General features: G+C 36.1%; 1 long non-coding RNA gene across 4 annotated transcripts; it reads right to left on the bottom strand.

Moving 5' to 3' along the window:
- Window positions 1–10,116: 10,116 nt before the first annotated feature.
- LOC143643749 (uncharacterized) lies at window positions 10,117–79,770 on the bottom strand. 4 transcript variants are annotated; one of them, XR_013156367.1, is made up of 8 exons: window positions 79,486–79,770; window positions 78,526–78,656; window positions 75,002–75,214; window positions 31,711–31,841; window positions 28,111–28,316; window positions 25,966–26,023; window positions 23,532–23,576; window positions 10,117–10,322 (listed from the first exon to the last, which is right to left on the bottom strand). It is a non-coding gene; the product is annotated as an uncharacterized LOC143643749 (long non-coding RNA). The 4 variants fall into 4 exon arrangements; XR_013156370.1 differs by having other exon boundaries at window positions 79,482–79,770; XR_013156368.1 differs by having other exon boundaries at window positions 79,467–79,770.
- Window positions 79,771–144,179: the final 64,409 nt, after the last annotated feature.

Below are 144,179 nucleotides of genomic sequence, written 5' to 3' on the forward strand. Positions count from 1 at the left end.
GTATGCTTTCACCAATAGGAGCAGGCTAGAATATGTAAACTCAGAGGTTTAAAACATAGAATATAGGTTACCTAGAGATAGATAGAAGCTAGAGAATGGGGAGCAGTTACCTAATATGTACAGAATTGTTAACAGCGTTGAACTTTAATGTTTGAGAATGGATAGTGGTGATAGTAGCTCGTTATAGGTAATGTAAGTAATAGTGCCATATTGTAGGTGAATTTGGTTGAAAGGGGTTGTTTAGAGTCATGCATATAACCAATTAACTACAAATATGAATACGTTCTTATATGAACTACTGCAAATGCAAGACACTTGTACAAAGAGTTAATGATAGAGTGGTGTATAAAGAAAAACTACCTGTCCCAAAATACAGACTATAGATAACAGCAACACTTGAGTATTCTTTCATCAACCATAATAGGTACACCACACCAATATTAATGGGTTAGTAATGAGGGATGGTAAGGATATGGGTGTTTTGGGTTTTCTGTTTTTGTGTCTGATATTTGTTTTTTGGTTTTGGAAGCAATGGAAATGGTCTAAAATTGAGTGTGATGATGATTATTCAACTATGTGTTGATACTGTGAGACGTATACTTTAGATGGAATATATGGTATATATATATTCAGATATGCATATATTCAAATATTATATGCAGATATAAAATCTGCATATTCAAAAAATGAACTTGGAAATCTCCCATTTTAACATCTTATTTCAAGTACAGTTTTCTGCTCTGCTTATCACTCTTTCTTGTGTAAGGCCTTCATTTAAATATATGCCATTAGACATAAGAAATGGCATAATATGCCATTACCACAAAGTAAATGAGGCAGACTGGAGCTTCCAAAGGTGACCACACGATATCTCCCTTAACATATGCTCTTTTAGAACCTCAGCTCTCCCCCATCCAGACATGGGTCTAATTACCCTCTCCTTGAATCTGGGCTGGCTTGTGATTAATTTGACAGAATGTGACCTCCAAGTCCTGTTCTTAAAGGAACTTTCTACCCTTTTAGCTGAGAAATTCAGTTTTGGAGCCTTGGGTTATGATGGAACAATTCTGCATGTATTGAGAGCTCCTTGATGTGAAAAAATTCAGGCCTCATGGAGAAACCACCTGAAGATGTCCTGGTCAAAACCTCAGCAATGCCCCCAGCCAAGAGCCAGCATCAACCACCAGCTGCTTTTAAATAACCCAGCGCCCAGATCCATGTCACTCCCAGCCTTCCCACCTTTCCAACCGAGGCTTCAGGTGTCATAGAGCAGATGCAAAGTTGCCCTTGCTGTAATGTCTATGAGTTGCAGACTCACAGACCTCCTGATCATAACTTGTAAAATCTGCTATTATTTTGGATGTGTTTTTTCAATGTCGTTAGAGTAACTGGAACAGTTAATGTGATTCCCAAACATTGCAGCTTCTGGGGACATTCAATATACACCAATAATAATTAAATGAGAACTGCTGTCTTATGGCAACTGGGTTTAATAGAGACAGTACCATGGTCAGGAATGCCAAGCGCATTGATTTTCTTATGTATTTTCTTATGGGCTCAATTTATGTAATTGGGTCAAGATTGCATTAGAAATATAGGATAAATATATATTGTTGGCAGTAATTAAATTTATTCAAATTTAGCCATTTCAAAGAATTATTAAAAGCTCCTTAGAAATTTTTAGAGGGCTTTTTTTAAAAAAAAAATTTGTTTTGTTGACTTTGCATCTAAAAGCAAACAAAAAAAATCAACAAATGCTAGCTGGCCAATGAATTCTTTCATTTTATAGCCCTGTGAAAGTTAAAATAAAGAATAAATATGTTCTAGGATCTAAGAAAATCACTAGAGAAAGTCACTGAAAAGGTTACTGTTGATAATAAAGTGCACTTGGTTAATTTCTCATCTCTTGGTTATTACTTCTTTTTAGAGGAACATAATTATGTTAAGACTTAATCAAAAGAAGGTAAAGCAGGCTGTCATATAATGATAATTTTAACAATCTGAATTGTATCATTTTCCCCGTGGAACTCTTTAACTTTAATGCTGAGTGTGCCATTGTGATGACACTATGAGGTCTGCAGCCTAAACAATTACTAAATATTGTTTACAATTATTGGGCTGAAGTCGTGTCCCTCTCTCATTGCATGGAGATGTACAAGCAGAAGATAAGATCAGTCAAAGTTACACGTCAATTCAGAAACGATGGGTGAGGCTGGATACCTTCCATCTTACAAAAGGATGAAGTCCATTTTTGATCAGGGGAAAGAAAGTTGAGCGGTTGCATGTGTTTCTTGTCAGTCATTTCTATTGAGTAAGATTTTGTAATGATTTAAATAGTATGCAGATTTTACAAAGCAGATGCATGTCATATATGCAAATTTAGTTCCTTGGCAGCATTACAAAAAATCCTGTGAGTCTGAAGTAAATATAGTGCTGGTGAAAGATTGCCAACATGAATATTGAAAGAGTATTTTTTCTACAGAACCATTTGTTCAAGTGGCCATTTAATAAGAATTCCTCTTCATAGTTCTATAATATGTCAGTAACAGCCTATGTGCCCTTGCCAAGTCTTCTCAGTATGCCATATCCTTATTTTGGATGGAAAAACTCTCAAGTGAAAATACCACAAAAACTAAGTAAAATTTTCATAAGCTATCGTAAGTAAAAATAAAACATTAATAATTGCCTCATTAAAATACAATGAAAAATGTGTGAATGCAATTGTTTTCATAATTATTATTCTTTCAAGAAATATTTCTGAGACCTTAAAGAGAATATGGTAAGCGTTACAATGGGTACAAAAATGAATCTGATGTGGTCTCTGCCTTCAAGCTTATTTTAATACGGAACAGGAAGGAAGGTACATTTTAATAACCATAAAACAAGGAAACAGAAGACAACCCCGTGGCCTCTAATTTTCCTTCTTCCACTCACAGGTTAGGGCAGTGTGTTCTGCATGCAGCAGCCAGAGCGATCTCTCCAAAGTCCAAAAAGGATAACGCTGCCCCTCTCCATATGAGCCTTCCTTGGGGCTTCCTTCAGAGTAGAATCCAGGGGCTGACAAGGCCCCATGGAATCTGGCCTCTAGTCACCTTTCCAAAATCATTTTAGATGATTCTTGCCCTCATTCTCTCCTCTTCAGCTACTCTGGGTTCCTGCTGCGCCTCATACACTCCAGCCTTAGCCCTGACTCGGACACGAGTTTCCCCACAGTACCATTTTCCCTTTGTTCAGGCCACTGGGCATCACCCTGAAAGGGAACTGAGACGGGCTGAGGGCCTGCGTCTCATACCCAGGATGTGGTCCTTCATTCTGCATGGACATATCAGTTTAAAATGAACATCAAGTGGAAAGAAGACATGAAAGTTGGGGGAGGAAGAGACTGACACAGAGGTTGGTTAGTCCCACCGCATTTGACGTATTGGTAGAATAGGCAGTATAGTCGTCTGGTTTCCTGTTCTATCTTGGTTCTAGTGATTGGAATTTCTCTTCCTGGTGAAGGTTACTTTCTAAAGAAAAGTAAATATAAACCCTGAGGCCCTGCCTAGCAACCTAGTTATAGAAAAAAGACAAAAAGGGAAATATTTATATAACATGTCAGACTTAAGGTGCTTAGTCTGTTCAGTGAATCAGTGTGCTTTGTTATTATTAGATGGAAATGATGATATGTGATATTTGACATACACACACTCATGTATTTCCACAAATCACCATCATGCATTCAATATGTACTTGATTAGTATCTACCTGTGGCATTTACCACAGGTTATTATTAATTGTTAAACCATTGGGTGACAAATCCCTGTAAGTGGATGCAAACTCATTAAGACTCATTGAGTACATTGAGTTCTCTCTTCTGACATTATGGGCATTATTTATTTATCAAAGAATATGGAATTGCTGTTGGTTGAGCATAGCAAAGTGAAAGTAAATTCCTTAAGGACAACAGCAAAGAAACCAACCCACTGAAAACATCACTGACTTACAAGAAGGAGTAAAATAACTTAAGCACTCAAAGAATGCTGTTGATGATTATGAGGATGCTGATGCTGGTGGTGATGATAATGGACATGTATGATCCAAGCACTTTTAAGTACAAATGATTAAATCCTCAAACAACCCTATGAGGAGGCATTGCAATGATTCCAATTGTATGGATGAGAAAAAAATGCATAAATGAATTGACCAAAGTTGTACCGCTAGTAAGTGACAGAGCCAGAATTTGAACAAAACTAGTCTCTCTCCAGAGTCCAGAGTTTCTGATGGTGAAAGTTATTTGGATTATTAAATTGATAACACATCTAACTAGTTAAATGAAATTTTAATGGAAATATTTACCAATTGTTGTTACATTTCAGGTAGGTTAATGGGTGGAAGTCTTAGTATGAGTAGGAGTATGACTGATTTTATAGAGAATCGTGTTTATAAGATGAAGGGTGGAAGATGGAGAAATGATCGGCTGACCTAAGTCACTTCCAGTTTCAATTAAAATGAATTTTTGAACTTTTAGGCAAAGAATTCTTATTTAGACGAGCTGATTTAGAGTGACGCACTGTTTGGGAACTCATCTTAAAAGAGACTCAATCACTCTCAGAGACAGAGGGACTGATGCCTTTGACATATTGCTGGCATGTTCCAAATCCACATGCCTGTCGAGATTTTGAAAGACATAAAAGCATTCGTCAAATATTCAGTCCTGGGCCTGGGGGAGACTCGGAGTCTCACAATTTGAAAAGAAATAAATTGTGTCAAGTGTTTACTACTCAAATCATCCCTCAAAATTGGCATGCCAGGTTTGCAGGAGAAGGTGAATTTCTTCACACCAGTTTCCAGTTTTAGTAAGGAGAGAGCATTTCAGATCTGCAGCATTTCAAAGCACAGCAAGCATGAGAGAGCTTTCTGCAAAGATTGAGCAAGGCAGTACCAAGAAAATATTTTTAAAATAATTTGTCCAGTTTCCACATTTGTTACTACTGTTGCTTCCAATTTTGAAGTCACATCAGGTATCCCACAAAAGAAGAGTAAAAACTGAAGGGCATATGAAGTACTCAGTAATATTTTAAAAAATATTATTGTGTGTTCACATTGTGGGATAGTCTAAATACCGTAGAGACATGTAGACAGAAACTTAAAGTATCCACACTTCTGCTTCCATTCATACACTCTGAAATAACTTGTTAGCAGTTCACAGTTTATCCATGCAGCTTTCTATCTACATCTTATATACCTATATACATACATATGCATTTACATAGAATAATTGCTTTGTTAATATTGTGGTTTTTAAACAATTTTACTTCATTTTAACAGTGTGCCTTAGATATCTACTCACGTCATTCTTTTCAAAGGTAACATGGGGTTCAAAGACATAAATGCAGCATAACTTATTTAACCAAATCCATATCATGGTGCTTTGGACTAAATTCACCCCAGGAAAAAAATGTTCTTAAAATTAATCCATTCCATTGGGTGTGAATCCATAATACTTAGGACTTCTGATGAGATTACTTCAATTAAGGTGTGGTCAAGGAGGGGTCTTAATCCTATTACTCATGTTCTTTTCAGGTAGAATGAATCTCAGCCACTTAGAGAGAAAGCCACAAGAAGCAAGAAGCTGAAATTCAATGGAAACCAGGAAAGAAGGGAGAGGCTAGGAGAGGCTGCCTTGTGCAGTGTTATGTGACACAGGAGCCAAGGACATGGGATCACCTACAGCCAGCCCCATAATGCCAGTCTTTGGGAAAAAAGCCTCCCCTTGATGACACCTTGATTTGAACTTCTGGCCTCAAAACTATGAGCGAATAAATTCTCATTGTTGAAGCCTATACAATGTTTGGCATTTGTTTGAGCGAACAGGAAACTCAAATGCATTTTAGTGAACATTTCATTCGTTTCTATTTGTTATTGTTATTCTGTTCTTAAACACAGTGCTGTAAAAATTTTACTACTGGTCAGGGTTGGGAAACTGGTACCAAACATACCCCTCTGCTATAAACAATTATAAAAGAGGGGAAAATATATACCAACTCTGTTCAGGCATTGGGCAGCAGTAAATGCGTGACGTCAATGCTTGAGAGGAAAACCTACATAAGCCCTAGTATTATGCTGGAGAGTACTTTCTTGGTTACTGTGTAGGGGACTAAATCCCAGCAGAGCAAAGAGTTCCTGATGAGTTGGAGAAGTAGAGAGGAGAGTTGAGGCTGCTGATGCACCTGGAATTTGGAGGGTCGCTGCACAGTGAGGCAGGGCCTAGAAGTGTGCCTGGGCTCTTTGGGGTCTGTGCCTGAGTTTTGGTCTCAGGGACACAAGATATGATTCCACGAGGCCTAAAAGAGGGTAGACTCTGGGGCTCAGAGTATCACGGGTGGGACCGGAGCACCACACCCTCCAGCGTGAAAGACTTCTCTGAGCGTTGCAGAATTCACTTAAGACCTAGCAAAGACAGACTTTAATTCAAACTTGAGTCAGAGCCACATATTAGGACTAAGAAAAAAACCAAAACAGACCAGCACTGACAAAGCATGGGATGAAGCCTGACAGGACCAAAAGGATTTGCTTATTTTAAGCAATTTTGTTCTGGCAGGCAGATCAAAAGTCAGCATTCTTTAAATGAAAGCAACATAATCCAAACCTCCTACAGTTTTTTTTTTTTTTTTACACTATTTTCAACATTAAAAGAAGAAAAGAAGTTTGGACCATTATCAAAAAATTAATTCAATATAAATAGATCCTGAGATGGCCCAGGATTTGGAATGATCAGGTATGGACTTTAAAACAGATATAAATATATTTAAGGACTTAAAGGAACAGGTGGACAAAATAAATAAATAGGAAATCTCAGTAAAGAGTAGAAACCATAAAAATGACATGTAGGATGGGAGCACAGGTGGTTCAGTGGTAGAATGCTTGCCTTCCACATGGCAGACCCGGATTTGATTCTCAGACCATGCACCCCCCGGAAAAATACAAAAAGAGACATATACGAGCGAATTGAAGTTAATAGCTATAAATTACACCATCTCTAAAAAGAGGGAAAAAGTCTTCGAAAAAAATGAACAGTAACTTGTGGGAAAATATCAAGTTATCTAGCAAACATTTAATTGAAGTTCCAAAGTAAAAGGAGAGAGAAAAGGGGTAGGGATCAAGGAAATAATTAATAGGCCCCAAATTCCCTAAGTTAGTTGAAAATATCAACTGTTAGATTAAAAAAGTCAGAAAATCCCAAGCATGATAAATATAAAGAAAATCAAACCTAGGTGAAAATGTATAGTGATCAATAATAAATGCTTTAAAGTATTTAACTCTGTGAAAACTTTTAATACTTTAGTTTTTACTCTAATTTCAGTGGAAATATGAATAAATCCTTGATGCTACTTATTGTGGAGCATGCATATAAAAGTATTTCTGTCATCCATGGATAATAAGCATTTTTTCATGGCATCTGTCTCTGAGTTCCATTTTGCTGTATTTCCTTAGACACCAAATTTGGTTTACCAATTTTTGTTCAGCTTTGTGTAGTCTTGTTTAACATATACACCAAACTTTTATTGCCAATTACTCTATTTTACACATAGAAAAAAATTTATTTGATTCTCCTTTAAAAATGTACTTCTTTAGGTAATACTATTCAGTCTATTTATTTTGGTTTCTACTCCTTATTTTATGGCTTTAATATTTTAAACCAATTTTTAAATAGATTTGTATATGGTACTCTCTTATTTTAAGCACTTTTCCTGAATTTTTGCATTGTGCACTCTCACTCAAATTAGTTCATTCCCTTATGTGGTTTGCAATTATTTTATTTTGACTTCATAGCTGGATGAGAGTACTATCTTTTGTGGGAGTCTCATGAGTGTGTGGCTTTGAACATGTTCCTATAGGAACAGCTTCTTATTTCAATAAGACAATAGAAGCTTTGACAGTTTTTGTGGTGGGTTGAATTATGTTCCCCAATTTAAGTATGGCCTTGGGATTCCTTGTGAACTCATCACAAACAGGGTTTCTTATTTAAATTGTGTTTCAACTGACCTAGGTTGGGCCTTAATCTGGATTACTGGAGTCTTCTATAAAGAGAGTAAAATTCAGACATAGAGAAAAAGCCATGGGCAGGAGCCAGGGGCCAGAACACATCAGAAACTGAAGACTAAGGAAACGACAACATCATATAACACAAGGCAGGGACACAAGCCAAGGACCCCACAGCATGACTAGCAGCCAGGATCATTGAGGAAGAAGCATCATCTCGCTGATACTTCGAGTTTGGATTTCTTCTACCCTCAAAACTGTGAGCCAATAAATCCCATTTTTGAGCCAACCCAATGTCTGATCTTTGTCATAGCAGCCAGGAAACTAAGACAGTTTGATAGTAGGTTTCTCAGCAATATATTCACTCACTTCACAGCATGAATTTGGATCTTACATCAATGTGTTACTTAGATTGGGGTTGTAATATGAGGTCTAGAAAAAGCAACACTTGTGGAAATGGGCCAATAAGTTATTATTTTTAAAGGGTGTACAATTACAGATAGTAAGAGAGTGGAACAAGGAGAGTCAAACAGTAAAAAACAGGGAGTCAATGCAACGCTGTGCTATTTGTCTAGCCACTGCTAGTGTGAGAGATGGCTCGATTCTTGGAATCATGCTGCTGACAGCCTTATAAACCGCATTTCAGTAGCAGCTGGGGAGGGTGTCTATGGGGGTGGAGTGGGAAGGTCACAGGGAAAATTAGAAAGGAGAAGAAACTTGTCTATTGAATCCACTACACCGACAGAGTCTTATCTCCCATTGGTTTAAAGTTAAACATAGAGCATGTGATCAACTGTCCATGACAAGGTCCCATCTGCATGGGTGCCGTCTTCATGTTAACAAGGAAGCCCCAGGACAGAGGCAGGAAGCCTGTAGCATTCAGGCAGGAGGTGAGAAGTGCTGAGTGGTCAGGGGGTGAGGTTCAGTTAGTTCCATCTCGGTGGTCAGGAACTATCAGGTGTGTGGGGATACCTTGGACACCTTGACCCTTAAGAATCTGCTGTTGCCCTGGTTCCTTGGCCTTGGGAAGAGTGCAAGGAATTTTTAGTGTGTGTTGGTCCAATGATAGGCATGCGATTCTGGAGGTTAGGTAATATAATCTAATGTATTGTGGTTTCATTTTCCTGTGGGGGGACATTTTCCCTTCCCTTTTCCCATAATAGCTGACAATCCTCCTTTGTGCATACATGGGTGGTTAGACACATTTATCGTTCTTTTATTTTCATGGAGATGGTAGCACTTTTATGCTCTGGATTTTATGCTCAATGTCTCAATTTCAGATCCCCTGCCTCACCTTATCCAGAAGTATATTTGGCAGGCTATTGCAATGATCCAGGTGAGAGTTAATCATGTGCATAAATATAACTTCCTTACTTCACAGGGAAGGATCAAATGAGGAACAGGAAATGAGATATGCATGATTTTTTTTTTTAGTTATGAGTTATTATATTGATCTTGTTATTATGTTGATTATAATTAATACATGATGCTTTAAAGGTGGGGGAGGAATAAATACGTTTTCACATTCCTCAGCCCCAGTGACAGTGCCTTAGTGTAAAATTTTAGGGATTATCTCATTCAAATTTTACCAGACAAAAAAAATGTCATGTCTCTAAGAGAAATGTCAACTTTAAGGTCATCGGAAAGAGAATACATGAATTATCTAGACAAGGTTATTTATTTAAGAAATATTTTTTACTTGCGTTCTCTTTTATTTAAAAGTTGTGCTATGTTTCTTTAGTGTAGCTTTCATTGCAAGTATATTTGCCTTCTCTTTTGTGTCAAAACTGGAATGCTTCTACAACTATATAAATTGTGCATCTTCAAACACTGATAAATTATGGTTTGTCAGTGAACTGACACATTATGATTTCCCCCTCTCATCAGCATTGATACAAATACATTTTATAAGGTTTTAAAGTGTGAATCAACTAAATTAACATTAAACTTATTTAAAATAATATACTTATACAAAATAAGGCAAAAATTTAGTAATCATTTTTGCTAACTCTCCATGTTGCTGCAGAGAATACAAATAGGAAATAGCTAAAAAGGACAGATAATTGATAAGTTATCATAAAGCTCAGGTTAAACACAAAGTAGGAATGAACTGCTTAACTTTCAAATCGGAACAATAAAGTGATTTGTTATTTAATTACCTTTCCTGTCCCCGATGCCAGGGTTGGTTCTATAAGCACTGCAGTTCATCAAAGCTCTCTTTTTTTCTTTTCCTATTTGTTTACTGACATTGATTCCTTTGCAAAATAGCCGCAGGGAGGAGGTCTTCTATTAGTAGTCTGGAATGAATAAGTAATTATGGTTAATAAATACCAGATTGTTAAGCATTGTGTAGCTAGCCATCTTTCTGAGATATAAAGAAAGGATAACTTTAGACGGTAAAAGAACTTTAAATCTATGTGTACATTTTGCTTATATTACCTGTGTAAGGTATAGGAAGGTCAAGTTCAGATTGAGACAGACACACTAGAAGAGTCTGGAAGATTGATTATATTCATGGTCAGGGGGGTAGTGGACAGCACGCTAGGCAGGGTCACAATGTAAGGAGAAGTGGGACTGAGGAGGTTTCCTTTTTGTGGTGGCGGTGGGAAGCACTAAGGTGCAGGAGATTCACGAGCATGGATTTGGCTGCTTGTGAAAGTGGTGCCCCTCAGCTCAGGTCAGATTTATGTAGAAGTGGCAGATGTATTGGTGGGGCTTGGCCACCTGGGAATCTCTGTAGCTGCTAATGCATCAATACACAGAAGCTAGAAAATGTGGTTTAATATAGAATAGCAATTGAACAATTAGGAAATAATATTTCCTGAATGAATTGGGGGTGGTCACGATAACACCGGTCAATGTAGTCTGAATTAAAAGCCTTGACTAAATAGTTGAAGGAAAACTAAATCTTGTTTGGTTTTTGTAAATGTGGCTATGGATTTTCTAACTTGTGAGAGCATGTCAACTTCCAGGCAGTAGCTTCCCTAATTCACCTCTTCTTCTTACTTCTCTCACCGTAATCTCACAGAATCATTCAGCTTAATCCAAGGTGAAGGACAGAAGAATCAATCGGCTTTTATGATTTAGTTACAGAGTCTTAAAACTGTTCACAGATTTTCATTCCAAAAGAAGACATAGAGATAGAATGAGGAAACTCTCAAGAATATTCAGCTGCAAAGAATGTCAGTTAAATAAGTATAGTATTCTATGAAAGGAAATAGACAATGTTTTGGACACTATATGTAGACAATGATTTTGCCTCCTTAATAAGAATTGAAATTAAGCAGCATTATAAATTTGTCTATGTTTTAACCCAGTGATCTCACTTTTCATATCCTAAGTAGAAATCTGCACAAATGAGTTCTGAAAGTTTGGTCTCTGGAGCTTCAGTTTTGACATCACTTGGAAATTGTCTAAAATTCACACTTTCAGGTTCTATCCCAGACACATTGCATACACTCTTCAGGCAATTCCAGTGCTTTGACAACCATAGCTGTCCATTATTGTTCACCCTTAGGAAATCGGTTACCTATGTCTATTATGAAATTTTAAAAGAATGATATCTGAAAATATGCACCAATATATTAAACTGTTTTTCAATGCATGCATGGTAAATATTAAGATGTTGCTTGTCTAATTTGTTTGCTTATTTAAATTTGTTTGCCATGCTTTGGATTAAAGTGAAACCTACAGAGAAGAAAAAAGGACAGATAATGAATAAGCAGCTTGGTTATTATTTTTTTTTTTTTTTACATTTGAAGTAGTATATTTTTGGGGGGAAATTTCACCTTTTTTTTATTAATTAAAAAAAGAATTAACAAAACAATTAGAAATCATTCCATTCTACATGTACAATCACTAATTCTTAATAACATCACATAGTTGCATATTCATCATTTCTTAGTACATTTGCATCGATTTAGAAAAAGAAATAAAAAGACAACAGAATAAGAATTAAAACATTAATAGAAAGAAAAAAAAAAACAAAAAAACAAACCTATACCTCACATGCAGCTTCATTCAGTGTTTTAACATAATTGCATTACAATTGGGTAGTATTGTGCTGTCCATTTCCGAGTTTTTATATCCAGTCCCATTGTACAGTCTGTATCCCTTCAGCTCCAATTACCCCTTCTCTTTTTTTTTTTTTTTAATTAACGGAAAAAAAGAAATTAACCCAACATTTAGAAATCATACCATTCTACATATGCAATCAGTAATTCTTAACATCATCACATAGATGCATGATCATCATTTCTTAGTACATTTGCATTGGTTTAGAAAAACTAGCAACATATCCGAAAAAGATATAGAATGTTAATATAGAGACAAAAATAAAAGTAATAATAGTAAAGTCAAAACAAAACAAAACAAAACAAAAACCTATAGCTCAGATGCAGCTTCATTCACTGTTTTAACAAGATTACTTTACAATTAGGTATTATTGTGTTGTCCATTTTTGAGTTTTTGTATCTAGTCCTGTTGCACAGTCTGTATCCCTTCAACTCCAATTGCCCATTATCTTACCCTGTTTCTACTTCCTGCTGGACTCTGTTACCAATGACATATTCCAAATTTGTTCTCGAATGTCTGTTCACATCAGTGGGACCATACAGTATTTGTCCTTTAGTTTTTGGCTAGACTCACTCAGCATAATGTTCTCTAGGTCCATCCATGTTATTACATGCCTCATAAGTTTATCCTGTCTTAAAGCTGCATAGTGTTCCATCGTATGTATATACCACAGTTTGTTTAGCCACTCTTCTGTTGATGGAGACTTCGGCTGTTTCCATCTCTTTGCAATTGTAAATAACGCTGCTATAAACATTGGTGTGCAAATGTCCGTTTGTGTCTTTGCCCTTAAGTCCTTTGAGTATATTCCCAGCAATGGTATTGCTGGGTCGTATGGCAATTCTATATTCAGCTTTTTGAGGAACCGCCAAACTGCCTTCCACAGTGGTTGCACCATTTGACATTCCCACCAACAGTGGATAAGTGTGCCTCTTTCTCCGCATCCTCTCCAGCACTTGTCATTTTCTGTTTTGTTGATAATGGCCATTCTGGTGGGTGTGAGATGATATCTCATTGTGGTTTTGATTTGCATTTCTCTAATGGCCAGGGACATTGAGCATCTCTTCATGTGCCTATTGGCCATCCGTATTTCCTGTTCTGATAGGTGTCTGTTCAAGTGTTTTTCCCATTTTGTAATTGGATTGGCTGTCTTTTTGTTGTTGAGATGAACAATCTCTTTATAAATTCTGGATACTAGACCTTTATCTGATATATCATTTCCAAATATTGTCTCCCATTGTGTAGGCTGTCTTTCTACTTTCTTGAGGAAGTTCTTTGATGCACAAAAGTGTTCAATTTTGAGGAGCTCCCATTTATTTATTTCCTTCTTCAGTGTTCTTGCTTTAGGTTTAAGGTCCATAAAACCGCCTTCAGTTGTAAGATCCATAAGATATCTCCCAACATTTTCCTCTAACTGTTTTATGGTCTTAGACCTAATGTTTAGATCTTTGATCCATTTTGAGTTAACTTTTGTATAGGGTGTGAGAGATGGGTCTTCTTTCCTTCTTTTGCATATGGATATCCAGTTCTCTAGGCACCATTTATTGAAGAGACTGCTCTGTCCCAGGTGGGTTGGCTTGACTGCCTTATCAAAGATCAAATGTCCATAGATGAGAGGGTCTATATCTGAGCACTCTATTCGATTCCATTGGTCGATATATCTATCTTTATGCCAATACCATGCTGTTTTGACCACTGTGGCTTCATAATATGCCTTAAAGTCCGGCATCGCGAGACCTCCAGCTTCGTTTTTTTTCCTCAAGATGTTTTTAGCAATTCGGGGCACCCTGCCCTTCCAGATAAATTTGCTTATTGGTTTTTCTATTTCTGAAAAATAAGTTGTAGGGATTTTGATTGGTATTGCATTGACTCTGTAAATCAATTTAGGTAGGATTGACATCTTAACTATATTTAGTCTTCCAATCCATGAACACGGTATGCCCTTTCATCTATTTAGGTCTTCTGTGATTTCTTTTAACAGTTTTTTGTAGTTTTCTTTATATAGGTTTTTTGTCTCTTTAGTTAAATTTATTCCTAGGTATTTTATTCTTTTAGTTGCGATTGTAAATGGGATTCGTTTCTTGATTTCCCCCTCAGCTTGTTCATTACTAGTGTATAGAAATGCTACAGATTTTTGAATGTTGATCTTGTAACCTGCTACTTTGCTGTACTGATTTATTAGCTCTAGTAGTTTTGTTGTGGATTTTTCTGGGTTTTCGACGTATAGTATCATATCGTCTGCAAACAGTGATAGTTTTACTTCTTCCTTTCCAATTTTGATGCCTTGTATTTCTTTTTCTTGTCTAATTGCTCTGGCTAGAACCTCCAACACAATGTTGAATAATAGTGGTGATAGTGGACATCCTTGTCCTGTTCCTGATCTTAGGGGGAAAGTTTTCAATTTTTCCCCATTGAGGATGATATTAGCTGTGGGTTTTTCATATATTCCCTCTATCATTTTAAGGAAGTTCCCTTGTGTTCCTATCTTTTGAAGGATGTTGAATCTTGTCAAATGCCTTCTCTGCATCAATTGAGATGATCATGTGATTTTTCTGCTTTGATTTGTTGATATGGTGTATTACATTAATTGATTTTCTTATGTTGAACCATCCTTGCATACCTGGGATGAATCCTACTTGGTCATGATGTATAATTCTTTTAATGTGTTGTTGGATACGATTTGCTAGAATTTTATTGAGGATTTTTGCATCTATATTCATTAGAGAGATTGGTCTGTAGTTTTCTTTTTTTGTAATATCTTTGCCTGGTTTTGGTATGAGGGTGATGTTGGCTTCATAGAATGAATTAGGTAGTTTTCCCTCCACTTCGATTTTTTTGAAGAGTTTGAGGAGAATTGGTACTAATTCTTTCTGGAACGTTTGGTAGAATTCACATGTGAAGCCATCTGGTCCTGGACTTTTCTTTTTAGGAAGCTTTTGAATGACTAATTCAATTTCTTTACTTGTGATTGGTTTGTTCAGGTCATCTATGTCTTCTTGAGTCAAAGTTGGTTGTTCATGTCTTTCCAGGAACCCATCCATTTCATCTAAATGGTTGTATTTATTAGCGTAAAGTTGTTCATAGTATCCTGTTATTACCTCCTTTATTTCTGTGAGGTCAGTAGTTATGTCCCCTCTTCCATTTCTGATCTTAAACTTGGTTATTTTACACTGTTTAGAAACCTACATAATCACTACTCTGCTTAAGATATAAACATTATCACAGGCCAGAATCCACCCTATTTCTCCCTCCCACAGTTCCTCCCACAGAGTTAACAATTATTCTGACTTGACTCATTTGGCCTATTTTTAAAAATTTTATAAGTCATGTGGTAGTGTTCTTCTGTGCCTGCCTTATCTCACTAAAATGACTGTTTGTGAACTTTATCCCCATTATGGCATATGTCAGTGGTTCAACATTTTCTATTCCTTCATATTATTAGCTTGCATGAATATGGTACTATATATTCATTATAATAATAGTGGGCATTTTGCTTGTTGACAGTTTGGGCTCTTAAGGATGCAAAGGTATGAACATTCTTTCATATGTGTTTTATATATATTATAAATTATATATATATATAATTTATGATATATATTATCTTAGTATTATCTTAGTCTAAGTTCCCTCAGAAGCTTACCCTGAGAAAAGAATGCGAGTCAAGTAAATTATCTGGGAGCTGATCCCAGGAAGCGTTAATCGAGATAGGAAACTGAGACAGTTGAGACTGGGAGGAGAAGACCGTCAATAAATGGTACATTTTCACCTGTTACTGCTTTGGTGGCTGGTGGTTATTCCCACTGAGGAACTTTGTAAGACAAGGTGGACATGGTTATCTAAGCAAAGATGAAGGAACATGGTATTAATCCATCAATTCCTCTCAGTCACTGTGGAGCGTTGTCTCTTCAACTCGCAGGCGTTTCTGGCTTGATCAATACATCAGAGTGTTTTACGCAAACAGATAACACTACAGACAGAAAGCGGCAGGTTGGACATTGCCAGTTCAGAGTAAAAGGAAATGGCAAATTCCTAAGGGAAATTGATGAGGTCTCCACGGCTTCTAACACAGGCATGCACCCAGAAATTCAACTGATGGGTCAAGAGGATCAGATGTATTCAGCTTCGGTAGACACTGGTGAAGAGTTCTCCAAAGTGGGATTGCCCATCATTTATATTCCCATTAACAGTATGAGTTCAAGTTGCTCCATGTTCCTGATGACATTATATTGTCAGGTTTTTATAATTTTATTGATATTATTACTTTTGGGGCATTCTGGTGTGTGATATTATTACTTTTGGGGCATTCATTATAGTATTAATCTACAATCCCCGTGAATGAAATACTTATTTGTCATTTGTAAATTATTTTTTCGCCAATTGTCTGTTCAAGAATTTTTCACAAATTTTAATTGACTTTTAGTTCTTTTCCTTACATGTGTGTGTACATGCATTTTTTGCAGAGAATTTGAATTTGAAATATTTTCACAAATATATTCTCCCATCCTGTGCCCTGTATTTTCATGGTATTAACAGTGTCTTTTGATGAACCTAAGTTCACAAAGTATTGAAGCCCCCCAAAATAGTATTTTTTTAATGGTCAGTACTTTTAGCATCCTAGGAACTCTGATAAATTGAGGCCATGAAGATGTTCTTCTATGTTATTTTCAGAAACTTTTTTATTTTATTTTTCATATATTGGTCTATTATTCACTGGGAATTGATTTCTGCATGGTTTAAAGTGGAAGTTAAGGTTCATTTCTTCCTTACATGGGTACCTGATTGATTTAGCATCATTCATTGAAATCATTTTTTTGTCAATATGACTTTTGTTGTCAATCTGTTGACCAGCTGTTCATTTTTGTTCACTAGTTTTATGTTTTTTTTTTACTTTTAAGTGTGTTTCATTATGTTCAATCTGCTTGGGTTTCATTGAGTTTCTTGAATCCATGGCACGACATCTTTACTTATGTTAGTAAAATTGTTAGATGTTGCCTCTTCAAATATTGCTTTGTAATTACTTTCTTCTTCAGGTTCTCCTGTTCCTCTTGTCCAGTATATCTCATATGCTCTTTTATGTACAATTTTTTAAACTCTCAGCTTTTCTTAGATTTTATAAAATGTATCCTCACACTTTGTGTTTAACATTCTTTTAGCTATATTTCAATAATATTTAAAGTGATTATTGTACAATAGCGTTCAAATAAATAAAACACTAAAAAAGAGAATTCAGTGTTACCTGTATCATCTATTCCTTGTAAAAATTTTCCCAAAACTTAATGACTTGAAACGCCACATTTTTATTATCTTACACAGGTTTTGAGGGTGAGTAATGAAGAGATGACTTGGTTGGTTTTGGCTTTGGGTCTCTCATGAGGTCACAGTCACATTATCAGCTGGAGCTAATATGAAAGCTTGACTGGGGTTGGGGTTCCATTTCTGAGATGACTCACGTAGCTGCTGGCAGAAGGCCTCAGCGTCCTGCCAGCTGTTGGTAGAATGCCTCAGTTTCTCACCACCTGGTTCTTCTAAATGGATGCTTGTCCTATGACATTGCTCTGGCTTCCTCTGGAGCAAGGGATGCAGGAGTGAGGCAGAAGCCACAATGTTCTTTACGACATGGCATTAGAGGTGATATACAACTTTTCATACAGGCCAGCCCTAATGTAGCAACCAAAGAAACTCTGAAGGTTGATGGGAATCACTGGGTTTCATTTTGGAGGCTGGATACCATTCGCTGACTCCAGGTTCTTCTTGTTATGTCATACTCCATTGAATCAGACTAACATGCCCATCAAGAATGTGTGTAAGAACTACATAAAATACAAAAAGCATGTTTGAGGCTATTGGAAAGCAATCAAGGAAGTAAGGACTTAGGGCCAGGATAGCTGAAAGAATGAAAATGCTTTGAGCTGAGACCTGTTTTTATCTTTCTTTTCTCAGTGTATTGCCTGATGTGTGACACAGAGCACAAAGGCCTAGCAATAAACAGTGACAGGTTCTCTGGGTTGGAGAGATGGAAATTGGATTTCAGGGCTCCATGCTTAGCCAAGAGCCAACGCATGTCCAATTATATAGCTCTAGGCTTTGGAGCGAAGAGCAAGACCTGAGGATGCTGTCCTGAGTTACATATACTGATCAGGATACATACCTTCTCTCGTTTCTTCAGACATTTGCTGAATATGGCTTAATACATTTTTATATCACACTTGAAATATCTCAGAATCAATTTTGTAATCAGAGAGAAGTACATCAGTTTTGCAATGAAGAAACCCCAGATAATAATAATAATGCTTTTTCCTGATGTTGAACTTATCTTATGTGTTCCAGAGGAGTTCTCAAAGGGGGAGAGATTGATGCATGCAAGATTAAGGTGGTGAATGTTCATGTACAATCTTTGGGTTATTTTAGTAAGGCAACAATAATACAAAGATTTGCAGTAAGTTTGGAAGGTATATTTTATGCACGGGAAATGCACACATATATACAGGCATATAGTTATATATATATAAATATACATAAAATGGTTATATATGTATATGTGTGCGTATACAAAGGGCAGGTACTTTGTCAATATTTTACAGACATTATCTCACATGTACAGATAATCTCTAAAAAAATCCCTGTGAGGTAAGTATATTACTCAAAGTAAGGCTTAATTGCTATAACAGATATAAACAAAATACATATTTTTTTCTCTGCATATGCTACTAGTACTTGATAGATAAAGCCAGGTGAGCATGTGTTGGAACATGTGTTCTACCTGTTTCCTCCTATTCCTTTGGTTATTGTCCTCATCTGCATAGAAAGATTGATGCCTGAAAATCCAAGTTTTAGCTAACTTGAAAGGAAAAGTGCAAAATGCAATGAAAACATGGAGGGGGGATACCCACGATCTTAAAGATGTCAGCCTAGCACCCATCAGTTTTACTTACAACCCAGTGGAGAGAGCATGGCCAAATTGTAACATCTAAAAGTGACAGGGCCTGGGAATTTAGTCTAGATATTTATGGAGAATTTTTCTAATGGTAAACATGGAAGAGTGGCTTTCTGCCCTTGAATATGTTCTCTCTTTTATCTGTGGTGGTTGCACCCCTAATTTTTGGCCAAGCATAAGCTTGTACACAATGTACACCATGTTGCTGAGCCTTCCTTGCAGCTAAACGTGGCCATGTAACTCATTATGCATATAAGTACCTTGCGCTATGTATCTGCTTCTTCTAGAGTTAGCATTGGTATACCCTTTACCTCTCCACCTTTATCCCTTCCTTTCCCCTTGGACTCTGAGGTAGAAGTCATGAGTGATGGAACAACAAGATGTAAGGATTGCATTTTCCCATACTACTTGCTCAGAGCTTGCTTAATTCTCCATTATTTTTTGGTTTCTGCAACAAATCGCTAAATTTAATCGTAACTGTTATAGTAGGTATTATTTTCCCTATTTTAATGACAAACTTAGGTCCTGAGAGGTAAATAAACTCAAGTCAGTCTTTCTTCAAAATCAGTGCATCTTCCCCTGCCCCCACATTAACAGTCAATATCAAAACAGAAACACAAACCCCTCAGCATTAATGGGACTGGTCATACATGCATCTCCTGAGATGAGAATGTAAGTAAGTTGTTTAGTCAAATCATTGTGTGCTCAGCCAATTTTTAGGTCATCGTGTTAAGTCAATGCTAACTGTCCTGTCCTTTGCAAGCATCATCTCGGCTGCTTTTTGAAAAAACTCTGGAATTCAGAGCATCAAAGGAAGAGGTAACGAAGAAAGTCAGATATGTTGAACTAAATGAAATACCTGTTAAAAGCAGATAGGGAAATCCCATCAGTTTAGAGAATGAACAGTGTCTACTCTAGTGTGTGCCTCAAATGTCTTGGAATGGAAGGATACAAATCAAATCTCTCCCTTTATTTTCTTTTGTTAATAACAGATGTGTGAACATTAAAGCTGTCCAAGGGCTTACGAGGAGATGGGTTAGCTGATCCCTCCCAATGACTGACATCCTTGCATTGCAGGAATTGACTGATGTAGAGATGATTTAGTCTTTTTACCTTGAGGTTGTCAAAGAGATAGGCTCATGGAGTGTGCACTGGTTACAAGTTGCTGACTGAGGCTGATTTTCCCTCTAAGAGGTGGGATTATGCACTAACTGGGGGAAAAAACATGAAAGCTTAGGCCATAATAAAAGCTATTTCTCTTAATAATAACATTAATATTCTTAAGGCATTTTGGAATGCATATTAGGCACGTAGTTACTGAATAAGCCATTGTATTGTCTGACACAACATTTTCTTTTATGAAATAAAAAGATCACATGGCAGGGATTCATTTGGCAGTGTGGAAAGGACATAGAAGGATGAAGATAAATGTTCTAAACCTAACCCTGTTACTAAGTCACAAGGTGACCTTGGGAGGGAAATTACTTGGATTTTCTCAATCTCATGGTCCACATTTATAAAATGAGATTTAAACCACATAAGGGGTCTTTCAGTTATAAAATTAAACAAGGGAAAATCTAGAATTCTATCTCAATTCTAGCATAAACTGTACTAACTGCTGGGAGCAGGAATAACTCTCAGCTACTTTTTTTTTTTTTATGAGAATCTGAATTTTTATTGCAGTCCATGAAATGAGTTGCCAGAGTAACAAGGCACTGCTGATTATATATCTAGTCCAGTGAATAGAACTACTGTGTTTCAGTGGAAGAATCCCAGAAAAATTCCAAAAAAGTTGAATATGGCCTTCTAGATAATCAGGAAGGCCTTACACGATGGCTTGACGTCACCAGGGGTGTCAATGACCTCTCTGGTTGTGGGAGCCATGGTGCACTCTGCCGGGCCTGGAACCTCCATCCCAGAGCTCTGTTCTGTAGGGTGATCCTTCTCCCCGTTCTTACACTTCCAAGGAAAGGCACAATTTCCTGTTGGTGACTTCCATTCGTCTGCATGGTGGAGAGGCCCTGATAGAAACTTCTGAACATATCCTCAGGTCCACCTTTTATTCAAAATGGATCCCACCTTCTACCAGAAACTGCCTCTTTGGGCAATTCCATCTATTAGCAAATACCCATTTTATATTTACCATTGAGAGGTATGGACCCCCAGGTACTGTACTCTGAGCTGCACACAGGAGAATAACAGTCCTGCTCATCTTATTTGCCGGGGCTGCTATCCCAAAGTACTGCAGACTAGTTGGCTTAAACAACAGAAATTTGTTTATCAGTATTTTACAATATGGAGTTATTTTTGTTTGAAGGGACACAATTTGATACCTAGTTTTTTTTTTTTTTTTTATTTCTGTAATATCAAGCTAAGTAATAATAACCAGAATGGATCATCAATATCTGCTAAAAGTTTTCTCTGCTTTTCAAGCAATTTAAGATTATTATTTGCTTGAACTTTGACTATCAGATAATTCTATCAAGAGTGAGGAATACTAGTGGTTGTCCTCATTTCTAAAATGGATTGTTTTACATATGTATTTGTAAATTCCCCCAATATTATATTGTGAATGAAAACTGGTATTAAGAATCTAAGTTAAAATTCTCTAATTAAAAAAAAAAGCCACCAACTTTTACAATGAAAAAAATAAAAAGAACCTAAGCTGCGTGGATATAAGGGGTGAAGTAGCCACATAAACTCAGGAGCATATAGGACACTACAATTTCTAGGAATGCAATTTTATTTTGTGACCAATCCTCTTCCTGATACTGTAAAGAAAACTGGAGAATAGAAATGCCACAATGTCCAGGGTCCTATAATATTAACTCTAGAATTATGAAGCTCAGTTTATCAGTATTTCAACAAGTAAATATATATGTTGTGTGTGCACATGTGCATGCTATGTACCTGTATGCATGTATATATTATATTAATATTTTAGACATATAGAAAATTATTAAGAATTTTTTAGCCTAAATAAATGTGTACATCGCCTAATCTAGGAACATTTTAATTTAGTTTCATTTGCTTTAGATTCCTTTTTTCTCTACTATAATCTTAATAATACAGTTGTAGCTTCCTTTCAACTCCTTAAATATCTCAGGCCCCTACTTACAATATCTATACTAGCTTTTTAATTTTTTTATTAAGATTATCTTTTTGGATATATCCTGTAATTATATTTTTTACTAAATGTTAGGTTTATGATATTTGTCCATTTAATACACATATATATCTTTCATGGACTGCATGTGTTTCAAATATTCCAATACTGAAATAAACATCACTTTGTGCATGTGAGAATTTCTCTAGAAAACAGATCAAGAAATAGAATCTCAGGTTTATTGGATACGTGACTCTAAGAGATACTTTTTATTTTCTTATATCCTTGCCAAAATTAGGTATTATGTACCTTTTCAGATTTTGTCAATCTAATGACCATGAAATTGTACTTTATTTTAAAAATTTATAATCTTTGAGCTTCAGTCTTTTCTCATATATTTATTGACTTATGGGTTCCCATCTCTGTGAACTCTCAGATCATATCTTGTGCTGATTTTTATTGTTTTCATTTTTTATTGATTTTAAGCATCAATGAGTATTTATTGAATGCCAGCTTTATGGGTCAGGCGCTGCTTTAGGCTCTGAGAATATTGCATTGCATAAAACAATATTTTTGCTCTCTTAAGCTTATAGACTAGTAGAGAAAATAGATAAAAATACAGGATGTAAGGGTACAAGGACGGTTCAGTGGTAGAATGCTCACCTTCCATGCTGGAGACCCAGGTTGGATTACTGGACCATGCACCCCTCCCCCCCAAAAAAAAATCCAGGGTTGTACATAAATACATCGCAGGTAAGATGGTGACACATAGCAAGGAGGAAAGTAAATTAAGGGAAATGAGTAGGGTATGTTGCAGCGTAGAGAAATGTGATTAGATGTTTAGATGGTCCTGTCCAGAAATGTCTTATTTGGAATGTGGCATTTGAACAAAGACTTAAAACAAAATAAGAGAGATGGCCTTGCTTATTCCTGTGGAAAGAATATTAAGATGCAATAGCTAATTCCAAGGCATGATGTAGTAATTTATCTTACATGTGCAAGGAGGAGAAAGGAGATCAAGGTGAGAGGAGGGAACAGGAGTAGCAGGAAATAAAGGAACAAAATTATTTAAAATCTCCAACACACAGCAGTGCCCATGTGGGTCAATGAATGCTAGAAATCTTCTGGAACTCTAAAATGTGTCTCTTTCTCCCCGACTGTTGAGTTAATTCATAAAGAAGAAGTCCTACATTAGGTGTTAAAATAGAATGTTTAGTGATTAACAAGTTGAAACATATGTGAAACAAAAATGAATACATTCAAACTTCAAATAATCTTATTTATATTAGCAAAATAATTTTGGTGAAATGATTAAGGAAGTATAGTTATCATTTACGAGTTTGGCATTTATACATCTGCATCTTTACGAGTCAAACATATCCCATGGCCACTTACCCCATGGATATGTGGCTCTTCCAAGTTTCTCCACATGCCCTCATCCTGCAGAAAGAGAGGAAAAAAGGAAGGTAAGAAATACTGTTTCCTTTGTCTTTGCCTTTGCGCCAAACTCCAGACGTACCTGTATTTTGGACTTTGTCTAATCAATATAATGAATAATCAGCCTGCAATTAAAAGCAACCTCTGAGATGAGTGATGGACAGTGCTGAAATGTTATGGCAATAAATTCAATGCTTATATTTAAAATCTTCTCAAACTTTAAAGAATAAAAAACTTTTAAGAAAGCTGTCTGATGTTTAGAACACTGGTTTTCAACTGGGGATGATTTTGTCCCTTAGGCGACATTTGGCAATGTTTAGAGACGTTTTTGGCTATCACACTGGAGGATGCTACTGAGATACAGTGGACTGAGATCAGGCATGCGACTAAACACCCTCCAATCCACAACACTATTAGGACCAAACACTGCTGAGATTGAAAAATCCTGATTAAATAAACCTAATATTTCAATTTTACATGATTTTAATTTAATTAATTAAATTTATTGAAACCCTAATTATGTACAGATGGGGCAGGGGGAGAAAGCAGGCATTCCATACCATCTTGCTTCTTTTAAGTTGAGAAACACAGTACTTCCAATTTATAAGGAACAATATAAAGTGTATGAAAATATTATTTGGGGGAGGGGAGGGAATTTTTGGAAATCTGTCAGAAACATATTTGGAAATTATATCTTTCTATAAACCTAAAAATGCTCTAAAGAAATAAAGATTATTTAAAAAAAATTATTGATGATCTTCTCTATGCTTATTTCTTGGAGAGCATCTTAAACATTAAGACTGGCATACTTGTGTTTTTTTTGTTTCTTTTACTTTTGCTTTTAGCAAGAAAAGTTGATGTTTCATATTTAACTTTCTAAAGGTATCTATTTTAACTTAATTGTCACAATGTGCCAATCATTCAACAGCCTGAAATAATGTGTCCTTCTAGAGCAGGAACTGATTTATTTTTCCATCATGTCAGCATCTGCATATGTGAGGAGCTAAACATTTAAGGAAATGTTGGGTTAGTTTCACTACTCAAACAATTTTTTAACTTTATCGAATTTTAATTCGCATGCAACAAAATTCACCCATTGTAAGTATATATTTCAATAATTTTGTCAATTTACCAATTTGTACAATCATCACCATAATCTAATTTTAGAACACTTTGTGGTCCCACTAATATCCTTCATATCGATTGACAGTCGAACCCTATTACCTCTCACAGCCCTAGGCAATTGCTAACCCATTTTCTATCTTTATAGATTTGCCATTTCTAGATATTCTCCATAAATGTAATTACACAAGATCTGGTCTTGTTTGTCCAACTTCTTTCTCAAGCACATTTATTTCTTTTCCTCAGGAAACTGCAGAAAGCCTCTCATGATTTTGATACGCGGCTTGGAAAAAGGCACTAAGTTTTTGGATGGGGCTTTTAATTACGCTCATTAATGAAGGTGGATTGTGATGACAATTACTGAATAATAATTGGATGTCACATGTTGGAATTAGTTGACAGAGCAGTTGTGTTTTCATTTATGTAGAGTTTTCCAGGAAATCAAGGACAATGTTTTCATTGTTGTCTTAAGAGAGTGTAAAGTATTAAGTACTTTTTAAGTTGCCCAGAGGGCGAAACATGAAAGACACCTTTTATGCAAATAACATCACATATGGGGTCTTGTAAATATGCATGCATATTTTGTTATTATGGAAGGTAAACATTATTTATATTTGTTTTAAGTTTATCCTTAGGGCGCTGTTACTGCCTTCCATTTTTTCTGGACTGAAAGCAACAAATATTAAATAACCCTGTCTTTTAGCCTCCTCATGCCATGAACAGATAAGTCTTAGACAGGATAGCTAAGCTGAAAGTTTTTTTTTCCCCCTGTCTCTCTCTTTCAAGGATGACCAATTCGGTATCACCAAACTGCTATTTGTAGGCCAAATGTGGCTTGCTGTCTCTTTTTATAAATAAAATTTTATTGAAACACAGCCATCTCCATTTGATTAGATAGTCTCGATGACTGCTTTTGCTACAACAGCAGATTTGATTTTTTTGTGACAGAGAATATGACCTGCAAAGCCTGAAATGCATATATTAAGCTCTTAGAAAAAAATGTGTCTACTGGTTGCCTAGTCCAAAGTAAAACATTCCTTCAACCAGTTTCCTATGTAAAAGAAACCAGCTTTAGCACATAACATATTTTTTCACTTATGAGAGCACATTAAGCTATTAATATCTTCTTAACATTCTTTAGGACACTGTTTGGGTGGCTAATAGTCTGTGGTATCAAGCTGACCCAACTGATATTTAAAGCCATAATAATAAAGGGTAAATTTAAAGCAAAGTTAAAACATCAAACCACAAAACACCTACAAAAACTTACATGGTGTATGAAATCCTCCCTTTGAGACTTCTCTGTGATTAGAATATTTTAGAGCACCCTGAAAATAGAACATCAAAGATTGTGATACTTGAAGGAAGTAGACTAAAATTCAGTTACAAAAAAAAAAAAATGTCTATTTCAAATTATTTTTAGGACACGAATAGAGAATTTTTTTTTTCGCTATTAAGGGTACCAATTGACAGAAAATTTCAAGAATGTGAAAAAAATTTGAAACATTATATAATATTCTAATAGATTTTGACTGATACTTTTTATTATTTTGTTGATGCATAATTTACATACAACAAAATATAGATGGTGCAAGTTTTAAGAGTTTTGGCAATTGTTTACACCTCTATAATCATTAAACACAGCACCTTATATAGGAATTCCATCACCCTAGAATTTCTCCCATACATCTTTTCAGTCAAATTCTTCCCTGCACAACCCAGCCCCAAAGTCTGTTACTCTCTGATATCTATGACCTTAGATTAATTTTGCTTGCTCTAAGGCTTCATATAAATGAAATATCATTTACTCTTTTTTGGCTAGTTTATTTCTGTCAATACAATTTACATATTCATCCATGTTTTTGCCTGTATTAGTACTGTGTTACCTTTTATTGCTAAGTAGCATGAATTATATAGAATTTGTGTATTTATTCTCAGTTGATGGGCATTTGGGTTTGTTCTCATTTTTACATATTCTGAACAAAGTTATTATGACCATTTTTGCGTACTTGTTTTTTTGTAGATCAATGTTTTCAGTTTCTTAGACAAATACCTACAAGTGGAATTGTTTGTCACTATTCTCCAAAATGATGGTAATGGTTTACAGAATTCATACAAGGGGTGTGATGAAGGCAACATCTACTATTTGAGTTGGCTCCGGGGGAATCAGGGAAGACCCAGTTGAGGAGATGAAAGGAATTTTCCAAGAACTGCTTAAAGATACAGAACATATATCAAATGACATATTGGAAAGGCATCAGGGGTAAATTTCAACTTAAGTGACCATATATGAATTAGAATAATTTTGACAAGTCATTTAAAAATCTGTGCTTCAATTTCCTAACCTAAAAAAGTGGAAATAATAATTGTTCACATCTTCCTTCATAGGCTCATTTTGATGGAAGGATTCATTTGAGCAAATGGGAAAAAATGTGTTTTGTAAATTTTTAAGTGCTATAAATTTATTATTATTATACTGATTTTTCATTCATTTAACTCATCCAAGCTCTAGATAATTTGTTCTTAGATTTATTTTTAATTTTATGAACCAGAATATATGTGTGTATTAGTTTGCTAATTATTTTGCAGGTGAAAAGGATTTATCATAATCTTTCCTAAATTTTTTGAAAAAGATAAAAAGAGAAATGGTGAGGACTGAAAGGAAAGTCATAAAACTGAACAAATTTAGTTTTCTGAAAAATGACTTGCATTTTCACATTTTTTTTGTCTTTCAACTCAGACAAGGAAAATACCCATCCTGGAGCAGGAGGCCAAAATCTAGTGTTTAGGAATCAGTGGCTTTTAGATGCTGACTTTTAAGGGGTATAAGACTTTTATTGCTTCAGATAATAAAATCACAAAAGATGATTTTGTAAATTCAGAACACACAAAGACACCATTAAAATGTGACTTTAGTCATGACCTCATAAATGCCACATGCATTGAACTTTGAATGCAGTCCTACTGTGAAATTGCTATTTTAGATACTGGCTTGTTTGGTCAATAGAAATGTGAAAAAACTCAGAAAATTAAAGTATAACCTTCTGCTTCTATAGTAGAGAATAAAAGGAGGACATGTGATCAGATCCCACCTGAAAAAATTGAGTTCTTGGAAGACAAGGACCAAATCTCAGTCTTTTCTCTTTTCCACAACAGCAACTAGCACACAGCTTTTCATATAGGCATTGATAAGTGTTTTGAGGGACAAAATATTTAAGATTAATATGGTATAAGTTGCAATCATTTAAAGAAGTATAGTAGGCTGAAAAATGGCTTCTGTTTTAGTGTGCTAGTGCTGTCAGAATGCAATATACCAGAAATGGGTTAACTTTTATAAAGGTGATATTATTAAGTTGCAAGTTTATAGTTCTAAAGCCTTAAAAATGTCCAAGCTAAAGCATCCAGAGAAAGATACCTTGACTCTGAAGAAAGGCCAATTCATGTGTGGGTTTCCTGTCACATGGGAAGGCATATGGTAACGTCTTCTGGCCCTTTGCTCCCAACTTTCGTTGCTTTCAGCTCCTGGTTCTAGTGGCCTGCTTTCTGAGCTTCTGAATGTCTCCAAGCATCTCCAAACATCTGTGTCTAGTTGGCTCTGAGGTCTTTCCCTCTCCCTGAGCTCTATTAAAGATGCCGCAAAACTAATTAAGACCACCTGGAATGGGTCAGCCACATCTCCATCTAATCAAAAGGTCCCACCCATAATTGGGTATGTCACATCTCCATGGAAACAATCTCATCAAGCTATCCCACCCTACAATATTGCATTAGGATTAGAGGAACATGGCTTTTCTGGCATACCTAATAGTTTCAAACCAGCACAGCTCCTAAGCAGGTACATACTCTAATCCCCAGAACCTGTGAATGATACCACATATAGGATATGGGTTTTGCAGATGTGATTACATTAAGGGTCTTCAGACAGGGATGAGATCCCAAATTATTCACATGGGCCCAATGTAATCACAAGCATTCTTATCCTTAGAAGAGGGATATAAGAGGTGTCAGAGGAGAAGATGAGATGACAGATGTAGTGATTTGAATTATGCACTGTGAGTGTAGAGGGAAGGGCTACAAGCAAGGAAGTTCAGAAGATCAACTACTCGAACTGAAAAAGACAAGGAAACAGAGTTTCCTCTCAAAACTTCAAAAGGAACCAGCTGCAACTCCTTGACTTCAACCTGGTGGAACTGATTTCAGACTTCTGACATTAAGAACTATCAGAGAATAAATTTATGTTGTTTTAATCCGCTACATTTGTGGCAATTTATTTCAGCAACAGTAAGACACAAGAACAAGTGGTAAGCAGTGTTCAAACCATCTCAACATTAAAGCCTTGTTATTTTCGAACTATGACATTTTTTGAATCTGTCACGTTCTTTTTTACATACCAACCATTAAAAAAATTTAATAGCCAGCTTTCAACAACAAGGCCATCTCTCAGGGATTTACAGGGACTGCTCACCTACTTACCTGCTAGGTTTACTATACCATTCAATTTCTTGGGGGAAATTGTATCCAATCAGAGTTTTAAGTGTATTAGATGTATTTCAATGTACTAAATGGATTTATTATACAAGGTATGTATAAAAGGGCCTGGCAAATATGTCACACTTACATTCTTGGAATAAACTCCACTGGGTTTTGGTGTTTTTTTTTTAAACAGTACTTAATTTAATTAGTTCATATGTGATTTAGGATTTTTTATTGCTATTCATAAATAATACAAGGTTATAATTTTCCTTTATCAACCTGTGTTTGCCTGGATTTGTTATTCATTTTATACCAGCCTCATAAAATAAATTTGAAGTGGTTTCCACTTTTTATGAGCCCTAGTAAAAATTTTATAAAATGGACATCATATATTCCATGAGGGTTTGGAAAAATTCACTTAAAACTTTTGTTGATCTACTTGCTATTTCACTGTGAGGATTTTTTATTTACTATAGCAGGGATTGTCAAATTAAAGCCCACAAGACTAATTTCCTCACCATCTGTTTTGGTAAATAAAGTTTTATTGCAATACTGCCATGTCCTTTCATTTATATAGTGTCTTTGGCTGTTTTCATATTATAAAGATAACACTGAGTAGTTGCAACAGAGACCACTGGCCCCAAAACACTCCAGAAAATATTTACTTACTGGCCCTTCATAGAAACTTTTGCCCACTCCTAGATTAAAGAATAAACTTATTCTGATATAATTTGTTAATGAAAAATTTCTTTTCTTATTGAGTCAACTTGACCCTTTACATATTTTATAGACAATTATTATTTGCATCTAATTTCCATAAATATTTAGTGAGCATCTGCTAAATGTCAGGCAACTTTCTAGTCACTGTTGGCACAACAATGAACAAAACCTTGCCACTGTGGGTTTTATATTCTAGGATGCAGTACACACAATTGAAATATGCTAATAAATATGGGTCCTATCTTCAGGTAGTACATAGGAAAAAGAAAGAAGAAGAAATACAAGAGTGGAAGGGGTGAAACTATCTCAGAAATGTTATTTTAGATCATATTTCCAGGAAATCTCTTTGAGGAAATTACACTTGAACAAATATATGAAATAAAGGAGTAAGTCTTGTGATTAACCGAGGAAAGAAAATTCCAGAGAGAGGAAATTGCAAATGCAGTTTTTGACATATGTTTGGTGTATTTGAAGAATAGCAAGGAGAGGTCTGTGCCTGTAACAGAGTGACTGAAATATAGAATGTTAGAAGGTAAAGTCAAAGAGGGACCAAGTGGACAAAGTCAAAGTCAAGATTTATATTTTTCAAGGTGTATTAGGATGCTTTTGGGTGATTTTGAACATGGATGTGGCTTAATTTGTCCTTAATTTTTAAATGAGCATTTTCCATCTTCTTTAGAGAGCCAGTTTGTAGGGGCAGCAGTCATAGTAAGGAGGCTATTGTAATTATCCAGATGAGAGAATATAATAGATTGGAAGAGTTACAAAAATTTTAATTTGGCATGTATTCACAAATGGGATTTGCTGAAGGAATAGATGTTGAGTTGAGAAAAAAAGGGAGGATTCAAGATGATGGGAACATTTTTGCCAGTTGTTGCAATGGAAAATACTAAAAGAGAATGGGCATGTTAAGTTTAAATGTTTATTTCATCTTCAAATTAAAACATATAGTAGATAATAAAATATAAAAGTCTGGTGTCTATGGAAGCAATCCAGGCTGGAAATAGAATCTTGAGAGTCATCCGCTAATAAATATTGCAGGCAAGGCCAAGAGGCTGGTTGTGATCATTTGAAAAGTGAGTGTGGATGAATGCAAGAAAAGGCCAAAGCATGCCCATAGACTATGCCAACATCTAAAGGTCAGAAAGAAGAGGAGGAATGGATGCTGAGAATGAGAGAGATAAGAAGAGAATTAGAATTGTGTCTTGCACTGGAAGCAAAGTGAAGAAATAATTTCAACAAGAAGACAGTGATAGACTGGGTCATATACTTTAAGGCATCTTCAAAGTGAGGACTGAGAATGACCATTCGATTTGTTGGAGATCATTTTTGACTGTGATGACAGCACTTTGTGGCATGGAATGGACAAGATACTATTGACATAAGGTCAAGAAGAATGGTAGGTGAGAAAATAGAGGAGTAAATAATTTTGTAATTTTAAAACCTCATTTGAATCTATCGCCCTTTGCTTATAAAATTATTTCATTTTTTTTTGCTTTTTTGATCTTTCTTTTCATAGTTATTGACATAATTTCTAAGAACAAACATGTTTTCATAAGTCTAATATGTAAACAAAACCTATGTTCTTTCATCTTGTATGTTTTTACTCCTCAGGTATTTGGGTTAGAAGACCAAGGGTGAGTGGAATTCCTTAATGCATTAATACTATAGCAATAGTCCTACAGAAGTAGACCCTCCTTTTCTACCCAGGCATAGACACATCTACAATATACATGATACATCAGTGTATTTTCAGGGTTCTCTAGAGAAAAGGAACCAACAGGAGATATCTCTAAATAAAAGATTTATAAAAATGACTCACACAACCATGGGAATGCAAGGGTTCAAAATCTGCAGGGCAGGCTGCAAGGCTGGCAAATCCGATGAAAGGTCTGATGAAACCCATAAGAGAGGCTTGCTGGCTGAAGAAGCAGTGGAAATTCTCTCTTCTCCCTTAAAAGATGTAAACAGTTAGATGCAATCAACTGACTTATGACTTAATAAACCAACCTTCTGCATGCAACCGGAAACACACAAATCTCTCCAGAAAAGGGTGCAAGTCCTTAGGTAATATTCACTCTTAAACTTCATTTCCAATGACTTAAGTGCTATAACGTGAACAATGCAACCAATTCATATAATAAGAAGAAAACAAGATATTTCCTTTATGTATAAATATAAACATACTCATAAGAAAATAAAGAAGAAATATTTATACCATCACAATCCTTGTTTCTGTGACTGGTCAACTGATCATAGTTCATATTTATCACTACCTTCTTCGACTACCCATTCCATGTTCCCTTAACCCTCATCAAGCACCTCAGCTGGCTGTGGTTCTTTGCTTCATGTGATGACCCAACCATTCATTCCTAAAATTTCTGGGTTATTGTTAGCACTTCCTGGATTGGGTTATTGCAGTTTTCCATTGACTCTAATCAAAAGGTATAGTAATAATGAGACGTCTTAGGGGATCTCCTATGTTCCAGGAAAACTCTTCTTCACCTCCACTGTGTAGTTGCCGTCCTCTTTCCCATTCACAGTCAGGATCAATCACTCCTCCCCACCCCCAGTATGGTAACCCCCTTCCCTGCCCGTTGATTCAGAGGCATGAAAAACCCAAAGTGTCCAGGTGACAGTGTTAACTTCCAGTTCATTGAAATTATTATTGCATCTCCTTCTAGGAGAACTTCTCCTTTTGGAACTAAGACCTGTGGACCAGTTGAACTTAAGGTTTCAGGGACAGGAAGGAAAAATTTCTCTAGTGAGTCACTTGATTCCTGAACCCATGAACTCTGGCTATGGGATAAACAGCACCATAAAGTGGATGCTGATTTATATCATACACCAGCCCCTTGGAGAATGTTGTCCCAGCCCTGCAAGGTATTGCCACCTAGTTGGCATCCTAATTGGGTCTTCAAAAGCCATTCCACCATTCTATCAACCCAGGTGCATCTGGATGATGGGGAACATGATAAGACCAAAGAATTTCAATGAGCATGTGCCCATTCCTGTATTCATTCGCTGTGAAGTGGATCCTTTGATCAGAAGCAATGCTGTTTGGTTTACCATGATAGTGGATAAGGCATTCTCTAAGTTCACAGATGATAGTTTTGCAGGGAGCATTGTGGGAAAGGAAGGCAAACCTATATCCAGGTTATGTGTCTCTTCCAGTTAGAACAAATCACTGCCTCTTCCATGATAAGTGGTCAAATGTAATCAACCTGCCACCAGATAGCAGGCTGATCACCTTGGGGAATGGTGCCATTTTGGGGACTGAGTGTGGGTCTCTGCTGCTGACAGATTGGGCACTTAGCTGTGCCCACAGCCAGGTTGGCCTTGGTGAGTGGAAGTCCATGTTGCTGAGCCCATGCATAAGCTCCATCCCTACCACCATGCCCACTTTATTCATGTGCCCATTGGGCAATGACAGGAATGGCCAGAGAAAGAGGATGATTGATATCCACAGAACAGGTCACCTTATCCAATTGATTATTAAAACTTTTGCTACTGAAGTCACCCTCTAGTGAGCATTCACATGGAACACAAATACCTTCGTGATTTTTACCCACTCAGAAAGGTCTATCCACATACCTCTTCCCTAGATGTCTTTTTCATCAATTTTCCCATCATACCCCTTCCAAGTCCCTGACCATCCAGCAAAACCATTAGCAACAGCCCAAAGGTCAGTATCCAAATGCACCTCAGGACAGTTCTTCTTCCAAGCAAAATGAACAACCAGGTGCACTACTAGAAATTCCACCCACTGGGAGGATTTCCCCTCACTACTATCCTTCAAGAACATCCCAGAAAGGTGCTGTAGAGGTATCCACTTTTGTGTGGTACCTGCATATCATGCAGAACCATCTGTAAACCAGGGCTGAATTTTCTCTTCCTCAATCAACTGATTGTAAGGCACTCCCCAAGAGGACATACATTTGAGCTTGGAAAGAGTAGGTAATGTGCCAAGAGTGGGGACCATGGGCATTTGGGCAACTTCCTTGTAATTTACTTGTGCCTTTAGAACCTGCCCAAGCCCTATCTCTTATATACCATTTCTATTTTATGATGTAGTGCTGCTGTGCATGTCCAACTCTATGGCTTGGTGGGTCAGCAACACCCAACTCATGATAAGCAACTAAGTTCTCATGGTGACTTGGTGGCCTATGGTTAAGCTTTCAGTATTTACTAAGGCCAAGTAGCAGGACAAAAGCTGTTTCTCAAAAAACAGAGTACTTATCTGCAGAGGATGATAAGACTTTACTCCAAAATTCTAAAGGCCTGCATTGTGATTTTCCTATCGAGGCCTGCCAAAGTTCCTAGTCAGCAACTCTATTTGCCACTGATACTTCTAGCACCATTGGATCTGCTGGATCATATGGCCCAATTGGCAGTGCAGCTTACAGTGCAGCCTGAACCTATCACAGAGCCTCCTATTATTCTGGTTCCCACTCAAAACTAGCAGCTTTCCTGGTCACTCAGTAAATGGGCCAGAGTAGCACACCCAAATAAGAAATATGTTGTCTACAAAAGCCAGTGAGGTGTTGGTTGTAGAAGAGCCATATGCAACAGCTTATCTTTCATATCAGAAAGGATATCATGACATGCCCCACCCCACTGGACATCTAGAAATTTCACTGAAGTGGAAGACTCCTGTGTTTTTCTTGGATTTACTTCCCATCCCCTGACATGCAAATGCCTTACTAATAAGTCTAAACTAGTTGCTACTTCTTGCTCACTATGTCCAATCAACATGGTATAATCAATATAATGGACTAGTGTAATATCTTATGGGAGAGAGAAATGGTCAAGTCCCCTGCAGACCAGATAATGGCTTAGGGCTGGAGATTTGATATACCCCTGGGTCAGAGTAGTCAATGTATGCAGCTGACCTTGATAGCTGAATGCAAACTACTTCTGGTGATCCTTGCTAACAGCTATTGAGCAAAAAGCATTTGCCAGATTAATAGCTACATTCCAGGGGATGTGTTGATTTGTTCAAGCAATGGTATCATATTATAAGTTTACAATAATCTACTGTCATCCTCCAAGTCCCATCTGTTTTCCAGAGGCCAAATAGAAGAACTGAATGAAGATGTGGTGGGAATGACCACCCCTGCACTCTTCAAGTCCTTAAGAGTGGCTCTAATTTCTAGAGTCCTTCCAGGAATCCAGTATTGCTTCTGGCTTACTATTTTGCCAGGTAAGGGCAGTTCTAGTGGCTTCAACTTGGCCTGTCTTATCATAATAGCTCTCAGGGAACCAATGTGGGGATTCTTCCAGTTGCTGAGTGTATAAATTCTAATTATGCATTCTGGAACAGGGGAAATAACCACAGAATGATTATTATCCCTGGACCAACTGTGAGACAGACCTGAGCTAAACTGCATCAATTACCTAATCTCCACAAGCCACTGCTTTTACTGGTGGGCCAGAATGACATTTTGGTTCTCCTGAAATTAGTGTCACTTCTGAGCCAGGGCCTAGTAATCCATGAAATATCTGATCATTTCCTTTTCCCCCATGCACAGTTACCCTGGCAAAAAGCTGTAGGTCTCCTTATGGAAGGTTGGGAGGAAGGTTAACAGTATAAATTTTGGGCAATGTAAAAAGGTCCTTCCCAAAGGGTACCTGGCCCTCCCTTCATTCAAGGGGGTCTGGGTCCATAAACTGTCTCAAAACAATTCTCATATCAATTCTGGGAATTAATTAAGGGGCCAAGATACTCTATTTTTGTAATTCAAATTAGGATCTTGTTGACTTGACCCAGAACAATTCCGCTCATACAGCTTAAACAAGAATTTAGTATAATTCCCATCTATTTTACTTCTAGGAACCCCATGATCTATTATGCAACACTATATATCTCTGTGAGTCAGATTATTTTGTCTGCTGCTTTGAGTCTGCTGTCCATTTTGTTGTTCACGCCCACCTTGTCTACGGCAATTGACTGCTGCCACATGGCTTCTGCCCACTTGGGATCTGATTATCTCCATTGTATTTAATGAGTCCAGCTCAATGACAGCAGTACCCACAGTAATACGTGACCTACAGAGAAGGGTGACTATAGAGCTCCTCACAAATTTATTCCTCAAAATCCTGGTAAAAGGCATGCCCTCTGGATACTCCTGCAGTTTGTGAGCAGGTTTGCCATGATAAATGCACTCTAAATTCCAATCTCTCTCAGCCTTTGGATCCCCTTATCTATATTATATCAGAGCAGTTCTGGCATTATGATATCAGGTAATGTCGGCCACGTTTTGAATCATGTTTCAGCCAACCAGCCAAACAAGCTGCTAATGCCATTTCTAACCCTTTGAGCTACAGCATTCAATGCAGAATCACTGTTTAGTGGGCCCATATCAATAAATTCAGCTTGATCCAACTTTATATTCCCTCCACCATTATCCCACACCTTTAATATCCATTCCCACACATATTCCCCTGATTTCTCTCTTTATAAATTAGAAAACTCAAGCAGTTCTTTTGGAGTATAGTGTACTTCCTGATGGGTGACACTTTCTACCTCACCTTTTGGGGCCTCTTGGGTCTTTAGTCTACTTTTAGGTCTTTAAGAAAAAGGGGAGTTGGGAGTGACTCATGAAAAGAATTAGAAGCGTCTTTCAAACCAGTTACCTCAGGGAATTCCATTACAGTTTCAGCTGGTGAAACAGAATTATTTCTTCCTGACAAAGGAGTGAGGGCTGTTTCCCTAGAGGAGATGGTTACCTTTTAACACAACAAAACTTCCTTAAGGTGTCAAAAACACACTCACCCAGAGCCTTGACTCATATAAGTGTAGATTGGCAGAATGAAATGGTGCTATTTTACATATCTGTATTGCCAACTCACACCGTGGACTATCAGTGATATCTCGATTATTGGAAATAAAGCCATTAGTGCCTTTAAATCTAATCAGAGTAGAAAACCAACAGTAAAAATCTATTTTAAAGATTCTGTTTCTCAAGAACCACCCTGGTACCAAGCTGTATTAGTCAGAGTTCTCTAGAGAAAGAGAACCAACAGGAGATATCTGTAAATACATGATTTATCAAAATGTCTCACACAACCATGGTAAAACAAGAGTTCAAAATCCATAGAGCAGGCTGAAAAGCTGGCAACTCTGATAAAGGGTCTAGGTGAGCTTCACAGGAGAGTCTCACTGGCTGAAGAAGCAGGGAAAAGTCTCTCTTCTCCCTTAAAAGTTTTCAACTGATTGGATCAAATCCAACTGATGGCATTCTCTTGTTTGTGGAAGACACTCCTTTTGTTGATCCTAGATACAATCAGCTACATATGTAGTCAACTGATGGATGATTTAATAAATCAACCTTTTGGTTTATCAACCAGTCAGAAAATGTCCTTGCAGTAACAGTTAGGCCAGTGCTTGGACATCATCACCTCACCAAGTTGCCACCAGAACCTGACCATCACGATTAGTAAAGCTGTGTCTTCTACTGGCTTGGTTTTGCTCTTTTAACACTTTTAATGAAATAACACCCATAGATTAGTTTTTAGTGATTAAAGATATCTTTTAAGCTCTAGAGAAAAAATAACATGGCACTTTTCTATAATTATGTAATATAAATTCTTGACTTTGTGAAGCATGGATTTCTGTTTGTTGATGTTCTTGTGATTTATGACATAAAGTTAATTTAAATGTGATTATAGGATGTAGTAACATATTTACATTTAATTAAAATGTTTTAGTTGATTGAGGTTATCTAATATAGAAATATTATTGGAGAATATAAAGCAATTTCTAATATCCTTTCTAGATAATTTAATTAAAGGCTTTCTTTTAAATCAGAACCTGTTTTTGTTTAAGTGAAACTCAAGGCAAAGAAAAGGCAACATAAAAACAAAATAGTGACTCCTGCTTCTGTCCATGAAGAATTAATTGCTATAGAGCTGCAATTCCAAAACAAAATAAAAATTATTACAAACATCCAAGATTTTGGAAGTAGCTTTTGAATTGGATAATTCATAGAATTTGGAAGAAATATTAATTACTTAAAAGAGAAATACTAGATTTATTTGAAAAGACTGTTGGTAGAGACATGGATAATAAATATGTTTCTGATGGGGCTCAGAAATAGAAAAGCTTTAGAGAGAGAGTTTCTGTCTTCTTAGAGAATACATGTATCATCATGAACAGAACATTATGGATATTAAATATGGATATTAAAGATGAAATATGGATATTAAAGATGCTTCCAGTGAGGTCTTAGAAGGAAAAAATAGTGTTTTTGGAAACCGGAGGAAAGTCAATCCTTGTTATAAAGGGGCACATAACTTTGTTGTCTGACAAGAATAGAATTAACTGAAAATGAACATAAAAATATATCTGGAGTCTCTGCTTTCAATTCCTTGGGGTATATACCTAGTAGTGGGATTGTCAGGTCAAATGATGGTTCTAGACTGTATTCTGAGGAACTTTCCACAGATAAATCTTGAACAGATATTTGCACTCCAATGTTCATAGTAGCATTATTCACAGTTACCAAAAGAGGGGTACAACCCAAGTGTTCATCAACTAATGAATGGGTACATAAAGTGCGGTGTGTGTATATATTATATATACATATTAGTCACCCATGAAAAGGAATGAAGTTCATATTGATACACACAACAATGTAAATCAACCTGGAAGACATTGTATTGAATGAAATTAAACAGATGCACACAAAAACAAATATTGTTTGAGCTCATTGATATGAAATTAGAATAAGAAAACTCACAGAGTCAGAGTGTAGAATATAGGTTCTCATGGGGTGTGGTTGTATAGGGAATACGAAGTTAAGGCTTAAAATGTACAAGGTTCCTATTTGGAATGACGGGAATGCTTTGGTAGTAAATAGTGTTGATGGTAGAACAACACTGTGAATGCAATGCATATGTATCTGCATGTGATTAAAAGGGGAAATGTCAGATTGTATATATAGTAGCAGAACACTTTTTAAAAACTATAGAACTCTATTACACAAACAGCAAACCCTAAGTTAAACCATGGACTATAATTAATAGTGCAATTATAAAAATGTGCTACCATCAATTGTAACAAATGTTCCACACCAATGCAAAATGTTAATAAAAGGGTGGTTTATGGGAATCCTGGATTTTATACACAATTGTTATGTGAGCACACAACTTTTCTCTAATAAATAAAAAAGAAAAAGGAAAAGCTTTGTTTCCAGTCAACATCATACAGGAATTCCAGGAACAGCAAACACAATATGACCAGATTAGAAAGGAGGAATTAAAATGGTCTTTATTTGGAGAAAACTAGATTAAATTTGGATAAAATCTTAAGGTGTCTACATAAAAGATACTAGAATTAATTGATAATAATTAATACTTGAGTTTAGAAACTAAGCCAAGATTAAAATAATTCTATTTCTAAATAATTAAAACAAACTATTTAAAACTATAAAATAAATTTAATTCATTTACAAAAAAAACAAGAAGGTTGATTGTTAAAATTTAACAAAAATGTGAAAACTACAAAAATATTATGAATGGAATTGAAGAAGATTTAAATGAATGGAGAGATACACCATGCCTATAAATTGATAAAATTCAAAACTGCTAAGTGTTAATTTATTTTGATTCAATATAATCCCAATCTCATGGTCCTAGAGATTTCAATCAAAACGTATTCAGTCTTGTCCCTATTCAGTGATAATGAGATTGCTCTAAATTTTATTTTATTTTTTGCTCTAAATCTTTATTGGCACCTTCAAGGATAATTTGTGAGTATTCCTGTTTGCTAGAATGTAATGTGTAGCTCCATTTATTCTTTATCAGTTATAACTTTTCCATATCCTTGCCATCATCAAAAACTTGTTTGCAATCTCTTGCCTGTTACTTGTTTACCCCCTGCTTCTTTTCTTTGTTCTTATGTATCCATACTATTTTTCATCCTTTTGCATTTCTTTAGTGCACCTTAGTGAAGATTTGGGACAGTGGGGAGACAAAATATGTGATTATACTCATTTAACCAAAAGCTTAATTAAAATATCATTACTGGCTTGAAACCTAAGTTTCAGGCCAGATCCTCATGGAAAACTTATTTAAGAAATCACTTATTTAAAACATGCACTCTGCTAGCTACTCTGCATACCTTGTCCATAATTTCACATAACCCGAAAGTTAGATGCAAACCATGATCAATTTAAAGATGAGGACAGTGAGGCTCAGAGGTGGGGCACTTGCTTAAATCTACACAACTATAAGGAAATTGAAAGAGGATTCGAACTTAGATGAAACTTACCCGAGAATGCCTCTCTTGATAACTTGCAAGACTACATGGGCTGATTTGCACCACATTTTTTATGTTTAATATGCTCAATTACTTAGCATTTTTTTCTAGAATATTTTTAACTTTATCTTTTAAGATCCGTGTTTGTGTGTGTGTTTGAATGTGTGTCCAGTGCCTATTTGTCAAACTATTTTATATTAATCTTCAGGTCAGGTACTTCATTCTGTTTCTTTGACACTTGCATACACTGTTCCATTTTTTACTGGGTACTGAGCTCAGTGAATATAATGAATCACTGCAATAAAGAAGAAAAAGACCACAGGATGAATTTAGCGTGCAAAAATGGAAAACTTAATTTTCATTTTGTAGTAAAAAAAATGCTGCCCATCTTTAAAATGGGTTATTTGTCTTTATAATGTTGATTTGTAAGACTTCTTTATATTTTCTGGGCGTTAAACTTTTATTGGGTATGTGGTTCCAAAATATTTTCTGCCAAAAAGTAAAGTTTTCTTTTCATTTTCTTGGTAAAGTCCCTAGATGGATTTTTTTTTTTTTGATGAAGTACCATTTACCTATTTTTTCTTTTGTTGCTTGTGCTTTGAGTGTAATGTCTAAGAAACCATTGTCTAATGCAAGATCCTGTAGATACTTCCCTATGCTTTCTTTTAGGAGCTTTAAGATCTGGTCCTTATATTTAGCATTATGATCCATTTTGAGTTGACTTTTGTATGTGGTGTAAGATAGTGGTCTAGTCTACCTTGATTCTTTTATGCATAGACATCCAGTTTTCCTAGCACCATTTGTTAAAGAGGCTATTCTTTCCCCATTGAGTGGAGTTGATACTCTTGTCAAACATCATTTGGTCATAAACGTGAGGTTTGAGTTTTGAACTCTCAGTAAAATTCCTTTGGTCTATATGTCTGTTCTTGTGCCAGTACTCTGGTGTTTTGTTTACTAAAGCTTTGTAATAACTTCTAATATTTGGAAGTGTGAGTCCCACAACTTCATTTACATGACGGCTTTGATTATTCGGAGTAACTTACTCTTCCATATAAATGTGATGATTGCATTTCCATTTCTGCCAAGAACACTGTTGGAAAGTTGATTGGGATTGCATTGAATTTGTTAATCACTTTGAGTAGAAATGCAATCTTAAAGACGTTTCATCTTACAATCCATAAATGTGAAATTTATTTTAATTTATTTAGGTTTTCCTTGACTTCTTTTAGCAATCTTGTAGTTTTCTGTGTATGAAACCTTTACATCCTTGGTTAATTTTATTCCTAGATAGTTCATTCTTTTTAGCTGCTATAGTAAATGGAATTTTTGTCTTGCTTTCTTCAGATTGTTCATTTCTAGTCTATAGAAACACGACTGATTTTTGTATGTAGACCTTTTTCCTGCTACTTGGATAAATCCATTTATTAGTTCCAGTAGCTCTGTTGTGAATTTTTCAGGATTTTCTGAATATAGGCTCATATCATGTGCAAGTAGGGGCAATTTTACTACTTTCTTTCCAATTCAGATTTCTTTTATTTTTTCTCTTGTCTAATTAATTGCTCTAGCTAGAACTTCCAGTCAAGTGTTAAATAACAGTGGTGGCTGTGGGAATCTTTCAATTATTCCTGATTATAGAGAGAAAGTTGTCAGTCTTTCACCACTGAGTAGGATGTTAGTAGTGGGCTTTTCATAGATGCTCTTAATCATGTTTGAAGAAGTTTCCTTCTATTTCCAGTTTTCCAAGTGTTTTTAATGAAGAAGGGGTATTGTTTTTGTCAAGTGACTTTTCGGCATCAATTCAAATGATCATGTGAATAGTTTCCTTTTTCCATTAACGTGTTATGTTATATTAGTTGATTTTCTTATGTCAATCACCTTTGAACACTTAGGATGAGTCATATTTGATCACAATTATTTTTATATGTTCTTGGATTTGGTTTGCTAGTGTTTTGCTGAGGGATTTTACATCTGTGTTTAAAAGGCACGTCAGTCTGCATTTTTTTTCTTGTGTTATCTTTATTTAGTGTTAGTGTGAGGGTGAGGTTGACCTCTTAGAATGAGGTAGGGAGTGTTCCATCCTTTTCATATTTTGGAAGATTTTGAAAAAGATAGATTTAATATTTCTTGGAATGTTTGGTTAAAATCACCCATGAAGCCAGCTGGTACTGGGTTTTTCTCTGTTGAGATGTTTTTGATTAATGGTTGAATTTCTTTAGGAGATATTGGCTTACTGTGAACTTCTATTTACTTTTGAGTCACTGTTAGTTATCTATGTGTTTCTAAGAATTTGTCCATATAATCTAGTATATCCAATTTCTTGTCATAGTTTCTCACATTTATTTCACACAGTTTCTCCTATTTATTTCTGTAGTTCTGTAGTAATGACCCCCTTTTCATTTCTGATTTAATTATTTGTGTCTTCTCTCTTTTTTCTTTGTTAGTCTAGCTAAAGGATTGTTGATTTCACTAATCGATCTTTTGAAAAAACCCACCTTGGGTTTTGTTGATCTCTGTTGCTTTTTTAATTTTCTGTCTCATTCATCTGCATATTAATCTTTGTTTTTCCTTCTGCTTAGTTGGGGTTTAGTTTGTTCTTTTTCTAAATCGTCTAGTTTTGAGGGAAGGTCTGTGATTTGAGATCTTTCTTCTTTTTTAATGTAAGCATTTAGAGCTATAAATTTCCCTCTCAGCACTGACTTTCCTGCATCCTATAACTTTTGGTATGTTGTGTTCTCATTTTCATACACCTCAAAGTATTACACAGTTTTCCTTGTGATTTCTTCTTTGACCTGTAGGTTATTCAAGAGTACATTGTTTAATTTCTACATATATGTGAATTTTGCATTTTTCCCATTTTTATTGCTTTTGAGCTTCATTCCATTGTGGACAGAGAAAATACATTCTATTATTTCAACATTTTAGAATTTATTAATGCTTATTTTGTGACCTATAATATGGTCTATTATGCTTAATCATCCATGTGTGATAAAGTAGAATATGTAGTCTCTTATTATTCTATATATGTCTGTTAAACCTAACTGGTTTAAAATATCTTCAAGACTTCTATTTTTTTATTGATCTTCAATCTACATCTTTTATCCATTAATGAAAGTGATGTATTAAAATCTCCTACAATTAGTGTAGAATTGCTTACCTCCCCCCCATATCTGTCAATATTTGCCTCATATGTTTTGGGGCTCTGCTCTTAGGGGAATATATATTTATAAATGTTATACCTTCTTCTTGAATTGCTCACTCCATCAGTATATAGTGACCCTGTTTGCCCCCATAATAAGTCTTTGATTTCAAGTCTATTTCAATGATATTTGTTTAGCTACTCCAGCTCTCTTTTGGTTACAACTTGAATGATACACTTTTTTCCATCCTTTAAAAAGTTCAACCTACTTATGTCTTTGAATTTAAGGTGAGTCTCTTGTAAACAGCTTGAGTCAGGTTATACTTTTTAATTCATTCTACCAATCTCTGTCTTTTGAGTTGGGATTTTAATACATTTACTTTTGTAGTAACTCCTGATAATGTGGGACTTTATTTTGTGGTTGTAAGTCTTACACCTTTTTTGACCCTCAATTCTCCAATTAATTCTTACTTCCATATTTATTTATTTATTTGTATTGTACCATTTTGACATCCTACTCATTTCTTTCTGAATATATTTTTTCATGTATTTTCTTTGTGGTTACCTTGTGGTTAAAGTGTAATAACCTCAACCTATAACAAACATATTTGCTTTGGTATCAACTTATCAACTTATCTTCGATAACATGCAAATACATAATTTCTATACCCTATACCCCTCTGACCCCTTACTTTTTTTACTTTTTATAAATTAAATCTTTGCACATCCCAAATCATCATCAATTTATCATACCTTTTGTGCATTTTCATTTTATCACCTTGTCTATGAACCAAGAAGTAGAATTACATAACAAACCAAACAATTATGTTGCTTTGATCTACTGTCTTGTGCCCTTTCCTTCAATCTAAAGAACTTCCTTTAGCATTGCTTGTAGGGCAGGTCTAGTGGTGACAAATTCCCTTAGCTTTAATTTTTTTTCCTGGAAATGTCTTTATCTCTCACTGATTTTTGAAAGCTAACTTTGCCTGATATAAAATTCTTAGTAAACAATTGTTTTCTTTCAGCTCTTTAAATATTTCATAATACTTCCTTCTTTTTTCCATAGTTTCTAATGAGAAATTATAACTTAATTATTGGGGTTTCCTTGTGCATAACTCATTGCTTTTTCCTTGCACTTTTGAGAACCCTATCCCTGTTTGTGACATGGGAACATTTTGTAACTCTATGTCTTGTCATGGTTTTCTTTGACTTTATCCTGTTTGGGTTTCATTGGGTTTTTTGCATATGTATGTCTATGTCTTTCATTAAATTTTGGAAATTTTCTGCCATTATTTCGTTAGATAGTTCCTCTGCCCCTTTTTCTCTTCTCCTTCTGGGACTCCCACAATATGGATGGTGTTCTGCAGATGTCTTAGCACTTTTAAATTATTTTTTCTTTCTGCTACTCAGCCTGAATCATTTCAGTCATCTTGTCTTCAAGTTCACTGATTATTTTTACTACCACTTCCAATATACTGGTGAAATGATCTGGGAATTTTTACTTCAGTCATATTCTTCAACTCCAGTGCCTTTCTGTAGAGAGTCCCATATTTGCCATTCATTGATTTCTTCATATCCTTTAGTTGTTTCTTTGCATTTTCCTTTGTCTTCTTGAGCATATTAAGAATCATTATTTAAAGTCTCTGTCCAGTTAAGTCCAAAGTCTGGTCCTCTTCTTTGATAGATTCTGAATTGTTATCTTGTTCCTTTGGATGAGCCATAATTTTCGGTTCCTTTGTTTGTCTTGCCCTTTTTGGTTACAAACTTAATATTTAAACATTTTAGTGCGAACTCTTGGATTTAGTTACTATGGCTTACTTTAAGTTTGTTCAGCTACTGATATGACAAGAGATTTTCTTGAATGCCAGGAGCTAATCAAAGCAAATATATCAAAACAAAAAGCACCTTTCACTGTCTTTGCAGATTGGTTCTACTTTGCTGGTGGTATCTTTATTAGCTTAGCCCTCTTATTAAGCAGATAAGCCCCAGGCAAATTGGAAGTGCATTTAGCTTTTAGCCTGGAGAGGGGAGCCAGGGAACTTGCTTCTTCTCCTTCTGTGCTTGCTAGAGTCCCCAGAAATTCCCAATTTATAGACTACAGGAGTTTGAGTGAATGCCCCCCTTTTTCACTTTGGAACAGAACTCCTTGCCCTCCTGGGTGCTCTTTTAAGTGACCTAGTACAGGTAGTCCTTTGTCCCCAGCCATTTCAACTTAATAATTTCTTGCTCTGTCGCAGCTGTCCACAACAGACTTCTTTGCCCTCTCAGAAAACTCTGAGAGGGTGATCTCGGTAAGTTCCTGGGTCAATCTCTCAGACTTCCACCGGATAGATTGACACTGACATACTTGTATCCCTGTATTCACAAAAGGCCAAGGACCCACAATGGAAACATAAACTGTCTCCACCCTGAATTGTTGAGTGGGGGGAGAAGTGTCAACAAGAGTGCCAGGAATTTCTTCTAAGGCCTTTTAAGCTGTGTTTTTTTTTTTTTAATTACACACTTGCATGGTTAATGCAGCCCTTTAACTGTGTTCCATAGTTTTAAGAAAGTTTGTAGTTTATAAGATTCTTCTGCTGCCTTTCCCCACGGGCATTGGAGCAATGGCCATGCTCAGAGCCAGTCCCCAATAATCTGAAGTCACTGATCAAAGATAGAGACCTGGGATTAGACCACACATTCTGAGTTTGGAAGATTAGTTCTTTATGTCACAAACTGGCACCAGCCAACCAAGCCAGGAACCAGAAGCTGGAGTTCTAGTTGCCACTGTTGTTTGCCAGGACTATGGCAGAAGGGAAATGGCAGCCACTGCAGGGAGAGTGAAACTCCCTGGTTTTTATCACAAATTACAAGCCTCTTCCACAACGTTCTCCCTGGACACTGCACAGTATTCCCCCAGGTTGTGGAGTTTCAAAGTGGCTGATTCACGTAGTTCCTGCCAGTTGGATGGACTGATACCCAGAGCTTCCTATTTTTCTATCTTCCCAAAACCCCTCTTCAGATTTCACTTCTTTTTATTTTTAGCTTTTCCCCTTTGGGAGATCATATGTATGCATATGTCTTTATTTCAAATATTTAGAACTCATTCTACTGAGTGGTACGTTCTTTATGATTCAGAATGTAAAATAATCTCTACCTCTCAGAATTGAATCTATTTTCTATATAGCTATTTTTCCCACTTTAGGTACAGCTAATATTGGATGGTTTGACAAAGTGGCTTGAGGGGGTAAAATTAGAGTTTCAGATGCAGAAGTGAATAATCTTGCTAATGGTCATTTAATTAATTTCTCCTCTTTCTATGCTTTTCTTATCTAGGCCAGAGTCAGTTTTCATCATCAATGTGTTTGCAAAATCTTTTGTACCTCTTAAAAATATTAACTATTAACCTCTATAACTTGCATGTCAACCTCTCTAGAATGATTATAAATATCTCAAGAACATGGAATGTTTTCAGTTTCTCTTATGCTTTCCATGGAAAGTTATGCTTTCCATGTTGATCTGCTCACAGAAGAAATTCAGTCTGTGTTATGGTGTAATGTGACTGATGAGAGAAAAACGGAGCTCAGAAAGGTGAATTTAAAAGTTTTGGGGATGGAATCATGTTCCCCAGAAAAGGCATGGCCATATCCCAACCTCTGATCCTGTGGCTATGAGCACATTTGTAAATAAGACCTTTGAAGTTGTAATTGTAAGTGTGTCCAAACTCAGTGAGGGTTGTCCTTAATCCAACATGGCTGAAGTCCTTATGAGCAAAGGAAATTAGACGCAAAAAGAGAAGCCACTGCTTTAAGGTGTAAGTCAACAGAAACTAGAAAAGAGAGAAGACAATGCCATTGCCATGTGACTGAAAAGTCAAGGACTAAGGATCAGCAGCAGCCATTCCTAGAATGCCATAGTCTTCAGGGAGAAAACATCACGTTGCTGACAACTCAATTTTGGACTTCATCTAGCCTCAAAACCATTAGCCAATAAATTTTCATTGTTTAAGCCAATCCATTGTATGTATCTGTTTTAGCATCTACGAAACTAATACAAGAATAAAAGGTGTCAAAGGAAATTTTTGTTCTGTGAAAAGTGTGTAGTACCTTGAAATCAGTAAAAAACAAATTAGTTGAATTAACTTATTTTAGTGCTGAAAATACTGGTAGGGTTGTATCACAGGGAAATTTATTTAGCATCCTGCTTAGGCCTTAAATAGAAAAAGTTAATAGAGCCAAATCTTTGGGATCTACATAGCCACTGAATTATAACCTTATTACACAAGAGCTAACCAGGGAAAGCATTGCAGCATCTGAATAATCACTCCAGAAGAGTGCTTATTATGCTGTCTGATGATATTTTTATTCCATTTAGATAATTTCCTTTTGAATTTTGAAACTGTAAGGTCAAATTCTCCCTTGGCAAATTGATATGCTATTTCTTACCAGATAACAAGAAATATGTGACCCATTTTCATTCTCTTTTCTCCTTTCCTTTTAGGCGGCTTCAGTTAGAGTCTCTCCTGGTACAATTTATGGGGTCCTGAGGTCCTGTAGCTTACATCAGATAGAGGATGAGGCAAGAGGGAATGGTTTAGGTCATATCCTCTGCCTAAATTTAAGTGACTATCATTTTATCAATGGGAATTCATATTTTCATATAACCTGTTTTGGGGAGAAAACTTTCTGTTCCTATTAAAAATATGAGAAGCCACTGAAAAATAAATTCTAAATTGGTTAACCATATTTTCTTTAATATTTGGTTAAAGCAGTGTTAGAAGTGAGTGATATAGTCCAAATCTGATTATGAATTGCATTTTAATCCCTTAATTTCTGTGACCTCTGAAATTTTTTTAACATTTCTATGATCCAGTTTGACATTTAAAAATGAGAATAAAATTATATACCTTCTAGATTTCTGTTAGACATTAATGAGATTACACACTTGGCACTCAGCAAGAGTCTTATAGATGGTAACTATAAATTTGGCCAGTGGCTCTCCACTTTGGTTGCATATTGGAGTTATCAGAGGAACTTGTAAAATTCTAATGCCTGGATCCACCTCTTCAGAGATTATGATAGAAGTGATTTAGGTATAGCCTGGAAATTCTAATGTGCAGCCAAGTTTAAGAACTAGTGAATTAGAATCTTCACTAGTTGCAAGAGAAAGAAACTTGCTCGAAATCAATAAGGTTAAAAAAAAATTTATTGCAAGGATATGATGTGGTTTAGAGAGTTGAATTGAAACAGTGAAATGCTATGCTTATGCAGACCCAGTAATCTGGACATCATCAATGAACTCACTCTTCAGGACATGTGATCCCCGAAGTTTTTTGTTGTTATTTTTAGAAAACATGTCACTAAACTTCACTGTTCAAGTTTCAAAACTTTGAGAGGGAAAGAGAGAGAGAGAGAACATAATTGACATGATACGGGTCATATGCTCTCTTCTTTGCCAGGGAAAAATAGGAATCTTGGATTGATAGACTCAAAAAAGATTAAATGGAAAGCACAATAATGGGACAGTAATTTCTCAAAAAATACTGGGAGGTGCTTTTAGAGGAAAATGAGAACTGATGCTCAGTTGCCAAAATAAGTCAATCAATAAATAAGCAAACAAAGAAACAAATACACACTATACAGTTATTATCTCAGATATAACTTTACTTTTTCTGAGGAGTTTTTAATTATATAACTTTCTGCCTATGTTTTTGTTGGGCGTGAGCTCACAACGTTTTGAAAATAGGCTGGGTAGTAATTAACTGATATCAGTTATATATAAAGTGCTAATAAATAAAGCAGTCTGCAACAGGATAATGGCTGTTCAGGATCTCGTTAACTGTACAAATTCTTTGATTGCTGTCCCTAAATGCATCTACTATAACTATTCAAGATTATAGCCCCCATTTCTTCATCACTTGTTTGAGTATCATTGATTCACACCTGGGTTCAAAGGCATTAATACAATGTGGCATTATTGTGATGCTGTAGTAAACTTGGGGAGGGGGGTTGGCAAGATTTTATAAGGGAAAGACATTGCCAACTACAGCAGTTCAATAAAAACAATGGGTAACCATGATGCAAACCTCTGATAGCAGATATTCAGCAGAAATAATGAAAATTACAGTGGCCTAATTTGCCCACATATATAGGCAGACTTGAAATAAGTTTGAAAATCCCTAAAAGATAAAGACACAGTGGTGACCACTATTTTTAAAGCCTAGATAAAGGTGAAGTTACAATACCCTTAGAGATAAAAGTAAGATAAAAGCAAAAAAGAATTCTAAATGTCTAAAAAAAGTTGCTTGACCTTGGCATTATTCATTCAAAAGAAGTAAAACTGGCAAAGGGACAGAGGAACTGGTTTTGAGAATATCCCTTATTTGGATTAGGCTGTGGTTACAGGAACATGCTAATAACAATACAGTTAGTAATTAAGCCAGGCTAATATTTTCATCTTGCACAAATATGATAATTTAAAATTTTAATTAACACCAGGCAGGATATGCTTTTATAAAACAAGAAAACAGATGCTGTTTCAGCAAGACAGGAAATTAAATAGTTAATTGCAACTTTATAACCCTAGGCATTATTTCACATTTTTTTCAAAAATAAAAAATATCAATTTGGAAGAACTTAAACACATAGTATATATTCAGAACTATAATAGAGAAGTATCTTCATCACTGTGACACTTTTGTGTGCAGAGAGGATTAAAATTAAGAGACCAGAAAGCACAGGGTAAGAGAAGAGGTGGGTGACAGGAGGCTTCTAGTATGGAAAAGGTGGCTCTGAATCAAATTTGAAGACAGCTGCATAAACAATCCTTGGCATTGCATAAGCATGCATAAGCACACACACACACACACACACACACACACAAATCTGGAATGGTCGCATAAGACATAAAGACTACTGGAGGATTGAAAAAAAAAAGACTTGCTGGATTTTTTTCCCCATGATCAATGGTTTTCTCTCTTTTTCTGGGAAGTAAACATACACACTTCCTTCCTGCCCTTCTTTGTAAAAGTTGTATGTTGTGAGTGTATATGTGTGTTTTCCAATAAAAATTTATTTGAATTCTAATTAGAATGCTATTGATTTAGGAGATTTAGCATTCAGTAATTTATTCTTATAGCCAAATAAAAAAGAGAAAAAATGAAGTGAAAAATTAAACACAATCTCTACTGTTCAGAGCTCGTGTTAAAATATTGTTAAACTATTACATGAGGAATATTGAAACAAGTGTGTGATTAGGAAAGACTGCAGAGAGAAGAGGAGATTTTATATAGTCAAATATTAGGTGAACTTCCTCTGCATAGAGACAAATAGCAAATATTTCAAGCTTTGCAGCCACAGAGTTTTGCTTATAAGTATTCAATTCGGCTGTATGTCTTATAAAAATAGTCATGAACAATATATAAATGGATGGGTAGGCTGTGTTCCAATAAAACTTTATTTACAAGAGCAGGTAGGGGCTGCAACTGTACTGACCCCAAATAAAGATCCCGAATAATCACCTGGAATTAAACAACTAGAGAAAAACAGAGATATTCCAGGCAGAGAGGATAGCTTAGTCAAAGCAAAACGCAGTGGAATATATTCTGAAAATGGTGAAAAATCATTGGCTATCTACTCCCGCATTAGCTAAATGGGGATAAATTAATAGACTGCCCTATCAATCATTGCAACAACTCTATTATCATTGATGAAAGAGAGGTCCACATTAATATCTGATAGCACTAGGGTTCAAAAATTCAAACACAGGTTTGACTTCAAAATCTGGATCTTTGCATTGTAGCTTGTTTCTTTAGTCTGAGAAATACATTCTTGTTAAATACTAAGTACTTCATAATAACAAGTTCTTACCTTTTGTATGAGAATTATGCTTAGTGGATTCAAAAGTAATTAGCAAGTATAGTGGCTCCAATTGCTTAGATTTCTGAGGAAAAATTTAAATAAATTTACCTGTAATTGCTTGGTTTCTGCTATGTAATTAATCTATCCTGAAACAGCAGTTAATTATGAATTAGAGGTTGCCAAACAGACTGAATTTGAAGTTGATTAACTTTTCAGAATTTTCTTTTCCTCACCGTGTGGGGCGTATTCTGTCTTCATTCACTCAACATTGGCTAAAGTGGAAATTTCCTTTAACATTTCCCCATCGTAAATTTCACGCGAACATATGTTTTTGTGGCATCTCAATTAAATAGGACAGAAACTATGGGACACCCTCTATGCTGCTTCTAATGATGCAAAATTTCGTAAATCATTTTGTTTTTCTGCTGCTTTGGGAAGATCACGATGTGGCATTTAAGCTAAAAGATGGAATGGTCATTGGGCATCTGGGTTAAAAATAAATAGGCAAAATCACCCACAATGGCTTTCAAGTTGCAGGCAACTTGAAATGGGATCAAGAAGCTACTTCTAAACATTTGTAATCCATACACTTAAATATTTCATAAGATCAATTATCTGCATCAAAAATGAAATCTGGAGCCTGGTTAGACTTCATTTGGTTGATTAACTGTGACACTAACATCTCAATATAAATTATTCTCAGATGAGTATCCAAGAAGGGAATTAAACACTTCTCCAAAAGATGAAAAAGAAAAAATATAATAGACTGCAAAATTTCCAGTCTTGTGATCACTAATGAGGCACATATCTTTTGTGCTGATAAATCTCCTCTAATTAGTCTGGGTGACATACTCCTTAACCACTGGTCTTTCCATCACGTAAAAACCCCTCTTCACAGGGAATGATAGAGCTACAAAAGACCTACTGGATTATTTCATTCTACCCTTTCATTTAGCAGAGAGGGAAACTGAAAGATTAAGAGGTGGTAACAAAGCTAGTTAATAGCAGAACTTAAAGTACTGAGTCCTTACTTGAGTGCTTTTTGCATTATATTACATTTCTTTGCTCATCTATCTTTTATCACACTTGAATGTGCATTGCTCTAGCTTGCAGGTTTGATTCCATAGCTCTGCTAACATCTTTATTAATTTTATAATTTGTATTTACCAAATGAACATACTTTTATTAATTATAAATTTTATTACTATATAATATTCTCTTCCTACTCCCAAAGATATTACCACCTGGCTTTAGAAATGAGTTGCTCTTCTCTTTTTTTTTTTTTTTTTTTTTTTTTTTTTTTTTTTTTTTTTTTTTTTAAAGGAAAGACAGAGAGAAGGAAGGAAGGATAGAAGGAAGGAAGGAAGGAAGAAAGGGAAACATTTTTAAACATTTTCTTGTTTTATTGTATTCTGTTTCTCCGTTTTTGTTACATGGGCTGGGGCCGGGAATCGAACCGAGGTCCTCCGGCATAGCAGGCAAGCACTTTGCCCGCTGAGCCACCGCGGCCCGCCAAGTTGCTCTTCTCTTGACCTCAAAGTCATTATTTAATATGATCAAATTAGACATGGGATGGACATTACTCATTAAATTATTAATAATTGTATATAATCAATAATCTATTTATTATTGATCTACCATCAATCAATATTCTAATTTTGATGAAATAGTCGTGTGTAACTATCTTATTGGAAATTGAGCCTTCTGCCTAAATCAAATACATTGCATTGTTTCTTCAAGTTAGGTACTTCTAGTTACCTGCTGAAATGGATTGATGCTTTCAAATTTCACGAAATACTCTGATCCAGGTTTTTTCCTCTTTCCCCACATACATAACCACTACTCTTTCAAATTCTTTTCTCAGATCTTTTCCCCTTTGGAGCCACACATCATAATTTATCCAAATTCTTCAATATAGCTTACTAGGCTTTTGAGGTAGTGTAGATTTGGGGTTTCAGATTCACAAAGGGCACTAAGAAACCATTTGGTTTCTCACCATGAAGGATAGAAAATAACCCTGCTTGACTCTAATTCACAGAAGGAAACTTACATGAAAAGTGTTTAAAAGTGCCAATATTTTAATATTATCTATATTACGCAATGAGTATTAAGATATATCACATCTAACTTCTTTGTTCCTCCACCCCCACCATATTGATATCAACAAAAATCAAATGACCAGCAAATCAAAATATAGGGGAGCTTTTCTCGTATTTTCCTTCCAAGATTATGTCCTGTAGGTTACTGTCGGTTCTTTGACTAGATCCCTTGTAATACTTAGAGCACAGAGAGCTAGCAATGACTGGAAGTTTTACCCAACTACCACCCCCAGTCTTAAAGCCAGTAACTGATTGAGCTAGCAAACTTCATGGCAACTTATTCTGCAGTACACAGTGATCATTTGGGATCAGGCTAGAGCTGCCCAGGGATGTGTCTTGAAATGGTTCCCTTGCTTAGCATCTCTTTCACTGTCATGGTGTCCCACCTTTCTTCTGAGATAAATTCTTTCATATAACATTTGTCACAAGTTCTGATTTGGGGAACCCACCTGAGATATACCCTTTCTGAAATCTGATGAAAAATTAATTTATTTTCTAGGCATTTCCAGGGACACCAGTGTTCTAAGCAACCATCCCATAGTATATAAGTTCCTTTGTAGCTTTGTAGTGACCAAAATATCAAGTCACACTGACTGTATAGCTTAAAGAAAGAATGACATCTTTACAAAATATTGTGGAATTCAAGGACATATTAAAATAGCTGGAACAGGAAGTTATATGAAAAGATTCCTGTTTTTTAAAGGTTTTAGTTGTGGCCTTAACTTTGACAACAATAGGTAAAAAAAAGTGCCACAAGTTTTTAAGGGAAGTATAGCATATATCTTTCCAGGATTTGCTAAGGCATAGCCTTATTGGTCCAGCAATTATTACTTCAGCAGCCCATATGAAAAGGCAGGAAATTCACCGAATGTGAAATTTCTTTTGAAGGATTGTCATTGGAGGAAAAGACACTATGACATTTCTTTCCCTTCTCCATGAGGCAGTAGGTGAAAATATTCTTCTATCTCCTAGGCCAGGTAGGAGAGCAGCAAAATAATTCCTTGGAAAGAAAGGGAGGCGGCTTTACAGAAGAGGGGATTTACGGAAATGATGGAAGTTTTTGAATGGTAGAAACTTGAAGGTCGCACCTTGCTTTCCCTGGACACAGATTAAAATAGTACTTGGTAGAACTTGGTGTTAATGTATATCTGGAGTGGGGGCAAAGGTGCTGAGTACCTAACTTTATTCTGGGAAAGTCCGATGAGGGACACTCTTCTGATGACAGCAGCAGCAAACCAACTTTTTCAGAGCAAGAGGACATACATTTTACCATTGGCAAAATGGGTCACTGCAAAAAGTCGATGGGTCTGAGTCCTCCGGGAGGGATCTCATGCAAGTGCACCTCTGGGTGTGTTCATTGAGGGTTCAGATGTGGCTCAGTAACTGATAGAAAGTGATAAGAAGTAGGAGAGATTTGTATTGCCTGCATCATCAGGGAATGGGGAGAAAAGGGGGGAAGGTCCCAGAGGATGACCCTAAAGTGACCTATTTGTCGTGACAGAGGGCATTTGACAGTCAGGAAATACTTATCACTAGCACTTCATAATTAAAGAAAACTGTTGTAATTAAATAAAGTTTCCACTGTCCCCAAGTCAGAAGAGCTGGCAGAGGAAAGGAAGAAGGAGAAAGGAGAGAGAAAGAACAAACCATACCCAATGTCCTTGCCACTGGTGAGGAGGGAAAAAGCTTTTAATTGGATGGGAGAATAAAAATCTTATTTTAATAATTGAAAATAAGCCAATTAAAAAACAAGAAAATTGAGGAAGTTTTGTCACTAGAGAACTAAGGGTTCTCAATGCAAGATATTGTCCAGAAAAGGGCAAAGGATATCTGATCAAATACATTTGAAGGCGTATTTGAAGGCGGGGTGGAAAAAAATTAGTTTCATATCGAACCCTTTAATAAGTCAATTATGTTGAACTCATTAATGAGCCATTTATAATCTCTAATATAAATACTTATTACCAGAGTATTTAGTGCAATGCTACTCTGCTTTTATTTTCCAAGATCATATTGTCAAAAACAGAAAAATGATGAGAGGGAAGCAACCAGGGATAAAGACAATTTTGAAGTTGTCTATTACATGCTAGTGGTAAACAGGCTGAAGAGGTTCTTATGTCCTTGTTTTGTTTTGTTTTGTTTTTGTTTTCATATAATCATAGTTGAGTCATCTTTTAGTTCCTTAGAGCTGAAGCAAAGAGGTTTTTTTAAAGAGAGAAAGCTGATTACAGCTACAGTTATGTTTCTTTTCCAGGTAAAGCAAAGAGTCTTTATGAGAAAAAAAAACTGATTAAAGTTATAGGTTTTTTTTTTTTTTTGCATATTGTATTCCCTCTTACTAAATTATAAGATGCCTAAAACATATAATGTATCTTACTGTATTTTATAGAGCAAGTCCTTAACAAATATTTTTTGGGTTGAGTAGCATGAGCTGTGGATACTGGAATATAGTCTTTAGAGTGCTCCATTCATCCACTGGAATCACTGCCCTTATGGAAACACTTAGTTGATTGCTTTTCGGTTAAAGTAAAAGCTGTGCTCATACTTTTGAATATGTTCTGGAATACAATAAGGATATAAGTTCTTGTATTTAGACATGAGTAGACAGACCACTGTCATTGCAATGTCATAGACCTGATGCTTCTGAATTAATTCTGCTTCTGCACAGTCTGTCTTAAGATGCTGTTTTGCTAATGAAATATTGGCACAAGCAGCCACAATTCAGAGAAAATTAAAAGCTAAGGCTAATTATTAAAATGCAACTGTAACTCTTTGAATTAATAAATATAACCTACATCTATTTAGCGGCTGTTTTGTGCCAATAATATCGTGGTAGAGTTCACATGTATTATCTCAGGGAATCTTCAAGGCAGGAATATAGTAATACAATAGTAACACTTGGGGGAATGCATTCTGCCAAGTCAAGGAAGGGTTAGATAGATGTCAATAGTTTCTCCCTTCTTTGTTCTAGGGCTATGCTCTGTAGCTTGCTGTATTTTCATCACTCTACTTATTATTGATATTGGACCCAATTCACAATTTTCTGTTATGTACCTGGCTCCTGTAGGCATTTGCTGTTTCATAATGCTTTACTCAGTAAGGTCTTTGTTGAATGAAACTTTTCACTGCAGGCAGCAGTTACAATCAACTTTCCTTTCTAACAGACAGGGTCCTGCAGCATTAACCCTATTACCAATGACCGCAGGGTACACCACCCCAGAGCATGAGCGGCACTGCTCTTGCATCAGTGAGTAATCTGCCAAAGATCTCAACCTTCTCTCTTATTTTCCAATTAAAGTACAGCTGCAAGAGAAGTCACTTTCTTTCTCATCATCCTTTATCACTTTTGGGAATTCTTTGGGTATATATATAAAAACACATACACATGCACATATTTTTCCTACCTTCCCATGCATACCTTCTCCTTTCTTCTCTCCTCAATTCTAAGTACTGTCCTATTAATTATTCCTGTAATCCAAACCTTCTCTCCCTTTGCTTAAGGTAAAAAATAAGTCAAATCTCCATTTAATATTGTTTCTACCATATTTTATCTTTCCATACCCCATCTACTACTCAGCCAAAGATACCTTCTAACAAAAGAACCTGGATTATTTCTAGTATCATTCTGTGGTTATTTCTTATCAGAGCCCTTGACATAGGCTCTAGTATCTGCCCTGATGAACACGCTTCCCTTTAATCTTTGCCTTCATGTATCTGAGCTCTGTAAATTCTTCCTTCTCTGCATTCCAAGTCCATTTCCATTTACTTTACAGGATGAACAACATGTGTTTCAAGGGGGAATTCTGCACTGAATTGCATAATCATTTCCACTCTTGAACAGTCATTATTTTAATCATAGCTATAGTTAACATGGCAATAGTAAGGGCAAGTCTAAAATAGCAAAATTAAAATCAGGAACCAAAATTGGATGTGAGAAACATTACCATTCTGAGACTTCTAAATTAAGACATTTCTGCATTTGATATCTAAGTCATGCTAATGAAAACAGACCAGGAAGACACATCTGCTCAACTGTACAATTCTGGGTCTCGAAAGGTTTGGTTATTGTTATTATTTTATGTCAGGAATGTTGATTTATTATGAAAAGGGATTGATTTTTTTTTTACCAATTTCTGGAAGATTTCCCAAAACAAGAGGCTTTTAAATAACTCTCTAACACTTGCAATAATATTTTTCCAAACCTTTACAACATTGATTATATTTTCTCTTGAAATAAAAGAAGAAAATTGAGTTGTTTGCTTTGAAAAAGAGAGGTCAGACACATGGACTTTCAATATTATCAATCATAATGCATTTCATTATGCAAACATTTATCGATGCATACCAAGTATTAGATGTTGGGAACCAAACTGAATAGGAGAACTAAAGTATTTGCTAATAGAGTGCTTATTTTCTGGTAGAGAAGAAAGACCTTGAGTAATTAATTGCATCAAATTTGGTTATTATTAAATGAAATAAATACAGGCTCTCCTGAGAGAGCATTTTAAATTAAAATGCTGCTTTAGTTTCCTAGGCTGCTTAAAGCAAATACATGACATGGCTCTGTTTAAGCAACAGGAATTTATTAGCGTATAGTTCTGAAGCCAAGAAAATATTCAAATCAAGGCATCATCAAGGCAATGTTTTCTTTTCTTCGGCTGTCTCTCTCTCTTTCTGTCTCTCTCTCTCTCTCTCTCTCTCTCTTTCCCCATTCTGTTTATAAGGGACTCCAGTAACAGGATTATGTCCCAGTCCCATCCTGGGTCACACCTAACTCAAGCAGCCTCATCAAGAGATTATACTTATAATGGGTTTACACCCACAGGAATTAATTAGATTTAGAACATGTTTTTTTTTCTGTGATACTTACAGCTTAAAACCATTACAGATGCCCAGTCATTAAATGCCATAGAATACTTAAATAAAATAAATATGTTTCCTTATTTTTAAATCTGCCCGTATTGACCTGGATTGGCCCTTTTGACATTCAGTGCTCAGCCTAAGTATCAAGTCTTCAGAAGAGATATTCTCTCTAAAAATGTCATCACCTAATCACTTGAGCCCTCCGTCATATTTTAACTCTCTACATAGCTTTCTTGTTTATTTATTTATTTATTTACTTGCCTATTATCTTTATCTCTGTATTAGACATACACTATATTCCTAGAATTTGGATTAATTTTAGACAGATGGCAATTGTAGAACTAATATTTGTGGATTGATTGAATAACGATGTCTAAATATGTCTTCTTGAAGATAAGTCTAGATAGCATTTTTAAAAATCATTGTATGGTCAGTAGTATGGTTTTTGTAACCTTTGAAAAAAATGGAGTGACAACTCATTCAAGGTATAGGCCACCTTGGCTTTTCCCTGCTTAGGTTCTATTCAACCTTCTTTTGGGAATATCAGTGTGTCTTTTCTTCAGTAATGACATCCTGCCCATTCTCAGTTTACAAATTTTCATTGAGTCTTACAAACCCATACTCTAATGGTATGGGCACATGCCCTAGACATGGCCAATGGAAGTGTAACATTTCTCAGACCATAATTGGTAAATCAAGTCAGGTTAATTGTAGCAAAAGAAATTGAAGTCTGGAGCTTTTGTTGAAGCTTCCAGAAAGTGAGATTCCACTTTCTGCCTAAACTGGATTGATGAAGACATTAAAGGGAAACTATTCTGGGCCACCATGAGGGAAGTACTGAGAATGAAGTCAACAAGGAACAAAGCATCAGCACAATACAACATTCTGATACAAGCAGTTTAGGACACAGATTTAGCTCCATCTAATCTAGAATTCCTCTGAGAATGTTCATGGTATCAAGTCAATTTAAGTAGGGTTTGTGTTATTTGCAAATGAAAGAATTGTAACTGAAAAAACAATTATATCATTTTGTTGTCTGATATATCTTAACACCAAAGGACTTCTTGTTTCCATTGATTTGCAAATTAAATTCTTCACCAGGCAGTCTAGTTCTTTTCTGTTTTCTCATAGCTTTTGGTACTCATGGCTGCTCAATTGAAACTTACATTTACCTCTCTAGCATTGTTCGTCATCATGACTTTTCAGTTTTAACTCTTCTGCTAATTACTCATTCACATACTATTTTTAAGCTCTATTTCACAAGAAACGGAATCCTGTTGGCACAACATTTTTTTTTCTCCCTAGCAGTGTTAAGGATTATGAGCATGGCTCATGTAAGAATATATGGCATATGATTCTTTTTCTCTCTATATATATGTATTCAGAGAGAGAGCACCTGATTGTATTCAAGATAGCCAGGCCTGAGACTCCAGGTGACCTGGTGGCTGGAGTGATGCATAAGCTCATGTAGGATAGCTTTTATGGTCCCAGACAAGGAAAATTATAGTGTAGGATAGTTGTAAATTGTTTAGATAATTGCAACTTATAAAACAGATTATTACAACTACCTCACACTTATTTTTGTAATCTTACGCAAATTGCTTACCCAAATGTAGTTTGTTTCTCCATCGCTTTTTTTTTAAAGACACGTTTATTCAGTGTCATGATCAAACTATTACCTTTAGACATCAACAACATAGATGCAAAAAAAAAAAAAAACTTTGTTGGAATGCTTTACACTTTCCACAGAACAGAAACTAAAATAATCTGTTATACAATTAGTCACAAATGCAGTCCTCATGTTTTTTGCCCATACACATGAGATTGTCTAGAACACGTCTTCTTTGTAGTAGCTAGGTCCTGCCACCACTGTGCTTGCTGAGTTTACAAATATGTTGTAACCTGTAGCTTCCCTGTCACTTCCCTGGCTCTCCTCTCTTGCTAAGCATTGTTTCCTGGAAGTAATTAAAATCTTCTGCCACTGCCATAGCTACTGCTGCTGCGGGAACCACCACAGCCACCTTGGTTTCATGGTTTGGCAAAGTATTGGTCTTCACCACCATAAGGGCCAGAACTTCTGACTCTGAAGTTCCCTCTCTTCATGGGTCCAGAATTTGAAGATTGATTGTTTAATTGCCAAAATCATTGTAGCTTCTGCCACATCCACAATTGCTTCCACCACCATCAAATCCATTATAGCCATCCCCACTGCCACCATATCCATCTGCCACTAAAGCCACATGACCACTGAAGTTTCTTCCATTGACCAAAGCTGTCATCCCCACCAAAACCACCTCCACAACCACCACCAAAGTTTCCAGAACCACTTTGGCCTCTTTGGCTGGATGAAGCACTGACCATCTCCTGCTTAAACAAGGCTTTCTTTCCTTCACAGTTGTGGCCATCTGCAGTATGATTTTTTGAATGACAATCTTATTGACAGAGTCATGGTCGTCAGAGGTTATAAAAGCAAAGCCTCTCTTCTTGCCACTGCCTCAGTCAGTCATGATTTCAGTCACTTCAGTTTTCCCAAGCTGCTCAACATATCTCTGAGGTGATGCTCTTCAGTGTCTTCTTTAATGCCACCAACTAAGATCTTTCTCACAGTTAAGTGTGTGCCTGGTCTTTGAAGGTCTTCTCTTGAGACAGCCCTCTTTGGTCCCACCACTCTTCCATTCACTTGACATGGTCTTGCATTCATGGCAGTGTCCACCTCCTCCACAGTGGTGTAGGTGTGCATTTGGTGTTTGGATCTCTCATTACCACACCATCCGGGAGTGTTCCCCTTTGCTCAGAATGGCTCTTCAGACTCTCATCAGTTGTTTCAAAGCTTAACCCTCTGATGAAGAGCTTCTGCAGCTGCTCAGGCTTTTCAGGAGACTGACTTGGACATGAAGGCAGTGGGAGGAAAGACTTCAACGACGCTTCCTCAGTGGCTTCCATGAGTAGGAAGGCCAGTTTCCCCATCTTTAAAGTAGAAATAGCAATACCATATTTGGGGATGTTGCAAGGAATAAATGAAATATTATTTTAAAATCCTTAGCACTTTTCTAAGCTCAAAGCAAATATCTTATAAATAATAGGAATTATCTTTCTTGTTCAAGGTGAATAACCAGTGGATGACTATTTTTAATCCAGGTTTTGCTTGCTCTCAGCCCAGAAACCTCTCTATTTTCCTTACTGGTGTAGGAATATAGTCAAGACTGCAAGGGGGTGAGAATAAATTATCATTTATTATAATGAGTTTCTAACTTTGCCAGACTTTCCTTCAATGGCAATACTACTTATAAAGAACTTCCTCATGTATTAGATCATCTGATTCAATATTTCAGAATTTTGAGGCAGGTATATTATTTCTCATTTCATAGATTAAGGTACTGGATTTTACCAAATTTCTATTGAAAAATCATCAGATTTTTAAGTCCACATTGTACAGTGTGACTAATGCTACTCTGCCTGTTTCTTTAATTTCTACCTTTTTGGAAACATAAATTATAGTAAGATTTCAATCTCCAGATCAGGAATTATAGACATGAGCCCTCTTTTTTTGGCTTATTACCCATAACATAACTGATGACTGACGTAGGTACAATTTCCTGCATGCCATTATAATAGACAGTACATTTTATTTTAATATTCAGACATTCCAACTTAGTAGGAATTATAAAGTCACTAATTTTCACAGCCAGAAAATGTTTTTTCTTGTTATCAATCAATCACTATAAAATATTGGTTGATCCTCTAGGATATATTTTTGTTCTGAATTATAAGATTTCAGAGATATGTTATGCAGCTGGAGGTAAAGGGGCTAATTTACACTCAAATGCCAAGTAGACAATTCAACCTTCACCTGCTAAAAGAACTTGTGTCCCCTTATATTTAGTAGTGTCAGGCATATTTTACTGACAAATTGGATCACATAATAGGCATCAATCATTTGTTCTTTACAATTGGGAATAGAGGCTTTCCTGTGTCTAATAGCAAAATTGTTTGCACGGCATTTTGTAGAGGATAGTTAGCAGTAATTGTCCTCTTCAAATAATTAACCAACAGCTTTGCTCGGTGATCTTTTGTGTGTGTCTACTGATGCGTGAATTATAAATTTATTTAGATTTGCAAAGAAGATAAATACATGAGAAGTTGCGGCTAAAAGGTGCAAAGTAATAAGGTGTTAGCCTTCTATCCCCAACCATACAATTCAACAAATCTGGTAAGTCATATAGGACAAAACAGAATGACTTTTTTTTTTGTCTAATTTGCTTAGGTTTAAATGGATTCAGATCAAAGAACAATCCATGACATCTGCTAACACAAGAGTGTAAGTAATCAGAGAAGTACAATGTAAGAGGGGTCACATTTACCCCCAAAGCTACTTATTGGTTGCCAGATAACAAGAAGAGAGAGGCTTCGTTTCTTGTAAGAATGAACTTGGCCTTTCATGTAGAGAGGGAACCCAGGAATAGATGAATGATACAGAGACCAACAGAGATAACAAGAAAGAAAAGAGCTACCATGTTCAGGGTGTACTTATGACTTCCCTTCCCATGGGTAGAGGAGAGTAATACACAAATAGAGAGCCTCTTTCACGTGTGAGAACTTTCAAAGGACAGTGAGCCTGTTCTTAAGCAACCACGGCCCAAACAGTGTCTGGAAGTTTGCAAAAGAGGGTCACATTCTCTGTAGTGGGATTTAGAGGGAGGGGAAGACAGGATCACATGGAAGAGGTGATTTCTTTATTTCTGCAGTGCCAGTAATAAAAATAACGAGTATTAAAAGTCTTGAAACTTTTCAAGTAAAAGACACGCTGCCTATGTTTGAGAATGGACTTAGAACTTTGGAATTGAGAAAAGAGATCAAGAGATGCTAAAAGTGATTTGTACAAGCCACCCCACTGCCTTCATATTTTTATGTGATATATATATATATGTATCATATTTCTACATATTCCTAAAGTTAGACTCTCATATAATGACGTTCTTCAGAAAGTTTATTTCTTTAAAAAAGTAGATATTATACTTTTTCCATTTGTTTTCATCTCTATATAAGAAAGTGTAACACTGGCAAAAATATGAAAATATTGATTAGCAACACTAATAGTTGTAGAACTGTTTGTAACACTAAAAGTCTATAAAGAAACCCAAATATCTATCCATAGGGACATTGTTGATTTAAAAATAATACATCCACACAATGAATTACTATGCAGTCCTAACAAAATGAATGAGAAAGAACTTTATATATTGCTATGGAATGATTGTCATGAGATATTGTTATGTAAAGCAAGAAGGAGAGTGTTATATATATATATTTATTATATAAATATTAAATATTTTATATTTACTATGTTTTCGTCCAAGAATAGAGGATGAAATACTTATGTATTTTCTTATATTTTTTCATTAGAAAACACTAAAGCTTACAATATAAAAATGGTTATCCAAAGGAAAAGCAAAAAATAGGTGATGTGTGTAATTCCTTTCTATATTTCACTTTTGAGCCCTATAATTTTTTTGCATTATTATAAAATTACCTTATATCAAAAATCACTGAAATGAAAAGGTAAATTAAATAAAGGAACCTACAAGGAGCCATCCACTAATTGAATAGACTGAGCATCATTTAGCAAAAATGAAATCAATTGAAACACATTGCATGTTTCATTTCATGAGTGGGGGTAAAGAGGACACAAGAGAAGCATGAGCTGATAATTTGAAGCTGCATGATGGGTGCATGGGGTTTCAATATACTACTGTCTTTGCTGGTTTTATATATTTAAATTGCCCATAACAAAGTCAGAAAATGAAAGGAAAAAGAAGAGAAAGGCAATTTACATTTGCAGAGAAAAACTATGCTAATTTATATCATGGTGTTACAATACAGAACACTGTGCGTATTAACCACAAGCTATTTCTCACCTAAACAAAAGTGGAAGACAAGATAAAATGGTCTGTCAAACCGATTCTTTTCTAGTTTGTTTCCACAAATCGTTATAATAGATAAACTGTTAAATTTAGCTGTTTACAATGCTAGGATTTTTCTCTTTCTAAATTCAGAAATGCAAAGCATAGCTTGAGTTGCAGTGCGTATGTTTATGAAAGGAGAATCGAGAAGTAGGAAAGTGCTTTTTTGAAGCTCTAATTAAGGGAATTAGAGCTACCTTAGCCAATACTGTACATACTTGCTACATATTTCAGTTTGCTAAATCTGCTGGAATGCAATTGTGCTGGTTTGAAAGGAAGTATGCCCCCTAAGAAAAGCCACGTTTTAATGTAAATCCCATTTCTTAAAGGTAGAATAATCTGTATTCAACACTGTATGTTTGAAACTGTAATGAGATCATCTCCCTGGATGATGTGATTTAGTCAAGAATGGTTGTTAAACTGGATTAGGGGATGACATGTCTCCACCCATTTGTCTTGATTGGTTTATTGGAGTCCTATAAAAGAGGAAATATTTTGGAGAATGAGAGATTCAGAGAGAGCAACATTACGAAGCAGAGAATCCACCAGCCAGTGACCTTTGGAGATGAAGAAGGAAAATGCCTCCCAGGGAGCTTCACGAAACCGGAAGCCAGGAGAGAAAGCTAGCAGATGATGCTTTGTCCACCATGTGCCCTTCCAGCTGAGAGAAAAGCCCTCATTGTGTTTGCCATGTGCCTTCTCACTTGAGAGAGAAGCCCTGAACTTCATTGGCCTTCTTGAACCAAGGTATCTTTCCTTGGATGCCTTAGATTGGACATTTCTATAGACTTGTTTTAATTGGGACATTTTCTCGGCCTTAGAACTGTAAACTAGCAACTCATTAAATTCCTCCTTTTAAAGGCCATTCCATTTCTGGTATATTGCATTCCAGAAACTAGCAAACTAGAACAGCAATATACCAGAAGTATATTGGCTTTTACAAAGGAGATTTATTAGGTTATAAATGTACAGTTGTGAGGACATGAGGTCCACAATAATGCATCAACAAGAGGATACCTTCACTGTAGAAAAGCCAGTGGCATCAGGGGTTCCTCAGTCACTTGGGAAGGCATATGGCCACATATACTTGTCCTCCTCTCCTGGCCTCTGATTTCAATGGCAATCTCCAAAATATCTCTAGGCATTTCTTTATCTCTTAGCTTCTCCTGGGACATTTTCTTTCTCTGTCTCCAAATGTCTGAGCTCTGTGCTCTCTGTGTCCTCTCATAAATCCACCAAAGGATAAAGACACACCTTGAATTGGGTGAGCCACATCTCCATGGAACAACCTGTCAAAAGGCCCTGCCCACAATAGGTCTGCACCCATCCACAAGAATGGATTTTAAAAACAGTCTTTTTGGGGGTTCATAACAGATTCAAAGCAACAGATTCCACCCTCTGGACCCCCAAAAGACATGTCTTTCTATGTACAAAATATATTCAATCCATCATAATAACAGAAAAGCCTTAAACCATTTCAGCAACAATACAAGTACAATACAAATTCAAAAATGGTACAAAGTTTCATGTAAATGAGCTACAGCCATAGTTTGTCATAACGCAAAATTCTTTTCTGGCTGTGGATCTGTGAAACTCAGAACAAGTTATCTGCTTCCAATATACAAAGGAGGGACAGTCATGAGGTAATATTTTCATAGGGAGAAATTAAAAGGAAAGCAGAGGTCAAAGTTCCCAATCAACTCCAAAAGCCTGTATGGCAAATATTAGGTTTCAGAGTCTGAGAGCCATCTACAGAAAGATGTTTTATCCTTGGGGCTTTAGAAAGCAGTAGTCCACCCTCTCCAAGGGCTCACGCAGTGGCCCTGCTCTCTCCAAACACTGGGATGAGGGTTGCAAAATTTCCAGGCACTGGGGAGAGCACCTTGTTCTTGGGCCCACCCTTCTCAAGCATCAGTGCAGAACCCAGATAATTTGCTATCACTGGGGCATGTTCTCAATCTCCTTAGAACAGTGGGGTGGCATCCAGGCTCTCCCCAATCCCCAGAGACTGTGTTTCAATCTCTCTGAGGCCTGGGGATGCAAAACTCTTCCAAAACAAGGGGGCAGAAGGCCCACTCTTTGCAAACTCTAAGGAAAACTAACCATCTCTACATAAATGGGTGGGTTTGACCTCCTGGCCCTAGTTTTCTTAGCTACTGACCATGGCTTCCATGGTTTTGCCTTTGAGTCATTTTTCCTTTAATATGTACCTTTTCTGTTCCTTTTAATCCAGACTGGTAGTGGTCCCATTTATAAAGATTCTGCAACAAATTTGAAGTTTCCCATGAAGCATACAGGGGCCCCAACCATCAGACAATAAGATGTTCCACAAATCCATCCTGGATGACTCGATTTCTAATCCTGCCTTATACTGAAATGGCTAGCTCTTTCCAGGTTTCATCAATCCTTACATAGGGCACTATTATCTGGGGATTCATTTTCCAAAAGCTAAGAATTTTCCAATAAGTTTCTGGTTTCTTTATACTCAAGAATTCAGTTCTCACTTCATTTCCTTCTGCTTGCATTTTACTATAAGCTGTAAGAAGAAGCCAGTTTGCATTTTCCACATTTAGTTTGTAAATTTACTCAACTAGGTATCTCAGCTCGTTGCTTTCAAATTCTTTCTTCCATCAAATACCAGGACTCAAATGTGCGAAGCTCTTTGCCACTTTAAACTAAGGGTTGCCTTCCTTCCAGTTTGCAACAACATATTCATCATCTTTTCCTAAGGTCTCATTAGACCTTATTTGGAGTCCATTTTTCTACCAATAGTCTTCTCAAAAAAATCTAGGCTTTTCCTATCAAACTCCTCACAATTCTTCCAGAATCTTCCCCTTATCCATTTCAGCACTTTTTTGGTATTTGCAAATCACAACACCCCACTTCTTTGGTACCAAAATCTGTTTCAGTTTGCTAAAGCTGCTGGAATGTAATATGGCAGAAATGAATTGGCTTTTACAAAGAGAATTTATTAGGTTACAAATTTTCAGTTCTAAGTGCATGGAAATGTCAAAACTAATGCATCGAAAAGAGGATATCAGGAGGGGGCCAAGATGGCGGCTTAGTAAGGTGCGTGCATTTTAGTTCGTCCTCCAGAGAAACTACTAAATAACCAGAAACAGAACAGCTCCAGGAGCCATGACAGAGACTGGACACACAGCGTACCCCAGTCTGGACCAGCTGGACCGGCTGCGAGTCTCTGGAACAGTGAGTTCCTGGAGCCGCACGCACTTCCCCAAGCTGTGGCAGCCAGCAGCCGGCACCCCTCCCTCATAGGTGGCTTCCTGGACCTGCTGCGAGTCTCCAGAACAGTGAATTCCCCAAGCTGAGGCAGCCAGCGCCCTTCCCACAGGTGGCTTCCCGGAGGGGCTGCGAGTCTCCAGAACAGTGAGTTCCCGATGCAGTGGTGGCCGGTGCCCCTCCCCCACAGGTGGCTTCCCAGAGGGAAAGGAAAGAGTCTCCAACAGTAGCAGGGACTGAGTCCAAACAAACACCAATAGTGGCATTAATAAACAAATTCTGACTACTAAAAATAGGCCCCCAACTCAGGCGAAACTGCTCAAGGCAGAAGTCACCTATTAGGCTAACTGAAAAAGAGGAAAGGGGAAGAAACAGAGCCTTCTGCAGCTGTTTCTACAGAGGCTTGGTTGCCTCTGGACTCAGAGCCGGGATTACACAGGCTGCAACTGCCCCAAATGCAGAAAAGGGCTGCTTTCAGAGCTGTCTCCCACCTGAACCTTCCCCACGGGAGGGGTGAAATGCAACTCAGGTGGAATCCCTCTCTCAAGGAATTCAGATCCCAGGGCTTCACAATTTGAAGCCATTAAAACCAGCCTACAACCTTTCCTCTGTCTCCACCATGCCCCCAGCAGGGAGAGCCTTCCAAAGTTAAAGGAGCCACAACATCTTTTGCAGGTGGGACCCGCAGACAGACAAGCGCCACATACTGGGGAGGAAAAGAAAAACAGAGCCCAGAGACTTCACAGGAAAGTCTTTCAACCTACTGGGTCTCACACTCAGGGAAAACAGACGCAGGTGATTCCTTCCCCCCAAAGGAGGTCAGTTTACTCTGGGAAAACCTGGCAGGAGTCTGTAATACCTATGTAGACCCTCCTAAGGGTAGGGAGGGAAAAGGCACCTTACAAGCAGGACAAGAAACAAGAAAATAGAACTGAAAATTTACCCTCTGTTAAACAAAACTTAAGCTAGAGGCCCAGAAAAAGCTGAAATGAAGGTCAATGAACAGATAGACAACAAACTCACCTAGCAAGAAAACCTTAGGTAAGATAAGTGAAAGTAATCTCCAGAATAAACTAATTAAGGGAATTGAATGTCCAGACGCCAGCAAAAAATAACAATCACACCAGGAAAATTGAAGATATGACCCAGTCAAAGGAACAAACCAATAGTTCAAATGAGATACAGGAGCTGAGACAACTAATTCTGAATATATGAACAGAAATGGAAAATCTCTTCAAAAACTAAATCAATCAATTGAGGGAGGACATGAAGAAGGCAAGGAATGAACAAAAAGAAGAAGTGGAAAGTCTGAAAAAACAAATCACAGAACTTATGGGAATGAAAGATACAGTAGAAGAGATGAAAAAAACAATGGAAACCTACAATGGTAGAGTTCAAGGGACAGAGGTTAGAATTAGTGAACTGGAGGATGGAACATCTGAAATCCAAAAAGAAACAGAAGCTATAGGGAAAATAATGGAAAAATTTGAGCAGGGGCTCAGGGAATTGAATGATAATGTGAAGCACACAAATATACATGTTGTGGGTATCCCAGAAGGAGAAGAGAAGGGAAAAGGAGGAGAAAAACTAATGGAAGAAATTATCACTGAAAATTTCCCAACTCTTATGAAAGAACTAAAATTACAGATCTAAGAAGTGCAGCACACCCCAAAGAGAATAGATCCAAATAGGTGTTCTCCAAGGCACTTACTAGTTACAATGTCAGAGGTCAAAGAGAAAGAGAGGATCTTGAAAGCAGCAAGAGAAAAACAATCCATCACATACAAGGGAAACCCAATAAGACTATGTGTGGATTTCTCAGCAAAAACCATGGAGGCAAGAAGACACTGGGATGATATATTTAAATTACTAAAAGAGAAAAACTGACAACCAAGAATTCTATATCCAGTGAAATTGTCCTTCAAAAATGAGGGAGAAATTAAAACATTTTCAGACAAAAAGTCACTGAGAGAATTTGTGACCAAGAGACCAGCTCTGCAAGAAATACTAAAGGGAGCACTAGAGTCAGAACCGAAAAGACAGAAGAGAGAGGTATGGAGAAGAGTGTAGAAAGAAGGAAAATTAGATATGATATAAAAATACAAAAGGCAAAATGTTAGAGGAAAGTATTACCCAAACAGTAATAACACTAAATGTTAATGGACTGAATTCCCCAATCAAAAGACATAGACTGGCAGAATGGATTAAAAAACAGGATCCTTCTATATGCTGTCTACAGGAAACACATCTTAGACCCAAAGATAAAATAGGTTGAAAGTGAAATGTTGGGAAAGGATATTTCATGCAAATAACAACAAGAAAAGAGCAGGAGTAGCTATACTAATATCCAACAAAGTAGACTTCAAATGTAAAACAGTTAAAAGAGACAAAGAAGGATACTATCTACTAATAAAAGGAACAATTCAACAAGAACACATAACAATCATAAATACTTATGCACCGAACCAGAATGCCCCAAAATATTGAGGAATAAACTGCAAATACTGAAAAGGGAAATAGACACATCTACCATAATAGTTGGAGACTTCAATTCCCCACTCTCATTAATGGACAGAACATCTAGACAGGGGATCAATAAAGAAACAGAGAATTTGAATATTACAATAAATGAGCTAGACTTAACAGATATTTATAGGACATTACACCCCACAACAGCAGGATATACCTTTCTCTCAAGTGCTCATGGATCATTCTCAAAGATAGACCATATTCTGGGTCACAAAGCAAGTCTTAACAAATTTAGAAAGATTGAAATCATACACAACACTTTCTCAGAACATAAAGGAATGAAGTTGGAAATCAATAATAGGCAGAGTGCCAGAAAATTCACAAATACGTGGAGGCTCAACAGCACACTCTTAAACAACCAGTGGGTCAAGGAAGAAATTACAAGAGAAATTAGTAAATATCTCGAGGTGAATGAAAATGAAAATACAACATATCAAAATCTATGGGATGCAGCAAAGGCAGTGCGAAGAGGAAAATTTATTGCCCTAAATGCCTATATCAAAAAAGAAGAAAGGGCAAAAATTCGGGAATTAACTGTCCACTTGGAAGAACTGGAGAAAGAACAGCAAACCAACCCCAAGCAAGCAAAAGGAAAGAAATAACAAAGATAAGAGCAGAAATAAATGAAATTGAGAACATGAAAACAATAGAGAAAATCACTAAGACCAGAAATTGGTTCTATGAGAAAATCAACAAGATTGATGGGCCCTTAGCAAGATTGACAAAAAGAAGAGAGAGGACGCAAATAAATAAGATCAGAAATGGAAGAAGAGACATAATCACTGACCTCACAGAAATAAAGGAGGTAATAACAGGATACTATGAACAACTTTATGCTAATAAATACAACAATGTAGATGAAATGGACGGGTTCCTGTAAAGACATGAACAACCAACTTTGACTCAAGAAGAAATAGATGACCTCAACAAATCAATCACAAGTAAAGAAATTGAATCAGTCATTCAAAAGCTTCCCCAAAAGAAAAGTCCAGGACCAGATGGCTTCACATGTGAATTCTACCAAACATCCCAGAAAGAATTAGTACCAACTCTCCTCAAACTCTTCAAAAAAATTGAAGTGGAGGAAAAGCTACCTAATTCATTCTATGAAGCCAACATCACCCTCATACCAAAACCAGGCAAAGATATTACAAAAAAAGAAAGCTACAGACCAATCTCTCTAATGAATATAGATGCAAAAATCCTCAACAAAATTCTAGCAAATCGAATCCAGCAACACATTAAAAGAATTATACATCATGACCAAGTAGGATTCATCCCAGGTATGCAAGGATGGTTCAACAGAAGAAAATCAATTAATGTAATACACCATATCAACAAATCAAAGCAGACAAATCACATGATCATCTCAATTGATGCAGAGAAAGCATCTGACAAGATTCAACATCCTTTCCTGTTGAAAACACTTCAAAGGATAGGAATACAATGGAACTTCCTTAAAATCATAAAGGGAATATATGAAAAACCCACAGCTAATATCATCCTCAATGGGAAAAAATTGAAAACTTTCCCCCTAAGATCAGGAACAAGACAAGGATGTCCACTATCACCACTGTTATTCAACATCGTGTTGGAAGTTCTAGCCAGAGCAATTAGACAAGAAAAAGAAATACCAGGCATCAAATTTGGAAAGGAAGAACTAAAACTATCACTGTTTGAAGATGATATGATACTATACGTTGAAAACCCTGAAAAATCCACAGCAAAACTACTAGAGCTAATAAACTAGTACAGCAAATAGCAGGTTACAAGATCAACATTCAAAAATCTGTAGTGTTTTTATACACTAGCAATGAACAAGCTGAGGGGGAAATCAAGAAACGAATTCCATTTACAATTGCAACTAAAAGAATAAAATACTTAGGAATAAATTTAACTAAAGAGACAAAAGACCTATACAAAAAAAAAAACTACAAGAAACTGCTAAAAGAAATCACAGAAGACCTAAATGATGGAAGAGCATACCGTGTTCATGGATTGGAAGACTAAATATAGTTAAGATGTCAATTCTACCTAAATTGTTTTACAGAGTCAATTCAATACCAATCAAAATCCCAACAACTTACTTTTCAGAAATAGAAAAACCAATAAGCAAATTTATTGGAAGGGCAGGGAGCCCCGAATTGCTAAAAGTAACTTGAGGAAAAAAATGAAGCTGGAGGGCTCATGCTGCCTGACTTAAAGCATATTATGAAGCCACAGTGGTCAAAACAGCATGGTACTGGCATAAAGATAGCTATATTGACCAATGGAATCGAATAGAGTGCTCAGATATAGACCCTCTCATCTATGGACATTTGATCTTTGATAAGGCAGTCAAGCCAACTCACCTGGGACAGAACAGTCTCTTCAATAAATTGTGCCTAGAGAACTGGATATCCATATGTAAAAGAATGAAAGAGGACCCATATCTCACACCCTATACAAAAGTTAACTCAAAATGGATCAAAGATGTAAACATTAGGTCTAAGACCATAAAACAGTTAGAGGAAAATATAGGGAGACATCTTATGAATCTTATAATTGGAGGTGGTTTTATGGACCTTACATCTAAAGCAAGAACACTGAAGAAAGAAAGAAATAAATGGGAGCTCCTCAAAATTAAAAACTTTTGTGCATCAAAGAACTTCACCAGGGAAGTAATAGAACAGCCTACACAATGAGAGACAGTATTTGGAAACGACATATCAGATAAAGGTCTAGTATCCAGAATTTATAAAGAGAATGTTCAACTCAACAACAAAAAGACAGCCAATTCAATTACAAAATGGGAAAAAGACTTGAACAGACACCTCTCAGAATAGGAAATACAAATGGCCAAAAGGCACATGAAGAGATGTTCAATGTCCCTGGCCATTAGAGAATTGCAAATCAAAACCACAATGAGATATCATCTCACACCCACCAGAATGGCCATTATCAACAAAACAGAAAATGACAAGTGCTGGAGAGGATGCGGAGAAAGAGGCACACTTATCCACTGCTGGTGGGAATGTCAAATGGTGCAACCACTGTGGAAGGCAGTTTGGCAGTTCCTCAAAAAGCTGAATATAGAATTGCCATACGACCCAGCAATAACATTGCTAGGTACCTACTCAGAGGGCTTAAGGGCAAAGACACAAATGGACTTTTGCACACCAATGTTTATAGCAGCATTATTTACAATTGCAAAGAGATGGAAACAGCCAAAATGTCCATCAACAGACGAGTGGCTAAACAAACTATGGTATATACATACGATGGAATATTATGCAGGTCTAAGACAGAATAAACTTATGAAGTATGTAATAACATGGATGGACCTAGAGAACATTATGCTGAGTGAGACTAGCCAAAAACTAAAGGACAAATACTGTATGGTCTCACTGATATGAACCGACATTAGTGAATAAACTTGGAATATGTCATTGGTAACAGAGACCATCAGGAGATAGAAATAGGTAAGATAGTGGGTAATTGGAGCTGAAGGGATATGGACTGTGCAACAGGACTGTATACAAAAACTCAGAAATGGACAGCACAATACTACCTAATTGTAATGTAATTATGTTAAAACATTGAATGAAGCTGCATGTGAGAATGATAGAGGGAGGAGGGCTGGGGACATAAATTTAATCAGAAAGAAAGATAGATGTTAAAGGTTGAGATGGTATAATCTAGGAATGCCTAGGGTGTATAATAATAGTGAAATGTACAATGTACAAATTTAAAAAATGTTTTTGTATGAGGAAGAACAAAGAATTGTCATTATTGCAGGGTGCTGAAAATAGATGATATCTAGTACTTTAAAATGTCACATTATGTGTGAGACTAAAGCAAAAAATGTTTATTTATTACAAAATTTAGATTTTGACTAGAGCATTTCCTAATACAACTAATGTAGATAGTTTGAATGTCATAAGTACTTGGAATCTCAGGTAGCACATGAGTTTTTGTTGGTTTGTCCAGAGTGATCCCCTGATGAATCCCAGAATGATTTGATCAGTTACTGGAAAAGTATTTGCAAGCCCCCTTCGGGGAATGGTGAGAATGGGGAGAAATTCAACCTCCCCAAGTTGAATTCTTGATTTCTCACAAGCCTTGTGGACAACCAAAGCTATAGGCTGAGCCCCCTGTCTTGGGGTTTGTTCACATGAAACTTAAACCCACAAAAGATAGGTCAAGTCTACTTAAAATTTAGTCCTAAGAGTCACCCCCAAGAGAGCCTCTTTTGTTGCTCAGATGTGGCCTCTCTCTCCAGCCAACACAACGAGCAGTCTCACCACCCTCCCCCTCTCTGCGTGGGACATGACTCCCAGGGGTGTGGACCTTCCTGGCAACATGGGACAGAGATCCTGGAAGGAGCTGAGACTCAACATCAAGGGATTGAGAAAAACCCTAGAATGAGCTGAGAATTAACATCAAGAGACTGAGAGAACCTTCTCGACCAAAAGGGGGGAAGAGTAAAATGAGACAAAGTGTCAATGGCTGAGAGATTCCAAGCAGAGTCGAGAGGTTATCCTGGAGGTTATTCTTACGCATTAAGTAGATACCACCTTGTTGTTCAAGATGTAGTGGAGAGGCTGGAGGGAATTGCCTGAAAATGTAGTGCTGCGTTCCAGTAGCCATGTTTCTTGATGATGATTGAACAATGATATAGCTTTCACAATGAGACCCTGTGAATGTGAAAACCTTATGTCTGATGCTCCTTTTAGCTACTATATCAACAGAAGAGTAGAACATATGGAATAAAAATAAATAACGGGGAACAGATGTTAAAATAAATTCAGTTTGAAATAGTGGTATGTGAAGGCGAGGGGAAAGGGGTATGGTACAGTACGTATAGTTTTTTTTTCTCTCTCTATTATCGTTTTATTTCTTTTTCTGTTGTCTTTTTATTTCTTTTTCTAAATCGATGCAAATGTACTAAGAAATGATGAATATGCAACTATGTGATGATATTAAGAAATACTAATTGTATATGTAGAATGGAATGATTTCTAAATGTTTTGTTAGTTAATTTTTTTTTAATTAAAAAAAAAAAAAGTATCTCTGACCATGCTGGAGACCCAGATTCAATTGCTGGTGCCTACCCATACAAAAAAAAAGTAACTCTTTGAAATGCTGACCCTAAGAGAAATTTGATAAAATTTAATAAATAAAAAAAAAAAAAGAAAAAGCGGATACCATCACTGAAGAAAGGTTGTTGGCATCTGGGTTCCTCTGTCACCTGGGAAGGCACATGACAACATCTGGTATTTCTTCTCTCCCAGCTTCTGGTTTCAGCGGCAGTGTCCAATATATCTCTGGGCATTTCTTACTTTCTTAGCTTCTCCTGGGGCATTTTCTTTTTCTGTCTCCAGCAGTCTCTGGAGCTCCCTGTGTCCTCTCACAGTCACTCTAATAAAAGATGAAGATACACCTTGAATCGGGTGGGTCACATCTCCACGGATACAATCTAATCAAAAGGCCCCACCCACAATAAGTCTGCAATCACAAGAATGGATTTGAAGAACATGGCTTTTCTGGGGTACATAACAGTTTCAAACCAGCATACTACATAAGGATATTTAAGTTAAAATTAATTGAAATGAAATATAATTAATAATTCAGATCCTCATTCACATTAGACACATTTCAAAAGCTCAGTTGCCACCTATGCAAAATGGCTAATATATAGGGAAGTACAGATGCAACATTTCTATCATCCCAGAAAGTTCTGGTGGCCAGCAGTTTTAGAGGACGTTGCATTTTATTCAAATTCTAGCTCTGCTCATAACTGACTCTAAGAATTTTCTCATTTCAGTTTCTGCATCTTTTAAATGATGCTCAAAACAACAGTGTTTATATATAGCATCCCAGTAAGAATTGCAAACCGTGCAACTAAGACAGGACCTTGCACAATATGACTACTCATATATTGATTCATAATATAAAACTTTCCTTGGAACAGCTATTAGATAGATTCGACAGTCTTTGTCTCTGGACATTGGTTAACTGATTTTAGAATATGGCCAAATCCAGAGAGTACTCTGAATACAGATTTAAAAATTTGATATGGAAAGCAGGGATTCAAGCAGACATTTGCACACTAATGTTCATAGCAATACTATTCACAGTTGCCAAAAGATGGAAGTAACCTAAGTGTCCATCAACAGAGAAATGGATAAGGAAAATGTGTTATATATATATACAGTGAGCTATTAGGTAGCCATGAAAAGAAACAAGTTCTGATACATGTGACAACTTGGATGAACCTTGAAGACATCATGTTGAGTGAAATAGGCATAAAAGGACCCATATGGTATGAGCTCACTGATATGAAATAATTAGAATAAGCACATTCATAGAGTTAGAAAGTGGAATACAGGTCCCCAGAGGCTGGAAAAGGGGATAAATGTAGAGTTTAATTGGTACAGTATTTCTGTTGGTGGTGATGGAACAGTTTTGGCAAAGGAGATTGGTGGTGGTAATACAACGTTGTGAATGTAATGAACACTACCGAGCTATAGAATTGAATGTGGTTGCACATACCACTAAAGTAAAAATTAAAAATAAGGCAACTAAAGAGACAAAGCCAGTAAATGACATACATGATCTGGGCGTGGATCTAATCTGGAGGAAAAAAGACCCAGAAGTACTCTTGGGGGACATATGAAAAAAATGGAATATAGACTGAAGAAAAATGAATATTGACTGAACTTTAACATCAACGTTATAGTTCTTGAACTTGATAACTGTACTGAAGATGGTTACGTAAATGACTATCCCTGTACTTAGGAAATCTGTTCAAGGATCATGATTATATAACCTGCCTGTATTGTTGAGAATATTTATAAATAAATATACAAATAGACACAGATAGAGTAGATAGATAGAATGATACAGCAAATGTGGCAAAAAGGTAAAATTAGTGTATGGGTATCTGGCAGGGTGGGGATTGGCTTATGTTGGAGTTCTCTGTATAGGTATGTATTATTTTTGTAACTGCCCTCTAAGTTTGAAATTATTTCAAAATAAAAATTTAAGACAAAAAGAAAAAGACAAAATCTGTTAATCAGTTCTCTTAGATTCCCCCCAGGTGTCACTTGGCTTAGCTTCTAGGGGTGGAGCTGTGTATCTCTAGTATTTAGAAAACAGATTCTTTTTGTCTAGAGAATCTGGGATATATGTAATTACTGCATTAGATTCAATAATGCACCACTCCCCTGCAAAGACACCCATGGGTTTTGTTACACTGTATGGCAAAAGAAAGTTTGCAGAGGGAATTAACGGAGCAAACTTTTAAATAGGGAGATATTCTTGCTTTATCTGGATGGCCCCAAAGCAATCATTTGGGCCCTAAAAAGTGGAAGAGGGAGATAGATGGTCATTCAGTGAAATACAACTGAGAAAGAGGCAGGAGACATTCAAGTCACAGTGACAGGGACTCACACTGCTATTGTTGGCTTTGAAGCCCAAGGCAGGGGGTCATGAGCCAAGGCATGTGGGGGGCCTCTCAAAGCTGTTTACAGTCCTCAGTTGATAGAGAGCCTGAAAACAGAGATCTCAATTATTCAACTTCAAGGAAATGAACTCTGCCAACAACCCAGATGAGCAAAAAATTAGAGTCTCCCTTAAAACCCCAAGAAAGGAGTTCAGCCCTGCTGCCACCTTGCTTTTTGCCTGTAAGACCTGTTTCAGGCTATTGACCTACAGAACTATAAAAGAGCATACTTGCATTGTTTAACCACTAAATTTGTAGTGATATGTTATGGCAGCAATAGACAACTAATACAATCAGAGTAAAAGAAAATGCATTTAAAAACTGGCAAGGCAAAAGCCTAAAACATTTTTTTTAATTTTACAGCCATTTCATCATGGCAGAAGAATGTATGTACTTATTAATTAAAATATTCATAGGGAGTGTGAGGGTAGTTCAGTGGTAGATTTCTCTCCTGCCATGCAGGAGATCTGGGTTCAATTCCCGTCCCATGCACTTCTCAGAAAAACAAAGAAACCAACCAACCAACAAACAAAATTCAACAAATGGTGCTGCAATAATGGATACTCACATGGAAAAAGGATGCAATGTGACCCCACCATACGGCATACAAAAAAACAGAAACGATATTCACAAATGTAACTTGATGAAAACATTGAGGCCGGAGATGAGATCATATCACAATTTAAGGGAAAGGGCATAGTATATTTTTGACGAGGCATAAATTGAGACCAAACATCTTGATTAATGTAAGCTGTGCCCTCCGATGAGAAAATATTAAGTCACTTATGACAAAAAATAGAGAAATGGTTTACTGCAAATCATAGTATGACCCCAACTCTAGATGTGTGACCTAAGAATTAAAATATCAACTGTCCCTTATTTCATGGTAACCAATTTCTGATTTAATAAATAAAGCCTCTTAATCCCATCAGTTTCTTTCTTCCCACCACCCACTTTTTTCACATTTTTAATTTTTTTTCATCAGATAAATTATAGGTTGTATTAGCCAGGGTTCTTCAGTATCTACATCTGTATCTATATTTATCTATATCTATATCTATATCTGTATCTATATCTATACCTATACATATGTGGATAATGTAAACATTATGAAATTTATGGTAGGAATTGGCTCTCACAACTGTGAGGATAGGCACGTCTGAATTCTGAATTCTGTATGGTAGGTCACAAGCCGGGAACTTGGAGAAGGTTTTCAGTGACTTACCCAGAAGAAGCTGGCTGGTTGAAGTACAGTTGGAACTTCTTTACAACTGCTGAACTCATTGTGCTCCCTTTAAGTCCTTCAACTGGTCTGATGAGACTATGCTCATTGTTGAAGGCAATCTTCTTAGTTGACTGCAAATATATATAATAAGCCATAGATGTGATCAATTTATTATAAGTTACAATATAATCTAAGCACATAATAAATAAATAAAGAAAGCATATAATTTTTGCTATAACCATATGAATTGGGTACTTTTGCCCCACCCTAATGTCACAGATGAAGAAACCAAGTCTTTCAAGCATTTACTATGTGGCCCTTTTTCATATAGTAAGGAAATGACAGAACTGGTATTCAGATCTTAGTGTTTCTGGATCTAAAGTCCATGGTTAATTTAATGCTAACTCAGGGTCATCAGAGGCATTTGGAGAAGTTCAGAAATGGGGTTAGAATGGGCTCATTGACATAATATTCACAATAGTATGTGTTACAGGGTGCCAAATCAAAGGTGATGCAAGGTTGCCTCTTAGGTATGCTATTTGATAATACGAATCTGAAAATTTCAGGCTCTCTCAAGCCCAAAAAGTAGACATGAATATAAAAACATCCACAGCCTCAAAGCAGCCAAATAAAAAACAAAAACCATGTTAAAGAGTGATGTTTCAATTTCAAAAAATGACACTAGGCACTATGCATTATGACTAGCAGGGAAGATGGCATGATTAAGTCCTCTGTACTCTGGAGCATAGGAAGAGGTGTTGAAGGCAGTGTCACACTAAAGGCAACGTAATATTTGTGGCCACTTACTTTATAGGTTTGGATTTGCAGACAACACAGACGTCAGTAATATAAGAATAGATTTTATTAGGGAAGTAATTGAAGAAAATCATTAAAAGAGAGTAATTAAAAGAGTCTTTAAAAATAAAGCATAGTTATACCACCAGATAAGATGGTACCAACACCTGAAGAGAACTGCTGGAGAGTTTCAGAAGCAACATTCCAAGTCTCTGTAAAAATCCACAGCAATCTTGGAGAAAGCATCCAGAGTCTCCTTAGTTAAAATTCATAGCAGAGCATAAGATTCTGATGAGATGCTCTCCCTCTCTCCTAAGATTCTTTTCTCCCTTCTTCTTCTTCTCCTAAGTTTCTCTTCCCTCTCTCTAACTGCTTGCAGTTTTTATGATATCTTTACACAATAGTGGCCGAATTCCAATTAGCTTACATGAGCAGACCCAGTTTGGTCCTCTGGGACAGAGGAGCGACCAGAGGCCAGGGACCGAGAGGAGTTTCCTGGGACCTAGATATCTTTATCAAAGTACACCTCCTTCCGGGAGGATAGCCAGTCTTCCCAGCTAGAGTGCACGTTTCAACTGTGTCTTACCAAGGTCAGGCAATAACTGCATCAGGGACATGCAATGGCAACATCAGGTGAGCAGAACAGATTCTACAAATGTATCTTTCCCTTACGGGCAAGTAGGAAGAGACAGAGTTCTGTGGAAAGTGAATGCTGGGAAGTTCTCCATTAGAAACTTCAGTATGACTCTAAAAGTATCCCATTGACGGGCCTTGTTAGAGAGTGTCAGCTCAAAATTTGCTGGTTTTGCATAGTGGTTTTATTCCTTCATGGTCCTATATCTGTGAGAAGGAATCTGTCATAGTCAAGTGATTAATCTTAAAACGGCCCAGGGATATCACACACACACACACACACACACACACACACACCTTTTGGTAAACATTAGGCCTGGATATATCACCCTTCATTCAATTACAGAACAAAATAAGACAAAGAAACAAAAACTATCATTGAGCTTAAGGCAAGAGGTGACATTGCAACCAAAGCGAAAGGGGAAAAGACTCTGGTTTTGAAAATGATGTACTATATGAAATAGAAAAAAATCTTCTGTTTTCAAAATTTAAACTATTACGTAAGCTACAATGAAATAGATTATGAGGTAACCAAAATATAATAGAAATTAAAATCAGCATTCAGGAGAGAACAGAATCTATACTCCAGAAAATAAAATCAGCAATGTTGGAGAGAACTAAAGGATATCTAATAACCGATGAAAAAGACAAATATGATGATGTTCAAAGAGAAATTGATAAGAAGGAACAGTAGAAATCAGTGATCTACCAAATAGATGGTAAGCATTTAAATTAAAAAATAATAACAAGGAAAATAGTGGCAACAATGATTTAGCAATTACTCTTTGTCCAGAATAATCCGTATCCACTGAGATTCATTCACTTTCATCCTTCTCATTGTTTCTATAACGTTTCAGTACTGAGCTGTTTTCTCATTGGGCAAGTTTTATAGCATTTCCAGCAATATCCATTCAATGTTCTTATAATGGTTGCATGTTTAAAACACATTCTCCTGCCCATGAATTAGGACTGCACCCTTTAATAGAAAGCCTCACATTCCATTTAGCTGAAAATTAAAAAATTCAAATATAGGGCACCAAGTAAAGGATTTGTGCATATCTGGACATAGTGTCAAAAGATCAGGGCTCCAATGCAAATGGTATTCTAATGCTTGAAAGGATTCATGGAAACTCATCTTAAATTTCAAATGCTAACTTTACATAATCCTAACACAGTTTTTGGAGTTCAAATTCTACAACATATAATTCTACAAGGCAACAGTTTACAAAATCAAAGTTTGGTAAGCCATGTAATAATATGTAGCTGGATGATGAATTAGGAATGTACTAAATGCTCTTTCCTATTGAGAGCATTCACTTATATATGTTCTCCAATTCCTAGTAACATTATCATTATGTCCTTTATCTATCATTCCAATGTTGAATGATAATTAATGCATGTAACATCAATACACAGTAAAGTAAACTGCGTATTGACAATTGTCAGGGGTATTTTATTGTTATTTGAATCTAATTATCACAATAATGCACAATAATCTTAGTAAAATAGCAATGAGTTCCACAAGTAAAACAGAGTCAGAATACAGAAAAAAATCAGAATTTTCTACTGAGAGAAATATTAAAGATTTTGAGTATTCAGATTAGGGAGGTTTGGTGGATGGGAGGTTGAGTACAGTAATGGAATTGTGTGTCTCTTCTATATCACCAGAGGAGAAAATTTTCTATCATCCTTTAATATGTGATGCCCTAAATTCACTCTCCTATGCAGTGGGGACCACAAAATATAATAGCATATGAAATCAGTTTTATGCATTTTGATTTATGATATTTTATTCTTCCAAAGCATATAAACCTCAGATCCCGTTGAGCTGTCGTCTTCCTGATCCCCTGCATTTATGTGAAGTCTTAATTTCTTAAGTTCATCCATTGCACTCTGGGGTTAAGCTCCCCATGGGATACAATTATTTAATGTCTTTATTTTCAATATGATTATCCGTAGCATTTCACAAAGCTGAGATGAGTTTTTCACTTTGGGCTTTTAGCAGTCATGATGGTTAGAGATTTATTGTCATGAGTATCCTTCTAAAGGATATATGCTTGTAGAAAATTGCCCAACTATTTTTGGAGGTGAACTGTCCAGTGGAAATGTTGATAAAAGCTTCCTGACCATATTTTGGTGCTTGCTTTAGTATTTTTTCACAACTTTGAAAATAATTGATTGCATATTTTTTATATGGTACGGATTTTTGAGAGATAAAATCAGAGTACAAACACTAAAGAGAGATTCAAAAGGGTTTCATATAAGAGAAATAAGAGTAGATGGCCCAGGTCAGTCTAATAGTTTGAGGAGAATATATGGAGAAAAATGAAATGAAATGATGCTTGTATGTTTATATCTATAGTACATTGTTGAAGGGATATTAGATAATAATCAGAGGGTATTATTCAAGTATTTTATTATCAGGCATTTTGGTAATATTTCTTGAATGGGGATGAGGTAGTACAGGGAGTTATAATTGCTTTGAGCCCACATGACTTTTAAATAATAGAGCTAGGATCTAAATCTATGTCTTTTTCATCTCATACTTTTATCCCCTGACAATATCAACAGCGGAAAGCTGGAGTTGAAAGAGTGTCCAACTTAAGTCTCATATGCTCCGTTGCAAAGCAATTCTGTGAAGATATAAAACCACATAACTGAGCTTTCTGGAGGTTGGTTGTAGAAGATTACTCTTCCTATTTATTTCTGTTTAGAACCTTTAACTTGTTCTAATTCTCTGTAATCAGATCAAAACTTTATTGAAAAGTATAATCCTGAGATTCTGCTCTGGGTTTTTGCAATTTTATGTACACAAATAATCCTTCCTCATGAGAAATACCAATCAATTATTGAAGTTTCACTGGAGTGCGATCTATTGGTCCTTATCAGAAATAAGGGAGGTGGTGTTAGCATGGAAGTCACATATGAGTTGAAAAAGCAGAAACTGGAGCACTGAGAAAATGAAGACGTTAAACTTTAATATTTAAACTAGCTTCTGTAGCAGGCAGTCAAGCTGATAAAAAAGGGAAGCAGATCTGGAACAACTAGGGAAGTCCCACATGATCTTTGACATTTAGGGCAAGATTTTAGTCTGATGGGAATCACTATTCAACCACTTATTAACTGTGTAGCCTTGTGTCTCTATGACTTCCCTTGTCCAGGGGTAATGCCACTACCCACTTCACTGAGTCAGTGCACTGCGAAGGATTAAATGAGATAACTATAGAGCATTTCATAGTACCCACCACATAACATATGCTCATTAAATTTTAGGTGATCTTAAATGCTGGCATGCCCTCCTAAGCACTTTCTGTCCCACTAATGAAAATGAGGGAAAAAATAGGAGTATTATGTAAATCTCAATGTTGAATTTTACTCTCGGAGTTCAGGAGCCCCGTGTCTTGGTTCCATCGTGTATTTCTGCAAATACAGTCACTTCAACATAGTAGGACATTAACCACTGCAACCACTGCTTGAAAATACAAGATTTTCTGGTTCACCACCCACTGTTGTCTATAACATAAGTTATGATATCATCTGGAATGGAGACACTTTAAGGAAGAAGGTGAATGCTGTGGGAATGCACCTGCACCCCAGATTTGTTTGAGGAAAATCATGCAGATTTAGGATTACGTCTTATAATAGTCAGACTGATTTTATATAGCATCTACCAAAACCAAGGGCAACTCATGACTTCATTAATCTATAAAGCCTTAGTGCCAACATTTGGAAAATTTCCATTAAGATTTGGAGGTGGTAAATATAACATGTGGTAAATATAACATAACATCACCTCCTTGGTAGACCCCAAGTTCCAACATTAATAGAGAGTGATGAAAAATCAAGTCAGCAGAGATTGGAATGAAAAGGAGGTGCTGTTTTAGCTTTGGCAGCCAGGAGCAAAGAAAGTGGGCCTTCCATATTTGATGATTATTCCAGTGACTTAGTGTGACAATAAGAAATGACTTAAGCTCTCTCCCTCCCTGCCATTAGGGCTGAAAGTAACCAGATTAAATTGGAAAGCAGCTTTGTGCTTTCATTACAATGGGGACTGCTCTGCCAAAAGGGAATTTTCCTTAATTAATGAAAAGTACTCCTACTACCAAATGAGGTCATTGCAATGCCACTTTTGCAGCAAAGAAAAGTCCCCTTCTGAATGCTGGATGCTGTAGGTAAGATGGAAACTTAAAGTATTGGGTTTTGAAGTCAGAGCAACTTGTTATCAAATAGTGGTTGTCACGTCAGTTTTCAAATAATCTTGAGCATGTTATTTCACTTCTATAAGCCCTGGTTTCCTCCTCCCTAAAACTAGATATCAATTCCTATCTCATAAAATTACTGTCAAGATTAAAGAAAATATGCATAGTAAAGCACAGTACTCAAGACATACTGGTATTTATTAAGTTGTTGCTATATTATTACCAACATTTTCATTATGAGTATGCCTTTTTTTTCAGTAATAGAAACTATAATATACTCATGAAATGCATGCCCAACGATAAAAACTGCCTAAAACATCCTTCATAACTCATCATGAATTGATGTCAAACACTTACTTAGACCTATGTAATGCCACTTCCTAAGAACTGTAGCCTAGTTGATGTTAAAAATTGGTTTTATTTCAGACTGCTAAGAAGAGATCTGAGGCAACACCTAGACTCATTAAAACCAAGTGCCACAATTGATAATTATGTCTGCCACCGGGGAAAGCATGGAACACGAGGGGATGCAGGTCACACACTTTCTATCCTCAAGCCAGCTGAACACAGCCTGCACTCTCACCAGAATTAAAAAAATTGAAGATTGGCTTTGAGTAAATATTAACTTTATGTATACTGAGCCAATGTATGTGGCTTGTCTCTCTGAAAATTGACAAGTCAATAGGATTGGATATTTGTTTTTCAATTTTTGAGAACTTATTTCAGATAGTTAGTGTGCATGGTATAAGCCAGCCTTGTGATTTTCATTTTCAGAAACATTTAAAAAATTGTTCAATCGATATTTCTTAATTCCTACTTTTTAACATCTTGAGTAATTATCTTTTTAAAACGCTGAGAAAATGATGATAGCTTTACACTTGTTGCTGCACTATCTCAGTATTGAGCCTACATGAATCAAAGATTTTCAAAGTCTAGAAACTTAGCTTGTTCACACTTGATTTGCATACTAATTCTGCTCATATAGAATGCCTGTTTCATTAATGTTACATAAGCTCAATAGATAAAAGCATATTACTGATAGATACTTACCTGCTTTACCTAGTTACAGATTGGAGTTTTATGAGACAGATCAATTTTACATTTAAAAAGAAACCTCTATTTGTTTTTGTCTAAGATAGAGAGATGGCCCATAATCTCATTCCTCATGAAATCCTCATTGACATAAATATATACGAATCCCAATGATAGCAAAACAAAAGTGAAAGCCTGTCCTTTCCACTTAGCTATTTCATCCAACAATAAACATATATTAACAGTTTCTTGCATTCTTTCCAGAAAAAGAATACAAGGAAACAAGCATGTATTTTTATCTTAGTTAAACAAATATTTAAAAAGCCATGCTCTTTTCCACTTTATTATGTGATCCTTTACTGTAAAATATTTTTACAGAAAATAATCATATGAAATTTGGAATTAACAAGGCACTCTCTTAATCTCTCCTAAGTCATATTTGCTTTTTTTCTGTGCTTCTGTCTGTTCCATTTTCTTTATTTTTTACTAATGACTCACTTTCTCTTCTTCTATAGAAAAAAACAAAAAAATAGCCCTACAAGTCACACTTTCTAAAACCAGTACCAAATACCTTGTTCAAACTCCTGATAGAAGGAAAACTGATTCCTATTGCACTAACTCACTTTTGGTCCTTTTATCATCATTCATCATTTGAAATTCTATCAGGGACAGAGAATTTGTGAGAGAAGGGCCATCAGATAGTTAAGAAACAGGTTTAAAAAAAAAAAAAACAGGTGTAGCCAGACCCTCCAGTAAATCTTCTTTTCTGCCCATAGCAGCTTTTTCTTTTCCCTTCATTCCATGTCTGTGAACAGCAATGGCCATTCCTTCCATGCCCTATTTTTATTTAACTTTTTAAATTGTATAATATAACATATATACAAAGCAAAGAAAGAAAAAAAGCAATAGTTTTCAAAGCACTCTAAGTAGTTACAATACAGATCCCAGAGTTTGTCATGGGCTACCGTACCGACATCTCAAATTTTTCTTTCTAGCTGCTCCAGAATATAGAAGGCTAGAAGGAATATATACTTTTTTTATCATCACAGTAGACTTTTGTCTTTTTTTTTTGTGAAAAGTAACATATATGCAAAAAAACAACAAATTTCAAAGCATAGCCCAACAATTAGTTATAGAACAGATTTCAGAGTTTGGTAGGTGTTACAATTCTGCAATTTTAGGTATTTACTTCTAGCCACTCTAAGGTACTGGAGACTAAAAGAAATATCAATTTAGTGATTCAGCAATCATATTCATTTGTTGAACCCTACCTGCTCTGTATAACTCCACCATCACATTTGATCTTTCTATCCCACTCTTTAGGGGTATTTGGGGTATGGGCATTCTAACTTTTTTGTGTTGGAAGGGCTTTCAGTAATATGGGATAAGGAGATGGAATTATTTGATGTTCTGGAAAGGCTGGCCCCTCTGGGTTTCAGGACTTATCTGGACCAGGAATTCACCTGGAGGTTGTAGGTTTCTGGAAAGTTACACCAGTGCATGGAACCTTTCTAGAATCTTATATATTGCCCTAGGTGCTTTTCAGGATTGGCTCCTGTGGATTTGGTTGGGGTTTGGCAAGTTACAATAGGTAGCAATGTCTAACTGAAGCTTGCATAAGAGTAAATTCCAGAGTAGCCTCTTGACTCTATTTGAACTCTCTCAGTCACTCATACTTTATTAGTCATACTTAATTTCCCCCTTTTGGTCAGTATGGAATGGTTGATCCCATGGTGCCAAGGCCAGACTCATTCCTGGGAGTCATCTCCCATGCTACCAGGGAGACTGTCACCCCTGGATGTCATGTCCCCACATAGGGGGATTTCACTTACAGAGTTGAGCTTAGAGAAAGTGAGACCACATCTGAGCAACAAAAGAGGTCCTCCAGAACTAATTCTTAGGCATACCTATAGGTAGGCTAAGCTTCTCCACTACCTACATAAGCTTCACAAGAGTAAACCTTAAGATCAAGGGCTTGGCCTATTGATTTGGGTGTTCCTAATGTTTGACACAATATCAGAGGATCTCCTGATGGTAAAATGTAATAGGTCCATATTTTTTCTCAATCCCTCAAGGAACTTTGTCAATATTTTTGTTTTTCTGCTTAATATATTAGGATGTATCCAGGCGTTTCATTAAGCCATACAGGATTAAGGCCCTCATTCTTATTCTGGGCTCCCTGTGTTTCAGTTGTTCAATTGAGCTATGCAGACAGAATGAGTTGATTATTTGCTACAGAAAATTTAGGTTCCAGACAAAATAAACCTTTCTTCCTTTGGTCTCAAAGAGTAGGTATGGTTGCAAAATATAGATAATGTCTTCCTTATTCCTGTGTTTTAAATTACCTTAATGCCAACCTGATTAGCCTCATTCTTATCTCTAAATACCATGTTTTATATATATATATATATATATATATATATATATATATATATATATATCCTCTCAAAATCCAGAAATAATTTAATAATTACCATCTAGGTCACTGTTTTCTTAAAAGCATTTTCTAAAAGAGATCAGACAATGAGTGTTCTTTAGTTTCTGGCTTATTTTGCCTCACCAAATGTCCCACAGTTTCATTCACATCATTGCATGCCTCACAACTTCATTCCTTTTTGTAGCAGCACAATATTTGATCATATGTATGCACCATCGTTTGCCGATCTACTTCTCAATCAGTGCATCCTTCAGCCACCTGCATTCATTTGACATCATGTATAATGCCCAAAGTCCACAGTCTGTCAACATAGGTTGTATAGACCTATGTGCTTCACTGATTAACACTAGAAATATAAATAAGTTCTTGCAAGATCTACTTCCAAGGTATGATCCGTGTACAAAGGGTGCTTAACCCCAGGGTATAGGGGTTTATTGGAGTCCTATAAAAGAGGAAATATTTTGGAGATATTTCCTCCACTCTCAATTTTAGATCATTTCACTGTTCCCAAGAGAAAGATAGGAAATCTCACCAAATAGGAAATCTAAACCTCTCTTTTACTCTTGTTCCTGCCCCCATTATTTACCCCTGGTATTGCTGAGGTAGTGCTGATGTTTTCCTATCAAACACAGCCCACAGCATGCAATAGCAGTTCTCCCCCTATACCCTGGGCTTAAACACTCTTTGTACACAGATCATACCTTGGAAGTAGATCTTGCAAGAACTTATTTATATTTCTAGTGTTAATCAGTGGGACACATAGGTCTATACAACCCCTTTCAAGCTTGCTCATCTTCAATATGGTAATATTACTTATAGACCCACTAGATCACCACCTTCACTTCTATCTATGTCCTTACTTTGGAGTTCAACCTCATTAGTTAACCATTCACCCATCTCTAGCTTCTATGTATCTTAAAGTCTGTTATATTCTGTTGTATAAGCCCCCGAGTTTACCTTTACCATGGTCATGAAAGTGGAATCATACAGTATCTATCCTTTTGTGTCTGGCTTATTTCACTCAGCATTATGTCCTCAAGGCTCATCCATCTTGTCATGTGCTTCAGGAAGTCATTTCATCTTACTGCTGCATAATATTCCATCTCCTTCCATATCCTATTAATTCAAAAACTATTTTCTGTATTAGGCTGTCTTTCTGTATCTTTGACCTCATTCTTTTAAATTAAAAATGTTTCTGACTATTCATCCTCAGGTTCATTCTGTCCTTAAATCTTAGTTTCCTAAGGACTCCTTAGCTTCTCCTACCATCCCTAACGCATCTGCACCACACACACGTACATACAGAAGAATGGTGTACTGGTTTGAAAGGAAGTATACCCCCTAAGAAAAGCCATGTTTTAATAAAAATCCCATTTCAAAGAATGGTTGTTAAACTGGATTAGGGGACGACATGTCTCCACTCATTTGGGTGGGTCTTGATTGGTTTATTGGAGTCGTATAAAAGAGGAAATATTTTGGATAATGAGAGATTCAGAGAAACACTATGAAGCAGAGAGTCCACCAGCCAGTGACCTTTGGAGTCGAAGAAGGAAAACGCCTTCTGGGGAGCTTCATGAAACCGGAAGCCAGGAGAGAAAGCTAGCAGATGATGCCATACTCTCCATGTGCTCTTCCAGCCAAGAGAGAAGCCCTGACTGTGTTCTCCATGTGCCTTCTCACTTGAGAGAGGAACCCTGAACTTCATCGGCCTTCTTGAACTAAGGTATCTTTCCCTGGATGCCTTTGATTGGACATTTCTTTAGACTTGTTTTAATTAGAACATTTTCTTGGTCTTAGAACTGTAAACCAGCAACTCATTAAATTCCCCCTTTTAAGGCCATTCCATTTCTACTATATTGCATTCTAGCAGCTAGCAAACTAGAACAAATGGGCATTACCACCCTTCTTCCCAGAGCAAAATAAAGATAAACAAACCAAAAATTCAGGCACAGTGTAAGAAATTAGTATCTGCCACTGATAAAGAAGTGAGGGTGTGTGTGAAATCTACTAAAAATATAGAGAAAAGTAAAAACTCTTACTTTGTGGTTTTTCAATAGCTAAGTTATGGAGTTCCCTCCCTCTGACTCTTAGTTTCTCCCAAGTGAGGTTAAGATGAAATAGCAAACTTATGATAAAGGAAAATTATGTAAATTATGTTGGAAAACTATAATAGAAAAAAAATCTATTATAAAAAAGAAAGTTGACACGTGAAGGCACAGACCTTTGTTGTAGCAGATGTCCTTGAAGAACAAACCTGACCTCTGGCTTATGAGACCCTTGACTGGTGACACCAGTGACATACAGCTTGTGATTTGATCGGTTGTATCTGCAGGAAACACAGTATTAAAGAAAGGATATGAGCCATGATATAGCAATAAGTCACTGCAGCCTGAGGCTGAAGCTTCAATATGTAAATCTGTAAACTCTTTAATACGTCTTGATAATAAAACTGGAATTATACACAAAGCAATCATTTGAAGTGGCCATTTTTGGACAGCTGAAGGATATTAAAGTTTATTTGAATTTGAAGCATATGCCTTGCACTGATTTTGGTAGATTGCAATAGTCAGTCATTCATGTGTAATAAATTGTTGAAATGGTTTTCCTAAAGGTTACAGACACCAAACTTTTCTGTCTATTTCTCTTTATTAGACAATTTCTGGGTACTTTTCTCAGGCAAGTGGTCCTGACTTAAACTCAAAGCTTGGTGAGACAGAAAAACGGGCAGCCATCTGTGATCTCTCTGCCATCTCCATTAATGCTGCTCTCTGACACTTGCATAAAGCTTCAGAAGAAACCAAGGATATAGGAAAAAACAATTTATCTTTTAACTAAAATGGACTTCTAACCAGCAGAGCAATAGGAGTGAAAATTAGTAAAATGATTTGTATTGGGTAATTTCTTAAATTTGCATATACCTTTTTAAGCATGGCTACTAGCTGATTTGAAAAAAATATCAGAAAATCGTTAGATAGATGATTCTAAACCTTGTTTGGGGCACCATTAACTTATTCTGCTATAAGTTGAGGACAACTTTGGCTTCTTTTATATTTTAAATAAACTTAAAAGTTATCTTTTACAAAATACTTGGAATAAAAAGACTAGGAAGCACTGTCCTTAACTTTAAAGAACAAAGATTTTTATAGGAAAGGTCAATGTTTACATAAATATATATTCCATTTGGGAAGCGCTACATTGGAAGTCTTCACCAGGTCAGCTGTCGTGCGATGTAAAAAATATGAACAGTTTAGCTTAGACACCAGCCAACAAGAGAAGATATATAGAGCAAAATCTGGGGACCCCAATTCCATCACTCGCTGACCCTTTATTTGCTAGATTGTTGGGGAGGAACATTAAGTCCTGTAAGAGGCATCAAAATGGCAAGTGTTTCTCAGAGAATTTAAGGTAGAAGATATTTCCAAGTAACTCAGTATATTAATGAAGAATGAGACCATGTCAGTTAATCCTGATTCTGTGTGACCACAGAGCAGATGCTGCTAGAGAAGTTGGCAACACTTGAATTGGGGTTCTCCAGAGGTGAATGCATATGTGTGTGTCTATGTGTGGGTGTGCCTTATATTTGAATGTGTAGGTAGGAGATGTTTTGCCATGGGGAATGAACAGCAAAGACAAAAGCATAGCAATTCATTTTGGGACTGTTTGCATAGACCGGATGCCAGAGAATTTCCAGACAGGGGGTTGGAGTGATGCATGCAGTCAGATCAGTGGGTGCCATTTATCACAGAGATTTGGGGGTAACTTCCAAGAAAGTGAGATTCATTCAGGTAGACCTATACCATGTTAGATTTATGTTGTCAGATGTTAACTTTGATGGGAATGTGAGAGATGAAGTGATGCTAAGTAACATTTTTAATTCCAGAAATGACATCTTGTATTTTTTATGTAACAGGAACTTGAATGAAAATTGGCACCAAGGAACTAGTACTGTTTTCTATAATAAAGGGCAAAGATATGTGTTTCCATATCTCTAACCATCTCTCTTTCTAAATATATTGGAGTTAATCCCTGTCTTCCAAGCTGCTAATAGGACTAGTTTTCTCTCAGAGGCACATAGTAGAGGGTGGCCTAAGATTTTCTATCTACCACTACTGCCAGCTCACATAAACACCCAATCCCTTTTGCCTGTCTGTCAGTCAGCTTTGGTCATTTTCTCCACTGATCATCAACCACCCCCTATGTTCTCACTTTTCTACTTTTTCTCTTCCTCTCTTCCAACTTCTCCCTGTAGCCCTACCACTGCTCAAGCCTTTTCACTGAAGCTCCTTCTAAATCTGCATTATGGTCAGCAAATTTATCAACTTTACCTTGGTCACAAAACTTCTCTCCATTGCTTGCCTTCAGAGAAACCAATTCATCATGAAAATATGCCTCCCCACAGACTTAACTTGAATGAAATTAGCTAATAATAACTAATATTTATTTAACATTTAGGCACAATTATACACATATTATTTATAATACATCATTTTTAATTTTCTGGAACCCTTTGGGAGTGGAGTTAAGCATTATCCCTATTTTACTTACGAGGAAACTAAGGAACAGAATATGAAATAATTTGCCTCACAGTTAATAGGTACAGAAGGAGTATATAGTTTCCAGAACATGATTTCAAAGTTGCATTAGTCTTGTTATTCACTGTGCTTTGCTGATCTTAAAATCACTTACTATCTGGATTCTACCCCAAAACTCTACTATCTTCATTCTGTTCTGTACTGCCTGAACCACACATTTGTTCTTTTGGTTCTTAGATCTTTTCACCTCCAATCACTTTCACCTCTACACCAAACCAGCTCTCCTCCACCCTGCTCCTATCCAGACATTACCATCAACCTAGATAATCCTAATACCTACGTTTGATATTTCTAAATCCTATATTATCTATAGAAAATCTATATCTTCTGCCCTAAAAAGCATGAGGCATCTCGTACATTACTTTTGTATTGAACCAAGCTCTGGTCTAGGATTTTTCTACAGTTTCATTTATTTCAGTTTCTCAATGAATTTATGAACAGTATACCATCATTACACCATTTTACTAAAGTGTCACTGAGGAATAGAGAGATTAAGTAACTTGCTGAATGTTATACAAGTAGTAAATAACAGACAAGAATTGAACCCTCGCAATTTGGCATCAGAAATTGTGAAATTAACCACTGTGCTAAGCTATCTCTATTAGTTCTAGCACTCTGTTCCTTCTCCCCTTTGGTGGTTCCCAAACTTTGTCCTTTCTTCTTTCTTTTTTTCTATTAGCTTCTATTTTTAATTGTATTGTTAACTCTTCCCAGACCCAAACTAGACACCCTAGGCTATAACTTGAATCATTTCTCTACAAATTGCTCTCATGTCCTTCATTTCTTTATACTTTCATCATACTCATTCACAAAAACCACAACCTTGAATCAATCCATTTTCCCTTTTCATTTATTTTCTGTTCCGTCACCATGCCTCATAAACACTGTTGTATAAAATAACCACATTTTAGTTTGCACACATATTTATGGTCTCTGTATTAGTAAGCTATTGCTGCAACAACTCTCCCTAATGAACCACCTTAAAACACAATTACTTAGTAATTAATTATTATTGATACCCACAGATTTGCAAGTTGACTGTGATTTGGCTGACCAAGTTGGGGATTCTGCTGTAGGCTGCCTGGCTTTGCTTCTGGCAGCTCCACTTCAGCCTCTGAGTTGAATCCAGAGCTGCTCCACAATACTCACCCTCTTCGTGCCCACAGCTGCACAGGTCTTGCTCTTCCTGTAGTGCAGGGGAGAAGCTCAACAGCCAAACAGAGCTGCATAAGCACATTTAAATCCTCTGTTTGCCTCATATTTCCTAATATTAAATTTGCCAAAGTAAAGGCACATCACCAATAGTCTTGATAGTAATAGGGAAAATAGCATTCTTTACCCATTGTGGGAGAGTGATCCAATGTTACCTGCCCACGAATTAGAGAATAAAACCCTATAGAAGAAGAGTGAAGAATTGGGAAATATTATGCAATATACCACTGTGTCCAACCTTAATTTGGACTCCAATGCTGTTCAGAAATTGTTATACTTTCCAATAACGTTTTCCCATTCTCCAAAGCTATTATTTCCACACTGCTCTACTTTTCTAACATCTCACCTCACACTAGGTCTTGTATATAGTTCATTAATCAGCCTTCCCTCTTACTATCCTTATTAAAAAAGAATAGCTATCCTCATTTAAAAACAGTAGATTAATTCAATTCTCTATTTCCAATCTAAAAATGTTTTCGAATCTCCACCTTCTAATCTAAATGATCTCTTCTTTCTAATTTGAAACAACAATGTGAAACATCAGTTCTCCACCAGGACTTTTGCAGCCCTGCCTTTTTCTGTCTCCCATGAACTCTTACTCTTTCGATTACCCCTCTTTGTTATTCGTCCAACATCTCTCTTTTTAGTAATGCATTCCAGCCTAGATAATTTCTTCCAGCATTTGTCAAGGTTCTTTACATGTTGTTTTTCTTTCTAATTTAATACTTAAAACAATCTTAGGAGGCGGGTACTATCATTATGAAAGAAGTAACTATATCATATATCACATTTAACCTTATCACATTTAATCTATATGGTTATTGAAGCACACAGATACTAAGTAGTTTCTCAATGCTAAAATTTAGTAATACTTACATTAACCTTTCAATACATAATGAATTCCCACCAAACTTTCAGTGGTGAAGGTTATCTCTCACATTTCCCTTTAACTTCTCAAAACACTCTTTTTAAAAAAAGAAAGAATGAAGGGAGTGCAAGGGTAGTTCAGTGGTAGAATTCTCACCCACCATGCGGGAGACGCATGTTCAATTCCTGACCCATGAACTACCAGCCAAAAAAAAAAAACACAAAATTTCAACAAATGATATTGTAATAATGGGATATTCCCATGGAAAAAGAATGAAATGTGACCCCACCATACTGCATATAAAAAGAAAGAATGAGTGTGAGAGAGAATTGTAAGTTTTTCTGGAAAGAAACTGGAATAAAACTCCTAAAAGATTCAGTATAAGATGCGAAAAATCAATATGTTAATAAATTAATGTCAATAAATCTTTAGTGAAAAGAGACTCATCCTAGTAAATATTTTCAAATTTTGTAACTTTAACAATAAAAAATGGGGAAGAAAGGTGGGCCACAGTGGCTCAGCAGGTAGAATTCTCGCCAGCCATGCTGGAGACCAATGTTCTACTCCTGGTGCCTGGACATGCAAAAAAAAAAAAAAAATAGGGAAGAAGAAATAAATGAATTATCTGATCAATTCTACATAATATATATTAGAAAATGAACAATCAATGTATGGGATGTATTATATGATGCAGCTGAATTAAAACTATTGGAGGATGAATCCATGTTTAATAAGTAGCATTGAAATCTTTACCTACTTTTTGCAATAATGTATGTATATATAATATATCTACGTGTATACACACAAGTACATATAGAGAGGGTTTAATATAGAACTCAAACATATTCTAAAAATAAATTGAAGTATAATTAAAACTTAAATGGAATTTCAAATTTCAAAATTGAATGACATTTTAAACTTCAAATTTCAATAAAATTTGTGACCATTTTCATAAACTTGGTATATGGAGGGGCGTTTAAAAATTGACATCAAAAAAGAAACAAAAAAATAATAAATTTAACTACAAGGACAATATTACGGTTTATGTACTAGAGAATGTCTTCCCATTTAATACCCATATAAATCATGCATAAAATTATAAATATAGTATTTAATACATAGCTGAACTTGGGAGAAAATAATTTAATTCCAGGGGTCACAAATAAGGGAGGTACTGAAAAACATAAATTTCAGTGAAGCTGATAAAATGCTGCTCCTAGGGGCTTTGTTGATCTTATAATATAAATGCTTATATTTTAATGAATGTTAATGGACAAAACTTTGGACCATATAAGGAGAAAAATCTGAAATGAAAGACTTCTATAATACTGTGACTCTTGAAAGCTAAAAATCTCAATAAAAGTGTAGTTTGGGGAAAAACATATACTTATTACTAAAGACAGACCCCATGAAAATTTCTGTCTCCCCATAGGTGAAGGAATAGGATTCTGTTGTGATCATTTGAGCTGCCCACTTCCCTTTATGTTGCATGAGTATATGTGTGTGTGTGTGTGTGTGTGTGTGTGTGTGTGTGTGTGTGTAAAATCTATAGCATTGCCTAGGAAATCTCAAATTGAGAAAATATAAAAAAATGAAATTCTGGGTTGGGGAGTGCATGACAAAATAAAATGAAATTCTTTCCCATACTTTTCTCGTACTTTCTTTGTTGATGACCTTGACAATTTTGAGGCATTTTATTGACCAGGTATTTTATTGAATGTCTCTCTACTGGTATTTGTCTGATATTTTACTGATGTTGGGACACATTTTCATAATACCATACCAAGGGTACATACTATCAATATGACTTAACGCTTTTGACATTGACCTCGATCAAAGGATTAAGTAGCCTTTGTCAGTTCTTCACACATAAGCATACCCTTTTTCATACTGTGCCTGTTATAAGGAAGTCCTATGCACAGCCACTGAGTTAAACTCTACCTTCTGAAGGAGGATTTTTGCATAAATCATTTGGAATTCCTCTGCATAAGAAATGTGTCTCTTCTCCATTACCTATTAATTTATTCAATTCTTTAATAATACCAGTAGGGCTCATGGATATTTATTTTGTATTTGAGTAATAATCCCATATTATTTTATTTATATTGATGCCCAAATATTTCCAATTTTGGCCACTGGGAATTCTTAGATATAATTCCTGTGTCCCTTTAACATACCACCATCAATGTAGGTTCCTTTCGCGTGTGTATGTGTGTGTGTTTGTGTGCACTTCCTTATCTTCTGGTGGTAGAAGTTACTCCAGGAGCAGTAAGTGTATTTCCTGCTCTGTTCCAAGGATCAGCCTTATTTACAGGGAGCTATGGTTCTTTTTATTGCAGAATAGTATTAGAAACTGTAACGTGTGCTAGGTGTGCTCATAGCTACTTGAGTGCCGTTGTATGTAGACCTCTCAGCTGACAGAGTGAAGAAATACATGTGTGAATATTAACACGTGCATGAAACAAATCCATAAATATTTCTATGTGTAACCACATGCATTTATATTTAGCTAAAAATGCCCTCATTCTGATGTTTTTAACTCTAACCCATTACCACATTCTAGCCTCCTCTCCTTGCTTATCTGTAAACTTCCACTCCAACAATGAGAAACCTGGCTCTTGCCATCCACTATCCATTTATTTAATAATTCAATTCCAGATACATACATAGCATTCCACACTCCCATAGGACCAACTTTATCAACTAAAGTACAGTTTTTATGTATAGTTTATTTGACTTTTACTCTTTCAGATTCTATTCGTACCTGGAATTTATTAGATTAGCACTTCCCCCCGTATCTCTTTTAGAGAGGTTGTTTCATACATTTGTAATATAGTGGCATTGCTGTCATTTTCTGAACTCTTAAGTGATTTTTTAAAACATTTTACATATTAAAGATCACATTTTTTTCCTGAAAGTTTCTATGGGTTTTGACGATTACATGTGTCATCTATGGAAAATTATAGTAGCTTATGGAATAGTTTTACCACACTAAAAATTCCCCTGTGCTTCCATATTCAATGCTGTCCCTCCAAACACACCCACTCAGCTGGCAAACAATGGTATCTTGCACTTCCACACTTTTGCTTTTCCAGAATATCATACTGGAATCATACAATAAAAAAGTATTTCAGCTGGCTTTTTTTTTCACTTAATAATATGCATTTGATTCTTCCATGTCTTTTTGTGGCTTGATAGCAGATTTCTTTTTATCATGGAAAAGTATTACAATCTATAGACATGCCACTTTTTCCTTATCCGTTTGCCTATTGAAGGACTTCTTGATTACTTCCAATTTTGTGATTTAGAATAAAGACAAAATACATGTTTATTTTCAGGTCTGGTAAATACCTGTGAGTGTAATTGGTGGATTAAATAGTAAGATTATGCTTATCTTTATAAAAAATTGCCTTCCCAAATGACTGTACCGTATTGCATTCCCATGAGTAATGCTACCCCACTTCCCTGCCAACAATTATCATCCATTCTTTGTATTTCAACCATTCTAAAAGGGTATAGTGATGCCTCATTTTGTTCATTTGCAACTGTCTGGAGACAAATGATATTGAACACCTTGTTATTCCCTTATTTGTCACCTGTATTTCTTTGATGGAGTGTCTATTCAGATCCTTTGCCCATTTTAAATTGTATTTTGATTTTCTTGTTGTTGAATTTTAAGGTTTCTTTGTATATTTTGGCTTTATAAGCCCTTTACTGGATATGTGTTTTGCAAATATTTTCTCCCAACCTGTGGTTTGTCTTCATTTTCTTAACAGTGTCTTCAACAGAGAAGTTTTTTTTTATTATTTTAATAAAGTCTGACATCTCTTTTTTTAGATAGTGCTTTTGTTGTTGTCTATAAAAACTTGTTTCCAAATCTGCATATTTTGTAGGATGTCCCTCTTTTGGAATATGCCTGATGCTATTACCATGGTTAGACACTTTGTGTTTTTTTTAAGAAGACCAAAAAGTTAAGTTCAAATATTTTTAAATTTATTTTAAGATTTGTCCTTTGACACTTTATTATTTAGAAGCTTTTGTATAATCTCCGAATATTTAGGGAATTTTCAGCTGTGCTTTTTGTACTGTTTTATAGAATTTGATTTTTTTATCTGAAAACATAATCTGCGATGATTTCCATTCTTTTAAATTGGTTGAAGTGCATTATGTGGACCTGAACGTGGTCTCTGCTGGTGAACGCGAGCTTGGGCAGAATGTGAGCTCTGCTGTTTTTATTTTCTGTAATTGTCAATTAGATCAGCTTAATTGATAGTGTTGGTCAGGTCAACTGTATTTTTACTGCTGCTGGACCTATCAATTACCTGCTAGTGTTACGTGCACACAATGTAAGGATTTTTTATGTATTCTTGAAGAATTGACTTCCTTATCATTACGTAATGCCCTGCTTTATCCTTGATATTGTCCTTTGTTTTGAGATGTTTTTTTTTTTAACTGAAATTAATGGAGCCACACCCACTTGCTTTTGATTAGCGTCAGTGTTGTATAATGAAGAATTTGGTTGTTCTTTGTCCCTGGTTCCTGGGAGATAACCTCAAACTCCTTGGAATTTTCTAAGTGATAGAAGTGTCTTTGTCATTCCTGGTGCTTTCCCACACCACACCTGGTAATGTATGCTAATGAGATGGCTCAAGGTGGAGCAAGCCATGCTATAGTGTGTGTGTGGGGGGTGGGTGGCGGTATCCACACCAGATAGCCCAATCGTGTGGCTGAAGGGTTGGACTTTGAGCCAGGCCACATCAGCCTGGCCTCTAAGGAGAAGAGGAGGACTGGAGCTTGAATTCAACCATGTGGGCCTTGATTCAATCCATTATGTGGATATAATAACAACCCCATAAAAGCTCTGGGTCTTGAAGCCCAGGTGAGTTTTCCTGGTTTATAATACACATCTCTGGGTGGCAGGGAGACTTTTCCTGACTCCAAGAGAATAGGACATCAGAAGAAGAGAAGTATCTTTTTTTAGCTCCTTCTTATTCTATCTCTTTGGCTATAATGAAACTGTAATTTGAGATGCAGTATTGTCTTGAGGTCTGAGTGTCATTCTAGTGAATTTTTGAACCTAGAAGGTGGGGTCCTATGAACTCTTGTAGTGAACTAGCAATTAACCTGTGAAATCTGCACACATCTGCATAGTCAGTGCCCAAATTAAATTGCAGCCAGCATGGTATCTCTTTTTCCATCCCCTTATTTTTAATTTATTTGAGTTTTATATTTTTATATTTAAAGTAGCTTTCTTGGAGACAACACAGAGTTGTCTCACTTTTTTAAATACACTTTGAAAATATGTTTATCTTTTACTTACTGTACTTACACTCAACATTTAAAGTGATTATGGACATAGTTGGATTAATACTCACCTATTTTTTAACTGTTTTCTCTTTATTATAATTGTACTGCCATTTTCTTTTTCTGCCTTCTCTGGCTTACTTATTATGATTCCATTTACTTTCCTCTGTTATAGCAATGCAATTCTTTAAAAAATATTCTTGTGGTTGCTCAAGACTTTGCAATATATAATTTTAACTAATCTAAGTCAACCTTCCAATAACAGCATTCTGCTTCAAGTGCAGTGTAGGTGCCTTATAGCAGTATTCCAAATTCCTCCCTCCTTTCCCTTATGATATTATTGTCATTCCTTTACTTATCCATATGTTATAATACATTGTTACTATTACCTAAAATAAATACTTTTCTTTATCTCAAGAATGAATAAGAAAAATAAAACACTTTATTTTACCTTCCTTTATTCTTTCAACAATGCTCTTCTTTTCATTGTGTCAGTATGAGTTATTGATCTATATCACTTTCCTTCTCCATGAAAAAACATCTTTTATCATTTCTTGAAGAGCAGATCTGTAGGCAATGAGTTCCCTCAGTATTTGTCCATCTGAGAAAATCGTTATTTCTCCTTCACTTCTTTCTTTCTATTGAGATAAAATTCAAACAGCATAGAATTCATCATATTAACCAGTTTAAAGTGTACAATTCAGTGGTTTGCGGAACATTTGCAATATTGTACAAACATTACCACTATCTAGTTTCGGATTTTAATCACCCAAACGGAAAACCCATACTCTTTAAGCAGTGATTTTCAATACTCCTGTAACCTCTGCCAGTGACTAATCTTCTTTCTGTTTGAATGGACTTATATTTGTTTGTCCTGGATATTTCACGTAAATGGAATCACACAATATGTGACCTTTTGTTTCTAAGGTCATTCACTTAGCATAATCCCTTCAAGGTCTATTCATATTGTAGCATGTATCCATATTTTATTCCTTTTTATATCTGAATAATAACCTATTGTGTGGACATACCATATCTGCTTATCATTTCATCCCCTGATGGATACTTAGATTGTTTCCGTTATTCACTATTGTAAGTAATGCTGCTGTGAATGCTCATGTGCAAGATTTTGTTTCAAAACCTGTTTTTAAATCTTTTGGGTGTGTGCTTACGAGTGGAGAAGAGAGGTCATGTGATCATTTTATGTTAAATTCTATGTTAAATTATTTGAGGAACCACCAAACTTGTGCTCTATTGCAGTTGCACCATTTTGCAATCTCCACCAGCAATGTATTACTTTCCTAGTTACTTCACATCCTCTCCAACACTAATTTTCTCCATTTTCTTATTATAAGCATTTTAGTGATGTGAAATGAAAAAAATAAAATTCAAATAATTTTATTTGCATTTCCCTAATGACTAATTATATTGTGCATCTTTTCATGTACTTAGTGCAATTTATATACTTTCTTTGGAGAAATGTTTAAGTCCTTTGCTTTTAAAAAATGTGTGCTTTATTTATTATTGTTGTTGATTTGTATGATTTCTTTATATATTCTGGATGGTAGACCCTTAGTAATATATGATTTTAAAATGTTTTCTCTCATTCTGTGGACTATCTTTTCACTTTTTTGATTATGTCCTTTGATGAACACACTTTTTATATATATTTTTCTTTGACTGCTTATGTTTTGGTGGCATATATATGAAAATCTTAACAGAACCAACATGTATTCATATGGTTTCTTCTTACAATTTTTAACATTGTTTCTTACATTCAGGTCTTTGATTCATATCAAATTCATACTCATCTCTCAGGGTCCAACTTTATTCTTTTGCTTGTAGATATCTATTGTCCCAGCACTACTTGTTGAAAACAATATTCTTTCCCCTTTGAGTGGTCTAGGTACCCTTGTTGAAAATCAGTTACCAAAATGTAGGGGTTTAATTCTGGAATTACACAATACTCTTCCATTAATTTGTATGCATAGTCATATGCTAGTGCCATACTGTTTTCATTACTGTATCTTTGTATTATATTTTAGAATTTTGAAGTGTAAGTCCCTCTACTCTATTCATCTTTTCCAAGACCATTTTAGCTATTTAAGGGCACTTTGAATTCCATATGAATTTTAGGTTAAACTCTAAAATTTATGCAAAAATGGCATGTGGGATATTGTTTTAGTTTCCTAATTACTAAAACAAATAACATGTATGTCAGTTTGAAGCTATTATGTACTCCAGTAAAGCCATGTTTTAACCCTGATCCAATCTTGTGAGGGAAGTCATTTCTTTTAACCCGATTCAATACCGTAGGGTGAAATTTTTTTTTTTTTTTTTTTTTTTACGTGGGCAGGTACCGGGAATCGAACCTGGGTCCTCTGGAATCGCAGGCAAGCATTCCTGCCTGCTGAGCCACTGTGGCCTGCCCAGGGTGAAAACTCTTGATTAGATTATCCCCACAGAGATGTGACTTGCCCAATAGTGGATGCGATCTTTTGATTAGATGGAGAAGTGACTCTGCCCATTCAGGGTGGGTCTTGATTAGTTTACTGGAGTTCTTTAAAAAGGGAAACACTTTGGAAGAAATCTTGTAACTTGTTACTTAATAAATTCCACTTTTAAATGCTGTTCCATTTCTGGTATATTGCATTATGGCAGCTTTGGCAAACTAAAACAGATTTTGGTATTAGAGAAACGGGGTTCTGTGTGGTATGCAAAAACTGAACATGGTGGTGCAGCTTTTTAAATGGATAAGGGAAAGATTCTGGAAGAGTTGCAAGAAGCTTTACAGAGAAGGCCTAGAATGCACTGAAGAGACTGTTGGTAGAAAAGTGAACTCTAAGGATATATGTATATTTTTTACTAATTAAAGAAAAAAAGAAATTAACACAACATTTAGAAATCATTCCATTCTACATATGCAATCAGTAATTCTTAAAATCATCACATAGATGCATGATCATTTCTTAGTACATTTGCATCGATTTAGGAAAAGAACTAGCAAAACACAGAAAAAGATATAGAATGTTAATATAGAGAAAAAATAAAAATAATAATGATAGTAAAAAAAAGAAAAAGCAAAAAAAAGACAAACAAACAAACAGAAAGACAAAAAAAAAACTTATAGCTCAGATGCAGCTTCATTCAGTGTTTTAACATGATTACTTGACAATTAGGTATTATTGGGCTGTCCATTTTTGAGTTTTTGTATCTAGTCCTGTTGCACAGTCTGTATCCCTTCAGCTCCAATTACCCATTATCTTACCCTGTTTCTAACTCCTGCTGGTCTCTGTTACCAATGACATATTCCAAGTTTATTCTCGACTGTCGGTTCACATCAGTGGGACCATACAGTATTTGTCCTTTAGTTTTTGGCTAGACTCACTCAGCATAATGTTCTCTAGGTACATCCATGTTATTACATGCCTCATAAGTTTATTCTATCTTAAAGCTGCATAATATTTCATCATATGTACATACCACAGTTTGTTTAGCCACTCTTCTGTTGATGGACATTTTGGCTGTTTCCATCTTTTTGCAATTGTAAATAACGCTGCTATAAACATTGGTGTGCAAATGTCCATTTGTGTCTTTGCCCTTAAGTCCTTTGAGTAGATACCTAGCAATGGTATTGCTGGGTCGAATGGCAATTCTATATTCAGTTTTTTGAGGAACCGCCAAACTGCCTTCCACAGTGGTTGCACCATTTGACATTCCCACCAACAGTGGATAAGTGTGCCTCTTTCTCCGCATCCTCTCCAGCACTTATCATTTTCTGTTTTGTTGATAATGGCCATTCTGGTGGGTGTGAGATGATATCTCATTGTGGTTTTGATTTGCATTTCTCTAATGGCCAGGGACATTGAGCATCTCTTCATGTGCCTTTTGGCCATTTGTATTTCCTATTCTGAGAGGTGTCTGTTCAAGTCTTTTTCCCATTTTGTAATTGGGTTGGCTGTCTTTTTGTTGTTGAGTTGAACAATCTCTTTATAAATTCTGGATACTAGACCTTTATCTGATATGTCGTTTCCAAATATTGTTTCCCAATGTGTAGGCTGTCTTTCTACTTTCTGGATGAAGTTCTTTGATGCACAAAAGTGTTTAATTTTGAGGAGCTCCCATTTATTTCTTTCTTTCTTCAGTGCTCTTGCTTTAGGTTTAAGGTCCATAAAACCGCCTCCAATTGTAAGTTTCATAAGATATCTCCCTACATTTTCCTCTAACTGTTTTATGGTCTTAGACCTAATGTTTAGATCTTTGATCCATTTTGAGTTAACTTTTGTATAGGGTGTGAGATACGGGTCTTCTTTCATTCTTTTGCATATGGATATCCAGTTCTCTAGGCACCATTTATTGAAGGGACTGTTCTGTTCCAGGTGACTTGGCTTGACTGCCTTATCAAAGATCAAATGTCCATAGGTGAGAGGGTCTATATCTGAGCACTCTATTTGATTCCATTGTTTGATATATCTATCTTTATGCCAATACCATGCTGTTTTGACCACTGTGGCTTCAATTATGAATATGCCTTAAAGTCAGGCAGCGTGAGACCTCCAGCTTTGTTTTTTTTCCTCAAGATAGTTTTAGCAATTCGGGGCACCCTGCCCTTCCAGATAAATTTGCTTATTGGTTTTTCTATTTCTGAAAAGTAAGTTGTTGGGATTTTGATTGGTATTGCATTGAATCTGTAAATCAATTTAGGTAGGATTGACATCTTAACTATATTTAGTCTTCCAATCCATGAACACGGTATGCCCTTCCATCTATTTAGGTCTTCTGTGATTTCTTTTAACAGTTTCTTGTAGTTTTCTTTGTATAGGTCTTTTGTCTCTTTAGTTAAATTTATTCCTAAGTATTTTATTCTTTTAGTTGCAATTATAAATGGAATTCATTTATTGATTTCCCCCTCAGCTTGTTCATTGCTAGTGTATAGAAACACTACAGATTTTTTAATGTTGATCTTGTAACCTGCCACTTTGCTGTACTCGTTTATTAGCTCTAGTAGTTTTGCTGTGGATTTTTCAGGGTTTTTGACGTATAGTATCATATCATCTGCAAACAGTGAGAGTTTTACTTCTTCCTTTCCAATTCTGATGCCTTGTATTTCTTTTTCTTGTCTAATTGCTCTGGCTAGAACCTCCAACACGATGTTGAATAATAGTGGTGATAATGGACATCCTTGTCTTGTTCCTGATCTTAGGGGGAAAGTTTTCAATTTTTCCCCATTGAGGATGTTATTAGCTGTGGGATTTTCATATATTCCCTCTATCATTTTAAGGAAGTTCCCTTGTATTCCTATCTTTTGAAGTGTTTTCAACAGGAAAGGATGTTGAATCTTGTCAAATGCCTTCTCTGCATCAATTGAGATGATCATGTGATTTGTCTGCTTTGATTTGTTGATATGGTGTATTACATTAATTGATTTTCTTATGTTGAACCATCCTTGCATACCTGGGATGAATTCTACTTGGTCATGATGTATAATTCTTTTAATGTGTTGCTGGATTTGATTTGCTAGAATTTTGTTGAGGATTTTTGTATCTATATTCATTAGAGAGATTGGTCTGTAGTTTTCTTTTTTTGTAATATCTTTGCCTGGTTTTGGTATGTGGGTGATGTTGGCTTCATAGAATGAATTAGGTAGTTTTCCCTCCACTTCAATTTTTTTGAAGAGTTTGAGGAGAGTTGGTACTAATTCTTTCTGGAATGTTTGATAGAATTCACATGTGAAGCCATCTGGTCCTGGACTTTTCTTTTTAGGAAACTTTTGAATGACTGATTCAATTTCTTTACTTGTGATTGGTTTGTTGAGGTCATCTATTTCTTCTTGAGTCAAAGTTGGTTGTTCATGTCTTTCCAGGAACCCGTCCATTTCATCTAAATTGTTGTATTTATTAGCGTAAAGTTGTTCATAGTATCCTGTTATTACCTCCTTTATTTCTGTGAGGTCAGTGATTATGTCTCTTCTTCCATTTCTGATCTTATTTATTTGCATCTTCTCTCTTCTTCTTTTTGTCAATCTTGCTAAGGGCCCATCAATCTTATTGATTTTCTCATAGAACCAACTTCTGGTCTTATTGATTTTCTCTATTGTTTTCAATTTCATTTACTTCTGCTCTAATCTTTGTTATTTCTTTCCTTTTGCTTGCTTTGGGGTTAGTTTGCTGTTCTTTCTCTAGTTCTTCCAAGTGGACAGTTAATTCCTGAATTTTTGACTTTTCTTCTTTTCTGATATAGGCATTTTGGGCAATAAATTTCCCACTTAGCACTGCCTTTGCTGCGTCCCATAGGTTTTTATATGTTGTGTTTTCGTTTTCATTCACCTCGAGGTATTTACTAATTTCTCTTGCAATTTCTTCTTTGACCCACTCATTGTTTAAGAGTGTGTTGTTGACCCTCCACGTATTTGTGAATTTTCTGGCACTCTGCCTATTATTGATTTCCAACTTCATTCCTTTATGATCTGGGAAAGTGTTGTGTATGATTTCAATCTTTTTAAATTTGTTAAGACTTACTTTGTGACCCAGCATATGGTCTATCTTTGAGAATGATCCATGAGCACTTGAGAAAAAGGTGTATCCTGCTGTTGTGGGATGTAATGTCCTATAAATGTCTGTTAAGTCTAGCTCATTTATAGTAATATTCAGATTCTCTATTTCTTTATTGATGCTCTGTCTAGATGTTCTGTCCATTGATGAGAGTGGTGAATTGAAGTCTCCAACTATTATGGTATATGTGTCTATTTCCCTTTTCAGTGTTTGCAGTGTATTCCTCACATATTTAGGGTCATTCCAGTTTGGTGCATAAATATTTATGATTGTTATATGTTCTTGTTGAATTGTTCCTTTTATTAGTAGATAGTGTCCTTCTTTGTCTCTTTTAACTGTTTTACATTTGAAGTCTAATTTGTTGGATATTAGTAAAGCTACTCCTGCTCTTTTCTGGTTGTTATTTGCATGAAATATCTTTTCCCAACCTTTCACTTTCTGCCTATGTTTATCTTTGGGTCTAAGATGTGTTTCCTGTAGACAGCATATAGAAGGATCCTGTTTTTTAATCCACTCTGCCAGTCTATGTCTTTTGATTGGGAAATTCAGTCCATTAACATTTAGTGTTATTACTCTTTGGATAATATTTTCCTCTACCATTTTGTCTTTTGTATTATGTCCATCATATCTGACTTTCCTTCTTTCTACACTCTTCTCCATACCTCTCTCTTCTGTCTTTTTGTATCTGACTCTAGTGCTCCCTTTAGTATTTCTTGCAGAGCTGGTCTCTTGGTCACAAATTCTCTCAGTGACTTTTTGTCTGAGAATGTTTTAATTTCTCCCTCATTTTTGAAAGACAATTTTGCTGGATATAGAAGTCTTGGTTGGAAGTTTTTCTCTTTTAATAAATTAAATATATCATCCCACTCTCTTTTAGCTTCCATGGTTTCTGCTGAGAAATCTACACAAAGTCTTATTGGGTTTCCCTTGTATGTGATGGATTGTTTTTCTCTTGCTGCTTTCAAGATCCTCTCTTTCTCTTTGACCTCTGACATTCTAACTAGTAAGTGTCTTGGAGAACGCCTATTTGGGTCTATTCTCTTTGGGGTGCGCTGCACTTCTTGGATTTGTAATTTTAGGTCTTTCATAAGAGTTGGGAAATTTTCAGTGATAATTTCTTCCATTAGTTTTTCTCCTCCTTTTCCCTTCTCTTCTCCTTCTGGGACACCACAACATGTATATTTGAGCGCTTCATAATGTCATTCAGTTCCCTGATCCCCTGTTCAAATTTTTCCATTCTTTTCCCTATAGTTTCTGTTTCTTTTTGGAATTCAGATGTTCCACCCTCCAATTCACTAATTCTAGCTTCTGTCTCTTTAAATCTACCATTGTATGTATCCATTGTTTTTTCCATCTTTTCTACTTTGTCTTTCACTCCCATAAGTTCTGTGATTTGTTTTTTCAGTTTTTCTATTTCTTCTTTTTGTTCAGCCCATGTCTTCTTCATGTCCTCCCTCAATTTATCGATTTTGTTTTTGAAGAGGTTTTCCATTTCTGTTTGTATATTCAGCATTAGTTGTCTCAGCTCCTGTATCTCATTTGAACTATTGGTTTGTTCCTTTGACTGGGCCATATCTTCAATTTTCTGAGCATGATCCATTATCTTCTGCTGGCATCTGGGCATTTAATCAGATTTCCCTGGGTGTGAGACCCAGCAGGTTGAAAGATTTTTCTGTGATATCTCTGGGCTTTGTTTTTCTTATCCTGCCCAGTAGGTATTGCTCGTGTCGCTCATCTGTCTGCGGGTCCCACCAGTAAAAGATGCTGTTGCTCCTTTAACTTTGGAACACTCTCGCTGTAGGACGGGGTCACCAGCCGAAGCGGCTTGGGGGTGTGCCAATCCAAATCTCCCAGCCGGCCCGGGTATCCGCGTATGGGGAGAGTCGCCGGCCTCCGCAGCTTGGGGGAGCGCCTGTCCAAATTTCCCAGCTGGCCCGGGGCACCAAGCGTGGTGTGGGGGCGCCAGCCTCCATGGCTTGTGGGAGTGCCTGTCCAAATTTCCCAGCTGGCCTGGGGTGCCAACTGTGGTGGGGGGGCGCCAGCCTCCGCGGCTTGGGGTAGTGCCTGTCCAAATTTCCCAGCCGGCCCTGGGCATCAAGTGTGGTGGAGGGGCGCCAGCCGCCGCGGCTTGGGGGAGTGCCTATCCACCGTTCCCAGCCAGACCGGGAAGCCACGTGTTTGGGAGGGACCCCGGTCGCCATTCTCTGCGGCTTGGGAATCTCCGATCCAATTCTCCTAGCTGATCCGGGGGGCCGTGCGTGGGGGGGGACGCCACCCACCGCGGCTTGAGGGGACCACCTGTCCTATTCTCCCAATTGGCCCGGGAAGGAGGGAGGGAGGGACTCCAGCCGCCTGCCGCCCCAGCCCGGGGGAGCCCGCGCCCCTTGCCGATCTCACTGGAGCGGGTTCTCCCAGCCAGCCAGTCGCTCGGGAATGGGGTATGCTGTTCTTGATCTCTGTCGTGGCTCCGGGAGCTGCCCTGTATCACCTCTACCTCCCTAGTAGCTGTTCTGGAGGAGGAACTAAGACCCGCACATCTTACTAAGCCGCCATCTTCTCTGGAAGTCCTTTATACTTTTGATAATGCCTTAGATAAAAATGATGCATACCTTATTGTAAATTGGAAGGAAAGTAATCCTTGTATTAAAGTGGTAGAGAATCTGACAAAATTGGCTGCTTTTTTTTTTCGGATGGAAGGCAGATTTTAAAAGCCACAATGTGTGATATTTAACTGAAGAGATTTCCACATTAAATGCAGAAAGTACAACCTGGTTGCTTCTTGCAGCATGTAGTAAAATGCAACAGTAAAGAGATAAGTTGAGAATTCAACTCTTGGGTACAATGCAACCAGAAATTGATGGCTTGGAAAATTCTGGGGTTCAAGAAAAAGAGAATGAAGGAAATAGTGCCCCATGTGAGGATTTATCTGAACATGGAACCAGTCAGACATTTCAGAAAAAAACAGGATTGGAGAAGGAGTTATTGAGGAAGCATCTGTGGGAAGTCTTATTGTCTCATGGTTATAATCCCTGAAAACTACATAGACAACCAAGAGTGCTGAAATGGAATCTGTATAAACAGAATCACTCTAAATCTGGACTAAAGGGGACAAAAAGGGGACAGATTGAAAGAAAAATGATTTCAGAGGCAGAATCATGGAAACTAAGGTCTGAAGCCAAAAAACGCTAGGTCAATAGGGCAGACCCACCCTTGCACTTGGAGAGGGTAAGTTTGCCCAGAAGGCAGAGGGTGAGCCTTCTGCCCAGTCTAAATGTTCTGAAAGAGTTGTGTGGCTTCAGGACTCAGGGAGGGTGGCGCACATTCCTTGGAGATGGGCGAGAGCCTTGCTGTACCCCATTGTTCTGGAGGGATTGAGCATATGCTCCAAAACTGGCAGAGAGCCTGGGTGCTAACCAATGCTTAGAGAAGGTGGAGCTGAGAAAAAGGGGTCTCTCCAATGTACCCCAGTATTTGGAGAGAGCAGGGCTGCTGCATAGTCCTTTGGAAAGGGTGGGACTGCTGCTTTCTAAAGCCTTTAGGATAACTGACTCTCAGACTTTGAAATCTAATGGTGTCTGCCCTGTAGGTTTTCAGAATTGTTCGGGTCTGGTGACCCCTGTGTTTCTTCCAATTTCTCTTTATGGAACTGAAAATATTTATCTATGACTGTCCCTCCTTTATGGGTTGGCAGCAGATAACCTGTTCTGAGTTTCACAGGTCTAGTGCCAGAGAAGGATTTTGTCTTATCACAGACCATGACTGTAGCTGACTTTCATGAGATTTTGTACAATGTCTGACTTTGTATTGTGACAGAATGGTTTATGGCTTTGTGATATTGTGATGGAATTAATGTATTTTGTAAATGGAAGGAATATGTCTTTTTGGGTCTGGATGGTGGAATATGCTGGTTGGAAGCTATTATGTACCCTAGAAAATCCATGTCTTAATCCTGATCCAATCTTTTGGGGGCAGCCATTTTTTTAAAAATACTGATTCAATACTGTGGGGCTGAAACTTTGATTAGATTATCTCTACAGAGATGTGACATGCCCAATTGCAGATGTGACCTTTTGATTAGATGGAGGTATGACTCTGCCCATTCAGGGTTGGTCCTGATTAGTTTACTGAAATCCTTTAACAGGGGGGACATTTTGAAGAGACCTCAGAGTAGATACAGATGCTTGCAGAACAGTTCCTTCAGAGACATGGATGTTTGGAGATGCTTGGAGTGCCTACAGAGAGAAGATGCCTAGACATGGGCAGAGTTCAACAGATGTCACCTTGTGCCTTTCCATGAGATGCTAAGCAACCCCAGAACCCAGAGTTGTGTCCAAGAGTTGTAAACGAAGGCCCACAGACACTTAGAGAGGAATCCATTGGCAGCAAGAGCTGGAAACAATGGAATAAGATCCAGTAGATGCCAACCACGTGATTTCCCAGCTGACAGAGGTGTTTCAGATGGCATCAGCCTTTCTTGAGTGAAGGTAACCTCTTGTTGGTGCTCTAATTTGTATGCTTTCACTTCTTTAGAACTGCAAACTTGTAACATAATAAATTCCCTTTTTAAAAGCTGTTCCATTTCTAGTATATTTTAATCTGTCAGTTTAATAATATAATACACAATGCAATGGACTGGCTTAAATGATAGGAGTTTATTGGCTCATGGTTTTGAGGCTAAGAGAAGTCCAAAATCAAGGTATTATCAAAGCCATGCTTTCCTCCAGAAGAATGAGTTGTGCTGAGACTGGCAGCCAGTTAGTCTTAGTTCTTGGATTTTCTGTCACCTGGCAATACACATCGGCACCTCACCTGGCCTCTTCCTTCTCTTCTGGGTTCTGTTGATAATTCAGCTTCTGGCTGCTCCCCCTGCCTTTTCCCATTCTGACATTTACTGTGTTTATGAAAGACTGAAGTAACCCAGATTAAAGCCAAATCTAATTCATTTGGGCCACACCTTAACTGTAATAGGCCAAAATTGTGTGTTTTAATGTATTTGGGTCTCTTTTGATTTCTTTCAGCAATGTTTTATAGTTTTTGGTGTACAAATCTTTCACTTGTTTAAATTTATTCATAACTACATTCCTATTTTGATGCTGTTTTAAGTGAATTTGTTTCTTTAATTTAATTTTTGCATTGCATCTTGTTGATGTATATATGAACAACTAATTTTTATAGGTACATCTTTTTTCAGCCAACATTTCTAAATACATTTATTATATCTAATATTTTTTAGCATATTCCTTAGGATTTTCTATATAGAAGAAAATGTGTCTGCAAATAGGGATAGTTTTTCTTCTCCTATCCAGTTTGGATGTCTTCTTTTTCTTGCATAATTGTTCTCAATAGAACTTCTAGTAAAATATTGAATAGAACTGGGTGAAACAGGCATCTTTGTATTTTTCCTGATATTAGGGGGAAAGGTAACAATCTGTCACCACTAAATATAATGCTTTCTATGGATTTTTCATAAATATCCTTTGTCATATTGAGGAAGTTCCCTTCAACTCCTACTTTTTTACATTTTATCATAAATGGTAGTGAACTTTGTCAAATACTTTTTTTGTGTCAGTTGAGATTATCACATGGTCTTTTTTTATTTTATTAATGTGGTGTCTTATATTCATTGATTTCCTGTATTTCTGGGTAATCCCATTTTGTTTTGGTCAAAATTTTCTTTTTAATATTCTGCTGCAGTTTGCTAATATTTTGTGAGGATATTTTCATCTACATGTTTATATATATTTATTTATATAAACATAATTTTATTTACTTTTTAAAAACATATTATATATGTTTTATATAATATTTATTCTTTACATCTTTACTGTACCCTAAATTCAGTTTTCTTTTTCTAGTTGTTTAAGGTGGAAAGTTAGTTATTGATTTGAGTCTTTCATCTTTTAGATGTAGGTGTTTGCAACTATACATTTCCTTGTGAGCCCAGCATTCACTGAATCTAACAGGTATTATTATATATTGTAATCATTTTCATTACCTCAAGATATTTCCAAACTTATTTCATGATTTCTTCTTTGATTCAATGGTTGTTTAAAAGAATTTTTTTTTAATTCCACATATTAGTGATTTTTCCTGTTTTCCTTTTGCTATTGTTTTATTACATTGTAGTTTGAGAAAAGACTTTGTATAATTTCAATATTTTTACATTCATCTTTGAATGTAAGTTTTGTGGCAGAATATATGGTCTATTCTGAAGTATTGTCATGTGTACTTAAGAAAATGCATATTCCTTGAGGCTTTGAACAATTTGAATATAATATTTCTCAGTATGGATCTCTGAGTTCGCTCAGTTCAGAGTTTTATAAGCTTCTGGGACCTGTGAATTCATGCTTTTCGTCAAATTTGGAATTTTTCTGTCTTACTTCAAATAGTGCTTCTTCTTCTTTTGTTCTCTCCTCTCCTTCTGGCATTCCCATTTTCTGCATGCTGCCATACTTTATAGTGTTCCACAGGGCTCCTGTGACTGGTTCATTTTTCTTCATCTACTTTTTTCTGCTTCCAAGATTGCATAATCTCAAGTGAGCTATCTTCAGGCTCTTTGCTTCTTTCTTCTGTCTGCTCAAATCTGCTGTTCAACTTCTGTAGTGGATTTTTTATTTTAGTTATTATGAGTTCCAGCTGCAGAATTTTTATTTAAAAAGTATTTGTAACTTGTAAATATTTGTTGATATTCTCTATTTGGTATGTGTGATGGTTAGGTTCTGGTATCAATTTGGCCAAGTGATTATGTCCAGTTTTTTTTGTTCACAAAGCCTATATTCTTTGTTGTTTGTACCACCAAAGTTTCTGTTTTCTTATCTTAGTAGTGAATTATTGATTTGAAAGAGATTTCTTTACAAGACTGGAAAAAATCTCTCACAAATTTTGCAGAATGGCTCTGTGTTGGGACACTCCTTCAATGTTTAGCCAGGCTGCATATCATTCTTCCTTATCCTTCATTTCCTGCACTAGGACAGTGGGAAGGGCAGCCAGAGTTGAGAGTTTCACGTTTTCTCAGACCTTGTCGGAGCTGTATCCAGCCCTTTGCATGTGAGTGGCCTTTTAGTTCCCCCACAATATATGGGACTTTCCAAAGCCTTACTCTTTCAATTACCTCCTTCCCAAACTCTTTCTACCTTTTTAGATTGTCTACTATTTGCCCTGACTTGTATCCCTTTCTCTGAGTGGTAGTGGCTGGTGGCTAAAACATTTACCTTTAAATTTTTTGACAAATGACATCTGGGAAGCCACATCAGTCCTGGGAAAGTTTCGAGGCAAGTGCAAGAATAGGCGAATTATCCTGGGAGCCACTGAACAGGTCAAAGTAAGCAAACATGATTCTCTGAGAATAAGGTCCATATTACTTCTTCTGGAACCAGAAACTTGCATCAAGTGTGCAGGTTGTCATCTCAAGGTCATCAGTGAGCTGAGGAGTGGGTAACAGGTAAGTTAAAGCAACACAGAAATATATTACTGAAATTCAGCAGTTTTTCCTTCATTATGCATTCCTCAGATTGTTGTCAGATTGTTATTAGATTCCACATCCCCAAAAACCTTTAAAATGATAATTTTACCAGCTTGTTCATGGCTTTTGTTCCCTGCTCTGCTAGCTTTTCTGACATATTTTAGTTTTTAGTTAAAGTTGTCCTGCATATAGAATTATAGGTCACTGTTTTACCCCCAAACCTAAAATATTTCATTCAAGCCTTTTGCTGCTTGCATGTTTTTTCGAATAAGAAATCTTCTCATGATCTGTGTTCCTCTATTTTTAAGGTGTGTTTTCTTGTTGTTGTTTGTTTGTTTCTCTCTGGCTTCTTCCAATATTTTTCTCCTTGTTTTAGTTTGCTAAAGTTGTCAGAATGCAACACACACACCAGAGTAGGATAGGCTTTTAATAAGGGGATTTATTTAGTTACAGATTTATAGTTCTCAGAGGAAAAGTAGACTAGCTTTCATCTGAGTTTCTCAGTCACATGGGAAGGCACATTGGGTTGTCTGCTGGCCTTCGCTCATGGCTTTGGAATTCCAGTCGCTTTTCCCAGGGTGACTCCTTTCTACATCTCCAAATATCTGGGCTGAGCTGTGAGTATGCTGAATTGCTAAGGCTGTGCTCTGCTGAGCTCCCTTCTGACCTCTCCCTTGAAAACCTCCAGCTAATTAAATTAAATGTCACTCATTGTGGAAGGCACTCCCTTTAGCTGACTGCAGATGTAATTAGCCATAGGTGAATTTCACATGCTGATGTTTTACGTCCATAGCAACAGAAATGGGCATCATTACTTGGCTACATTGACACCTGAACCTAATTATCACCTCTCCATCTCTTGTCAACTTGGCCACTATATGTATCACTTTGAACCATGCTTAATCTCCAAATAGAAAATAATAACAGACATATTTTTTTGCCTAACAATGCTCATCTGTCCTGAATAAATGCACCCAATCCTTTCATAAACAAAATACATTCATCTCATCATAATATAATGGCTATCCTTAAATCATTTCAATAACAATGCACTTACAGTACCAACTCAAAAATAGTACAAAATCTCCTCAAAGTCATTTACAGGCATGGTCTGTCCTAAAGCAAAATTCTGTTCTGGCTGTGCACTTGTGAACTTAGGGCAAGTTATCTGCTTCCAATACACAAGGAGGAATAGTCATAGGATAAATGATCCCATTGCCATATGGAGAAATTAGAAAGAAAACAGGGGTCACCAGTTTGAAACAATTCCTAAAACCTGCAAGGCCAACTCCATTAGATTTCAAAATCTGAGAGTTATTTATCTTTAGAAAGTGGCAATCCCACCCTTTCCAAGTATCCACACAGAGACGCAGATCTCTCCAAATGCCACCTTGGGGAACATTAGGGTGACCACCTTTTTCTCAGCTCCACCCTCTCCATATACGAGGCCACCCCCAGGTTCTCTGCCATCTCTGGGGCACTCACTCAACCCTTCACTCAGAAAAATGGTGGCATTGAGGCTTTTCCCAATGCCCAAGGAATGTGCTCCACCCTCTCCTCCAACACCTGGGGTGGCAATGGGGTGGAAGGCCCACTCTCTGCTTCTGGGGCAAACGCACCCTCTCCACCACCCTCATATGGGTGAGTCTGCTCTCCTGGCCTGATGTTTCTTGGTTTCAGATCTTAGCTTTCATGGTTCTCTTTCTGAAGTTATTTTTCCTCCAATTTGTCCCTTTTCTATTCTTTTTTGTCCAGACAGGCAGTGGTTCCATTTATACAGATCCCACAGCACTCTTGTTGGTTTTCTATGCAGCACACTGGGATCATGCCCATTAGACACAAGGACCTTCCACAAACCCTTTATAGATAACTCCATCTTAAATTCTCACTTGTCCTTTAATGGCTGACTGGTTCCATGTTTGGTTGAATCCTCATGTGGGGGCACTATTCTTTTGGGTCTCTCTTTCTGGAATTCCATAATTTTCCAGACCATCAACTCCTGATTTCTTTGTACCCAAGAGTTCAATTTGCAATTTATCTCTTTCCTGTCACATTTCAGTATAAGATGCAAGGAGCAGCCTGGCTAAATTTTTCACATTTTTACCAATAATCTCTTCAAAGCACTCTTGGCCTTCTCTATCAAGATCCTCACAGTTCTTCCAAAATATTCCCCTTATCCATTGCAAAAACCATCCCAATATATTTGGTATTTAAAAACTGCAGCAGCACCCCACTTCTCCAGTACCAAAATCTATTTTAATTAGCATAAACTGCCAGAATGCAACACACCAGAAATGGATTGGCTTTTAAAAAGGGAATTTATCTAGTTACAGACTCACAGTTCTTCAGAGGATAGGTAGCTAGCCTCATCTGAGTTTCTCTGTCAATGGGAAGTTACACGGTGGTGTCTGCTGGCCTTCTCTCCTGGCTTCTGGGTTCCAATGGCTTTACCCAGAGTGATTCCTTTCTGCATCTCCAAACATCTGGTTTGAGCTGAGAGTGCTGAGAGGATGCGTGCTGAGCTGCTTGGACTGTGCTGTACTGAGCTCCCTTTTGACTTATCTCTTTTAAAACTTCCAGGTAATTAAATTAGACATCACCCCTTACAGAAAACACTCCCCTTGGCCAACTGCAGATGTAATCCACCATAGATGAGTTTGACATGCTGATGATTTAAGTCCACAGCAGCCAGAATGAGGCACCATCAGCTGGCCAAGTTGACATCTGAACTTAACTACCACATTCCCTGTTTTCCACTTTCTGTAGTGTGACTATAGTGTAGGGCTTTTAAAAAGAAATTTTGTATTTATGTTGTGGGTTGATGTCTGTTCTTAATTTTGGAAAATACTCAGACATTATTAATTCAAATGTTTCTTTTTTCTTTCTTCTCTTTCTGGTATTCCAAATTTACATGTCACACCATTGGAAATGTTCTTGCAGTTCTTGGATTTTATATTGCTCTTTAAATTATGTTTTCCTTTTTCATTTTTGTTTGGGAAGTTTTAATTGACCTATCTTCAAGCTTACGAATTCTTTCTTCTGCTATTTTTAGTCTACTGATAAGTCAAGCAAAGGCATTCTTCATTTGTGTTAGTGTGTCTTATTTCTAGCATTCCCTTAGAAACTTTTTTAGCATTTCCAACTCTACTTCCATCACCCACTTGTTCTTGCACGTTATTCATCTTTTCTGTTAGAGCCCTCAGCATATTAATCATAGTTATTTTAAATTCTCTATCTGATATTTCCAAAACCTACATCATATCTGGGTCTGATTTTAATGCTTAAGTAGTTGTGTTTTTTTTTTTTTTCTTGCATTTTAGAATGCTTTTAATTTATTTGAAAACTGAACATGATGTATCAAATAACAGGGCTGGGAACAAACCTTAGTGTAATAATTTATGCTCTTCTTGGAAATGGACAATGTGGAAACTTGATATGGCTATAGATGAAAGAGGATTTAATTCCTTCAGTGTCCTTATTTTTGTCTCCTCTGTGTTTTGGGAATTCCCTAAGAACCTTTTCTTAGATAAAGTCTTTATCTTGCAACTCTCAGCTGTAATCTACCGTTATTATACACGAGTCTAGTTGGTGTGGTGGAAGGATGTGAGATAATGGGAACATTCTGTAGAGAGAGCTTTCTTAAATATGTCTTTTAATGGGCCTGTGTCCGATTATCGAGACATTCACAAGTGTTTCTCAGTTTTTTTTTGACATCTTAGTTGAAACAGTAAGTCTAGAGGGGACAGGAGTAAACATGAGCTCTATAATGAGAGTGGTATCAGAATCTCTGATCTATTTTATCTTTGATGCATTTTTCTACTTGAAAGATAATTCAGGGGTGGGTCATTGTGGCTCAGCCGGCAGAGGTCTCACCTGCCATGCTGGAGACCCAGGTTCAATTCCTGGTGCCTGCCCATGAAAGACAAACAAACAAACAGAACAAAAAGATAATTCAGCACAATTCTTGACCAATAAAAAGGAGATTAATAATATTTACTTTATTAATTATATGCATACTATATTTTAATTAATGTACTACAAATAGGAATTCCCTTATTTTGTTTTGTTTTTACATTGACTGATAATTTGCAAAGAACTCAACCCAAACAAAACTCAATAAGTAATAAAAAAATCCAGTCAATAGCTTTGAAATTCTCTGGTTGCAAAAATGAAACAAAGAAGAGTCAACACCATAAACCCTTTGTGCAAAAAAATCAATATATAAAACAGCTACTAGTCATTGACTACCTGCTATGTGTCAGCATCTCTAATCCAATCTTAAAAGCCCCCCAAAAGAAGTGTTACTATTAGCTGCAATTCACAGTAGTGAAATTGGGTTAAAAATAGATTAGGAAACTTTCCTAAAATCTGTGGCCAGATTGTAGAGCTGCAATTTGAATTCTCATCTCTCTAGTTACTAAAACTTTTGTTTTCATAGTACAGTCCTGGTAGGTAAAATTATTATTATTTTTTAATTATTAAATTTTTTAAATTTCTAAATGTATATCAATTTAATGAGTCAACAAAACTTTAAAAAAATTGAGTTCTTTGGAAAAATATACACACATTTGTCTTTCTGATGTGTCGTATGATGACAACATTTTTTAGTTCTTAAATACACATAACAAGAAATAATGTCATTAAAGATATGAGGTGATTTAAAATCCAATCCTAGTGGCAACGACTTATGCAAAGGTATGTAGTAAGATTTTAAATTTCTAATGAAAAACTCCTGCTCAAAATTCATAAAATGAGAAAAATCAAATGTACTCCATATGAAAGAATGAATAACTGGAGCTTGCACTTGTGAATTTTTGCATGCCATTCATTAATTCATTTGATTTTTTAAAAATATTGTTAAGCTCCTACTAAACATTGGTTTGTTCTTGGAGGTGTAAACATGAATGGTTTTCAAAAAAATTGACATCCAGTAATAAAAGAATGGATATCCTTGAAATTCATGAAATTAAAAAAGTGAGTCCTATGATTGTCTCAAATTTACTATACAGAGTTTACAACTGTGACTCATAGGATGCTGAGGCAGAATTCAGAAGGAGCCATGAGTTGAGGAGACAGAACTAAGGACAAAGCATCCGAGATGAAACAGCTAAATTCAGGAGCAATGTGACAGCTCTCCAGAAGGTCCCCATTCAGATATTCAGTTGAGTGTTGATTGGCAGATGCATGAAAACATATGTCCACGCAAAGACTTATACACACCAGTTCAAAGTAGTTTTACTTCCAATAGCCAAAATTTGGGGAAAAAAAATTCATATGACCATCCCCTACCAACAAGTAAATGTATTTATTGTTCTATCCATTAGATGGACCTTTACTCAGCAATAAAAATGGAATTTACCATTGTTATTTGCTGTATGGGGATGTAGCAGCCATCCTCAGCCTTTGCCTAACCAACCTTTTTTGTCGTATGCAGATGTTTCAATATGCTTCCATTCCACAGCCCAGGGGAAATGCTAGGTCTAAGGGAGGGCTTGACCATACCTGAAACCTGAATTTGGGAATTAGCAGTTTCAGTTCCTTATCAGGGTGGGAATCTTCTGTGCCAATGTCCCTTTCCTCCTGGGTTATATAAATATCCTGCCTGCATTACCAAGCACTACACTTTTAAGATCATGAGTGAATCACAAAACATTTATGGTGTTTGAAAGTAACCTGACAAAAATAAAAAGCAAAACAAAACAAAAACAGTACTTTCGGTATGACTTCATTTATACAAAGTACCGAAAAATGCAAATTAATTTGTAGTGACAAAGTACACTACTGGTTTCCTTGGACAAGGGGTATAGGACCTGGTATGGAAAGAGGGTAGAAGAAGGTATTATAAAGAAGCATGAAGAAGGGTGGGCCATGGTGGCTCAGCAGGCAAGAATGCTTGCCTGCCATGCCAGAGGACCCTGGTTTGATTCCTGGGGCCTGCCCATGTGAAAAAAAAAAAAAAAAAAAAAAAGGCGTGAAGAAGGCACAAGAGTCATTCAGTGTAGAATGTTTGCTTTTCATGTGGGAAGACCCAGGTTCGACTCCAGGACCATGCACCACCTACCCGCCCCCCCCAAAAAAGAGGCATGACAAAAATTTTTGAAGTGGTGGATATTTTCATTATCTTGATTTTGATTGTATACACATGTCAAAACATCTGCTTATATAATTAAATATGGCCAGTTTATTTTGTGTGAGTGGTCAGTAAAGTTGTTAAATATATTATGATGTTATTTTTGTGATATAGAGCAATAGATCAACATGATGGAATAAAGGTGGGAATAACGAAAGGGGAGTTTTTATTTTTTGGAAAATATTTTATGACGTTTGTAAGGCAAAAATTCTCACTTGTGGCCATCCACGTGAAAACCTTAGAATTCCCATAATATCGAAAGGACCACTCGAAATTCAAGTTAACACATTTTATTCCAGGTCTCTGAATAATGTTTGTTTAATACATCCATAAGGCATAAATAACCAATGACAATGATGGTGATATTATGCCAGTGCAATGGCACACTATTAAAAAGGCATTTTTCAGATATATTAAAATGTTAAACATGGAAGTTGAAAGCAATTATCTGCTTGAAAGAGATTTTCTAAAGTTAAATTTTCAATAAACTAATTCAATATGATAATATTCATCAATGTTTTATTGGCATGGGGTTTTGGCAATATATTGGTGTCACAGTAAATTCTTGCCTCAGGCAACTTCAATAAATCTTTTCTCTAGAGCTCTAGGAGGTTTAGCAATAAATCATCATCAGCAAATAGTATGCCTATTAATCAATAAGACTAAATTGTGAAATAAGAAAGAGCAGGGAATAAAGCATTTTGCTGTCCAATAACATGTTTAAAAGAAGTTTTAAGATATATTCCAGAAAGTATGTCTTCAAATGAATACATTAAATTTAACCACATATTTTTCTTAATGATAGTACCAAACTTTTTATACTATTTTATGGTTTATAGAATACCTGTGTGTTACTGCCATTTGAAAATAAATGAATAAAAATGGCTTATGATGAAGACACCACGTATCTCTGTAAAATATTATTTTAAGTATGCTATGGAATTTAAAAAATCTAATTGCTCCATGTTCTCTGTATGCCTAGTGAGAATCATATAGAACCAACACTTCTGATTTAAGTTTGTGTTTTATGTTCTATTTTTTAAACTGTGTTGACTTTATTGAATTAGTTTTCCATCCAGCAATGATCATAAGTAAAGGCTGAATGTAAGACCTCAATTTGTTTAACTTTTCATATGCATTTGTTGAAAGAAATGGCATTTTAAAGACATAGTATGATATATAGAGGAGAAACATGTGACTCTGAGTTCTACTCTCAATTCTGTATTTTTGCTTGTTGTATAACAGTAGAAGTCTAAATAACTTATTTCCTGATTTTGTTTGCTTCAAGGTAATATGGAAATAAAAATATCTACCTGGCCAGGCTGTTATAAAGCCCAAGATAATGCTATACATATAGCTTCTGACTCTGAGCTGTGTAAATAACCACTCTTTTTATTAGCCCCATTATTTTTCTTGTTTTTCACCTAATATTCTTACTTCTGCATAGCTTCGACATCATCTACAAGGTCCCTTGTGTCCTCTGTAAATGCATTTCTGCTCATCCCTTTGCTCATTCCATACAGCTGCTCCTTGAATGGGCCAGGTATATTCCTCTGCCCCTCAAGATAACTCATGGCTAACTCACAGCTTCCAAAACTTTCTTCACAGGTCACCTCCAAAACCCAATGAGGCCTACCACACATCCATTTTATTAATAATCCTAAATTTGTTCCTCCGCCTATATTGCATGAGTAGCATGATCATTTGTTCTCTAAGCAAGAGCGTGAATAAATGGCCACATCAGATTTTGATTGACTCTTATTTCCAATCAGTGAAACTGACCTTCCTGTGAGAAGATACAAATAAATACATAAGATGCAAAGCTTGATCTATTAGTTCAATATGAAAATTAATTTTTTAAACAGACCAAAATATTACTACCCAAATCAATAATTTTATTTAGGGTGACTTCAGAACATAGACAAATCTTTGGAATGACTAAATTTAGACATACCATTCAAAGAACACTAAATGTGATTAACTGACCTGCACCGCTGTTCCAGGGAACAAGTTCCCTTACAGAGAGTGGCACAATCCTGTTCTGTAATTTATTTTGACAGTAGGGTTTATGGCTTTAATGTTGGATCAGGACATCCTGTGTGACAGCTGTTAAAGCCTTCTTGTTACAAATAAAGTTGTATGAGATCTGAGTTTAGTCTGGAGAGGGTAGGTTTTCATCTGTACAGTATTTCATCAAATACAAAAGTATAAAATAAATAAAACTCACTTTATAAATATTCCATCAATTAAATATGCTGAATTATCTACTTTTAGTAAAGATAAAGCCCTGCCTAAGAACAGAGCTCTTTAAGGTGGCAGAGCCAAAAACTGTCAAATTTTGAAATGTTATCCTCAGAGCTTTAACCCTTCTTCATAAAGCAGTTTTTTATTCCGCCTTCTGTGATTAATTATTCCAATATCTCGGGTACATTTGCCATAGTTTTTATAGCACTGGTTGAAAGAAAAGTTATAGGTCTGGGGTCTGCAGACTGCTGGCAGACCCAATCTAGACAGTCACATGTTTTTGCACAGCCCTTTGATTAAATGATTGTTTTATATTTTAGACCTGTTAAAAAATACAGTATTTCAGATAAGTGAAAATTATATACAATTCAAATTTCAGTGCCCATTCCAGTCCTACTGGAATGCAGACGTGTCTATGCATCTACATTGCCTGTGGCTGCTCTTGTGGTACAATACTGAGTTTAGTCGTTGTGACAGAGATGAGAGGGCCCACAACGCATAAAATATTTACATCTCACCCTTTACAGAAAATATTTGTCCACCCTTATTCTGGACCATACACAACCATAACAAGAACCAAATATCATATGTCCATATAGACCAATTGCCAATGCCATAAAATTATGTATTAATGAATCACTTTGATCCCTAACTTCATTAGAACTAATAGTTGTTATTGCACCTATTCTATCATTCACTTTAACATTGACAATTTAAACACCAATCCCAGCACCAAATGACCTGATAGACATAAATTTAAGACTATTTTTCCTTATATCTGCATCAATGCTAGCTGTTCAAAATATGACTTTATGGGGCTCCTATGAGCTGTAGCATAAACAATTTTACAAAAAAGTTACTCTAGCAATCATTTTACTTTACACTATACTAATTAATGGGTCATTCACACTTTCTACTCTCATCAGCATGTCATGACACCTTAATAAGATTTATTTCAACCCTGGCAGAAATGTATTTCTGATCCTCCTTCCCTTGCTCTATTTTTCAAGAATGCAGATCTTTTCTGTCATATTAATTAATTTTTTTCTTCATTATGTTTACATTCAGCTTCCCCAACTGCTAGAATATAACCTATGTGATGGTGAATGTTTTTATAAGGCGTTTTTCTTAGAAACAGTGAGATTCTTCTTTGTTCTAAGAACATACTTTATAAATATTTTTATGTGTTGACTTTTCCAGAATATCATGCAGTTTTTGAAAATAGGGTCTTGTTTTCATTAATATGTGTTTCCAAATAAATGTTTGCTGACAGAATGAGTAGATGACTCTTGAGTCACTGAATTAATTGGCTTCTAAATCTAAGGTCAGAATTCATTTTCTGAATCTTAGGGCTCCTTGAATAATAAAATATCCATTCACTAGCAAAAGTCTCTAAAAAAATTATTTTCTAGAATGAATCTCCATATTTATCCCTAGGGAATTTTAGGTTGGCTTGTGGCATTTTGAATTGGGAAGTTCATTTTATTTAACAACCATGTTGAAGCAACTACTCTATGCAAGATTACAATCAGAACAGAGACCGGCACCCGCCCTGGGGTTGCCCATGAACATGACCTGCCTGCTTGCCAGGTTAAGCTACATCCTGGCTGTGAATGGGGGAGGTCCATTTTCCAAAGTGATTAGCTTATTTTCAGAAACGAACTTTAATCCTGGTAAAGCGGGCTATATTTTTAAACGTCCCTGAGAGTTTTAGTCTGATAAATTAATGCTGACATTTTTCACCTCTAAAATGTCAACAGTACCACTTGAAGCTGAGTTACAGTTTCAGTGAAATAGTACCCTACCCGCTCTTTGACAGCTACCTTTTCAGAGTGATGAGTTAGGAAAAACTCGATTTTTATTATAATTGGAACTATGTACACTGCCTTGTACTCATCTTGAAAAACAAAGAGAAATAATGTAAGGAATTATATTTTTCCAGGGAACAAAAATCAGATTGATTACATTTGGCACAGAAAAAACACTGAGAACAGCAAAGTCTATTGGTGCTGTTTTTACACAACTCATGTTACAGTCGCTCGATTGTCCTTGATTTTGAATGCTCTAAGGGTTGATTAATTGTACACAGGCAGCCATAAGGTGCAATTCACTGTCATTTAATGAGTCGCTAATGGATCAAGCCACAGAGGACTTTCCACAGATCAAAAGAATAATTCCATGCGGGGGCAGGGAATGCTTCCTTGGATTCATCTATTGGAGAATGATGCATGCTGCAGAGATTTTACTTTGAATGCAGAGACAAGTCTCATGCTTATGGTATTGTAGATGTTGCACTAGAGAAGCTTAATAAGCTTCATTAACGTGGTCAGAGGTCTGTAAACCATAGCCCATTGCCTATGTATAAAGTTTTATTGGAACACCATCACCCTCATTTGTCATTGTCAATGGTTGATTTTGTAGTTAGACAGAGCCAAAGACTTGCAACAGAGACCTGATGGCCCGCAAAACCTGTAATATTCACTACCTGGCATTTATATGCCCTCAAGACCTACTATTTCTCAGATGTGCTTATTTTTACAGATGAGGAAACTGATGAGACACTTAGAGGACATATATTTTGTCCAAAGCCAAGCAACTAAAAAATGACAATAGTAGATTTGAGTCTGAATACCTGTTCTTTTGAATATGACACTTGTGACGTTGCAGATGTCAACAATTTGGAAGAATCAGTTAAAATATTAAATGTCATGATTTATTGGAGTCTTCCAAATGTTAAATTCTAATCCAAGACTCTTGGATATTTCCTTTATGATAGAAAAAGTTTGTGCGGAGCTACCCAAACCATCTCCCATTCTGCCTTTTGACTTTATAACTGTCCCACCAAGGCTCTCAGGACCAGATACAGAGGGTCTCCAATGACTTAACTATCTTTGATGTGAAATTACTATTGTGCCATATTTGTTGAATGGTATTTCTCCCCACTAAATGAATATCCTAATGCTTGTCTTAAGCTGCTACTGGGCATAGAGAGGATCTAATTTAAGTGAAGTCAATAAAATTCCCAGTAAATACTTTACAGGCTGAAAATTGCACACATTGATATTTGCATGATAACAGATAGTGGTTTTTAAAGCCTCTTTCGATGGGCAAATGAGTGATGTATCCTTAAATTTCCTGAGTGCTTGCGTTTTGTGCATTGTTATTTGTTTACTCAATAGTAACTGTAGCTAAAGAAGTTTTATGAGCTTAAAATGGCAGAAGTAAGCTGAGGTGAATGAATTTTCCTTTTAAAATCTCTAGGCTTTACTAATTACTATTATTAAGAATTTATATGGTACTTTGTGTTTGCAAATTCTTTACAAGCAGCAATTAGCAATTTACCTGGGAGAATTATTGCTATTATTTTCACCATTTTATATGTGGCAAAGCCAACTGACAAATTAAATGCTTGTGTGCTGTGTGTGTGTGTGAACACCTCTTTTAAAGTCTCAGCAAATTTCACATGGTACTTATATTATAATTGAGACTTCTTGCCTTATGAAATCTTTCTAGATTCCATGATAGATCTACTAAAATGATAGCAATTTGATCAATAAGCAATATCGAATTTCTATGAAATTTCTTGCTGGCATACAGTGACAGTTTTTGCATGCACTCAGTAGTTTGGGGCATACACATTTTGGCAAATTCTTCAATCTGTGGGGAGAAGGTTGATTATCTAAGTGGCATCTAAGAGCTAGCCCCTTACAGACATTGGAAATAAAAACGTGCGATTGGCATGCCTTCTTTGGGTTTTTATTCAACAAATCTTTACTGATTTCCTATTTGGTATTTGACATTATTCTAGGTACAGGGGGGCAAAAAATTGAAGAACCCCAGAAGAGCTGTTTCTTGCTAGGGATACAAATTCATAAACAACTTCAGTTAAAGATTATAAGCTGATTAATAGAGATAAATGCATTTGGCAAGTTAAAAGTCACTATGGGAATTTAGGCAAATAGTTATCCCCAAACCACAGCAATTGGATTTGCATTTAATTAATATGTATGTAGGGCTTACTATTTGGCAAACATTGTTTTAAGAACTTTACTAATATTGGCTCATTTAGAACCCGTCAAATTCTCTGAAGTAGGCACTGTTAGTATCTCTGTCTGTACATGAGCTCATAAGACAGAGAGAGGCTAAATAATTTGCCTAACTCAGAGTTAACCAGTAGCAGAGCCAGGATTCAAACTCACCTCTTTGGTTTTATTGTCCTCAGTCTTAACCATTAATCTATGTTGCCTAAGTATCTGTGGGATGTAGCAAAGAATATAATTTAACTTCCTCTTATTTCTCCATTACTGTTGTTGTATGGTATGTATATATATATTATTATGGTAATGTTATAGTAATTTTATTGTTTTGGTTTGAAAAAAAATGAATTATATATTTAATGCTTTACAAAACAAGCAGATAACTTGGAAATATCCTGTAATATCCTCAAATAGATATTAACAATCAAATAGAGTGAAATTCATAGATTCAATCTTCACTGGACTCAGACGTGTAACAAAAATTGGAAAAGTTTTCCAGGTATGAGAAAATAGCCTTTACTTTTGCAAAGAAATACAGTCCCACATTTTTCTTGAAGCATGTGGTCCTTCTGATACCTCCTTTATTTTCCACATGGTGTGGAAAAGGGAGAGTAAGAAATATTTCACTTCCCTCTTGATTCTAGCACAAGAAAATCAACAGCTTGAGTGTGGTGATAAATGGCAGCTCACACTCAGACTTGGTATCAGGAAAACAATCCAGTGCCAGGGGTAACCTGACTGCAGACTTCTGTCAAGTGTAGGTGAGTGGAGGTAATACCATTTCTGATTTTTAAAAGAAGTAGTAAAAAGTGTACACACATGCACACACACACATTCACAGCTGCATGAATATATGCACTCAAACATTTATATATATTTATCGATATTCATTTATATACATGCACCTACACATATATAAACAGAGATATTACACACACATATATATATATATTGTGTGCATATGTATATATGCTTATATACACATTTGAATACACACAAACACATATCCTTTTTTCATTGGCAATAACTTAAGCAAATAAACAAAAACAAAGAATTCATTCTTTTGACAAATACTGGGTAAACCAATATAACCCTGCAGGCTATCAGTTTGTAGCCTCAAAAATCTAAGGTACCAGTGATGAAATTAGCTATCCTTTTGCTAAAGATCATTGTTTATGGAAGTTAAATTAATTTCAATGGAATTTTAGGCCTACCCCCTATGTGGAACCATCCTCCATGTTTGAGATGCAGCAGTATACTAGATAAAGTGTTTGCCTTAGAAGGATTTGCATTTTATTGGTATGTTGAGGTGAATCCGGGCAGGACTGTACTCAGAGTAGAACCAATGGACAATTTAGTAAAGCAAAGATCGAACTTCAAAGTCTAGATCACGTCACAGCAAGAGTGAAGTTAAGTGAGCAAAATTAGGTCATACACCAGGGCAATGTAGAGACCCTGAGGCTGAATGAATGAATCATATCTTCCCTGACCAAAGGCACAGGCCTCAGAGTTTGAAGTAAAATATGTGTCTCTTCATTTTGGAATCTGTATGTTTCAAATAGGGCTATTCTATGGCAACAAGCAATTCCCAAACTACCTCATAGGTTTATTTCTTGTTAACCCATCTGATGATGGCTAGTCATCTGGGTAATGTCTAGGATTATGAGCAGTGACGATTTCAAATATGCTGGTCACTGTCATAGAGAGAAAGAGATCTCTGGAATATCCTTTTCTTCAGTTAAAAGTTTGTGGCATTTACTTGGCTAGAACAAGATACACAACATCTTTCACATTCAAAAGTCCATGGAAACAGGCATTTTAGTAGCCAGAAAAGATAACTGGGCATAAATGAGTTAAGACCCAATCATTATTAGATTTTCCTAATAAATAATTAAAATACAGATTGCTTCTGATCAATTTAACCAGCCAGGACACATTTATCAAGTTTTGATTATATTGTGATTTTCATAATGACTTGTTAGATCAAGCTTAAAGCACAAAAAGCTATGCAGCTCCCACCTCTTGCTGAAAAATGTGGTTTATTTATTCTAATATTCAGTAATCTAGCCGAATGCTGCAAATGGGGGGTGAGGGAAACTTTTTAAAAGTGATACTTCCAAAATGTCTGAACTATCAGAAACACAATATATTAACCATTGTTAAGAGGCACCACAGTCATCTCCTGGCATTTCCAGAAGAGAAATTAAATGAGACCTATACTAATTAAATAAAAAAATGTATAACATCTGAGATTACAATCAAATAGGCCCTTGGAAGTACTTACTGTTACCTACAAAGGACTTATTATCAGGTATCCACAGAAGCAAATTATGGTGGTTCAGAGCCATATACCCCAGAAAACGTGTTCTTAAACTTAATCCATTCCTGTGGGTATGAAGCCATTGTAGTAGGAACTTTTCGTGAGGTTACTTCAGTTAAGGTGTGGTTCAATCAGGATGATTCTTAGTCCTGTTGCTGGAGTCCTTTATAAACAGAATGCAATTCACACAGATAAAGAGGAAGCAAGAAGCTGATGGCAATGGAACCTAGAAGAGAAGGGAGAGGCTAGGAGAGGCTGCCATATGCATTGCTTATGACAGAGGATCCCAAGACCAAGGTTTGGCAGGGGCCAGCCCCAGGATATTACAGTCTTCAGAGAGAAAGTATCACCTTAATGATGCCTTGATTTGGAGTTTTCCCTTGTTTCAAAACTGTTAAATTAATAAATTCCTATTGTTTAAGCCAATCCATTGCATGATGTTTGCTTGAGCAGCCAGGAAAATAAAACACTAATATTTGTGTAGAAAATAGACAGTTGTGGTTTTAATGGCATGGATTCAATGAAAGCCATATCAAGTTCAGAGAACATTGTTGTGTGAGTCATTGTTGTGGTAAATTCTTTCTACTCCATTCTTTGTCAGTTGAAATACCTCCAAATCAGCCTCTTCACTTCAGTCTCATTTCACTCTTCCATCAGTCAGCTCAGTTTACCAGTCAGATTGGCCTCTCCTCAAATGGAAGTGATTAAATCTTTGCCCTACTGCAAGTTTCTAATGATTCTCAATGATTTCCAATGCTCAATAAACACTTATGGAATGAAAAAATAAGATATTACTGAGAGTGTCTACCATTGTACTTTGCATATGAGAAGCACTTAATAAGCATTTTCCAATTGATTTTTATTTTTAATAGATCTTTAAAGAGAAGAAAAATATGAGGCATAAGCAGAGAATAGGAAAGCAAAATAAAAGAGAAGGAGATATGCAGACCCAGAAATGGGATCTTCTTAAGAGAACAGGAAATTAAAGTTTTCATTTGATACATCAGCAGCTGAAGTAAGCATTTGGTATATGTTGCATTATGAAAAATTTATTCAAACATATCCATGTCTATATGGCAAAGGTGAGCATGGTTCTAAATTTTGTAATGTACTCAATGTTTAGTTGGCAAGACAATTTTACCCATAATTTAAGGCTTACTACAGATGCCATCTCTAGGGAGGCTTGTCTGGAATCCTTTGGTAAAATTTCTTAATTTTCTATTCCATGAAAGAAATCTTCTCTCTTTCTTTGGTCTTACCACAGCATTTGCTTATGTTCCTGCCCAGGAGCCTGTCACATCTAATTTAGGATGTGGCTGTTTGTGCCTATATTTCTTGATAGAATGCCAGCTGTGAGAGCTCAGAGGCATGCTATTTTTGTTTTAGGGATTTGCCACAGTGACTATTACATTATGTGCTCAAACTGGCTATTGGGAAAGCTGCTGGGTCTCTACACAATCACGTCCATCACCAATGGAGGAACATTAGTTCAGTTCTATTAAATGGTAAATTTGAATAATACTGTATTTAGTTATAGGGGAATTTAATATCTAGGAAATATAGACTCATCAGTTTACACAGCTGATAGGAATATAGTGATGAATAAAACTGATAGGAATTTACTCAAATACCACACACTGTCAGTCCATAAATTGCAAATACAGAGGGAACAGTTTCTGCAGAATCATTAGCCTTTACCAGCGAAATAGACCCCACAGATTAATAAAGCATAGTTAGCACTTGAAAGTGGAAGAGAGATGTGAAGTGGTATTTTTTCCCCTGGAAGTAAAGTGCTTTGGTATATTTCTGAATCTATAATAGACTATTGAGTTAAACGGTTCTGTTAACAGAAGACAAATCTGATGCTCTGATTATAAATTTTGTCTACTTTGTATATATATTATATATATATATTCCCTGTACTCATTAAGAAACATAATTTTTAAGAATCAACTTCCTTCCCTGAAATAATACATACTCACTCACAATCAATAGAAGGCAGAAAATATCCATTTGGTGACTATCATGACTATTTTAATTTTCATTTTAATTAAATTATCAAAATAGTATGGGTGGGCCGCGGTGGCTCAGCGGGCAAAGTGCTTGCCTGCTATGCCGGAGGACCTCGGTTCGATTCCCGGCCCCAGCCCATGTAACAAAAAACGGAAAAACAAAATACAATAAAAACAGGAGAATGTTTGAAAATGTTTCCCTTTCTTCCTTCCTTCCTTCCTTCTATCCTTCCTTCCTTCTCTCTGTCTTTCCTTTAAAAAAAAAAAAAAAAAAAATAGTATGTACCAATTATTAAAAACCAAATAGTGATGAAATGAAATAAATTTACTGGTATACAGCGAAAGAGAAGAAATGGAATTTCCCATCCATCTCTTTCATTGGTTTCTATTAGAATAAGTCTTCTAATTTTAAATAACAAAATATGTTTGCTTTAAAACTGCACTGATATGTTATTTCTACTGACTTTATATGTAGAAAAGTGAGAATTTTCTCTACATTAAAATTCTGCTTTCCTTTCTCCCATCCTGCAAACAAGTTACCATGGTTTTGAGATAAGCTAAATATTAATGTTTAGAATACTATGCTATGGATATTTTGTTCACTGTTAAATAAGCTTTATGACATATTAATTTACATCTCTTTTTTTCTTTTAATCAGATTTAAGAATCATGTCGTTATTTTTTTCTGTGTACATAGCCAAATAATATATTCAATCTGTCAAACATTTAGCAATGTGAATTTTCCAAATGCTTGCGAAATTAGGCTTCATCATGCATACATATTTGATTCAGTTTTATCCATACAGGAAGATGACTATAATAGTATTAAATAATATTAGCATTATTGAATGGCATCATAGATTTTTTATATGTATATAACTTTTATATATGCTATATAGTGTTTATCAAACTAGAATATCAAGCATAGCATAGTTAAAACTACTCACTGAGAGGGAAATAATTGTGCTTTTAACATTTTTAATTAAAGAAAGACATATATCCTGAGTGACCACTGGTTAATGGGTGGTATTCTTATGGTGAGAAAATATTGTAAAAAATATTATTCTGTATTTTGTATACTTGATTGCAAATATAAATGACATGACAGATTTTCACATTATACAAAAGATCATTTAATAGGGAAAAACGTGGAAACTAAATTGGATTCATTATACTAGGTTATGTCAGCTGTAAAAACAAAGTTTCAAGATACTGCTGTTCATCTTTCAACTCACAGAGGTTGGGTTTCAAAGTAGAGCAAGGTATATTGATCATTTCTCTTCCATTTTAGAAAAGTCAGTTTGTGGCAATTTTAACTTAACTCTGTCTTTTTCATGTGGGCTTCTTCCATTATAGTCTCAAAACACTAGAAGAAGGATATCCTTAGGTAATGTATAAGAATTAACTATTAACTGCCAGATAATGGTGAAACCTATCCAGAAAACATTCTACTTTCCCTTGGACTAACTCTCCAATCCCATAACTTGAAGTTCAGTTCCTTTTGCCCCACTCTATAACTCTGGAAACTGATTCTATAATTTTAGCTAAATATAAAACAGGCTTTTCAGATAAATCTCTTCTTATTCAGCAAATTTTCTTTCTTAAATATGTAATAATTTATGTCATGATATGCAACACTAAGGAATCCACACTAAATATACATTGTTGGAAATCACTGCAAGTCATGAATTAAGAATCGACACTGTGGGACAGATCTCACCCTGTTGTCTTGATGATTGCACTTCTAGCAGCCTGAACTATTTGACCTCAATTATAACCTAGGTGACAAAGTCAGATACTTTATTTTGTTAAGAATAACATGTACATTTGTGGACATTTTTTTGTCTTCATCCCATCCTTCCAAATGTTCAATGCAAAAGTAAAATTCCCACAAACCAGCAGATTTAACTAAAAAAAATAGCTCTAAATAATCTCCTTTGAGGAAACAATAGAAAACATAATGGTATGTATTGGTTTTATACCCAAGTGGAACAGTATCAGAGGCATAAAATAGAGTATTTCCTTATTCACCCCTGTATGCATTAAATTATTTGCTTTATGTAAAAAAGCATACATGATTTTATGAGTTAATGCTTAATGTTACATTCCCCCAAATTAATTCTTGCAAAGTATTACTTTTGTAGATATTTCAGATACCATGAGCTACTTTGTGGATAAAACATTGAGAGTGGTTTCTGGGAAGATACAATCAGCCTTTTGTAGTTTTATACAAGAAAAAACTTAATACAATACACTTATTTGTTTTAAATGTTCTACGTTAGGGTTGACATCCAAAAACTATTTTAGAAAGAATTTCTGTCCATTTTTTCATTGTGATCTGTATCCATAAAAACCTGGTGACGTTGTTCCCATGCTCAGCATTTGTGATTAACTTCTTTCTTCAACGAGATAAAATGTAACCATGAACTAGCTACCCTAGATGACAAATCCTCCCCATTCTACACTACCAATTGCTAGAGTCAATAGATATGTTTTATTTCATTATCATAAACTGTATAGTTTCTTTCCAAACTCCATGCATATCTCTTTGTTCCCCTTCCTACTTTGCCATCATGTTTTACTATTATGGCACAACATTTCCTGGGTTTCACCAAGTAGTATGAGGGGGATCTTTAAAGTCTCCAAAGAGATATAACATACATATAGGAACATAGAAAAAGACATTCTGAAGATCCTGGCTGCTCTTAAAAGGATGTGAAGTATCACCATTCACCTGGGTTCTAGACATTGAGTGATTATAGAATCTCTTTTCCTGCTCCAGTTGAGTTTCATAGTGGAGAGAGTCAAATTTGGTATCCGGATTAGATCCCATCAATTAAGAGGTTTCAGTCCAGCATGTCATAACCCACCTCTCCCCAATTTGGGAAAATCAAGTTGGTTTATAAACCTTTCCGTTCTTTCATCTGATATCATCAAAGTGTTTATATTCTGGGTGAGAAGGGGTCAGCATACATATACATACAAATAACATTTTCATGGTAACTGCTCCTTACTTATGCACCATGAAATTCACCTAACAGATATATGGCCCTAGCCGTCTTGACCTTCTCCCAACAAATCATTCTCCCCTATTGCCTCTCTGGTTCTTTTCCATGGAATTGAAGGACTATGGCATTGGGACCAAATTCAAGTACTATATTAGGTTGAGAAGATTAATATACTATTACAGTTGTCCTTTTTTTTCAAACTAATTTTTGTCTCTCTCTTAATTTGCCCAGGTTGCTATCACGAATACCAAAAAACAAGTTCTGGCTTCAAAATCAGGAATTTATTGGGTCACAGTTTTGAGGCTAGAAGAAGTTCAAAGACAAGAAGTTGGCAAGGCTCCTTTTTCTCTAAGACTGTACCATCCTGATATTAGTTGCTGGCAATGTTTAGGCTCCTTTGTCTTGTATTTCTGCCTCCCACCACATGGGGCTCTTTCCTCTTTTCTAGCTTCTGTGACTTCTGTGTTCAACTATTAGGCACCAATGATTCAGACTAAGGCCAACTGTGCTTCAGATGGCCACACCTCAAATAAAAACATCTATAAGAGGTTTGTTAGTTCCCTGGCTGTTAAAACAAATACTGGGAAATGGGTTGACTTAAAGAATGGGAATTTATTGTCCCATGGTTTTAAGTCTGAAAGTCTAAAATTAAAACATCACTGAGGCAATGCTTTCTTCCAGAAGTCTGTGGCAGTCCGAGGCTGGCTGCCAGTGATCCTTGGCCCTTGACTTGTCTGTCCCGTGGCAATGCACATGGTGGCTCCTCTTGGCCTCCCCCTTCTCTTCCAGCCTCCACTGGCTTTTAGCTTCTGGCTGCCTTCTCTGTGGCTTTCCCTGTAAGACCTGTAGCAGAATTAAGACCTATGTGAGTCCATTGCGCCATACCTAAACAGAAGTAACCTCATCAAAAGGTCCTATGGACAACGGATTCACACCCACAGGAATGGGTTAAGGTTAAGAACATGTTTTTCTGTGGTACACAGCTCCAAATCATCACAGTATCCTATTTATATCAGGTTCATGCCCACCTGAATGTCCATTACAATTAAGAACTTGTGTCTTTTAGGGTATACAATTCAACCTACCAAGACTGTTCTTGAAATCTATGACAACATTCATTAAAATTTTATTAAATATCAGAATACTCACTGTTGGTTTTGAAAGTAAATTAATAAAACTAATAGTGGTAGTATTAGTAGTAAAGTTGCAAAAGCATGATTTTTTTTTTTACTTTAGTGAAAATAAATTGTTAAAGTTTTAAGAGCAATTAAAAAAGAAAAAGAAAAAGAAAAAATCTGCTCAAAGGAAATACCATGAAGGGGGTCAAGTTAAATAACGAGAATTTATTCTCTTATGCTTTTGAGGGTGGGAACATGTCTAAATTCAGGCATCATCACGGCGATGCTTTCTTTCTGAAAACCAGCTGCTGATGATAGTTGACTTCTCTGCATATGGCAAGGTACAAGGAAGCATCTGCTGATCTCTTGCTTCTCTTCCAGGTTTCATTTCTTTCAGTTTCTTGCCTCTATGGCCTTTTCTCTCTCTGTCTGAATTTCATTTTCTTTTATTAAAAAACTCCAGTAATAGGATTAAAACTCATCCTGACTGAGGTGGGTCTTATCTTAACTGAAGTATCCTCATCAAAAGCCCTAATTAAAATGGATTTATGGCCATGGGAACGGATTAATTTTAAGAACATGTTTTTCTGCAGTACATATAGGTTCAAACCACCACAGGCAGTATCAGGCATGGTTTGTGTTTATGATCTGTCACTTTCCTGCTTCAAAAAAATAAAAATAAAAAAATAAAAGCCTCTTCATTTATTCATTCATCCTTCAGCAACTATTTAGTGAGCACTTATTGTGGGTCCAGCACTTATGTAGACCTTGCAGTTATTTCATTGAACAGAGGAGACAAATATCCCTTGTGGTAGTGTCTCTGTGAAGTCATATTCCAATGTGTCCCCCATTTGGGCTCACATCCAAACCTATAACATGGCATATTCAGCATTTTATAATCTAGCTCTAATCTACAACTCCCTGATGATGAAACTTGGCTCATTTAGTAGCTGTGTGATTTTGGCATTTTCTTTCACTTCTCTAAGACTTGTTTTCATATTTGTTCAGATAATATGCTACCTGGCAATGTTGAACCAATTGAATGCTTCAACACATGCAGAAAAATCTGTAAAAGTCTGCTTTAGTTACCCCCACCATGATAGAATAACAAGTTAAATGTTGGATAAAAAAATAATATTTATTATTCTTTCTCATATATCGTTCCCTGATCTACTATAGAATACCAGTTCTAATGAGTTATAAGTTTTTTCCAGGGTGGAAATTGTTCACTTTTTTCAAAAGGTGACAATCTATTTATGTCAAAAAAAAAAGACACTGCTCATTTCCTTCTTTCTATTACACTAAATCTTGGAGGAAATGAAAGCATCTCATGCTTAAAAGCAGAGACAAATAAAACATGAAAGCATTCCTTTTATTCAACAAGTACATTGTGCTTTTCTCAAAACTGAAGTTACAGTTCATAATGGCCTATTGTCTAGATTTATTCAAAGAACTGTGATTTGATAAGTACCTTCTAGGCAGCTCTGTTATTCTGTAATGAATAACAGGCTCTACTATCAGATTCAGAGTCAAATGAATTTGGACAAGAGGATTTGTGTTCTTCAAAGTCGCTTAACCCAAACTGCATGAAAGTATACAGTTGTTGGTGCTTCCTTCTGAGGCAGCTGTCTCTAGGTTGTCCAGAGCTACTTGTCTAAGGGTATCTTTCACAGTTGGTAACTTCTCTTCTACTTCAGCAATTATGTTCTTATGAGAACTAAATATACTCATATTTCAGCTGAAAAGGGGAATCATTGGTGAGAAAGAAGAAAATACTAAACTTTTGTGATTTTTCTTAGAACTTTCTGTAATACCAATGGCAAAATACATATGGACATCAGAATTGTGTTTAGTTAATTTATAATATTCAGTTGGGGCTTATATATCTCAAGCTTGGAGGCTATTGAAAATGAGCTGAAAGTTTCTTTACAGGTTCTTGCCAAGTTGTCACATTTTCCCAGTGAGTGGTCACAAATCAGGAAATCGGGTGAGAGTTAGATATGAATTTTGGGGAAATTTTGCTGTTGGCCAAATGATACGCAGAATTACTGAATCAAGATACAAAACTACCTCACAGAAGTTAGTTTTGTGTAATGAGGGAAACAAAGGAGAGCAGTATCTCTTTAAAAATTGTAAAAAAATAATTCATGCTAGCAGCAGTAAACTCCCACACTTTCAGATGTGAAATGGGCTGAGATATGAAGTAGAAAAGCAGACAGGGCAATCTTTCTTTTTTTTTTTTTTTTTTTTTTAAAGACAGAGAGAAGGAAGGAAGGATAGAAGGAAGGAAGGAAGGAAGAAAGGGAAACATCTTTTTTTTTTTTAAACATTTTCTTGTTTTTATTGTATTCTGTTTCTCCGTTTTTGTTACATGGGCTGGGGCCGGGAATCGAACCGAGGTCCTCCGGCATAGCAGGCAAGCACTTTGCCCGCTGAGCCACCGCGGCCTGCCCCAGGGCAATCTTTCTTATGGGAAGTCAGACACCTTGCTAAAAACCTGTTTGCTTGTGTTCTCAGAGTCTGGAAAAGTAATTCAGCACATTAACCATGACCTTGATTGTTTCCCTAATCTTTGCTTACTCAAGACAAGAAATAAAACTGCCCTTTGAAGAATTCCTACTTCATAAGAAACCTCAGATGCCAACTTCAAAGGTGAGGAAGAATCAGATTGTGAAAGAATTTAATGATCTATTTTCCTTCTCAAGTGGGAAAGAAAAATATTCAGAAGAAAAGTGATAAAAAAAAAACAGAATTTTGAAGGAGTCTGCTAATTAATTTGCTGTGACTGAGAGATATTAATATAAACAATGACCAATAAAATCTTTACTCAACAGGAGGGCTTATATGATATATGATGTTGAACAATATTTGAATATATTTTCATTTATATTTCACATTCAAGAATGAAGGATACAGATGGGAAAAACAACCTACATTTTTTGAGAATTGTGTTTTCTGTACACCGTGTCATTTAATTCTCCTGAAACTCTGAGTCATTGGTGTCATTTTCCTCTATTCAATGATAGAAAGGAAAGGCATCTGGTCCAAGGTGACAATAGTACCAAGTTAAAGAGCTCAGATTTGGACATAATGCAGCTTGGAAGCAACAGGCCTGATAAAAAGGAGCTATGCAAGTTGATGCCCCTCAGCTGCTTGCATAGAGGGCCCTGGGCCTTTGTTATGGTTTTCCAACTGAATTGTGGAAAGCTTGTTCTCAACTCAGATTCTGAGATCTGAGATCAAGGTTTTGAGATAGAGAGCTGTGCCGGATCTTAGGCATAGCGTGGTTCTCAAAGGATGGTTAGTTACCTGGTCACAGTCAACTGGTATGGGGTGGTTGAAAATACATAAGACTATGTAACCAAGAACTGTGAAGCCTGACGCTGAGGTTTGAATCCTAGTTCTTTCATTAAATAGCTGTGTGATCTCAAGGAAATCACTTAGGTTTCTGCATATCATAGGGCTTAAGGATTGCATGACTTAATACAACAGATAAATTTACAATAAACCATGACATATGCATTTCTTCTTACTACTATCAGTGCTTTCCTAGCAGGACTCAGAGCCAGAGTATAGGAAATAAGGAAACTGTTATCAAGACCCTGCAAATTGACCAGTGCAAGCCATGGGAAACTCCCAATCTGAGTAAGCTAAAACTAGATGGGATGAGAAAAAACCTTCACTGCCTTCTGTGGAATGCCTAATTTAAAATTCCTCTGGTTGATGTCATTGACCCGTAATCTAGTGAGAACTGAGCAATACTGAACTTTCAAGTGAAAGGCCTCAATGACTTCATCTGGGAGATGCCAAAACCATTGAGGACTGGTACTGGCTTCTAAAGAGCAAGAAATGCAGTCAAGTTTTATTTGATTGTTCCAGAAGGTTCTTGAGGCTTACTCCTTGGGTATTGAACATAGGTAACCGTTGCTTATGTTTTCAGGGATTATGTGGCTGCCAGAGAAAGATTACTTGGATTAGTTTATAGTAAAAGGAAAAATGTTGGAAAGAATACAGGGCTTTCACACAGAACTTCAGGCATGGAAGTATATTTGGTCCTCACACCAACCTGAACGAAGGCCTGGAAACTTCTCAGGAGCCAATACAGTTACTAATTAAAAAAAAAAAAAAATTCTTTCCCTCTCTGAATATACATGGTCTTCTTTGTAAATCTTCTTATGCTTTGCTTCCTTCTTTAATATTTATGGAGAATAATTTCTGTCCCATTCTCTATTCCCTTGTGTAAATCCACAGATTTACACAAAGTTTTATTTCAAGAGGCCAATAAAGATTAATTATGTCTCCAGTTCTTTGGAAAGAGGAAAAATCCTTATTGGTTAAGGTGTCATGAGTTTTCTTTTTAAACCAATTATGAAGGGCCATGGTCTCTTCTTGATAATGCTCCAAATCTTAGAAGAGAGTATGAGATGGGGAAGCAATCATCATCAGAGAAAACCATTTCATTTCTCATGCTGCAGGTGTTGAGAAGTTCTATCAATCAAGTATTCTGATTAAGAAGGTGCTGGAGAAACTATATGGTAAAAATGGTGCTTGATTGTTTGAGAACTGTCCTAGGTTTGCTCTTGACTCTTTTCCATCCCTGTATTCTCACTCTGTGTGCTACTGAATTGATTGGTAGAATGCAGCTTCCATAATAGAGCTGTTTTAGATTTTTAGGAGTTAAACATTGGAAATCTCTCTCACTTAAAACAATGTTTAAGTGGCCCAATTATTTACCTGTCACTTTTTTTTTGGCTCTGAGGCCTTAGGAAGCCAAGTCTACATCTAACTTTAAGTTATATCCCCATAAATGTTAAAAGAATGAACAAAAAATATTTAATAATGCATTGGTTAAATGAAGAATTAATTGGGATAGAATCAGAACCTAAGTTTATCCTCAAAGACTTTATTTATGTATGCATACATGTATATACTCACTTACTTTATCATAGGAATTAGTCTTCAAAATTAGCTATCATCTCCTAGCAGATATGGAATAATGTCATAAAAGTACTTTTAAAAATTTGGGTAGGAGTGACATACATGACCCTTCAGAATGAGATGGTCTAGAGCTGTGTCTCCTATTTCTCTCTCTTTCCTTATCTTGGCTACTTTGGAAGCTATGTGCTCCTGATAGTATAGCTACAAGATGGTGGAATGCAGCTTTTCTAATCGGTTATTTTATTCTGAAAAAAAAATATGTGTTTTGGATTTCCTCTGTTATAGCAAAATATTCTTTCTTAACTAATACAAACTTAGCAAAGATTTCACAAAAAGAAGTAATTTAAGCTTAGCTTCAAAATATGGATGGCATTTCACTAACAAGGGATAAGACGTCAAGTTGTTCCACATAAAGAGAAAGTCAGCTAAAAAAGAAATGGAAGATCCAATACTCATTCTTGATACAAAAACAAAAACACATTTAGAACACTAGAAAGAAACGGAAAGTTCTCCAATTTTATAAAGGAAATATATGAAAAGTTCACAACTAACGTCTCACTTAATAGTGAAAGACTAAAAAAAAATGAGGAAAAAAACAAGAATGCCCACTGTCACTACTGTTATTCAACATTATATTGGAAGCTCTTGCCAGAACAATTAGGCAAGAAAAAGAAATAAAACTCATCCAAGCTGGAAAGGAAGAAGTACAACTTTCTCTATTTGAAGGTGAGGTGATTTTACGTACAGAAAATCCACAACAAAGATCCTAGAGCAAAGAAATTAATTCAGTAAAGTGGCTGGATTCAAGATTGATATCTCAAAATCAGTGGTTTTTCTATATATAGACAATGAACAATCAAAAGAAAAATTCTAGAAAAAAATATCATTCACAATAGCAAACAAAATAATCAAATATCTAAGAATAAATATAGCCAAGAATGTAAGGGACTTGTACACATAAAACTATAAAATATTGATTAAAAAAATCTAAGGAGACCTGAATAAATGAAAGGACATTCTGTGTCATGGATTGGAAGAAGAAATTTTGTAAAGATGTCAATTCTACTCAAAGCAATTCATAGATTCAATGGAATACCAATTAAAATTCCAACAACCTTCCTTGCAGAAATGGAAAAGGCAATCATCAAATTTATAAGCAAAGGAAAATGTCCCTGTATAGCTGAAACAATCTTGAAAAAAAATGAAGTTGGAGGACTCACATTTCCCAATCTTAAAATATATTACAAAGCCACAGCAATCAACACAATATTGTACAAGGAGAGACAGATAGACCTGTAATGTAAGTGATAACTTAGAAATCAGCCCTCACATTCATGGCTCACTGATTTTTGACAAGGAGGTAAACACCACTCAGTTTGGAAAGACATGCACTTCAGTGTGCTGGGGAAACTGTATCTCCATTAGCAAAAAAAGAAAGAAACTGAGCGAGGACGCCTACATCACACCATATTCAAAAATCAACATAAAATGGATTAAAGACCTAAAGATAAGAGCTAGAAGTAGTATCAAACTCCAAATAGAAGAAAATGTAGGGAAGCATCTTTAGAATCTTGTGTTAGGCAATGATTTCTCAGACTTCGCAAAAAAGGAAAAAGTAGATAAATAGACCCTTATCAAAATTTAAAATTTTTATGCCTCAAAGAACATTATCATCAAAGTACAATGGACAATCTACACAATCAGAAAAAAATATATGGAAGCAACATACCTGATAAAGGTACAATAGCCAGAAAATATAAAGAAATCCTTCAAATTAACAGTGAAAAGGTAAACAATTCAATTAACAAGTTGCAAAACACTTTAATGAACATCTCCTCAAAGAAGATATGCAAATGTCCAGAATACTCACAAAAAGATGTTCAGCATCATTAGTCACCAGGGAAATGTATCAAAAAATGGAAAATAAGAGCTGGAGAGGATGTGGAGAAGCAGCAACATTCATTTCTGATCTCAATGTCAATAGTTCAGTTGCTGTGGAAGACATTTGATGTTTCTTCAGAAAGCTAAATACAGAAATAGCGTATAACCCAGTTATCCTGCTGCTAGATAGAAATTCAAAATAATTGAAAGTAAGGCCTTGAACAGATATTTGCACACAAATGTTCATGAGGCATTATTCATAATTGTGAAAGATGGAAGCAACCCAAGTGTCCATCAACCCATGAATGGATAAATAAAATGTGGTATATTCATGCAATGGAATATTATTCGACCCTGAAAAGGAATGAAGTTATCATACATGTGATAATGTGGATTAACCTTGAACAGATTCTGTTGACTGAAATAAGCCAAACACAAAGGGACAAATATTATATGATCTCACTGATTTGAAACAATTAGAATAAACACATTTATAGAATCTGAATCTAGAATATAGGCTACTAGAAGAAAGGGTGGGAATAAGGACTGGGAAATTGAGGCTTAAAATGCACAGGGTTCCTATTTGGTATCATGGAAATATTTTGGTAATGGATAGTGGTGCTGTTAGCACAGTATTGTGAAAGCAATTAAGAGCATTGAAATATACATCTGAATCTGATTGAAAGGGTGGATTTTAAATTGCATATATGGTAAAAGATTAAAGGTTTAAAAAAGAAAATCCATGTTGTTATACCACACAAACAGTGAAGCTTAAGCCTAAGTTAAACCATGGACTTTAGTTTATAGGCCAATCATAAAAATGTACAATCATCAATTGTAGCAAGTGTTCCCCACCAATGCAGGACATTGGTGAAAGGGTGATATTTGGGTATCCTATATTTCAGGCATGATTTTTCTGTAAACCCAAAATTTCTTTGATAAAGAAAAAAATAAAAGAAATGGAAGAATGGAAGTCCATTGTTTGGTCACAGGATGTCAAATTCTCAGTTGTGGCAAAATTGGTATGATCTGCCGGTCAAGAATGATTTGTGTAAAATTTGAGAAGGCTTTGGTTGGCATACTTATAACTCTAATAGCTTTCAACTGAATTTTGTGCTTTTTCTTAAGCGTTTTCTCATTTATAAACATATAATTGTAGTTATTACTATAGATGACAATTTCTCATAATTAAAAATACCCAAATGATAAATTGATGCATAATTCTCTGTCCTGCTTAGATATGGTGCTGAAGAAGTCATTCTGTCCTCAAACAGGGTATTTATTAAGGAGAATGATGCAGAAGAGCAGTTATTCCTTGGTAATTAGTGACCCCTCCCTCAGAGAGAAAATGGTAATTAGACAAAATTATGGCATGGTATCAATTTATGTGGGCAAGGAAAAAAGGATGTTAAGGGTAAAGTTTCTGGATGTTAATTATGCCATATGTTCAAAACAGTGGGGATTCTTGTGATAAAATATAATCATTATGCATGTTGCATGTTTAATGATTATGTTGGCTATTTTATTACAAATTCAAATTTCCGTCCCGTAATGTGTAACATATTTCACCATCTAATTGCTATCATCCTATTATACAAGTAGGACTTATTAATTCTTGCTAATTGGGCTAGCTCTGTTCAGACATGTGACTTTTGCCTATATAATAATTTAAAATAACTTTCGGAAAACAATGTAAAACATGTTTATATTTAGTTCTTCATTAGAGAAAGGGAAAAGAGCTATTTTTCAGTTGAGGTAAATCAGAATCAGTAGTTGAGATGACAAATATTCTTGTAATAAGTTTACCCAAATGAATAATTCAACATCACTAGCAGTTATACTTTTTCTTATGAATAGCACTTATACTTCTCTAAGTACCATATGACATTAAAAAAACTTTATTATGCAGATTAAAAATGCCTTTACTTATATTCACCCAAGTAATTCTCCAGGGATTCATAGCAGAACCATTCTGAATTGCCCCAAACCACAAAAAGCAAATTGTCCATGAACATAATGGATAAATACATTGTTGCACATTAATAAGGGGTATTATTTTATAAATATACTACATGGAGGAATCTCATAAATATAAGGTTGAATTAAACAATTCAGCCTCAAACAAGTACCTACTATATACTTTCATCCAAATAAACTAGAAAAAATAACTGAAGGATTTAGAAGTTGGGAAAGTGGTTTCCCTGGTATGAGTGGTAGCAGATATGTAAAAATGTACAATAAGGAAAGTACAATTTATTGTTGCCCTTTTTCAGTATTGGTGACACTTATATGAAGGTGTTAAATTTATTAAAATAACTGAGTTGTCCATTTTATAAAAATGTACTTAACATGTAATAATTTAAAAATGACAAAATTTTAAAAATGTTCAGTGATCATTCCTAGTATGTCACAAAAGAATTATTAGGTCTTTCATCAATAAATAATCACCAATAAATATTAATTGGTGAAAATTATGAATATCAATAATTTGGTCCCATTCTTATAGATATACGTATAATATATACATAAATACACACACCATTTTCTTGCATCCATTATTTTGTTTAGGGAAAAAAATGCAACTAAACTGAATATAAATTTTTTCCTTCATTGGTTTTTAGGAAAAGATAAATGAAATTAAGTTCCATGCCCAGAAATCCCTTCTCCTTACAGTTGCAGAAGATCCTTTCATCATTTATGTCAAGGATTCCTGGTAAATTAGTAAATTGTTCCTCAACAGAGTCCATTTTTCAACATTCTTCCAAAAGTCTGGTATCCTAAGTCAGAGTTGTTGAAATATTGTTTTGTAAGCTCCCTGTCTATATAAACAATTTAATCAAAGATTTATTCCAAGAGAAACATTATGGAATGGTGAAGTAAG

This window comes from Tamandua tetradactyla, chromosome 8 (genome assembly GCF_023851605.1).
Source record: "Tamandua tetradactyla isolate mTamTet1 chromosome 8, mTamTet1.pri, whole genome shotgun sequence".
Classification (NCBI taxonomy): domain Eukaryota; kingdom Metazoa; phylum Chordata; class Mammalia; order Pilosa; family Myrmecophagidae; genus Tamandua; species Tamandua tetradactyla.